This window comes from Electrona antarctica (assembly GCF_951216825.1).
Source record: "Electrona antarctica genome assembly, chromosome: 9".
Taxonomy (NCBI): Eukaryota; Metazoa; Chordata; class Actinopteri; order Myctophiformes; family Myctophidae; genus Electrona; species Electrona antarctica.
In genome coordinates this window covers 19561368-19705546 of record NC_136790.1, presented here as the reverse complement: position 1 = coordinate 19705546, position 144179 = coordinate 19561368, and the positions used below count along the sequence as shown (strand labels likewise).

Here is a 144179-nt window from a genome sequence, read left to right as displayed (position 1 = left end):
CAATCTGTGCTAATGGAAACGGATATTCTAACAAGTTTTCCTCATGACGTATTATATCTTTAGGGGTGAAAGATTTACATTATGTATTTATGTTTACCGTAATATGACATAAATGCATGCATGGTGCTCTGCATGATGGTTTGAGAACCACTGCTGTATAGTGGCAAAGAGGAGGGGGGTGGCGGGATGCGGGGGGAGGGGGGGGGGGTGTTACTCTGCTCTATCAACCCCTGCTCATTTCACCACTCACCGGGAAGCCCCTGGTGTATTATACCTCGGCAAAAGCGGGGACAATACCTTTCCGGAATGTGGAATAACAACAATGCGCAGTGGGAATATTACAGGGGGGAGGTTTGGGGTGCTGAGAGAGGAGGAGTGTGCGATAGAAATAAGAGCTTCACCCTGCACTTCCTGCGCTTCCTGTGTGTGGATGGAAGAAAAAAGAAGGAAAAGAAAACGGGTAACTTCTGACTAGTATAGGGCAGTGGTTCCCAAACATTTTCATGTCAAGGACCCCCAAAATGATACTCATTAGCCTACGGACCCCCCATTTGAACATATGCCAAGGACCCCCCATTTGAACATATATGCCAAGGACCCCCCATTTGAACATATATGCCAAAGACCCCCCATTTCCAAGGACCCCCCATTTGAACATATATGCCAAGGACCTGAAGGCTCTAGCAGTGATTTTCAGCCATTTTCATTTCAAGGGCCCCCGGTTTGACCTGAATTAGGCTACGGGCTACCATTTAATGACATTTCTATCTCTGGGACAAAAAATTATATTGTAAAATCAAAGTACATTTTATCTCTGAGAGTGATTTGTACACTCTCAGAGTTACAGAACGGGTCCATTTGGTTCCAAACTATCATTTAGCTCATTGGGACCCCCTGGAACTCCCTCAAGGACCCCTGGGGGTCCCCGGACCCCACTTTGGGAACCACTATAGTATAGTGTATTCGTGGAGTTTCCCCACAGCAAAGGGACGAAGAATCATTATTCACTGACAGTACAAATGAACCAGAGAAATGTGTTTGAGCAAATTAATATATCGTTCTCTGTCGGGTGGAAACCTCATAATGTCTTCTTTTTTCAGTATGTATTAATTTCAAAATCATTAAAAGTAGCAGATCTACAAGTAAAGCTCAAAACGCGGAAGCAGATCTGCTACTTTTTGAGCTTGTGGATCTGCTACTTTTGATGCTATTGTGTGTCGCTGTAGGTGTGATCAAGTAGGGCGTTAGTTTATGAATATGGAGATATTGAGGTTTTCTCCATCCCTCCACACGAACCGAGGGTGAGCAGGATGATGTAGTTTGTTAAAGATGGAGTTCCGTGGTTTTTGTATTTTTCCCCAGTTTTTCATGTGTTTATGAGGTGACAGTACTTCATTAGACCCCTTGGTGTGGTTGTTATGTCATGTGTTTATTATGAGGTGACAGTACTTCATTAGACCCCTTGGTGTGGTTGTTATATGTCATGTGTTTATTATGAGGTGACAGTACTTCATTAGACCCCTTGGCGTGGTTGTTATATGTCCAAACTCCAATGATGCCTTCCCTTTGTATTTATGGTTTCTTCCTGGAGGCTGAAACCTTGACAGTCAAATGTGCCAATGAAAACAACCGTGGTATAGTGACATCACAATATCATCCCCTGCCTATAACCACTCCCCCTTTATCATACAACAACAGCTGTGGGTGCGGCTTCAGTTCAGGTGGATCACCACCCATCACCACCCACCAGGCAAACCAGGCATACTTAATGAACTGGTGGCGTGTCCACACAGAAATGACATTTTAGCAAATACTGCACTCCATCTTTAAGGATCCTTGAGGAACTAGTGATTTCTCCCTCACACTCTGCAGTGTTCCAGACAGCGTTGTATTGTGACGAAACTATTGGCTCAGCCTGGCTCACACCCGCCATCATCACAGCTTAGATACAGAGCCAGGGAGAAACAACTCTGTGTGTGTGTGTGTGTGTGTGTGTGTGTGTGTGTGTGTGCGTGTGCGTGTGCGCGTGCACGTGCGTACCGTTTAATAATGCAAACAATCACTCAAGACCGAGATTTTCCTCCTCCTCTTCTTCTTTCATCACCTCTCTCAACCAACCCAGTTCTGTTTGTTTCACATGCACACTCAGCAGTTGTTTGGCCCCCAATGCAGCAGCATATGCTTTTTCTGCTTTATGGTACTATTCAGTGTCTGTCTGTGTGCGCACGCCTGCAAATGTGCTTGAATGTGTGTGTATAGTGTTGCACAGTATGTGTGTGTGTGTGTGTGTGTGTGTGTGTGTGTGTGTGTGTGTGTGTGTGTGTGTGTGTGTGTGTGTGCGTGCACGGGTGTGTGTGTGCTCTGCATGTGTGTGTGTTTGCCTGCGGTCGAGTTTGGAGATGTTTGCGGCTTTACCTCCCTGCTGCGTTTATAGGACTTTGATGCTGAGTCTGGGGGAATGAAGGGCGATCTCTGATCCGACTCTCCCTTCTTTTTCCTTCCCTCCCGGTTCTTCTCTCTCTTTTTTTTACTCTTAAGCCCCCGCCACGAGATGCAGCTGGTCTCTGAGATCATCCCAGCCTGCAACCAGACTCTCTCCCTCTCTCTCTCTCTCTCTCTCTCTCCACACTGCTCAATTTTCTGTCATTCCAGCTATCTGTCCTCTCTTCCTCTGTCTTATCAGTCTACTGTAGCTCTTCCTCAAGGAACTTGTCCCCCCCCCCCCCCCAACTTAGCTCTGTTTGTACTGACAGACTGTCGGCAAGTCAGACGAATGGAGATGAATCTTCTTTTCAGTCCATGCATAATACGGCGTCCATGTTAACCTGCATGGGAGGTGCAACCTGTGCATGCCCCTGTCCACACACCAACATGGGAGGTGCAACCTGTGCATGCCCCTGTCCACACACCAACATGGGAGGTGCAACCTGTGCATGCCCCTGTCCACACACCAACATGGGAGGTGCAACCTGTGCATGCCCCTGTCCACACACACCAACATGGGAGGTGCACCTTGTGCATGCCCCTGTCCACACACCAACATGGGAGGTGCAACCTGTGCATGGCCTTGTCCACACACACCAACATGGGAGGTACACCTTGTGCATGCCCCTGTCCACACACCAACATGGGAGGTGCAACCTGTGCATGCCCCTGTCCACACACCAACATGGGAGGTGCAACCTGTGCATGCCCCTGTCCACACACCAACATGGGAGGTGCACCTTGTGCATGCCCCTGTCCACACACCAACATGGGAGGTGCACCTTGTGCATGCCCCTGTCCACACACACCAACATGGGAGGTGCAACCTGTGCATGCCACTGTCCACACACACCAACATGGGAGGTGCAACCTGTGCATGCCACTGTCCACACACACCAACATGGGAGGTGCAACCTGTGCATGCCCCTGTCCACACACCAACATGGGAGGTGCAACCTGTGCATGCCCCTGTCCACACACCAACATGGGAGGTGCAACCTGTGCATGCCCCTGTCCACACACCAACATGGGAGGTGCAACCTGTGCATGCCCCTGTCCACACACCAACATGGGAGGTGCAACCTGTGCATGCCCCTGTCCACACACCAACATGGGAGGTGCAACCTGTGCATGCCCCTGTCCACACACCAACATGGGAGGTGCAACCTGTGCATGCCCCTGTCCACACACCAACATGGGAGGTGCAACCTGTGCATGCCCCTGTCCACACACACCAACATGGCTTTAATGCGTCCTTGACCTTTCACTTACGGAGCATTTCCACCGGATTTCACGGAAATCTGCCCATCCATTCTCGATTGACCTTGACCTATGACCTTTTTGACAAGTTCACATTGTCTTCTCCGGTCAGCCCTATACCGATTCATCAATTCCCACTGAGTTTCATGAACTTGACTTCTCTCTCTTCGTTTGCTGCCGAAAAACCTAAAGAATCGAATCATGGTGTTACGAGACTGCATCGTTGTGATAAATACGTGACAATCTGTTTTTCATCACACCCCAAAGCAAATATGTTCATGACATTTGTTTTTTATCTTGCTAAGAGACAAACAAATAGAATAAAACCCACATCCAGCTTTGTTGGTGGAGATGAAATGGTGAACTCATTTAGACTTGTGGGAAAATGGGAAATTAATTATCCTCTGGATGTTTAGTCGGCTACGTGTATCTCAGAGGCAAATATTGTACTTTTTTCAATTATTTGACTGAGTAACTTTAGTTACTATAATACTTTATAGATTTTTATCATTATTACAAAACAGAACACGCATTTACCACTTGAAAATTGTGGCGCGTTGAGCTTGTAAATCGACTATTTTCAAAACATTTTTATACATTTATATATTTCACACAGACACTTGTGAAATATCTTGCTATGACTACCTTTATTTTCTATACTTAGTACGGTAAATACCGTATTTATTTTATTTCCGTACTTAAACGAATACGTATATACTTTTTGCTCAAGTATAGGCTACATTTTGAATACAGTACTTTTATTTGTATTTCTACATTGTGAGATTGGTATTTTTACTTGAGCACGCACGCACACACGCATGCACGCACGCACGCACGCACGCACGCACGCACGCACGCACGCACGCACGCACGCACGCACGCACGCACTCACTGTATCCGGGCCCTCTTCACTTGATGTGATAGTAATCCTCCAGTGGGTTGTGTCAGTGAGACGTGGGACAGATGACAGTGGCGATAGCACTTTGCCATGTTGACGATCGTCATCTACGTAACGTCCCCAATCTAAATAAGAAGGAGCTACTGTCTCTCTCGGCCTGTCGTCGAGTCGTACTCGTCACAGGAAGTGGATTGTCAGGGAGGAAGAGAGTGGAGCATCATCATACTCGGCGCTGGATAGAGATCGCTTACATGATGCACAGAAACTTCACACGCTCACCCCACGCACACACCAGCCCAGTCACCAGAGGAAACACACGCTCACCCCACGGCCACGCACACACCAGTCCAGTCACCAGAGGAAACACACGCTCACCCCACGGCCACGCACACACCAGTCCAGTCACCAGAGGAAACACACGCTCACCCCACGGCCACGCACACACACCAGTCCAGTCACCAGAGGAAACACACGCTCACCCCACGGCCACGCACACACCAGTCCAGTCACCAGAGGAAACACACGCTCACCCCATGGCCACGCACACACCAGCCCAGTCACCAGAGGAAACACACGCTCACCCCATGGCCACGCACACACCAGCCCAGTCACCAGAGGAAACACACGCTCACCCCATGGCCACGCACACACCAGCCCAGTCACCAGAGGAAACACACGCTCACCCCATGGCCACGCACACACCAGCCCAGTCACCAGAGGAAACACACGCTCACCCCACGGCCACGCACACACCAGCCCAGTCACCAGAGGAAACGTCACACGCTCACCCCATGGCCACGCACACACCATCCCAGTCACCAGAGGAAACACACGCTCACCCCATGGCCACGCACACACCAGCCCAGTCACCAGAGGAAACACACGCTCACCCCATGGCCACGCACACACCAGCCCAGTCACCAGAGGAAACACACGCTCACCCCACGGCCACGCACACACCAGCCCAGTCACCAGAGGAAACGTCACACGCTCACCCCACGGCCACGCACACACCAGCCCAGTCACCAGAGGAAACGTCACACGCTCACCCCACGGCCACGCACACACCATCCCAGTCACCAGAGGAAACACACGCTCACCCCACGGCCACGCACACACCAGCCCAGTCACCAGAGGAAACACACGCTCACCCCACGGCCACGCACACACCAGCCCAGTCACCAGAGGAAACGTCACACGCTCACCCCACGGCCACGCACACACCATCCCAGTCACCAGAGGAAACACACGCTCACCCCACGGCCACGCACACACCAGCCCAGTCACCAGAGGAAACACACGCTCACCCCACGGCCACGCACACACCAGCCCAGTCACCAGAGGAAATGTCATTGTCACACCGTACATTTCTACAGAATCGTTCAGAGACAACATTTCTAGCACCCCCAAAAAACATATTTCAATGTTTATGGTTATAGGTTTAGGCAATCAATTCTTTTTTTTTAAAAGTCTAATTACTTTTGTTGAAAATGGCCGATCTACAAGCTAACAAAAGTGCCTACATACAAACAATGCAAACAACAAATGTACAGTGCACAGAAGCTTACAGCATTCCACCCCACCCAAAACCCCAGACAATAAATGATGATCTATTACATCCTTTCCTATAGATGTAGCTTAAAGGAGAATTCCATGCTAGAAGGCTTTCTTACCTTTCTTTGTAGTCGTTACGTCCCCACCAAAGAGGTCCAGGTGTTTTTTTGTGCAAAAACTCCTTATTGGCTATTTCCCCTACGATAAGCCCTCAATTCATTGCATTGAATTGAATGGGGCTATGGGGTGTTATGCTAATTCGCTTATTTCCATCGAAATAAGTAGTAAAGTGTGCCGCTTGGGATATTATTTACATTATGAAGAGAGGATTTTTTGAGCGATGGAAATAAGCAAATTAGCACAACACCCCATAGCCCCATTCAATTCCCATTAAGTTCAATGCAATTCATTTAGGGCTTATGGTAGGGGAAATAGCCAATAAGGAGCTTTTGCACAAAATAATACCTGGACCTCTTTGGTGGGGACAACTACAAAGAAAGGTAAGAAAGCCTTTTAGTATGGAATTCTCCTTTAATCAGAGGTGGAAACAGCATCAGCGCCTCGACACGTGATAATGCCCCTCGATCGGTAAGCGCGTGACAACGATAGAGTATAAATAAGCGTTGGCCAGAGGCTGGTGTAAATGATGTGCCCTTGTGGTGTCCTCTTATGATTGCCTGTCCAGAAGTCAAAGCATCAGTCACCACCACCGTGCCTTCATGCGAGAATATGCCTGTATTGTATACAAACACACAACACACAAACACACATCAAAGTAGAGCTGCAACGCTATATTGCAGACTGGAACGCAAAGGCCTTTTGCAACACGATATTGTTAGTGTCGGGTGAAAACCAAAACTGTTACTTTCCTGAAAATGGAAAAAGGAACAGTACTATGTTCCCTAATCCCTGGGTTCTATGGGCTCCATTTTCGTGACCGCTAAACCCCTTATCCCTAAACTTCTTTGCCTTTTTTTTACTATTTTGCAAAACATTTTTGAATAGTTAAAATGGTCAGTCTACAAGCTCACAACGTGTCAATGTAGAGTGGCTAGTTGAACTATTCAAAAATGTTTTTCAAAATAGTAAAAAAAGGCAAAGAAGTTTAGGTATAAGGGGTTTAGTGGTGACGAAAATGGAGCCCTATGTTCCTAACCCTAGACCCTAACCTGGCCTACGGTAAGTGGGAAACCTATGTAGCCCAGACCAAGACCCGGCCCACAACGGCCCTGCCAATCGGGCTGAGCCCCAATTGGCACGACAGGTTGTGCGTCGGTCTGGTGAGTGGGAGACTGGGGTCCCACTCACCAGCCCTGCCAATCGGGCTCAACCCTATTGGCACGTTATATGGCGAGTGGGAGACTGGGGTCCCACTCACCAGCCCTGCCAATCGGGCTCAACCCTATTGGCACGGTATAGGGCGAGTGGGAGACTGGGGTTCAAGCCCCGCTATATGCGTATCAGTACACATAGAACCCGGGGGAACATAGAACCTGGGGATATATGGATGAACTCCTTTCACCAAATCTACAAGCTCACGACACGTTAACTTATCGGTATATTATCGGCTCATTTCACTACTTTTTTGTGACGCTGTAGTATGACGAATAAACGTACAAAAGTTGAAACATTGAGATACAAGGTATGTGGGCCAGATAGCGATGATATTCAAGTCAGTGGGGCAAGCAGTATAGTGGTTTGTGCTGTCGGTTTGTCCTTCGAAAGCTATGGAATAGACTAAATAGTCTAATCCTGATTGATACTGTATACAGCACAGTTGTACTCGTTCTCCTATGTATCCTCCTCTCTTCGATACGTCTCTCTGCCATGTATCGTTCAATGGCCTCTTCTTAGTCCAGTGGTGGGTGATCGCCGTTGCCTGCTGCCATTCCGCACGGGAGACATCGTGACTCGCGAAACCCACACATGTCGGCATCTGGAGATTCTTCAGCTTGTATTTATGACAACAAGCATTACATTTGTCTACACATGTCTGACCTTGCATGTGAGTCAAGCACACCGGGGCTCCTCGCATGCATGCCGGCCGGGGGTTTGGAAAAAGAAGTCGGAAGCTGAAACCGCGCTAATGAGATCCTGAGGAGATGCCAAGGAGTTGTTGGCAGGCAGAAACCTCTTATCTCCATATTCAAACGTTTTGTGTTTTTTATTAACACCGCACTTGATCATAGGAGATCTACAAACTCGAAACGCGGCACGAATCGACACGTTTCGAGCTTGTCGATCTGCTGATTTTGATGCTTTTGGACATACAGTATGAGGTTTCCACCCGACGGAGAGTCGGAGACGATAAGAGGCACCGTGGTGGTGGTACTGTACATGTGATCGCCCAAACCCTCCAAGCCCAGCATGTTTATTGTTTATATGTGACATCCAGGATGTTCTTGTGGTATTCTGTGTGTTTACGACCTCAGAATGCAGAGCGCAGGGCTGGCATTCAATCATTATCAAAGCCTCCCCTCGGATCAACCAGCGCCCAGATGCTGTTTGACAAAAGCATCCCACAAGAGACACCATATATCAATACAAAAGGAACTTGTGAATATCTACATGACAGTCAAGTATTTGCGGATATGTCCTCCTGAATAACAACACGGGCTCAAATGCCCTAATGCCCGACGATTTGGACAAACATTATCCTCTTTGTTATACTGATGAAGGCTGACTTGAAAAGGAAACAGAGAGTGCCAAAATAATCCAAACCAAAATTTCAACCACGTGTGAAACGGCAGTTCTCAGTAGTGGGTGCATAGCCACGCCAACAGCGGTCGACACGGAATGGTGGAGGAGTCTGGGCAAAGCCCCAACGCGGAGACCCTGGCATGCTCCTCCACTTTGGGTCGGCTGCGTCGAGTTTTGTAATTGAGAATTATAGACACATCCCTTTAATCCATTCTGGGCGGGAACCCCTTTTGGTGTTTTAAGCATTGTGTTATATAAGATCATAGCGCGGCACCGAGTGCCGCGCTACGAGCTTGTAAGTCTAGGTCTGCTATTTTTGAAAAATCGTGAAAATGTGCCTCAAAATCTTTGAATACATATTACAGAGTGAACATTTTAACTCAAATCTTTGCTTCTGGGGAGGTCCCTGGTACAACATATTTTCAGATGGGGGGGCGGAGGCGGAGGCATATTACATATAATTTTTGGGGTCCTTGACATGAAATATTGAGCACCACTGATACAGAAACATAAGGTTTTTCAGAAAACTGTCAGGATTTTGAAGAAATGTTTTAAATTTCGACGTCCGGCCTAAATGGGTTAAGTTGGCATGGAGGCCTCAAACCGCCAGCGCGTTTCATCTGTCCGCCTCACTCAGAGACAACATCCTCCGCGTGGATCACAGGGCCGCGGCCAACCAGAGCATCAACCCGCACATCTTGGAACTTTTTTTTTCTTTTTCGCCTCTTCACCATGTCTCGCACGAACGCACGAAACGGCCTGCGCTCTACCACTGTTGTTTTCACATATTCTAGAACGGGGATTCTCAACCTGTGGGTTAGGACCCCTATAGGGAGGGTCCCCAGATTTGCTTAACCCATTTTGGGGCGGGAACCCCTTTTGGTGTTTTAAATATTATGTTATAATTTAGCTATTGAAAAATAGCAGATCTACAAGCTCGTAGCGCGCCACCGAGTGGCGCGCTACGAGCTTGTAGGGTCTGCTATTTTTGAAAAATCGTGAAAATATTTATTTCAGAAAACTGGAGGATTTAGAAGAATTATTTTAAATTTTGAGGTCTAAATGGGTTAATGTGCAACATTGTTTTCTCACTCAACAGTAAACGAACCAACATGTACAGTAGAAGTGTATACAGGGTATAATGCACTATTCTAAACAAATTTAAGATACCGCTAAGGCCTGAAAAGTTTGAAAACCACTGTTCTAGAAAATCATCGTTCACTTTATAGCCGGTATAGGCCATGTGAACAAACATGCCTGAATATCGGCCAGAGCGAGCCCGAGAGTGCAAGAAAAGAAAGCAAGCAAAACAAAAAAGAAAAAAAATTCACATTCCTCTAGACAGGTTATGATGAATTGATGAGGTGTTTATTGAATAAACGGATGTGTTTATGCGTAACCATACGGCGGCTTGACCCCGCTGTTTTCTATGGAGGATGTGTGGCTAATTCTTCCTTCCCGGCCTTGCCTTGAGTCGGTTCATTGTGTTGGAGCGTTCCTTGATCAGCGGCAATCTGGCTTTTCCGCCTTTCACTATGGTAGGTGGAGTTGGCACATAACTGAATGGAAGTTCAAGGTCAGCTATGGTGGCTTTTCTGAAGGCCTGCGTATTCACTTATACTGTAAGTGTTGGGAGGCTTTTTTCATTTTCATTGTTGCTGCTGAGCACTTTAGCTACCGTATAGTGTGATAAAGAATGTATAGAGTTCTAGCTTTGAGGTTTTTGTCAAACCGTGTTGTAGAGAGAGATCAATGCTTGTCACCATAGGTATTAATGCATGCTGTGAATGTATGTATGTGTGTGTGCGTGCATGGAGGTATACAAAAACACACACAGCCATGCATGAACAAATCGTGTCTGTCGGGTGGAAACCTCATTTTGTCCAAAATGGATACTTTTCAGGATTCAACAAAAGAAAAAAAAGAAAAAGTAGCAGATCTACAAGCAGAAAATGCGTTGTTTCGTGCTGCATTTCGAGCTTGTAGATCTGCTACTTTTGATGCTTTTGTGTGAAGCTGTAGTATGATCAAACTAGTAGGGCATGAATTTGTGAAAAAACAAACCGTTAAAATCTGGAGATAAGAGCTTTCTACAGCAACAATATGGAAATATTCTTTGTCTGTTACGGACACAAATGCATACACAGACTGTCTTGAACCCCGTTTAACAGGCACGCACATGCGCGCGCACACACCAGTACACCACCCCAGGGTAAATTGAAGAATAGTCATGAGTTTTGAATAAGGTCAACTACATGCCTGCATGTCTCGGCAGCCCACAACGTGGGTCGTGCCTCAGACATCAATCCCTGAGAACGTTGGTTTTCAATCGAACATGCCTGTCAAAGGAGACATGTTGTTGTTTGGGCCTAACGTGTTGGTGGCCGCGTGCAGAAAGCTAGCATGCGCAGACTGTGTGTAAATGCCCCTCCACCGCCCTGAAAGTGACTTTGACAAACTAACACCGACAGTGGAGAGAAAACATTGGATTTGAAACAAATAAATGACTGAAAAACAAAGTCAAAGCCATAAACCACCAGAAACACCCAGTTTGTCTATTGTCTCTGTTCGAAAACAAACAAATAAAAATGAAATGGCGTGTATGAGGAAGACTTGTTTTTACATTGCAGAATTGCTCAATTTGGATACAGTCATTCTCTCCACGGTCGGTGTTCTCAAAGTGGTTCATGGGGTCCCCAGCTAAATGAGCTAGTACAGCATCACAATGAATGGTAAATGGTACATTTATATCGCGCCTTTATCCAAGGCGCTTTACATAGATTGTGCATCACATTCACCCATTCACACACATTCATACACCGATGGCGGTGGAAACCATGCAAGGCACCAACCAGCACATCAGGAGCAATTCGGGCTTCAATGTCTTGCTCAAGGACACTTCGACACTAACTCTGGGGGAGCCCGGGTTCGAACTGGCAACCTTGCGGTTACCATCCGGCCAGTTTATACATCTGCTATTTTAGATTTCTTATTTTTTTATTCTTTCACACAAATCTTCATCGGGGTCTCTCTCGCACAAAACATTTTCAGATGGGGTTCCACGGCCCAATACATTATCAAACAGGTTTTCCTTCACTGTTCACTTTGAAGTTGCTGTGTGTGTGTGTGTGTGGGTCAGCCCAGGCCTGTTCCCAGCGGACTGTAGCGACTTGTTTTTTTACGCTGTCCGTGACCCCTCCCACCCAGGCAAAAAAGTATGTGAGAGACTGGGTGCAACACCTGTGTGGTATGACAACTGGAATGCTCGCCCCAAAACACGCGGATTGCTCGAAATCGGTTCTTGTATTCTTTTTTCTGAGGTAAAGTTTAGGAATAAGTTTATAGGTTTAGGCATACCGTAGTTTTACTGAGGTTAGGTTTAGGAATAAGGTTGGATTTAGGCATAGTTTTACTGAGGTTACGTTTAGGAATAAGGTTGGGTTTAGGCATAGTTTTACTGAGGTTAGGTTTAGGAATAAGGTTGGGTTTAGGCATAGTTTTACTGAGGTTAGGTTTAGGAATAAGGTTGGGTTTAGGCATAGTTTTACTGAGGTTAGGTTTAGGAATAAGGTTGGGTTTAGGCATAGTTTTACTGAGGTTACGTTTAGGAATAAAGGTTGGGTTTAGGCATAGTTTTACTGAGGTTAGGTTTAGGAATAAGGTTGGGTTTAGGCATAGTTTTACTGAGGTTACGTTTAGGAATAAGGTTGGGTTTAGGCATAGTTTTACTGAGGTTAGGTTTAGGAATAAGGTTGGGTTTAGGCATAGTTTTACTGAGGTTAGGTTTAGGAATAAGGTTGGGTTTAGGCTTAGTTTTACTGGGGTTACGTTTAGGAATAAGGTTGGGTTTAGGCATAGTTTTACTGGGGTTAGGTTTAGGAATAAGGTTGGGTTTAGGCATAGTTTTACTGAGGTTAGGTTTAGGAATAAGGTTGGGTTTAGGCATAGTTTTACTGAGGTTAGGTTTAGGAATAAGGTTGGGTTTAGGCATAGTGTGTGCCTGGTGGTGGTGGCGACCATTCCGAAGTCGCCTGATTTGACGAGCGTTCTTTCTTGTATTATTAGGACATAATGACAATGCTCCAAAGTGCACCGCCACAGTAAAGCGTATTAAAGTATTTAAAATTGGAAGTAAAATAAAGATACCTCAAAATTTTACTTAAGTACAGTGCTTGAGTAAATGTGCTTAGAACTACTTTACACCACTGCATACTACAGGTGGTAATAGAGTGTATATTGCGGAATTTGCGGCTTGGGTGTTTTGTCTGGAGTGATTACTGTACAGCTCTCCTTTTTTAATGAAAACATAAGGTACACACTCACACTCTTCAAAGACAGAAGAGTGAGAGAGGTCTGAAGTTCAATCCCTGTATGTCACTGTTGTTACATCACACTTAGACAGTGTTTAGTCCATTTCCAAGAACTGAATAGCTTTGACACAGTATACGTGTGCGTGCGGCGTGCGCTCATATGTCTATGTGCATGTGTGTGCGTGTGTGTGTGTGTATCTATGCATGTGTGTACGTGTGCATGCCTGCCTGCCTGCCTGTGTATATGAGGTGGTGGTGGAGGGAACATGGCAGTTTGTTGATTGTTCAACAGCTGGCCTGAATGAAGCTTAATACACCGTTGGACATGGCTGTAACTTTAAACTGCACAATCCACAAGAGAGCGATACCATTTCAAAATGTTCCTGAGTGTTTGCTCAACCTTTAGTTTCAAGCACGTCGTTGGTCCTACTGCATGGTCTCAGAATGTCTCTCTCTCTGTGTGTCTCTCTCTCTCTCTCTCTCTCTCTGCAGTGCACACCACACCCGCACGCACGCATGCACCAAAACAAACGTAATAATGTATAATATACAGTACAGTACCTTATCACTTTTCAAGCTCAAATACACCTAAAAGAAACCTGCTGGCCAGGTTGAGAGAGGTGCTTGACTTATGACATAATGTAAAACTGTGTTTTGAGGGCTAAGAATTCAGTGTACTTTGGAGCAGCGCTGACAATACTGATTATATCTCTGTTTATTACACTGTACTTGGTGAAATAATAAATACCTGAGTAGTAAGAGAACTACTTCTGCAAAGCAATGAGTATGACAATTCCAAGACGTTTCTTTCAGGCTTTGAATGCAGTATTCATGTGCTCTCCACAGGGTATTCCAATCATAACGGGTTGTCTTGCTTCTCCTTGTACAAACTAATAATAGAATAAGTATTAGTCAGAGCCAGACTTAAGTAGGGGGGACTCAAGCCCAGGGAATTGGGTGCTGACTGAGTTATTGTTCGGGGCCCACCTACCACCACAAAATGATAGCTATAACTACTTCAACAGAGCCTATCCCTCCCTCAGCAGGGAGGGGGAGAGAGGGTAGAGAGAGGGTATAAAACGATAGCTATAACTACTTCAACAGAGCCTAGCCCTCAGCAGGGAGGGGGAGAGAGGGTAGAGAGAGGGTAGAGAGAGGGTATAAAACGATAGCTATAACTACTTCAACAGAGCCTATCCCTCCCTCAGCAGGGAGGGGGAGAGAGGGTAGGATAGGAGGGTAGGATAGGAGGAGGGTAGCTATAACTACTTCAACAGAGCCTATGCCTCAGCAGGGAGGGGGAGAGAGGGTAGAGAGAGGGTATAAAACGATAGCTATAACTACTTCAACAGATCCTATCCCTCAGCAGGGAGGGGGAGAGAGGGTAGGCAATGTTGAAACTTAATAGCAACTAAAGCCCAGAAATGGCAACTGGGATGATGATCGAGCAATGAGAGAGAGGCAGAGGATGCAATGGCAAAGCTTAAAATTATACTTAATAGTCACCACAATCATATACAACAGCAACTGATCCCTCTGCAATCGGCATATTATCTTGTAAAAAAGAAAAGCGCTCCATATGAAAAGGTCATGTTTTTCCCCCATAAGAAAAGATTGCGCATCTACTGTATATACCGGTAAGCTCACAATCTGCTTGGTAAGGAGGCCAAACTCCCAGAAGACTGCACTCTTCCGAGTGTACAGGTTTCAGAAACACTGAACATCAATACATCCCCATTTACCATCAATTAAGTTATAGCAGCCACCAAACAATTGAAGTCATCTAAAGCTTTTGGTCCGGATAATATTCCAGCATTGATCTGGAAAAATAAGCAATTCCAATATCTATTGCTCAATCTCTGCAATCATACCTTCAACACACTCAAGGCACCAACTATATGGCATAAAAACCAAATCATCCCAACACCTAAGAAAGGAGACCTCTCATTAGCCAATAATTATAGAGGAATTTCCTTAATGCCAATTGCTGCAAAACTTTACAACAAACTCATCCTTAATCGTCTTATCCCCCTCGTTGAGCCTCTACTCCGAAACAATCAAAACGGATTTAGACATGGTAGATCCACTTTGAGTCAAATCCTATGCTTACGTAGGGTTATTGAGGAATCACAGCTATGCAACATCGATCTCGCACTAGTCTTTGTTGATTTCTCAAAGGCTTTTGATTCAGTGGACAGAGCCAAAATGTTTGAAATTCTTAAATTATATGGTTTCCCCGACAAAATGATCAATGCCATAAAAGTTCTATATACAAATACCTCAGCGATCATCCTTACTCCTGACGGAGAAACACCATCATTCTCCATCCTTGCTGGCATTCTCCAAGGCGACACACTTGCCCCGTTTCTATTTATTATTGTTGTTGATTATGTTCTTCGTATGTCAGTTGATACTATCAATGATAAGGGCTACCAACTACACCCTAGGAGAAGCTCTCGTCATCCTGCTAAATACAATCATTGGAATACGCTCAGGCTCTCCTTCAGTCTCTTGAGCAGGCCTCCAACTGTGTTGGTCTTTATCTCAACGAGACGAAAACTGAATACATAAACATATGCAAATCCAACAACCACATTATAAAAACACTTAACAACACTCCTCTGAAACGGGTTGAGGACTAAGTATTTGGGTTCATATATATCTTCTTCCCAAAAGGACTTTCAAACTAGGAAGGGTATGGCCTGGTCAGCCTGCAATGACATGCATAAGATCTGGTCATCCCAGCTTAGTAAGATGTTAAAAGTAAAAATATTTAGGACGACCGTTGAGCCGATTCTACTCTATATGGCTCCGAGACATGGACACTTTCAAAGAAACAAGAGAATCGGTTGGATGGCACTTACACCCGCCTTCTAATGAGAGCGCAAAATCTGTCTTGGAAGAGCCACCCATTGACTAATCTAATATACGGCAACCTTCCCCGTGTTTCTTCACTTGTCCGATCCAGAAGAGCGCAGTTTGCCGGCCACTGCTACAGAGCTGACAATGAGGTTATATCTTCCCTTCTTCTCTGGAGTCCTGCCTCAGGGCGGACCAGAGGTAGAAAGCTGTCGTTCCCTGATGTCATCGCTAGGGACACATGCTTCAGTAGGCAGGAACTGGGGGTGGCAATGAAGGACCGGTGCTTCAGTAGGCAGGAACTGGGGGTGGCAATGAAGGACCGGGAAGTCTAGCGTAGCATTGTGGAATCCATGATCTCGACTGCAGTCGAAAAATGATGATGCGTTGAATGCGACACATGTGTGTGTGCGTGTGTGCATGCGTGGTGGCAGTTTGTTGATAATTGAAATGTTTTAAAATGTATAATATAAAAAAGGAAAGGTTTTTTTGAACATTGGAGGTTTCCACTCGACGGTGACGACATCAACATGCTATGTCAGCCAGTCAGCAGAGCACAGAAGTGGAAGCAGGTTCCTGGTTCAACACCATTTTGAATTCATAGCACGAGTTTGAAATTATACTGGCATTTGTTTCTAATGATGTTGAAGCGAGGCATTGTGAGCTTGTAGTCTAAATGTACTTAATAATTACTAAATGTAATGCCTCAACTCACCTCCAAGTGCTTGTCAGGGTGCTCCAGTTCAAATATGATTATTTTTGACAGTCTGAAAACGGTCTGAAAAGCTAGAAAACATGGACATCCGGTTCCACTTTGCTTTGCATTGTAGTTCTTCAGTGCATCACGCACACGCATCACACACACGCACGCACGCACGCACACACACACACACACACACACACACACACACACACACACACACACACACACACACACACACACACACACACACACACACACACACACACTACACTGGACCCTGTGTGTGGCACTATTTATTTGGGGAAAATGATTCCACTCATGTGTTTGTGGCCGGCACGGAGTAAAGTAACAGCAAACCTTATTTACTTTATTGTGTAAGCTATGAAACGTGGCTTGCTTCCATGCAGGATATATAGCATAAACATACACAAACAGAGGTCTGCTACTACATTACATTCTGTTTGCTTTTAAAAAGAGAGTGCATTAGAAACACCTGGCAATGTAGACTATACAGTACATAGTTTTGTTTCCTTTTGCTGAAAAAAGAAAAGATGAATTGATGCATTGATATCTGCTATGTAACTGCAGCTTCAGTAGCACAAGGTACCGGTCTTCTTTTTGGAAGCACTGGTATGAATGTTTATTGTAAAATGTATGTTTTTATGGGTTAGGGGTGTTTCTTCTCTGTATGTAGTGTTTTATGTTGTCTGTTTTTATTGGACCCTGAGTCTGAGTTGATTGATGGATTGATAGATTGCGACATCTATTGAAACGTCTCTTCATTGTCGGGTGGAAACCTCATATGTCCAGAACTATTACTTTTCAGCATTCAAATACAAAAACGTCGAAAGTAGTAAAGATGTACAAACTCGATTTTTTTTTAATGCTTTTACATGACAATGTAGTATGATCAAGTAGGGCATTAATTAAAAAATCACACCCGTGTGAACTGAGTGGTGCAAGGTCTTATATAGCCTGATCAACTGTGGTCTGACGTAATGTCAGTGACCATAGTAACCATGCTCATTTGTTTGGGTCCCACGTACAGGTACACACACGTACAGGTACACACATACATAGACACAAACAGACAAAGCTGGTTGTTGGAGTGGTTTTCACCACTCAAAAAAACAAAACAAAGCAAAAAAACGTTACAATATGGAGATAAGAGGTTTCCAGCCCAACGGCAACGAAAACTCCTGATGCCACACGGGCATAGGGTATGTGGGCGGGTCTACACCTTGATTCAGTACCGTCCCTGTAGCCTATAGCAGGAAAGCCATGTGTATTTGATTTGATTGATTGATTGAATACTTTATTAGACAGAAATAGTAGTAGAATGAGAATATTTTAACGAATCATGACTACATCGTATCAGTACCAGCCTCATCAGCATCTTATCAGCCTATATTTCTTCATCTTCACTCACAACTCTTCTTGGAACCATGGCTCCTAGTATACACTAATATTGTTATCAGCACGTTCTGCCCGTCGTGGGGAAATCTCCAAAGGGACTGATAACGCATGAAATACAGAGATTATCATAACGGTGACAAAGAAGACGCCAACTTGAAGACAGGCTGCAGCTTTGTTAGCTGTGTCAGGAGATAAGCGGGAGGGAGGGAGGGAGGGTTATTTTTTTATCATCTCTGACCAACAAAATCTGTGCTCCACACGTCCCAGACTCTTCTCCCTCCTGGCTCCCAAACTATGAAACGTACTCCCCATTGCAGTTAGAATTGCAGACTCACTCCCAATCTTCCGCTGTAATCTGGAGATTCACCTCTTCAGACATCACCTTAGCCTGTATAGTTTTGGCACTTGCCCCAGCCTCGACAACCTTGCAAACTTATGTAAAGGTTGAAATGTAATTTAGATATACATTTCACTGACATGTATATCTAAATTAGACACCATATCACTGACCTTACCACCAAGTTAAGGCAGAAAATTGGTTTTCTTTACAGAAATAAAGCTAACTTCCCAATGATCTGTAGGAAAAGGGTTGTTGATGCTGTTTTCATGTCAGTTCTGGACTACGGTGATGTAATTTATAGAAATGCTGCCCTTACCACTCTTCTACCCCTAGATACAGTTTATCACTCAGCACTAAGGTTTATTACAGGTGAAAACTATAGCACTCACCATTGCACCCTTTATGATACAGTAGGTTGGTCTTCCCTCTCTGAGAGGAGAACCATGCACTGGCACCAGTTTATCTTTAAAGCCATTGATGGGAAGCTACCATCGTACATTACGTTGCTGTTAAAATGGAAAATAAATACTCGCCAGACCCGTTCAAGTGAATGTCTTAAACTAGAGGTCCCTTCCGTACAATCTGAACTAGGAAAATCAGCTTTTTGCTTCGATGCCCCCACCACATGGAACACTTTACAGCAAACATTGAAAATGAATACCCCAATATCTTACGGTCAATTTAATAACCTGCTTCTGAACCTCCCTACCTCAATATGTATGTGTTTTTAACTTGTGTTTTGTCTCACTGTCTGTATAATATGTCTCTCTGCCTTACGTGAAGATTTGATTTGTGTTTTATACCTGCATGTCTTAAATTGTTTCATATATTGTATGTAATCTCGTCAGCATTGAAAAAGAGGGAGAACCTCAATTGCTCTTTCGAGAATAAATAAAGGTTTCAATCAATATAGCATGACAGATGCCAGGTTAATTTGTAGACATGGCATCCTGTAGTGTGTGTATGTAGTATGTATGTTTGTTTCAATATACACTACAGATATTATTTTTGAGCAGTGCTAGGCGCTCCAATCAATGTGTGGCTTTGTGTGTAGGTCACCCCTGATGTCATGTTGTTGACATCATCAGACATAATCATCATGATAAAAGGCACCAGTACTCACTTCACACAAGTGTGATTTTTTTGAGTGGTGCAAACCACTCCAACAACTGGCTTTGTTAGTACCCGTGTGTGTGTGTTTGTGTACCTGTCCCTCAAAAGAATGAGTCACTGACATTACGTCAGACCACAGCTGATCAGGCTATATAAGACCTTGCACCACTCAGTTCACACAGGTGTGATTTTATACTCTTTGAGTATATCCCCTCCAACGTCTGGCTTTGTGTGTTCCTCCCTGTGACGTCATGTGGCAGCCAAGTCTATGGACTTTTTATTTGTCTTATTCATGCCCCCCGTGATGTCATGTGGCAGCCAAGTCTATGGACTTTGTGCATGCCCCCAAAGGCGCCCCTCACTTCACATGAGTGTGACTTTTAGACTGATGATAGTTTCTTGGTTTATCTATGATTCTAGATTTTATCCAGACGTAAGCGCGACCACACTGCTGTCGCCCTTCAGGCGCCAGTGGTTGGCTCAGTGGACAGTGACAATAGTGTGTCACCGGCAGAAGTCGTGTTATGTGGTTTTTGCACTCGTTTCCTGTTCCGTTCTGTTGTTCAGTCAAGTCCTATGCCTTGTTCTGTGTGTCCCTACTGATTGTCTGCATGTGATGATGATGGAACACACACTTAACAGGAAAACTGACCATCCAGAAAGAAAGTAGAGGCGAAAAGAAAAGTACTTTGCCGGGCAGAAACCTCTTTTATCCATATTCTAACCTTATGTGTTTTTTGAGGAGCGCTAGCCTCTCAAATACATGGCTTTTGAACATCATATGGCAGCCAAGTCTATGGGATTGTTAATGTTTGTTTAGAGCAATAAATGACAACGTAAGACATAATGTGGCCGATATAAATACATCTTGTTTCATACAAGAAACAAGGCAGGATGGATAAAGGTAGCAGCCAAGTCTATGGACCCCCCGTGACGTACAAAAGCAACAAATGCATAATTAATGAATGCCCCTACGTGATCGTGCTGCATACACAAAAGCATCAAAAGTAGCAGATCTACAAGCTCGAAACGGGCCTACTTTTTGACTACAGTTTTGGACATATGAGGTTTCCACCCGACAGAGACGACTTGCACTTCCAAGTTCTTGTCCCGGGGCATTATGGATATTTTGCACACCATGAGAAAGCGACGCCACATCATCCTCGAGATCCTCCCAGAGAAAGAAAAGATTGCAAGGACCATAAACAAAAAGGCGCCATGCCTTTTCTTCTTCTTCTGGGGGGGGGTCGTTTTATTCTTTTTTCTCGCGGCTCACATCTGGATTTCTCTCCGATTCAACATCCCGTTATGTGACCTGACTGACTGAGCTGGAAACCATTTGTTCACCGGCACTGCCGGCACCGCTGCCAAAAGGCAAAGGGGTGGGAGGGGAGGGGGGGGGGGACTCCTGTGAAAGGATAAGGGGTCAATAGGACCTACGTTCTGGTTGCGTATGGTACTTGGCCATGTTTGAAGATGCAATCTGCCATTTGATTTCGATTGAGCCGGCAGGATGGGAGGGTGCCAGTCCCTCGGTCCCCCTGGGCCCACCACAGCCCACCCATATCAGGGTCAAGTGGACTCTCCTATAAACACTGATTAAATGTCCTGGAAATGGCTTTGCGGGCCGAAGGCTGGCTCTGACAGAGTGACAGCAGCTCGGGACAAAGACACACAACAAAAGGGGGTGGTTGGGGGGGGGGGTAACTCTGCTCTGTTGTGGTGCCATTATCTCGGTTCTGTGGACTTCCTCGTACATCATAGATTACAGCAATGGTTCCAAAGCCTTTACATTTCAAGGACCCCCATAACTGAGAACGTACAAATGGAACCAAATGCATCCGTAAAAGAAAATTGTGCTAAAAACAGCGCTCTTTCAAAAGAAGTGTTCATTTGTAGTCTGTTTAGAACCCCCTCAAGGGCCTTGGATTACAGCATTTGTACTACATTAGCATGCTAATTTTTGCCACACAAACGGACAACAAATGTTTGTTTTCTTTCCCCCTCTACTAAGCATTCATTTAGGCTTATTTGTAATATTTAAAACAGGTTGATGACTACAAGTTAGGGATGTCCCGATCACGTTTCTTTGCTCCCGATCCGATTCCGATCATTTGATTTTGAGATATACCGATACCGATCTTTCCCGATCCGATCTTTATATTTTTTAACACTTATGCCATATCACAATAGCAAATATCCTAATGTATGTCACTCTAGTGTAGTCTGTTGTGTTGCCTTTCAATTATTGAAAGGCAAAATATGACTATAGCCTACTTTTATTAGAATGACCGTCATTGTGTTTTTTCTTCTTCTTGAAAGCATGAAATCATAGCAAAATAATGATGTATTGGTTACTGATTGTGAACCAGGGACCACCACCCTGACTTAGAATCAACCTGGGGACCACTATTGTGTTGGGTGGGGATATGGGCTAAGATTAGTGCTTTTGTAAGTTAACACTTGCTATGCATCCCATGTGTAAACATCCCACTGTTCCTAATAATAATGACTCAACCAGACAATCCGGTGCACTTCACCCTTCTTGAGATTCTAACTCCCTTTTTCTGTTGAATTTCTTGAACTCCAACTTGTCAGTAAATGACTACATGGATGGACTCATCATAGGTCACCAGGTCATTCAGTTAACGGTTTCTCAACTAGTGGAAAGAACATTTAAAACAAATCAACATATCCTACATTACTAAATTCATGGTCAGGAACCACATGCAATACTACCTCCACGGTAAAATCTGAATCCCCCCCACCGCCCACCCCTTTTTCCCTTCACTGTATATGTTTCTTTTCCCTTTTTTTCTCCTTTATGATGAATTCCTGTTCTGTTCTTTGACTATATAGAAGTGTCTATTTGTACGTCTCTAAATGTTTTGATGAATTGAACAAGGTGGACCCTCTTGTAAACAAGTGTAATGCTTAATTGGGTCGTCCACTCACAGTTAACAGTCTTTGTATTGAGTTTGTGCTTGTAATGTACTGTAATTCTGCAGTGTATGCCCATATATGCGCATGCCCCCTTTTGTGCCCATATTATACAGTATATGGAGCTGACTGATTTGTTATGACTGAATGAAATGGCAAAAAAGAAATCCAGCGCAGCGATAGTTCATTAGGTCCTAATGATTAGTACATGGAAGACAGGAGGTTACTACTAAGTGTCTCTAACCAGACCCCTCATTAATTCGCTAATAGTTAATTAATATATTCTCCCACGAATCAGTCTGTCTGCTTCTCATTCACTGCAAGCTAACTCACTCACGCCCACAATACAATCAGGTCTGTGTTCCCTCTACTGTATGTCTACATGCTAGCTGACACAGTGGTTGTTCACAGATGTCAGCGTTCAAATTCCCTCCACCTCCCCGGCCTCCACCCTGTGGCATTTAGTGCTGTAATGGGTGATTATGTGAATTATTTGTGATTTATGGATTGTACTATAACTATATGATATCTATGTGGTATCTAGTTCTGGTATGGGTGATTCTGTGATTATAATGTTATGTGAATCATGGATTGTACTGTGATCATGTGATGATATGTGATATATGGCTGCATGCATTGAATGTTATGCAGTTATGTTGTTGAATGTTATGCTCTGGGGGTTGTTGTTGGTATGAGATTCTGAGTCTCGGTGCACAGGTAATCTGTGATATCACGTGAGCAGAGCCACATACCACCAAACTAAAGGCAATAGCTTTGCAATAAATGGTAATGCTCAATCCTGAGCTCAAGACAAGAGTCTTAATGAACTGTTAAAGTGCCATTCACACTGAGCAGTGAGCTCATATACTATAAAAATATAGTTTTAAAAATCCTTCTAAGTCAAGTAGTTATCTTTATAGTTATCGTGCCTGGTGGGAATGACACTTACGTATTTAAGACAGGTACAGATTGGCAATTGCATAAGTCTTACCTTGTCCAGACAGATGACTGATTTGACTAAACTGCATGGTTTTATCTGGCAATTTGCAATTGCCTGTTGAAATGCAATTGCCTGTAGTATTAAAAGAAGATACTTTAAACCTTCAACTGTGTGCAGGCTGAAATACTGCCAACCCCTCCCCCCCCCCCCCAAAAAAAACACGATTTAACACAAACAATATGGTTTACTTCAAGTTTAAAGATGTGTTACATACATGGGTTCTGCATATCCTGTGCATCGCCGCAGTGAAACTGTTCCAGCAGTAACAGTCTAGAGTGGAAGCACATGCATAATATATGAAATGCCATGGTTTTATTTTGTGCACATGAAGAGCTTTATGCAGAGCCGGAGACAACCATTACTCCATGTGGGGAAATAAATCTGGAGGATCATTTAAATGAACATCTGAAAACAGTAATTAGCCCATTATATCTGTGGCAACACTAGGCCCTTGATACGCACAGCTCTGCCCAGCATTCCCCTTCGCCATTGGTGGATGGAGTAGGATACTCTGATATTTTACTTAAGTAAAAGTAGCACCACAATATGAAAATACCCCAAAAGCCTGTTTTAAAAATGATTGCAAATGTATTTTCATCAAAATATAGGCTAGGCCTACTTATTATGTGCCCTTTCATTCTTTCAAAATAGCGAAGTGGGGTGCCCTGCACATTTAGACGCACTACATGCGGTAGTTCCTAGGACGTCTGTGGACGTTTTGGGCATATATTGTGTTAAAGTACCAAAAGTAAATGTACTGAAATGTTTGAAAATAGCACATTTTCAAATAACATTGGGTGGTTAATGTATGTTTTATCATATAATAATTCATATCTGGAAAGTAACTATAGTAAGTAAAGTTTTCAAATAGTTGTAGTGGAGTAAAAGTACAACATTTGCCTCTGATGTGTAATGAAGTAGAAGTAAATGTGGTAAATTGTAAATACTCCAGTTCATGATGCGCAGCCTGCGTAGCTATAGTTCAGGCAGACAACTTGAGCAGGTAGCGTGCCTACCTGATCAGGTGACTACTAGGTCACATGCACTCTTTACCTGATCATTCCTGGCTTCTCTCCTGCTGTGCGGACGTGCGTTGCTGCTGCCTCGCTTGCTGCTAACCTGCTGCTCATGAAATTTTGCAAATCCCAACGCCTCCCCAGCATCCACCTGTAGGCTCTGTTTCTAGATCCCCCTGCATGGGGGTCTTAATTCATTCCCTTGTTATGTTATTATCCTAGTCTAATAAAGTAAACTGAACTACCTCACCCTCTGCCTCGTTATTATTAGACTAGGATAATAACATAACATGGTGTCAGAAGTGGGATAGTTCAGTTTACTTCAGTAGCCAGCATGACAATGACGTGACATGATACACTCTGGTGTTCTGTATATCGAGCGTTCTCATTGGCTCTTAGTGTTAACCCTTTACACAACATCCCTGTAATTCTATTTGGCTTATAACTTAACTAAAATGTTAATGTTACAGGGAATGAATAGGGACAGAGCCCTGACGCCAATCTATGCTTCTGCTCAATAAATATATATTCTAAATTCAAGAGGTAGAAATACCTCATAATATAAAGTACAATGTAAAGTAAGTTACTTTACCCATAAAACCTCATTATTTTCAGAAACGCAGTGGATTTTTAGATCTACAAGCTGCAATCTTGTACATCTGCTAATTTAGTTTTTGTCTTGTTTTGTTTGTTTTTTACCTTTACCTGATAGATTACAGTAGTCTGACAGGAAATAGGGAGAGAGATGGGGGGGGTGACACGCAGCAAAGGTCGTCGGGATAGGGACTCGAACCCACAACATGCTGTCAGGCTGGATTAGCAGCCTATAGGTGCCCAGACGGGTACGCCAGCCGCCTGGGCCACATCTGCTAATCTTTTATTTGCTTTGAAAAAATATTGAAAATATTTGACAAATTTTGGCCTATTGCATACCGAACTGCATGGGGTTCCTTGAAATAAGAAAATATAACCACTGTAGCACAGATCAAGCTGTTATTATTATTAGCCTCAGATGCCCTTTAATGTTTGGGGGAAGCAGCAATTTTAAACTATAGCTATGTTTTGTTGTGCAAAGGCAGGGAAACCCCCAACCCCCCACACCCCCAGGGAGGGCACTTAGTAGATGGCTTATGAGATAAGAGACACAAAACTGAAGGAATCATCAGGTTAAAAGCTTCAAGCTAATGAAATGGAAATGATGTAATTGGGTTCATCTGTTGTTCATTTTGGGTTCTGTAGACTAGAGACCTTGGACTCTACGTTTCCATACAGTTCCGTCCTTCCTTGTTGGAATGGAAATTTGTTGTGCTGTCGTCGTTTCCTTTTCGATTCCGAATTGCAGCAATTATCCATTACTGACTGGGCCAACTAACTGTACTTCGTGATGAGGTCTTCATAATTGCGCGTATCGCATGGTGAATTGATTTAGCGTGGCTGTGGTATCGAAAGACCAGTCGCTGGAACCCGAGTCCACTCCATGTAAAACAAAAACAGCAGTGGTGGAAGAAGTACTCGCATGTTTTGCTTGAGTAAAAGTACTCAATACTGCCATGCATGTAGAAGCACTCTGTTACAAGCAAAAGTCCGGTATTCAACATTTACAAAAAGTACAAAAAATATTGTTGTCAAAATATACTTATTACAAAAGTAAAAGTACTCATTAAGCAGAAGGTCACATTTCAAAAGTTTTCAAATGTATAAAATCTTTAAAATTCCTTTGAAAATGGAAGATCTTACAAGCTCACACCCCTGTGAGGTTATAGATCGGCAAACAATTAGGTCTGTCTGAAGTACAATATTTGCACAAGTAAAAGCGCAATATTTGCCTTCGAGATAGTGGAGTAGAAGTAAAAGTATTAAAATGTGGACATACTCCAAGTAAAAGTATACTACTTGAGTACTATGTATACAGTACTGCTTTCCATCCACTGGTTTTCAAATCCCCCAGCCCCCTTGGCAACCGAAACGGAAAAATATCCCAAAAATATATTTTTTTAAACCTTTTCAGCGTCAACTGTGGAGCTGGAGACAACATGTTTATACTTCTGACATTTTAATATGATATAATTATATGCTGGTTTATTGCAAACGTTCTCTTCCTTGATGTGAACAATGCTGAGGAGTTTGGTAAAAAGCCCTAGCATTAAAATGTACTTAGATGGTATGCAGACTATTCGTGAGCTTGAATTGTTTTCCCGTGGTTTCCAATAATTCTCGTTTTGAGCGCTAAGAATAACAAAATGACAGGGTATGTCATTTTGGAATAGACAGGCAGATATCCAGTTCTATCCTAGTTTGTTTAATTGGTAAAACAGTGGTTTTTCAGTTGAAAGGGCAATTGTAATCATTGTGATTGTTAACGTTATTCCCCAAAGTGCATAAACAATGGCTCATGGAAACATGTTGTGAATGTGAAACATCTCCGTATGTATCCTGTGTGTCGTGCACAAACACAGCCTTCAATTCTGATTCCTACCAGCTCCGCTACTAAAAGCTTCAACAATGTCCAGTGCAACAACTTTACTTTGTTGCACTGGAGGGGCCGGCCCGGACCTATAGGGTTGGGATCCGGAACCGGAGGACCAAACATTGGATCAAACATTCAAGAACCGGAGTCGGTTCCATCACATTTGGAAGCGTTTCCGGAACCAGGTTTTATCACACTGTCGGAACTGGTATGTTGGCCTTTACAATTACAATACCGGCAGTGGTTATCAAAAGGTTTACATAAGCACAAAGAATATAAAACTAGATGCTAGCACATTGTGTGTGTGTGTGTGTGTGTGTGTGTGTGTGTGTGTGTGTGTGTGTGTGTGTGTGTGTGTGTGTGTGTGTGTGTGTGTGTGTGTGTGTGACCATGCAGCGTTACAGACCTGTAAGGGTCGAATTGGAACCCCCTACAGGAAAGATTAATACTAAAGTAAAAAGTACCTCAAAATTGGAGCGCCTGGCCCGGACGGTTAGCTCAATCGTCCGGGCACCTAGGCTGCTGAGCGTGCCACGAGTTCGACTCCCGATCCCGACGGCCTTTGCCATGTGTCTTCCCCCCCATCTCTCTCCCCATTTCCTGTCAGTCTACTTTCAACCTATCAATAAAAAATAGAAAAGGCCTATACTGGCCTAGCGGTCCAGTCCTAGGCTCTAATGCGTTGCAGGTTCGAATCCCGATCCTGACAACCTAAATTACTTTACACCACTGGTTGTACTGCCCTGGGCTTCTATAGTTTTTACATCCCTGCTGGATGAAACAATCTAAACGCCTGTGATATGCATGCAACGGTAACTATGCGTATTACTATGTGCACAAATCACACTTTATACCCCAGTAGCACGTGGGGTCATAATCTCCTATCCACATTTCCAGGTGTGGCTAAATGAAACTATAATTCCTTATGGGCTACTACTACTGTACCCTCTCAACCTCACAGCCTGGAGAAGTAACTATCTTTTTATTTGGAATAAAGGAAAGGACGTGAGGTATGTTTAGTATTTGAACATATAACTTTTCAGACTGGCCAGGACTTTCCAGTAGAACTTGTGCGATGCCTTCCTTTTTCACAAGCAGCATCAAGAGACATCTAGCGCGTGCGTTTGGGCGTTTTACTGCAACCCAGAAGTCTCCTTGAAAATAGATCATTAATGTGGTCAGGTTACATGTAAGTATGCTTCTGATTAAGACGGCGCAGACAATTGAATTGCATCTTTTTGCAATAGAAACACTGGAGGAGAAACGCACTGTATCCGGCCACATTGGAGCAATTTTCCGTGTTAATTTATCCTTTACTCTCTTCTGTATTTCTATCTTTCTAACTTCCTCTATCTCACTCCTTCTGCCTTCCATCATCTGTGAGTTGAAGACTCCCCCACACACACATGTATTTGGCCGCAGACAGTCCCCCATCTTGTGCCAGGGAGGGCACAAGATGGGAAGGGAAGTTTTATCAATGTTATAGAGTATATCAAAATGTTCTGCGGAACCCCAGGAACCCCCTCAAGGACCTCGCTTTGAGAACCGCTCCCTTAGTGCATGGGTTCTCAAAGTGGGCTCCGGGGACCTCCAGGGGTCTCTGAAGGGGGTTCAAGGGGGTCCCCAGCAAAATGAGTTGGCATCACCTCTGTAGACATTTTTAAAGCTCAACTCAAGACTCACCTCTTTACTCTTGCTTTTAGTTGAGTTTTTAACATCTCTGTTCTGACTGATTTGCTGTGTGCTTTGTTTTTCGTCCATCTATGTTTTTATGCTTTTATTTTGTATGCTCTTTACCATTGTTTTATCTTTCTAACTGCTTGCCTGTGTTTTATTGCTATTTTTATGTTCTGCCCTGTGAAGCACTTTGAGTTGCATTTATGTATGAAAGGTGCTATATAAATAAAGGTTATTATTATTATATTATTTAAGCAAAATACAATTTGGGGGTCCTGGACTGTATCTGAAGGGGAGTTTAGAGGAACCTCCTGGTCCGCTGCATGGTCCTCCTCAGGGAACAACAACGGAGCTCCTTGACAGCGCTTCCTAAAAAGAGGAAAGGCCGGCGGTATTTCTTTTATTCTTTTTATCAGCTGCCGGAGCTTCCGCTGAGGTCACTGGCTCATCTTCCTGCACTTCCTCTCCGCCACAACCATCTATCTGCCCCCTTAACCGCTTCCAGAATAGGCCTACTCCCCCCCTATGGATCTATCTATACTTGGACCACCTTCTTCTTTCCCCTGCACCAAATCTCGAAAATAGCCGGTCTATTTGCGCTGCAATGTGTTGTGAGTTTGTAGATCGCCAATTCTCGACCAAATGTTTGGCTAAATGACATGCCCAGAGACGTTATTAGGGTTCATGTGGTTAACCCCGCAGGGTTATTGGGTTCAGTGGATGGAGGACCGACCGACACAATGTGCAACATGGAGAATATACGATCATATAATCCTTCAGAATGAGGTGGACTTGTTTATCCATCTGTTTTGCATGTTGCGGTGAAGGGGGAACGTCAAAACAAAAACCAAGAGAAAAGTGACATCCCATTGTTGATGAAGGTCACATGATTATTGTTGAAGTAAGTAATGCAGAATTCATGAAAGCAACCTCAATGAATGCATTGTTAAGGGAGGTATAGCTATGCTGTCGGGTGTTAACCTTGTATGTCCAAAGCGGTTTTACACAAATATATAGTGAAAATAGGCAATCTACAAGCTCACACGGTGTCGTTGTGAGCTTCTCGATCAGCTATTCTTGTGTAAGTAGGTCATTCATTTATGAAAATTAAAAAAAGCATAAAAGTGGAAATGAGGAGATACAATGTTTCTGCCAGACAGCAACGAGAGGGAGTATGAAATGAATCCACTTTGTTTCTGGCCTTTTTCCCCCCTTAGGCTGAGGATGAGAAATGAGCAGTTGCAGATGGCTGGTTTCAGGAAACCGTGGGCCCAAAAGGGATCCCTCACTTGGCCACGCGCTTCGTTCAGTATACAGACTACAAAGGCATGGCTGTGGTGTAGTGCACCCTCGTGAAAAAGGGGCTAAAATAGTGTCAACTCTGTAGGACGGCCAAAGTGGAGAGGGGAGCACGGAAATGGAAACAACATGGCGAAAGAAGCTCAGACACATCTCAATAATGCAGATATAGAATATACAGGATGGCACTAATGGAAATACGGTCGCTGTCAGGCAGAAACCTTGTATCTCCATGTTTCAACTTTCTATGATTTTCTTTTCATCCATACATTTTCTACAAGTCTTCTAAACAGTTTTCTGAAAAACCTATGTTGCTATATCAGTGGTGCTCAAACTTGTGAAAAGACGCCTAAAATTATATGTATTTTGTTCCATGAGAAGCAAAGATTTGAGTTAAAAATGTTAATAAAATGTGTGTATATCTACGGAGCCCCTGAATGGCCATGCATTCAAAATATATTTTATCTTGTACGTACAAGATAATATCTCGTCCGTACAAGATAATATCTCGTACGTACAAGATAATATCTTGTACGTACGAGATATATCTTGTACGTACGAGATATTATCTTGTACGTACGAGATAATTATTATCTTGTATGGACAAGATAATATCTTGTACGTACAAGATACAATATATTTTGAATGCATGGCCATTCAGGGGCTCCGTATATATCAGTTGTGGTTTAAATCTGTAAGTGTTACAACCTGAATAGCACATCTAGAATATTATATTTAGCCTTTATCTCTCAATTTATTTCAAGGCATACCCTATGACATGAGGACAAGCGTCTGTACCAAGGGTGCAGAGTGATCGTGGCTGATCGGTCGGTGCCATTGACATCAGGAGCTCTCAGCAGGGGAGGAAAGTACTGGTCGAGGATGGCGATGACTGGAGACGCCGCTGGAAGGCTCATCTGAGGATGAACTAGAGAGAGAAGGGGCTCTTAATACTCCATCCATGGGTTGGCTTCCAAAGTTTGACCGTGGCCATCACTTATACAACTGATGAAGTTGAGTATATGACAGTTCAATTAAGGTAGGAACCTTGTTTTATTTTAGTTTTTCTATGTTGCTGCTGCTTCTATGCTTTGTGTGTATAATAATGTGATTCTGTTGTACTATTGGTGTCCTCCCAATGACTGGGTGGCACTCATTGGGTGGCTTCTGGCTCTGGAATTGAATGCAGGTGTGAATGTACAGTTTGTATGTTGTGTTGTGTGCCTGCAGTTGGAGGTAGTGAGTCAGTATAAGATGTGTATACAGTGTAAATTGTGTATGTGGCTCGGGTCACTTCAATTATCCTTTAAAGTGGCTAGAGGTGGAGGACTTTGACATAATAACAACCAGCAATTCCAAAGGAAGACTGATGACATGAAGGTTGTGACAGGGTGGCTGTATTGGTTAATGACTGGCTTGGTGGCAAAACCTATACATGTATGTCTATGTAGGCCTATTCTTCATGGCACATAACTAATAAAAATCACACCCGTGTGAAGTGAGGGGCGCTCTTGTCATCATACATCATCCGGCCAATCACTTTTGGCGCCGTCGCTTTTCTGTCCTCATTTTATATCCTCAAATCTAATCCGGCTAATCACGTGTGGCGTCCTCACTTCTTATCCTCAATACGTACATTGCTCAGCCAATCAAATCATCGCTATGGGGTGCTCAGCCAATCAAATCATTGCTATGGGGTACACTCAAAGCTGGGCATAGGAGGGGCTAGCGGCCATGAGAAACAAAAATTGAAAACATCGTCAAAACTAAATATATATATACAGGTTTGTTTTTCCTTAAACAAACATTAAAAACGCCATTGACATGGACAGAGTTTAATGTTTGTTTTGTCCATGTTTATTTTGTCTGATAATTACGTCATGAAAGTTGTATATATAGCGCCCCTCACTTCACACGGGTGTGATTTTTAAACTAATGAAAATGTATATGATTGCTGAGGAACTCCATATATGGCCTAAACCGACGTCATCAATATCACATCGCTACTTCAGTCATGTGGAACTCCATATTTGGGCAAGATTTAGGTATGCAGTGAGTGACCATACGACTCTGGCGGTGACCACCCTCACCTCCCACCCCGCCCACAGAGAGCATTTAAAAAAGCATCGAAAAAGCATTTAAAGATGCATTTGGTGCAGCATTAATGACACCCCCCACATGCACACAAACAAACACCAACCAACACATACGCCAACATTGTGTCTGGCGATGTCACACGCACACACACACACACACACACACACACGCACGCACGCACGCACGCACGCACGCACGGTGCACACACACACACACACACACACACACACACACACACACACACACACACACACACACACACACACACACACACACACACACACACACACACACACACACAAACAAACACACACACTATTCATTTTACCATAATGGTACAAAAATAAACTTGGAAATACTTTAGACTGGCTTGAGATCCACTGCGGTCCATTTATTTTCTGTCAAAGTTGCATTATCGTTGCATTTTATGCACTTTGAAGCAAGGATTGATTTGAAAATTCTGGCCCAACATACTGTAGCCTACTAGTCCCTGGGGAAAATGTAATGCCAAACATTCATGACTCACAGTATTAACTCATCTGCAGTCTGGCATATGATACTAATGTTGCTATCACACCAGATTACAGATACTACCAACATCTGTCCAGGCAGGGTCCGAAGCTCCCCTTTGATGTCTATGTGTGCACGTCCCTGCTGTATATTCAGTGCCAGTGCACTGAATATTTTCAACACTCCACTACCATCATCGCCATGGGGGCTTGTATTAGCCAAACTCTACTGTAAATTGGTACAACGCCACTCCTGGAAGAAAAAAAATAAAACTTTTCACTCTGCATGTGATTAGGACAAATTCACTGCTCATGTTTTGCCAGCAGCCTAGACAGTTGAGAGCTGTTCCTTTTCTCAGAACTTGGCATGGGGAGACCCCAGCTGTGCAGAGAGCCGACATGCATGCTGTTTCACACTGATTACGAGCTATATAGCCCTACGTCTGACCACCATTACTTGATTGTGGTATGTCTCACTCACTGATCTACTCTAACCTTGGATAATTGCGCGGCTCACTTACAGTGATATTTTCAGTGTGGTACGTATGTGTGTATGGAAAAGAGTTATCAAAACAAACCAGGGATATTACCTCCTACATAAGTAGTAAAAGTAAGTAGCCTTGCCGAGCCATGATGCCCATAGGGCAGGAGCCTATCTCCTGTTTCTGTAGCGTGAGGCAGCTTGATGTACAAGTACACCCCCTGGACATGACGCTAGTATGTCGCAGGGACTTACCCCCAATCCAACCCTTGATGCTGAGTGCCAAGTCTTTGGTATGACCCGGCCGGGGATCGAACCTCGACCTCCCAGTCTCAGGGCGGACACTCTAACCACAAGGCCACTGAGCTGGTGGTAGGCTACCTCCTACATAGGCAACAGTAAAGGTTATTTCAGTACTCTGAACTTTAACTAGAATCACGTGCAGCCTCCCGACGTTTCGCATAGTTGTTTTTGTGTCAGAGTGGGCATTCCTGTAATATTAAAACATTCTTGTTTGCAGTCCCGGGCCTCCAAAAGGATGTGATTAACAATGAGGTGCCACGAGAGAGCTTTGTGATGGATTTTCTACCGTTTTGGCGTACAAAGTTAGAGTACTCCTCCACACAAAATACCAGCCATCGTGCTTCGCTTTGATTCATTGGTGATTTTTCACATAAAACAATCCAAACTGTCATATCGTCGCTGCCAGGCAGAAACCATGCAGGCACCCTACTTTGCTGTACACAATAGTGTCACACGAACAAAATGAAACTATCCAATGCTATTACAATGTTGTAAAATATAATAATAAAAAGGGAAGTTACGATTTTGGACATGCAAGGTTTCAATCCGACAGCGGCCATATATTTCACGACTTTATTAGGCTGACATTATTCAGTTTCCATTAGTCTCGAACGTTCTTGAGTAGGTGTGGTGTAGGCTGACTTGCTCAAAAGGGAATAAAGTTATGATCATATTGTGGTCTCTAATGAAAATAACAAAATTTCACTTTTCCACATGTACTGTATCTGTCATTGATTTGTACTTTGCTCCGCCTCTGTGTGTGCTATAACCAGTGGTGTAAAGTAACTAAGTACATTTTCTTAAAGGGGAAAACCACCCATTTTCAACATTTTACTATGTCATTAATATACCTTAGAGCTGTTGTGTGGAAATAATAAAAAAGTCCCCCTATTCTTTGTTTCCTAGAACTGTAATTATGAAAAAAATCATTAACATGGTGAAACACATCTTGATGACATCATCAAGATGTGTTTCACCATGTTAATGACTTTTTTCAGACCTCTAGTTCTAGGAAACACAGAATGGGGGGACTTTTTTATTATTTCCACACAACAGCTCTAAGGTATATTAATGACATAGTAAAATGTTGAAAATGAGTGGAATGCCCCTTTAAGTAGTGTAACTCATATTTTCTCATCTAACATGCCCAAAATAAGGAACGTCAGATGGAGAGTGCTTGCCCAACAGGTGAATTGGGACGTGTGGAGCACCTCACATTGTGATCGCTGACCGTGTGACCTGGACAACAGGACATTGTTGACTCTTTTCACCACTAGACTCAAATTGAACCTCCAGGCCGACCAGCTCCGTGTGGGAGGAAATGTGTGGAAAAACACCTCAACCACCGAAAATTGGAACGTAACTGTGAGCCAAACTCAGTCCCTACAGTTAGCATTCCCTTCCCACTTTGGGTCCAAGGACTATAGAGCGTCGCAGTCCCGCCCCCTACCATGGCCCAGGAAATGAATCCCAATGCATTTTTCCCATAGACATTTCAAAAAGTATTTATTTAAAGACGGTTACGCCGCGGACAAAGCCAACTCGAGTCGTGACAACTCATGACAACACAAACAATATTTTGGACCAAACAAATAATTACAAAGAAGAAAAACAACAAAAAAAGTATTGTAACCTGCCGTTTTTTTCTTCTTTCTAATTATTTGTTCGGCCCAAGAAATTGTGTTTGTTGTCATGATTTGTCACGACTCGAGTTGGCTTTGTCCGCGGCGTAAACGTCTTTAAATAAATACTTTCTGAAATGTCTATGAGGAAAATGAACGGAGAATCATTTCCTGGGCCATGGTAGGGGGCGGGACTGCGACGCTCTATAATGTAGTCAAACTAACGTGAACTCGGTGAAGCACCAGTGTTATGGCTCTCAGAACCTGATGTATATCTCCCAGGGGTCTATAACGCATTGTAACGGGGACAGACTCCATCTCCCAGGGGTCTATAGCGCATTGTAACGGGGACAGACTCCTGATGTATATCTCCCAGGGATAGCGCATTGTAACGGGGACAGACTCCTGATGTTTATCTCCCAGGGATAGCGCATTGTAACGGGGACAGACTCCTGATGTATATCTCCCAGGGGTCTATAGCGCATTGTAACGGGGACAGACTCGTGATGTATATCTCCCAGGGGTCTATAGCGCATTGTAACGGGGACAGACTCTCTCAGAACCTGATGTATATCTCCCAGGGGTCTATAGCGTATTGTAACGGGGACAGACTCCATCTCCCAGGGGTCTATAGCGCATTGTAACGGGGACAGACTCCATCTCCCAGGGGTCTATAGCGCATTGTAACGGGGACAGACTCCATCTCCCAGGGGTCTATAGCGCATTGTAACGGGGACAGACTCCTGATGTATATCTCTCAGGGGTCTATAGCGCATTGTAACGGGGACAGACTCCTGATGTATATCTCCCAGGGGTCTATAGTGCATTGTAACGGGGACAGAACCTGATGTATATCTCCCAGGGATAGCGCATTGTAACGGGGACAGAACCTGATGTATATCTCCCAGGGGTCTATAGCGCATTGTAACAGGTCAGAACCTGATGTATATCTCCCAGGGATAGCGCATTGTAACGGGGACAGACTCCTGATGTATATCTCCCAGGGGTCTATAGCGCATTGTAACGGGGACAGACTCCTGATGTATATCTCCCAGGGGTCTATAGCGCATTGTACCAGGTCAGAACCTGATGTATATCTCCCAGGGGTCTATAGCGCATTGTAACGGGGACAGACTCCTGATGTATATCTCCCAGGGGTCTATAGCGCATTGTAACAGGGACAGACTCCTGATGTATATCTCCCAGGGGTCTATAGCGCATTGTAACAGGTCAGAACCTGATGTATATCTCCCAGGGGTCTATAGCGCATTGTAACAGGGACAGACTCCTGATGTATATCTCCCAGGGGTCTATAGCGCATTGTAACGGGGACAGACTCCATCTCCCAGGGGTCTATAGCGCATTGTAACGGGGACAGACTCCATCTCCCAGGGGTCTATAGCGCATTGTAACGGGGACAGACTCCATCTCCCAGGGGTCTATAGCGCATTGTAACGGGGACAGACTCTCAGAACCTGATGTATATCTCCCAGGGGTCTATAGCGCATTGTAACGGGGACAGACTCCTGATGTATATCTCCCAGGGGTCTATAGTGCATTGTAACGGGGACAGAACCTGATGTATATCTCCCAGGGGTCTATAGTGCATTGTAACGGGGACAGACTCCTGATGTATATCTCCCAGGGGTCTATAGCGCATTGTAACGGGGACAGAACCTGATGTATATCTCCCAGGGGTCTATAGCGCATTGTAACGGGGACAGAACCTGATGTATATCTCCCAGGGGTCTATAGCGCATTGTAACGGGGACAGACTCCTGATGTATATCTCCCAGGGGTCTATAGCGCATTGTAACGGGGACAGAACCTGATGTATATCTCCCAGGGGTCTATAGCGCATTGTAACGGGGACAGACTCCTGATGTATATCTCCCAGGGGTCTATAGCGCATTGTAACAGGGACAGACTCCTGATGTATATCTCCCAGGGATAGCGCATTATAACAGGGACAGACTCCTGATGTATATCTCCCAGGGGTCTATAGCGCATTGTAACGGGGACAGACTCCTGATGTATATCTCCCAGGGGTCTATAGCGCATTGTAACGGGGACAGACTCCTGATGTATATCTCCCAGGGGTCTATAGCGCATTGTAACAGGTCAGAACCTGATGTATATCTCCCAGGGGTCTATAGCGCATTGTAACGGGGACAGACTCCTGATGTATATCTCCCAGGGGTCTATAGCGCATTGTAACAGGGACAGACTCCTGATGTATATCTCCCAGGGGTCTATAGCGCATTGTAACGGGGACAGACTCCATCTCCCTGCAGGGGTCTATAGCGCATTGTAACAGGTCAGAACCTGATGTATATCTCCCAGGGGTCTATAGCGCATTGTAACACCTCCCAATGTATGAATGAATGAACCATTGTAAGCGCTTTGAGTAGGCACGTAGTGCATAGAAAAGCGCCATAAAAATGCAATTCATTATAACAGGGACAGACTCCTGATGTATATCTCCCAGGGGTCTATAGCGCATTGTAACAGGGACAGACTCCTGATGTATATCTCCCAGGGGTCTATAGCGCATTGTAACGGGGACAGACTCCTGATGTATATCTCCCAGGGGTCTATAGTGCATTGTAACGGGGACAGACTCCATCTCCCAGGGGTCTATAGCGCATTGTAACGGGGACAGACTCCATCTCCCAGGGGTCTATAGCGCATTGTAACGGGGACAGACTCCATCTCCCAGGGGTCTATAGCGCATTGTAACGGGGACAGACTCCATCTCCCAGGGGTCTATAGCGCATTGTAACGGGGACAGACTCCATCTCCCAGGGGTCTATAGCGCATTGTAACGGGGACAGACTCCATCTCCCAGGGGTCTATAGCGCATTGTAACGGGGACAGACTCCGTGTGTTGACCTACTTGGTCGCTTCTTTTGGGCTTGTTTTCATAGACGTGTTTGCTTTCTCTCTCGCATAAACTGGCAACACTGGCTATTTTGCTTCTTTGTGGACACAAGGTTTTTTCTCTCTAGGGTTGGAGTTGTCGAGTCAAGTGTTTACATGCCGGTGTCTGTCTATAGCTCTCTCTCTCTCTCTCTGTCTTGAGATGCTGGCCAACAACACGCTGGAGGGCAGTGGTGCTAAATAAGGAATAGGAAATGTGTTATTTGTGAATGCACAAAGTATTGAAAACCTAATCATCAGCGTGGGGGGAGGGGTACCCCCTGCCACTACCCATAACAGTCATGGTTTTTCCCAAAATACACACGCATACAAAATCAATTATTAAATTAACACGAGTCAATAAAATAAGCACAGTAACACATAAACCCCACCCCCCTACATTCCCCATGGCAAATAATAATAATAATAATAATAACAAAACAATAACAAAATCTAGTGCACCCTGAGGCATGGTGGGAAGTGTCTCCTCAACCACTAACCAACCGTCTGGGACCCTGTAAGTACACAATAACACATACAGTACACTAGTACAGTGATTGGTGAATCAATATTTATCCTGGTTTTATTCACTATTAACATCCACATACAGGTACATAACTAGACAACATTGAGAGCAGAGATACAAACATACAACAAAACACATTAAAGTGCAATCTTTCACCATATAAGTGCATTGATATGCATTCATGTTGATCTCATCAGCTAAACAATTGTGTAAAGGAATAATCTTTCAGTTTTTGCACATAGTAAGTAGCCTTGCCGAGCCATGAGGCCCATAGGGCAGGAGCCTATCTCCTGTTTCTGTAGCGTGAGGCAGCTTGATGTACAAGTACACCCCCTGGACATGACGCTAGTATGTCGCAGGGACTTACCCCCAATCCAACCCTTGATGCTGAGTGTCAAGCAGGGAGGCACATATACTGTGATAAATTAATGTTGTGTATCGGGGATATTCCATTGTGCAAAAATAGTGATATTGTGAACCCTTTTACCAAATGGGTTCCTATAGATTGTGTGCTGTGAGACACAAAAAGGCAAAATTGTATTGTTTGCAGCCTAATCAAGGTTCAAGGTTGTCTGTATTTGTCTCCCTTGGGAGAAATTTGTCTTGGAGACAGAGTCACAGCTGCATACAAATAACATACACGTTCACATAAGAAAAGGAAAAACACCATGAAACACCCAACATTCAAAACAGAGATATTGCACACATTCCCTTGATAAAGTGCAACTAGTCAATAAAGTGCATTCGGCAATCTCTGAATCTCTGATTGAGTCAATAAAGTGCATTCGGCAATCTCTGATTGAGCATGCATCAATCTTCATTAAATAATAATAATAAAATCTAAACCCAAGTGAAGAGGAGTTTAATAAAAAAAAAACCCTATTCATATACCAGTGGCCTTCGGTCATGTCTCTGTCTGAAGAATGATGTTTTTTTTTCAGGCTGCAAGCTGAAGGAATCCAGGCCATCAGACATGGTTTATTTCCTGTATACGTCCGAGGCCTGTAATGCAGACAAAAAAAGAAGAAGAAAAAAAAAAGAGAGAACTACAGCTGGAATGGACAATGCCCTTGTGAAGGGCTGTGCCTTCATGGGAATGGCAATTGGCAATGCTCCAGGGAATGGCAGGGGGGTGCTCCTCTTTCACAGCTGTACGTTCAATCATGTCAGTATATCGTTTGCTGGGGCATATTACAATGTTTTGGGTTTATTTTTTGTTGTAAATTAACGTCCTACTTGATCATCATAGTAGAGTGTCACACGAAATAGTCTAAATAAGTCGCAGATATTCGCGGCATGTTTCCAGGTTGTATATCTGCTACTTTTTCCTTTTGAATTTGAATCCTGAAAAGTACACGGACATCAGGTTTCCACCAGACCGAGACGATATGTGAAGCTGCAAATTATAAAATACAATAAAAATATAGGCCTAATTAAAAAAGGATTTTGTTAGCGGCTGTTCTAGTCCCTCCATTGGATTTAGATTTCCACCAACCGTCAGTAAGTGCAGGTCTCTGATCGTCTGAGACTACAATGCCTGTTTGGCACAGGGAAGACATTGGCTTATGAGCTTCAACAGTACTTTAATGTCAACCAGTAGTTGTCTGTTGGTTCCTGAAACATTTCTCTGGCTCTCGAACCCTGGGCAAGACCTACGCTGTAAAGACTATCATTTGTTTGGCCGGAAGTTGCGGGATTTTAGCGGAAGTATCGCCCAAGGAAATTACGTTGATGCTTCACAAATCAGTTTACATTCTCCGCGAATGAAACAAGTGTTGTGATAGGTCGGGAAAATATCATATCCGGGGGAAATACATCTGACGGATGTTCCGGAGGATACATCCGCCGATAGCTTCTCTGCCTTACGTTGTGACCAGGCTTTTCTTTTAGCTTCTCTGCCTTACGTTGTGACCAGGCTTTTCTTTTAGCTTCTCTGCCTTACGTTGTGACCAGGCTTTTCTTTTAGCTTCTCTGCCTTACGTTGTGACCAGGCTTTTCTTTTAGCTTCTCTGCCTTACGTTGTGACCAGGCTTTTCTTTTCACAGATAAGTAAGCCTGGGACCGAGGCTACTGGCTCTCCCGCTATCTTGTTTTATTTTTTTGTATGACCCACTGTGGCTATACGACCTATCAAATCACTCTGGATTAAACCATCCATTGCCTTTAACCAGGGGTGAAAGAACATGAAAGCAGCCGTACTGGTTCCCATCCAGGTGCGCTTTAAAATCTCAATACTTTCATGGGCAAGGAAATACTTTGTTTTGTTGTTACTTTTGGGTCAATTTATTAATTGATTTATTAAGTAAGCGTGTAATAAGCGGGATAATTGATGGTGCGCCAATCCCCCTCCAGGATCAATAAACCCCTCGGCTTCACCTGGGATTTAATCATCCTCTGTCAGGGTTTATTTCTCAACAATGACCAGATTGGTAAAAAAAAGTTGTATTCATTGGATTGCAGCTTTAATTGTGCACTGCTAGATGCTAGCATGGTGGTGGTTCCTTTTGTTTAGAGATAAATGTGTATGTGATTATGGAGGTGACTCACTCTCCATCTGCAGAGACAATATGGAATCAATAAGACAAAGCCAGACAAAACGACATAGTCATCTCTTCTGTTCTCCGTAAGTGGAAACAATGTCATGCAGCGGAATGGCTGTGTAGCTGGCGTGCTATAGCTATAGGCAAAATGTCTGTGTTGTCTGCCTTTGGTTAAGAAGACTGATCATCACTTAGGCCGGGTATACCATATACATACGCCATATTGTGTTGGTTAGAGTTTTAGGGGAAGGTCCCTGCGTCGTCTCAGCCCCACTGTGGAATGAAAAACAACTGGAAGGCTACTTCATACTTCATCATCTTATGACGGAAGAGTCATGAATGAGCACATCGACACGTTTCTTCTCAGTTTAAAGCGTGTTTTTGTTGTACGTGTTAACCTAAAAACTGCCCTTTTGCTGTATGCTTTGGGGCAAAGAATATGCACTTGTGTCGTAGCAGAAACGTTACTCATGATAAATTGCCTTTTCTCGGTGCGCTTGGCTCATCGTTAAACTTCAAAGGGATTATTGTAAAGCTTCAAGCTTATCGTAATCGTGCTACATTGGAAACCACGGCACTAATAGTATTTTGACAGGTGGCTGGTCCAACCCTCCCCATACAATACAAGCTGTTAGGCCTGTAAACAGGTTCTGTCACGGTTCAGTCCATATGCCGTCACACAAATCCATAATTACTCGGTGTCACTCACCGTGAACATGTTAAGACGGTAATAAGCAGTGATGGAAGACGTACGCACATTTCTTTACTTGAGTAAAAGGATCAATCCCACAATGTAGTAATGGTCAGTTACAAGTAAAACTGTGGTAGTGTCAAAGTAAAAGTAGAATTACGCAGAATGGCCCATTTCACAAGTTTGCAAATGTATAAAATGTACATAGATAGATAGATAGATAGATAGATAGATAGATAGATAGATAGATAGATAGATAGATAGATAGATAGATAGATAGATAGATAGATAGATAGATAGATAGAAAATAGCGGATCAGCGTTGTAAGCTTTTATAGGGGTTGTGTCTGATAGAAATGAATATCGAATATCTAATTACTGATCCAAGCAACTTAAATACTGTCCGGGGTGCTCACAAAAAAAGACGTTAAAATTACCCCAAACATGTCTTAAAGTGAAATATCCCTTTAATGCTCTTAATGTTTTGTGTAAAGCACTTTGAACTGAACTACAAATAAACTTGCCTGGCTTGTATTTTCTGCTATTTGCATTGCAATCGACTGGTTAAGACTCCCTGTGTTAGCAGACCTGTAAAGACACCATTACAGTAGTCGAGTGAGTCTACCGAAGATAAATGCTAGCTTGGACATGTTTCCTTTTTTCTTCGTCTTTTCAAATCCTGCTGCAACATAAGTCCTTAAATCCGTTGTGTTAAAGTGTTAAAGGAACACTTTGTGTCGCTCCATGAGCTTGTAAATCTGCTATTTTTGAGGTCCTTGACATGAAAAAGTATGAGAACCACAGATATAGCAACACATGGTTTTCAGAAAACTGACATTTTGTAGAATCGGCCAGAGGTTTAGACCTGAGGACGTTTCTACAAAATGTCTTCTAAATCATGACAGTTTTCTGAAAAACCTCATGTTTCTATGTCAGTCGTTCTCAAACATTTTCATGTCAAGGACCCCCAAGATTATAATTATGTAATTGGCCGCCGACTCACATCTGAAAATATCTTGTTCCAGGGACCTCCCCAGAAGCAAAGATTTGAGTTAAAAACGTTCGCTCTGAAAGAATATATATTCAAAGATTTGCACTACATTTTCACGATTTTTCAAAAATAGCAGACCTACATGCTCATAGCGCGGCACTCGGTGCCGTGCTATGAGCTTGTAGATCTGCTATTTTTCAATAGCTAAAAAAAAACCATTACACTTAACACCAAAAGGGGTTCCCGCCCAAAATGGGTTAAGAGAACTGAATTTCTCTCAGGAATGACAGGATCGGCCCAGGCGGTGGCGTAGCCGTCTGGGCACCCGACTGGTGGTCCAGTCGCAGCGTGCCGCGGGTTCGACTCCCGAGCCCGACACGGCCTTTACTGCATGTCTTCCCCCATCTCTCTCCCGTTTCCTGTCGGCCTACTGTCTGTCCCTTCAAAAAAAAACAATAAAGGGCGTAAGCCGCAAAAAAATATCTTAAAAAAAAAAAAGGAATGACAGGATCAATAAAGTTCTGTCCGTCTATGACTTGCACTTGACGTGCAGTCGTGCATGCACACGGTAAGAATGCTCAGAGAGATTGAGATGAGTTGGAGTCGTAGGCCTACTTGCTTCCTTGATGTAAAGATGTCCGTCAGTGACCACAGTCACGACACCAATATTTCTGGCTTTGGTTGTGGTTTTTAACACTACACGCTGAAGCTGAGCAGTGCCACTGACTGTTACTAATCGTTTTTCCTTGGCTTCAAAACAATGACTTCAGTTTTGTCTTTGTTGAATTGATTGATTGATTGTTCGATTCAATATGTATACCCAGTGCTTGTTTTGGATTATAACATGGTCCCCTGTCGATATGGTTACGTAAAGTGGTTGTGTGTCATCTGCATAATTAAATGGTAACATAATTTTGTTGTTCTTCATCTGAGCCAGTGAGTGCAAATAGATGTTTTAAGATTGTTGCCAGAATGGAGCCTAGGGGAACACATGATGAAGGCTGTGGTGGCTCTACGAACCTTTGAAAATGTGGGCTAGTACTAAGGTGTGTAGCCTACCATATGTTGTTGCAGCCGCTGGCAACAGAAAGCCACTGTTGCATCCGCTGGCGCCGAGTCCTGGGCTCGATTCTTGAGACTGATGGACATTTGCTTTTTTGTGTCCCTCTCCGATCTTTCCCTGATTCCTGATTTCCCGTCAACCTTCACTTTACGATCAAATAAAGGCAGAAAAGAAAGTGAGGACATTTTGCTGGTATCAGTTAAACAGTCAACCGTACCTGTGCGTGCGTGCGTGCGTGCGTGCGTGCGTGCGTGCGTGCGTGCGTGCGTGCGTGCGTGCGTACAGTGTGTGCGTACAGTGTGTGCGTGCAGTGTGTGTGTGCGTGCATATGACCGCTATACTGTCATGGTGTTTATCAGACTGAACGCTGTGGTGGCTCATAAGAACATTCAAACATGTATTCCTTCCTCCGGGACAGAACTGCTTGCATTTCCTGCACTAATTGGGTAAACATGCAGAGACACATGGCTCCTTGAGACCTGTGGGCATACACATAAAGCTGTGCACACACACGCGCGCGCGCGCACACACACACACACATGCAAGCTGTGTCACGTGCCCCTGCTCTTTTAAAAGGTGACACACACACACACACACACACACACACACACACTCTGAGCTCTGAGGGCTTTGCGAAGGTGGGGTTGGGGGTGGTGGTGTGTGGTGGTGGGGTGATCTGTAAATGGGCTTTTAGGACGTTCCTGGGCAAGTTTACGTTGGGTGAAAATGCTCAGCGAAAAAACAAGACTCGACTTCACAAGTGCAATTAGGGCTTTTGGTGAGCTTTCACAGACCGTGAGATAGGGGCCTGGACACTGCCCAAGTAGCAGAGCAGCTGTCAGGGGGGGGCCTCCCTCCCCAAATCGGAATGCTTCCCAGATCCCCCCCCCAACTCTCCATGGAATGGCAACAATAGTGGACATACCAGAAGGCCAGATTAATCTACAGTATAGCCATTCGGTTAAGCTCCCACGTTGCAGCGAGGACGAATACCTAATAGACAGCATAGTGTGGTAACGGGAAACCAGGGTGACATAATGTGCCACGCACTTAAGGCCGGGGGGGACCCTCTCGGGGTATTTTATGCCTCTCGGTGTTCCCAAAAAGCTTTGAGTGACTTCCAAGAACTCCTGTGTTTACAGTGCAGTGCAGCGGGCCACGTGAAGACCCAGTGAGTCACGACGTCTCAACCCCACACAAGGACGGGCATGTATTCTTTCATAACAACATTGTGCTGCTGAGCACACACACACTCAGGATTAGGGTGGAGATGTTGGGTGTGGAGTGAGAATGGCGCACCGATGCTGGGGCGATGGGCGTAGAATGGATACTGTATGGCTACAGTCTTAACAACACCCAACCATCCCCTCTGTTTGGCACTTGAAGAGCTGAATAGACATAAACCATCATCGAGGGGGAAAGTGATAACATTTCTCAGAGTCTTTACAGAGCATGTCATCTGTTATAGGAGTCTTAAAACAGCCACCCCGCCTCTCCACAGTCCGATCCACTTGTCGTCTCCACACAAAAGAACAACATGATGACCTAATCTCTCTCAGCGGTGAGAAAACTCTCTCCCCGACCCCTCCAAGATTGACACCCTTTAACAACACGGCTCTCGTGTATGTGGATGCGAAACATCTGGAGTGACACAATGAGTGTGAATGACAGCTGTAGCGTATTTCTTTACTGTTTCTCAAATGATTCCTCACTGTGATTGCTGAATCCTATGAGAACACTGCCTGGTAGTATAGATCTATGCACAATATGAGAATAATTTACTATGAAAACCTGCATCTCCCGCCCGTTAGTTAGTTGGTCACCCAGACACCCACGCCTCCATATATGGTCACATCTCGTGACATCACGTGACATCATGGAGACCCTTAGTTAGATCTCCATATCTTATGGAGCCGGCCAGCAACTGACCTCAAACCTCAAACCCTTAGATCTCCATATATGGAGCTGACCTGTTCTGACATTCCATATGTTGATCCTTCCCCACCCGTCCTTCCTGTTCTGTCATTCCATGTGTTGATCTGACCTCATCAAACCCTGTACACTCAAGACACGCTCCATATATGGCCAGTGCAGAATTCATTCCATATGTTGATCTGACCCCCCCATGCCAAAGCACCAGCTTATAAGTACTATAGTATATCTCCCAAGTCCTCAACATCTATCTAGCGTTGATGAAACGATACTGTGTTCTTTTAATGAATTATACTGCTTTTTGAAGAAAACACAACGTAGCTAATGTGACAAAGTAAACTTCATGTATGTTGTTACAGGGAGAATTTACAAGCTCCTTTTCACCTATAAATTGCTGCTAAATGTGTTTTCTCTTGGCCCCTATCTGGCTCGGCTCCACCTCTTTGTCGTATTTGATATACAATAGTTTATTGTTCTAGGTCAAGCAATCTTTTCTGTGACTGCTGTGGCCTGGCAATTACAGGCCCATGTCCTACTGATATGGAGTGCCCACTGTGAGGGGACCACCACCTGCAGGGGCCAAGGAGATTGCAAACTCAGCACAGATAACAGTTGGCACAGCAGCGACCGAAAGATAATCTACATGAAAAGGCTACAATAGAATTGTTTATGCCGGAAAAACTTTTTTATTCAATAGGATGGAGCCTTTGCATCAACTATTCTCCTCATTAACCCTGGGTCATTTTGGGCATGTTTTAAATAATGAAAACAACTGATCTACAAGCTATTTTTGCTTTAACACCATTACACCATAGTACAATTAAGTATAAAATAGGGTTTATGGGATATTTTACTTTCAAACCTGCCTGGAGCCTCAGGCTTTTGTGTTTCACCCCAGTTTTTAAGTTGCTTGATTCAGTATTTGGATATTTGATATTCATTTTACCATACTCGATTTTAGAGGCTAGTCTTTTCAGTGAAAAAATGGCAACTATAGTAATCAAAAAAGTCAACCAAAGAAAAGGTTTTTGTACAGGATCTCCTCACTGGTCAGTCGGAATACATTGAGGACTCTAGCTGGAGCACACTTAAATTAAAAACAAGGCTCCAGACTTACCAAAACAAATTGGTCAGGCTACTACTTGGCCTCACACCAACAACTCGTCTAACCCCTGTTGATGTTTTTGCTAGGGTGCAAACTACAAACTACAGACTCAGGGTACTCAGAGTAAAGTATCTTGCAATGGGCTTGGTCTACAAGATACACTACACCGCAAAGATACAATGTATGTGTCAAACTACCTAAAAAAACATTTAAGACGTCCACAAACACAACACCAGAGGGAGCTCTACAAATCACATTCAACCCAGATTTGGCTCAAACAAGGGGTTAAATTCGCTCTACTACTATGCCACCAAAATGTAGAATGCTACTTATAAAACAAGAATGACTCGGTCATAACTGCCAGGTGCATCAGTTTGTGTGCCGCAGCCTCTGCAGCTCACGGCTTCACATTTTCGTGTTCAGAGTATGGGATTTATGGGTAAATCTCCCATTGACCATTGGCTTAGACTTAGAGGTAGCCAATCATGAAAAAGTATCTACTAAGGTTGTCTTTACGGTCTGTAGTAGAAATGTGAATCCTTACTCAAAAGTGCTATAAAAGAGCACTTACAGGTGTCTGCAATTTGGAACTGGCCCCTGTTAAAAGTCCAAGCCCGAAAACCCGAAATCACTCGTCCTTGGTTCTGGTGACTCATACTGCCCTCATACGTGAGGAGCCATGATTTTTTTGATTACTTTTTGGATAAATTTTCTAGAATGTTTTTATTGTATTTAATTTCTTTCATTTTCCAAAACAAAATGCCCATCCGTATGCAATAGAAGCCTTCAGCTTTGATTTAAAAGAACTGAGAAATGTACATTAGATATGTGGTGCATAAAAGGTAACATTGTGTGGAAGAAGAAAAGAACTGTGGGCTAAACCAGAGACCAAAAAAAGTGTTGTCCTTTGTGGATGGTAACCGGCCACTTGCACTTTCAACAAGGCATGTCTTTCATTTTCCACTTCACAGGATGTAATTTCCCTCTTTCAGTGACCGACCGCCGTCATTTCATTTGCCACGCATTCTAGCTAGTCTATGCCAACAATACCCTGATGCAATGCTTATTACATGACATGAAAGAGTCCCAGCTCTTACCAACACACAGTCATCACTGCAATACTCTATGTCTGGTAGGTTAAATGCCACTCCAGGGGAAGAGAGAATACTGTTTGTTTTGTGAACTTGGGGTTATTTTTTCTTTTATTGCCTTAAAGATGATGATATATGAGGTTGTTAGTAAAATGTCTTCTATTTGTGGTGGTTTCCTTGAGTTAGATGATCATGAAAAACTTGAAATATGTTTCGGGAAAGGAGTTTTTGTTGTGGCGCATTGGGAGAGAAGTCACAACACTGTATAATTCTCAGTTGTAATGGAATGTACTATTGTGAATATAAACATGTAAGCGTAATGATGTCTTATAAACCCATGGGGGTTGGGCACTAAAAAGCAATCAATCAATCAATCAATCAATCAATCAATCATTTTGTATACCGGTAACCACTCTGCAAGCCTACAGTGCTAGGCCAGACCCCCAAATTGATATATAGTTGACCGCAGACCCACATCTGAAAGTGTTTTGTGCCAGGGACCCCCAGAAGAGAAGATTTGTGTTACAAATTTCAAAATGATTCAAAACACTTCAAAAGATGTTCAAAAATAGCGTGGCATGAAGTGGCGTGCTGGTACCTTGTTGTATATCTGCTATTTTTCAAGTAGCCACGGTAATACATTTTGCTGGGGACCCCCTTGGAACCCCTCCAAGGACCACTGGGCGTTCCCGGACCGCACTTTGGGAACCACTGCGTTCGTTAGGCATAATGAAGAAGCTTCACTGGGACCAGGGGGGATTGACTGCTGGGGAAGAGAGGGGAGGGGGTAAAAAGTAGATCATGAAAGAACTGCAATTAAGAGTTTCTTCTCTTTGAAATCCCAGGCCAGGGTTTGTCCCTTCATTCAAGCTTTTCCGGCCGCAGCACCTTATCGCTCCTATCATCTTAACTGAGGGAGGAAGCGAAGTTTACACTGTCAGGGGTCTCTGCAAAAGAGCTGCTCTCAATGACACTGCCCGCCTGCAATGCTGACCCCACTGACCCCCTTCCATTGAGAATGCACACATACACACACGCACACACACAGACGCATGCGCGCACACACACACAAACACACACACACACACACACGCGTGCACACACACACACACACACACACACACACACACACACACACACACACACACACACACACACACACACACACACACACACACACACACACAGTGGCTGTCTCTCTGTCGCTCCCATTGAGATTCCATCAGAGGGAAGGGACCATTCATTGATGATAAGCACTGGATATGGAGGCTGCCTGGCCATTTAACCACTTACAAATACCTCCAGGAGTTTTTCAATGAAAATTCCTGGGGAGACAGAGAATATTTGCTGCATTTTAGCAGTGGCTATGTAGACAAATTATTTGTTTTTTTATTGATCTCTCTCCCTCTCTTTCCCTTGCACCCTCCTTCTTCTTTCTCTTATGGAAATAACAAACGATGGAGCTTGCACACACACACACACACACACACACACACACACACACACACACACACACACACACACACACACACACACACACACACACACACACACACACAGTACTCCGCAGACTGTGCGAACTAACAATATGTATACTAGGCTACAGTATATAACACAATATTACGAGGGTATAATATCATGTAGATCTCAGGATCCACATGGGAACAACAATTCCACATTGCCAGACACAAATATTTATGGACAAGATATTTTTCGCTGATCGATCCAGCGGTTTTGCAAGATTAGACAGACAGACAGACAGACATACTCTTACAGTATATGGCTAGACTCCTGCAGAGCCACGCTGTAATCAGCGATTAGAGAGAGTGTGGAGGAGATGACGACCGCCTTCATGCGGCCTTCTCCGTGAGTAGCAAGAAATGGTGCAAGACCAGCTTGCAAAACTAATGTCGCCAGCCAGTCATCACCCAGCTGGCAGACTGGGGTGCAAGAGGCCAGAGGGAGCCAGTAGCAGGGAAACGCGTCAAGAGATGGAACTTTCGAAAGGCAAACTGGCAGTCATTCACTGAGGACAAAGAAAATGTCTGGTATGCAGCTTACTGCGAAGTATCCTTGGGGCAGCAAGGAAAACCATTCCCTGTGGCTTTAACGCAAACTACATCCCGGGCTGGGATGAAGAGTGCAGCCACCTCCTGCATGTCCACCTCCTGCATGTCCACCTCCTGCATGTCCACCAGCAGGCAAGCTCCAGGGAAGAAGTGGATGAGTCGGCACTCCTGCAGAAGCTGGACGCCATCAAGGTGGACCGAAGTTGTGGAGTCAATCGATTTCACTCACTTTAGCCTCAAGGCGTGGCGGACAATCAACCAGCTGACAGGCAGAACACCATCAGCTCCCAAGTGCCCTGTAACAGAAAATGAACGCCTTAAGAACGGCTGCTTCCTGAGTGCAGATAAGAACTTAGCCCGCAGAACATCACATGAGGTATCCTCCTTGTGTAGGGCAGCCAGTGTGGATGCTAACATGTCAGGAGACTTCACTACAGCTGAGCTCCAGGCGGCCATAAGCAAGAAAAGGAAAAGGAAAAAAAGAATCCTCGACAAAAACGATAATACGATACATTGTGCAGAGGATTTATTCAAAAAATGACCTTTGACCTGGCAGGACTCTTGATAGCCTGAGAGGGGGAAAAAAAACTCTTGCTGTGTCTCTCCTGACCTTTTAACCTTGTGACCACGCAAGTTCATGTACAAACATGGAACCTGTAGTGTGTATGTGGTCTTTTTTTAAAGATATATATTTTTTGTGCTTTTTCTGCCTTTATTGATAAGTTGAAAGTAGATTGACAGGAAATGGGGAGAGAGATGGGGGGGAGACATGCGGCAAAGGCCACCGGGATCGGGAGTCGAACCCGCGGCACGCCATCAGGCTGGCTCAGCAGCCTAGGTGCCCAGACGGTTGAGCTAACCGTCCGGGCCTGTGGTCTTTTTTTAATTGCAATCGCTGCACATTTCAAGCCAATGTCTTGAGGAAATAATTCTCTTGTTGTTTTTACTTTAACCTGTGACCCCTGTGCCGTAAACGAAAAAGCTTTATGGAGAGTTCTGGGAAAGAGGGACTAATTGTAAATGAAAGGCTTGCATGTTTAAAGGGGTCCCCCCTGGATCTGTGAACCAGCACTGTGCAAGGACCATATTGACGTTTTACTGTCCCCTGACTCCCCTCTCTGTGGAAGAATTCCCAAACAGCGAGAGAGAGGCTAGTGCAGAGCAACTAACTCATAGCCCACATGTGAAGGCAAAGCTGTGAGAGCTACTATAAGGCCTCGAACTACTCCACACACGCCTTTTGTGTATGCCGTTCAACGTAAACAACAATCTCCAACACTAACAGTGTAGTGAGCCCTCCAGGCTTCAGAGTTACTGTCAGGGGTGTCAGGATGGGTGGCCTGCGACTTGCTTTTTCAAGAGTAAGATGATATATCGTGGCTGTCAGGGCAAACACCTCCTATGTCTACATATTTGAACTTTTTGTGTGTTTTTTTGTGTAAATGAACGCCCCTACTTGATCATACCACAGCGTCACACAAAAGCATCAAAAGTAGCAGATCCACAAGCCCAAAACGTGGTGCCAAAGTGACGCGTTTAGAGCTTGTAGATCTGCTATTTTGAATTTGAATCCTGAAAAGTAACAGTTTTGAACATAGGAGGTTTCCACCCGACAGAGACGATATGGTGATGTCTAACAGTAGGCTGGTTTCTGGGGTTTCATCATACATATCAAAGGCTACGATCATAAAAGTTGATGGTAATTTATGTGAGAAACGTTATCTCTGTTTAGAATAATGCCGCCACTTTGATCAGTCGTTCCGTTTTTCACATTGTTGCAACCGTAAGGTAAGGACTGGCATGACAAAAGTTCACGGCAACTATTTTTGGTCTGTCTTTGATCAGAGAGGTTCCCACATTGGGCATGCATTTACCCTTACCCCCACTCCCCAAAAGATACCACAGGCATTTCCTATGAGACTATTGTTTTACGTGTGCACCTGCATGCATAACCAAGTTACACTATACCGTCCTTAATGGTGACGTGTATGCGTGTGTGTGTATGTGTGTGCACGCTCGCTCTTGTGTGTGTGGTGTGTGTGTACTGTGTGTGTACATACGTGCATGCATCTGTCTGTGTGTGTTAATCGTGCTCTGCAAATGAGCTGTAAAGTCATGTGTGCCATCTGCTAGCGTTTATCACCACATACGGTCTTGCGGGGCGGGGGAATGTCCGTGGAGGCCTCCAGTGATGTGGTTCGCCACTTGGAGCGATGACACCGGGAAATCAAACTGAAGTGATGCATGAGCAAAATGGCTGGTGACATTTATTTATGTCTCCTTGCTTCAAATGGGGGGGTGGTGCATGAAGTTAATTTACTCGGAGTACGACTATGTTTAGGCCTAGTAAGCAATAATGTCACCCCCCACCCCGCCTCTCCGGTGTCTTGAACATATGATGTTCATAATAATAAAGCTTACTGTAACATTCTAGTATAGTGTCACATACAAGTGAGACTTTAAATCAAAACTAATTGATCCAGTGTATACTGTTTCATACTGCAGCTGTAAAACTCTGTGATAGATAATTCGGGATTTCGCTGTGTGGAGCTTTTTGATTATGGCTGTGACATGTCCTGTGAGTTGGTGTATAGTAAGTTCATTTGAAATTCTCTTTCATTTGATTTAGATTTTTAAACGTTCAACTGTTAACCCATTTTGGACTGAGGCCGATTCTAAAAAAAAAATTACATTTTTGAATACTGTACATACTGTCCAAGAGGGGTTCCCGTCCAGAATGGTTAGAACACCAAAAGGGGTTCCCGCCCAGAATGGGTTTAGACACACTATGCAACTTTCCTCTTCTACCTCAGATTTGAATCCGGTTTTTTTTTCTATATTTTTTTTCATTGAGCTAATAGAGCCTGCCTGCTTGCTCAGGGGATAAATTGAATCTTGACCATCAGGTCAAAATCTGTGTCAGATCCTGTGTCTATAGTTGAGACATGACCTTTGACACAATCTAAATGTCTCAATAGAAGAGCAGGGAGACAAAATACCACCGCAATAGGCCTATCTCACAGCCCGCTTTCGGTAAATAGTGGTGTCTTTAACATGAGCATTTACACGTTTTTTTCTCTGGAGAATCTAAGTACATTTTCTAATGTAAAAATGTGACAGACCAATATTATTATGAAGCAAACAAGATGGTAAATCAGGTCGAACAGATAGAACAAACCTTACCTTGAGAAAACAAAAGTTGTAGACTTCTTAAATTACCTCTGTTAACATGTAGCGTCTATGGAGTGACGTCACGCTATCACCACTAACCCCGAAAGGGGGCGTATTTAGGGGGGCGGGGAAATTCTGTGAGATAGGCTTATAGTACAACCTTATGTTCTCTGCCATACAGATTGGACAAAATTAGCATTCTATTCATTAATCCTAGAACAATAAAAAACATATTTTTTGTTACACCATCACTAAACACGGGGTATATTTTACCCAATGTAAAATATTCCATAAAAAAATATTTCTCATCAAAATATATTGAAGTACAACAATACATGGCAACTTGAGCTACTCTTCTTTAATATTCCATCATGACTTTCCACAAAACAACAAAAAAATAGATATCATGGGGCCCAATCACAAAATCGGTATAAAATGTTCATAGTATTAAAAAACATATTCCTAAAAAATATATCAATGAAGTTGGGAACTTCTCCTTTGGTCCAGCCATTCCTGGGACATGTGAGAATGGTCGAGTGAAGAAAAAGAAAGAAGAAAAAGTCCATTGTGGGTGTATGGGATTTTTTTCTATCACTAAACACAGGTGAAATTCACCAGAACACCTACCTTCTATAATGTCACTGAGCATCATGAAGGTAGGCCTAGGCCTACTGAAAGACCCACCCACTTCAGACATCAGCAACACTATGAAAATTACAAAAATATAATGTCCGGGTGAAAATCACGTGTCGTGTTTAGTGTTTTAGGGTTAAAAACAAAAGTTACATTGTGCTGCTTTAAAGTTTCAATCTCTCCTGTCAGCCTTTCTGCCTGCTTAATGCGAGACCGGGCAGACCGCTGACTGGATACATAATAGCAGCAGTCTTTGATCTTCAACGTAACAAAGGATCCTACGAAGAAGCCATGCTGTGGAGGATGCTAAGACTCATAATAAACCCATTAGCATTATCACTAAATAATGCCTTTGGCAGCACCCACTGACGACCTCATATTTACTATAAGGCTGCTTTCCATCTTGCATTTTGTTTGGATTGCAATGGCTCTCAAAGTGGTGGAACCCCAGGACAGGAGTCCTTGATGGATGGTGGTGTGTGTGTGTGTGTGTGTGTGTGTGTGTGTGGGGGGGGGGGGGTCACCAGGAGGTGTCCCCACCCAGAAAAGGTGAGATAATTAATACAAAATTAAAAAAAATACTATTTTCCAGATAGGGGTCAATGGCCAAATAATAGCATGCATATTCATTTAGGGAACCCATCCTTTGACATAGAAACGTTTGAGACGGTGAAGAGCTGCCAACCAGTTTGCCACACTACACACCAGTAACAAACATTAACAACACCAAGCAAAGCACAGACTCAGTCCTGCTTTAGTCGACTCGTAATTAATGTCCAAGTTGACCCCCCTCTCCCCTCCCCTTCTTTCTACTCTTGTCATTACAGAACTAACGGGAGTGGCCTCACTCACTCTCCCTGTAGCTGTAGCACCACCAGTGTAGTGTACCTTTGCCTCGACTCTGAGCGCCGCCCCTCGGAGAGAGAGAGAGAGAGAGAGAGAGAGAAAGAGAGATAGAGGGAGAGCTCTGGTCCAAAGCCTTGCACTAGTACAGAGCCCACCACAAGTCCGCCTGTCTGAGCAAACCCACCCCTCTTTGCAGTTATGCATGTTCGCCAGGGGGTCCACCGCGAGCCGCTCACCACCACCACCACCACCACCACGTCCCATTTACCGGCCAGCAGCAGCAGGAACCATCCACTCGAGAGTCGCGGATAATAATAATACAAACTCATTGGATGTGGCAGGGGGGACCGGGAGACGCGCGTGTGGTGCTTGAGAGTAGGAATAACTACCGGCGGAAAGGCCGAGTGGCCAGCGGAGCAGTACCGGAGCAGCAGCACCGCCACCGGGCCGGACAGTGCAGGAGGAGGAGGAGGTGGAGGAAGAGGAGGAGGTGGTGGAGAGGAGGTGGTGGAGGACTACTACAGGATTGATTCGGGGCTGCCGCCGCTCTCCGCAGAACGTGGACAATCATGCATGTGCTCCTCTGGGGGTTCGGGTTTCTGCTGTTCCCTGATTTCTTCTTGAAAGTTGTCGTGTCTACGGGGAGGTTGCGTTTGAATTCAAGCAAAGGTAAAGTATTGTTGCGCTCGCTGGCTGGCTGGCTGGCTGCTGCCATGATTGGATGCGTTGTTGTATTCTAATAGTTCTACACACGGGGGCACAGAATGAATGACTTTTTTTTCCTCCCAAGATCAGCCAGAGCCAAGCACATGACTTTCATTGCTTGAACAGTTGAACTGCATTAGACCTGAAGTTTATAATGGATGATTTTTGGCCACCTTGCAGTAACAACACAGTTAGCCACACATGCACATGAGTGAATACATATTACCTAATTAATGTCATATTTCGAAACCTCTCAATTGGAAATGGCGTGATTTCTATATAGCTAAAATACATTTGTGTGTGTGTTTCCCCATACAGTCAAAGAGATCGGCGCATATGAGATCGTAACGCCGGTGCGGGTGAACGAAGCCGGCGACAAGTTCCCAACGAGCGTGCACTTCAAGAGGAAAAAGCGAAGTTTAACGGGAGGCGATCATCAGACGAGCAGCAGCCCCAACACCACCACCACCACCGGCACCACCATCACGGACCAATGGGCCTCGCCGAACATCCACTACAGGATCTCCGCCTTCGGGCAGAGCTACCACCTCAACCTCACACTGGAGTCTGGATTTATCGCACCGCTGTACACTGTGACAATACTCGGAGTAGGAGTACCCAGAGGAGGAGGGGGGAACGTAACGGATCTTTTGCCCGAAGAGGAGGAGGGTGACACGGGGGAGGAGGAGGAGGAGGACACGGAGCTCCAGCACTGCTTCTATAAAGGCCATGTGAACGCTCACACGCAGCACGCCGCGGTCATCAGTTTGTGCTCTGGACTGGTGAGTTGTTTTACGCACGGTTGGTTAACCACTTGAACCCCGACGCCCCCTGTGTTTGGTTTTTTGTCCTGGGCTGGGGAGGGGGTGGGGGGGAAGGGGGCATTCGCCAGTAATAGCAGATCTACAAGCTCACACTGCGCATATAGAAACAAGAGCAGTAGACGAATATAGGAGTTTAAAGTGGTTAAACTGCCATGCATGGTGCGGGTGGTTTTGCTAATTGGACTGTAGGCCTATTATATGTCGGTTAAAACTGTCATGTCATTCATTCCCACCTCAGACAGTTGGTTTTAATAGGTCGGATACCCTTTTACGCGGAGAGGCCTCTACAGCTTTGTCTGTGCGAGCGCATTTGTCCCATTTTCGCATTACTAGCCTGCTATAGCCAGGCCCATAACTGACTGGACAGTGATAAGTTGATAATAAAGAACAGCTATACATATTAGATTAGATAGAGCGAGCGCTGCCGCTTCTTGTATAGTTTTCCCAAGAGTCCACTAACCAGACTCACAGAGTCAAGTTGAAGGCACACTACACTAGTCTGTGTGCTGTGACGTATGCGCTAACGCACTGCTTCTCAACGTCGGGTTCGGGGACCACCAGTGGGTCCAATAATGGTTCTGTCTAACTCTCCGTTTGTAGCTACACTTTCGGAATTGGGGGCGTATAAAGTTTAAAAAAAATCACACTGTGAAGTGAGGGGCGCTAATATATCAACTAACTAACTAATATATTCTAACTCATGTTGATTAGGTGATGTAATGTAATGGTGATGTAAAACAAGCGTTGCAACAAAAAAACATTAAACGCCATTAACAATAAAGAGACAATATGACTTAATGAGGCACATTATGACGTACATTTTCCCTTCATTGTCAATGGCGTTTACAAAACCAACATTGAACTAAAGACAAACATTAAACCTGTGTATAGGAGGGCATCAAAAGAGAGAAAGAGAAGGGGGGGGAGTTAAATTTGTACATAATTAACTGACTGGACAGTGATAACTTCCAGTGGGTTATGGATGGGGCATCCGTGGCCATATCAATTTGGGGGTCCAATTACTGGTTTAAAAGGCATTTGTAGAATGGGCCTCAGATTATTTTTCCTAAATGGAAAACAACAAAATAAAGGACTAGGAAAATGTCTACACCATCAGAGACCTGTAGCCTATACAAGGGTCCATTTGGACCACTGTCGGGCCCCGGACCAGGCGTTGAGAAACCGTGTCCTTACGCACTCCCATGCAAGCAGCAGCACTAGTAGTGCAGGCAGTGCTGACGTCATCAAGGGCGATTCGACACGGTCCCAGAGTACTCCCAGCAGGCATGGTGGTGACTGACATGAGAGAAGTACTCTGCTCTTGTGTCCCGGGCACAAAGTGCACACCGGGGTTAAATATATCATGATATTATATTCAACTCACGTATTTGATATCAAAGGTTAATTTATTCCCCGAATGACAAATCGAACCAAGATAGAATAATGCTGCTCCGCTGAGAGCTTCAGGGGGGAATGAGCTGACATTTTCATAAATATGCAGCAGCACACTTTGCTCAGCAGACACACACACACACACACACACACACACACACACACACACACACACACACACACACACACACACACACACACACACAGCCGGCTTATAATACAATAATAAACCCTGTCAAACTTTATCTGACCGCCATTATTTATTGACACAGTGCTTTTTTAAACACAAGACGGCAGAATAATCAGTGGTTCCCTGATTATTATACATTTTGTCTTAGTGTTATCAGGGGAGGCTATTATCTGTATAGATTGGACTTGGTGCCAAACATATCAAAGCACTGTGTTTCTCCTGGCACAGGGCTATGTCGTCATCATGGGCTTCCACGTGCAGCCAGCTGAGCTTCAGCAAGCAGCTTACAGTCGGTTCAGTGGAACCGTGAGAGAAAATAATGGGCACTAAATGTATAGCTAAACTACATCTAGCAATGAGCTCCATCTAGCTTAGTGCTAGCTATGGTATGGTATGGCACTTCTCATGCCGTTTCCACGTTAGCAATTATAGGCTAGAACATTGGTTCTCAAAGTGGGGTGATCTACAGGGAGGGGGGTCCACGGGGGTCCACAGCAAAAGCAACATACCGGTATAAAGCATTTATATGTTGGCTATTCAAAAAGATGTGAAGAGAAGATGTACAAGCTCACAGCGTGTCACTTTGTGACATGCTTTAAGCTTGTATATCTGGTATTGTTTAGGGAAAAAAAGTTATCTTCTTTTCTGTTTCTGGCACAAAACATTTTCACATGGGGGGTCCTCGACCAAACATCAGTGAAAAAGTTTGAGAAGCTCTGGGCTAGAACCAACTACGGCCGTGATGTGAAAGACCCCCAAAATTATGTATATTTGGCAGCAGATAACCATCTCAAAAATATTTTGTGCCAGGGACCTCCAGAAGCAAATATTTGAGTTTAAAATGTTCCCATAAAAAGAAAAAAAGATAGTCCGATTCAAAGATTTGCACAAAGTAAGCACCCCTGGGCGTGCCCCGACCCCGCTTTGAGAACCAATGGACTAAGCCATGTAAAAATGTAACGGAGCTCTGCCAAGAAAGCAAAACAGCTGAAATTAATAGTCCCAATTGTTTATTCTGATAGGCATCATCATAGGTACTTCACTCTTTCCTCGCTCATGTAAACACGTGTATTTCACCATTATAATTGTCCTTTGAATTACAACAACGTTGGGAGGTCTTGGTGAACGGCTCATTTGCAGTGATCTACTAGATGGCAATGAAACCAACCACAAACCATGCTTCAACTGTTCTACTGCTGCTTCTAATGAACTAATAATTCCTTCTGCATGTCGTCTCTCTCTGCAGCTTGGCACTTTCAGGTCTCCAGAAGGGGAGTATTTCGTGGAGCCCCTTCACAGCTACAAAGGAGAGCACTACCAAGAAGAACACACCAAACCTCACATCGTGTACTTGAAGAGTGTGCCCAAGAAACAAGAAGAGTCGGACAAGGAAGACTCGGCCTGTGAGACTTCAGGTAATGTGTTGCATGTTGTTGTGGTAGAAACCATAGATATATTAAATACCAGATGCCTCATTCGCCGCTGCAATTCATTGGAGCGACCTGTATCGCACTGAGGGCGGAAGTGCGCCCGGCGTCCAGTCACGTGACTCACGTCCCTTCCTTTCATTACTTTCCTTGGCACCAGCACGGAGGTTGCCCTCACTTGAGATACAGACGCCCCAGAGCCGAAGGAGGCGTCTACCTTTCTATGTCTATGGTAGAAATCCCCTATCTCCATATTTGTGTGTGTCCCCCTGGCCCCCTGGTAAATGAACACCCTACTTGATCATACTACAGCGTCACACAAAGCAGCTGATTCGTGCCACGTTTCGAATGTATAGATCTGCTACTTTACACACACACACACACACACACACACACACACACACACACACACACACACACACGTATACACACACACACAAACACATGCACACGCACGCACAAACACACACACACGCACGCACAGACACGCTGTGCTGATTCAGACATTACTATTTTGCATTAGCCGCCTGGGAAGTCTGCTGACTGTAATTTGTGTGCTGTAGTTAGACTTCACCTTAGCGTAGCGTCCTCCATGTGACTGACTGCCCTGTTTGCACCTCATCATAACCTCACAGCACTACTACTGACCAATCCTCTGCCAAGGGGAGGAGGGGGGAGGGGGCTTTGTCAATGCCTGCTGGGAAAATAGGGGTCAGCTTTTGCCCGGATACATGAAGGAAGAGGGGCACTTTACTTTGACTTGTTAACCCTTTAAAACCAGTGGAAAGTGTCATTTTAGATTTGAGCTATACTATATATGTTTTACAGAAATATCTTAGGATTTCGAACAGTGGTACTCAAAAATAGCAGATCACAGCGTGGCACGAAGTGACACGCTGTGATCTTGTACATCTGCTATTTCGACATCTGCATTTTCTCTTCTTAGCGTCCCTGGCACACAAACCATTTTCAGATGGGGCGTCCGTGGCCATATGAATCTGGGCGTCCTTGGCATGAAAAAGTTTGAGAACTACTGGTTCTAGAAGGTATTTGTAGAATGAGATGTTTTTCCTAAATGGAAAACAACAAAATAAATAACTTTGAACTAAAGGGTAACCAGAACGTTCGCCCCAAAACACTGTCACCCCCATTTATTTTGCGGACCTTCTTAGGTTAAGGTTAGGAATACTTAATTTAGTAGGGTTAAGCATAGCTTCACTGAGGTTAAGTTTAGGTATAAGGTTAGGTTTAGGCATAGTATTGCGAGAGAGTTTTGGGGCAAGCGTTCTTTTATTCAACTAAACACCAAAGTATTGTAAAGTCGCCTATAGATGATTTGAACTAGCTCAGTAGATCATTTTACCCTTCAACTTCTTGTCTATGCCCATAATGAAATGAAATATTGTCCCTTAAATGTTAAACTTCAAGCATGTTCTTTTTTGTGTACACTTTGGGTAAAAAATTGGCAATTTAATCTTCAGGTGCCCACTCTCCCGGTTATCCTTCACCCAGCTGATGGCCACTCAGATGGTCATGATGAGCGCGCCGCTCAGGGGGGAGCTGTTAGGGGTTACGTGCTTTGCTCAGGGACACGTCGACATGGACGCGGGCCGGGAGCTGAACCGACACAACATATTTTCAGAGGGGTGTCCCTGGCAAAATACACAATACAATACACATGTTGGGGGTCCTCCTTGACATGAAAAAGTCTGAGAACTACTTCACTAGCCTAAAGGGGAAATCCCCCCCTTGGCCGGAGGAGATATTAGGCTGTTTGGTCATTGGGCAGAGACTCTGAGCCGCTCTGCTACACATGTATATATGTATGTATGTCTATATTATTAAGGTCTGTGAGTGCACAACACGCACATGGTGCCGGTACGTTTGTGATAAAGACATCTTTATCAGGCCTTTTAAACCGGTTCCCACAGACGTAAGCAGCAGGCGTAATCGTTTCCTCAGCATCACCTCTAATGTCTTCTATATTATGAATCCCCCCAACAGGAACCGATTATGTAACAGTAAACGGAGCGATTTAGAGTAAAATGTAATATGCCAGCTGATGATTATCTGATTGGAAGCGTCGGTGGAACAGCTTCACCAGGCCTAAAAGGTGTGAGTTAAAGCCAAGATAAAAACAAGTGTGAACGTGGCTTGGCAAACGTACAGTATGAGTTATTTTTAACCCATTAAGACCTAAGGCCGATTCTACAAATGCGTTCTAAATCCTATCTTGCTATCTCAGTGGTTCTCAAAGATGTTCATGTCAAGGACCCCCAAAACTACATGTATTTGGCCGCGGACCCCCATGTCAACATATTTTGTTCCAGGGACCCCCAGAAGCAAACATTTGCTTAAAATCTTTTATATGTTCAAAGATTTGCACAAACCTTCTCAATAAAAGAAAATATAGATCTACAAGCTCATAGTGTGGGCTGCGCGGCGCAACAGTTTTCAGTTAACCAAAGAGAACAAAGGAGGATTGATACTGCCCAGGTGTCATACTATGAATGGTAATAGTTGCACATATTTTAGGTAAAATGAAATCGTCCGTTGTCCGTTATTTGGGAAATTATATATTACAATAAGTTAACCACCAACTGAAAATAGCTCTGCAAGCTCTACAATAGATCTACAAGCTCACAGCGTGTCACATTGCAACCCGTCTCAGCTTGAGACCTGCCATCTTCGCATTTTTGTTTTCTTTTGCATTTGCATGTTGAGATTTTGTTCCTAAGCCTTATGATCATTACAGGGCACTTTGGGCACTTTGTACTTAGAGCCCCCCCCCCAGTCCCCCACCCCCCCGTATTGTACACTTACAGTACTAAAAATAATAGCCTTGATTCAGCAGAATGTGGAGTGGCAAATTATCTCCGTTCTGAAAGGTCAGCGGCGATACGTCTGCCCGAACCTGCAAATAAATCAGGTTAAAGCCTGTTCAGTCAGCACCGCTATGCCTGCAGCTACGCTGCAACAGTGAGAACACTTTAAAAACCAAGCTCTCTCACACAGGAAAAGCCGTTTTTGGAGGTTCACTCGCGTATCATCCCATCTCAGTTTACTGCCTGGACTTCCTGTTGACTCTTGCACTTCCTCTGCTCCTTTGATAAGCTCCACTTGGACAGACCTGCCGCTGTCAAGACACTGTGTCAATTGTATAGACGCTGAAACGATACCAACCTCAAAACATTTACGTAATCGAAACAAATCCGGATTGTGTGTAAAACATTTGAAGCATGTTTCTGCATCTGTCTTGGTTTTCAGTTTGTGTCCACCGTCCATCTGTCTCTGTGTGTGTATGTTGCGTTGTGTGTCGTAGATATGAATGGAATTGGGTTTGTTTTGTATGGGTTAATGGTTCTGTGTGTGTGTGTGTGTGTGTGGCGTGTGCGTGCGTGTGTGTGTGTGTGTGTGTGTGTGTGTGTGTGTGTGTGTGTGAGCGCTTTCTTTCTTTTTTTTCTTATCCCAAAATGAATGAATAGGAACCACTATTCTGCCTTTATACAAACCTTCTTTGTACCTCTGTGCTGCAGGAAAAAAAACTGGCTTTCGTTTCTGATTTACAGTCATGAATCCTAATAAGCAGCACGTTTGCAACCAGATCCACATTTTGTGCTGCAGTATATATTATAGCATCACTTTTCGGACACGGTGTTGGCATTGCAGGTGAATCAGAGCATGCTGAGAGAACTAAAAGCATGGCCCTCGACAACAACATTGTGGTTGTTGCCATTTCATGATTGAATTCAGGCCGATGATGAGTGCCAGGTTTACCCCCCCCCCCCCCCCCCCCCCCCCCCCACACACACACACACACACACACACACACACACACACACACACACACACACACACACACACACACACATACACACACTTCAGAGAGAGAGAGAGAGAGAGACAAGCATAGAACGAAAGAGAGACACTTCACTTCAGGCAATATTCATTTGTCAAGCCATTCTTTCAGTGACAATAAACAAACGCGAGAGGCAGGGGGAAGCATCACAAACACACATCAGATGCTTGAAATGTATCACCCCCTTCACTTTACCACATCATCCATCAGGTGAAATGTATCACCCCCTTCACTTTACCACATCATCCATCAGGTGAAATGTATCACCCCCTTCACTTTACCACATCATCCATCAGGTGAAATGTATCACCCCCTTCACTTTACCACATCATCCATCAGGTGAAATGTATCACCCCCTTCACTTTACCACATCATCCATCAGGTGAAATGTATCACCCCCTTCACTTTACCACATCATCCATCAGCCGTCCAGCCATGTCAGTGGTTCCCAAACCTTTTAGCTCAAGACCTGAAACAGAAATGCAGCAATAGCAGAAATAGCTGTTGTTCTAAGCTTGTAGATGAGCTATTTTTGCTGTTTTTACATTTAATTTTTAAGGTATCAAATTATGTCAGTAATTTTTTTTGTCATATCTGCCCTGTGCAATGTTATGATTACACATCCTAAAAGGCCAAACAGAAATTAAATTCTGCTGATTCATCTGTTCCAATGTTCAATACAAGAAACACAATTAAATCGCAATTATTTGCACGACAATTTATCGGCAACTTAAATGTTGTAATGGTGACATTCAGAAACTAGTAAAATACGCACATCACTTAGTGGAGGTGCTGGGTTCAAAAGTGACATCAGAAAAAGAGAAGAGAACCTGCACACTTATCTGCTCCAAAGGTTTATTGTTGACGACGTTTCGAGCCAAGGCTCTTCATCTGTTCAAACTCTTTTTGTAATGGTGACATTCCCCTATATCTCTCTCTCTCTCTCTCTCTCTCTCCAGGACACGAGCACCGACACAACAAGAGGCACAACAAGCTGAAGCAGAAGAAGAAGAAAAGGCCAGTGGCGGTGGGGGCCATAATGGGGTTGACCGCCGCCACCCCTGGCAGCACCATGCTTAATGACTTGGAGTCTCTGAGTGCCGGGCTGCTCGGCGATGCCTCGCTCAGATCAGAGGGCGGACCGTCCAATGATAGCAGCAGCAGCGGCGGCGGAGGAGACTCGGGACCTCACAGGAGATCAAAGCGCTTCCTGTCCTACCCGCGCTTCGTGGAAGTCATGGTGGTCGCCGACAGCAAGATGGTGGAGCACCACGGGAGCAACCTCCAGCACTACATCCTCACCTTAATGTCCATCGTGAGTCATCAATCATCATCGCCCGCGAGCTCCGCTCGAGTGGTTGCACGGTCGCCGCCCTCCTCGCACGCTTTTTGTTTGTATTTCGGCCGTGGGGGGGCAGTTGGGGGTGATGATGGGCGTTTGTGCCAGGGGGTGGGATATAAAACACACAGGGTTTGCTGCACGTGTGTGCATTTCTTCCATTATATCGCTGCTGTCGGGCAGAAACCTCTTATCACCATATTTTATCTTTTTGTGTTTTTTCGTCCCCCCACAAATTTACGCCCTACTTGATCACATCACATGCAGCGTCACACAAAAGTATCCAAAATAGCAGATCAAAATGTCGATCTGGTACTTTTCCTGTTTTTGAATTTGAATCCTTTAACAAGGTAATGCCTTTGGACATATGAGGTTTCCACCCGACAGAGACGACATTATGCACTTCTGATGTTTTGTTTATTTCTTCCAGTGCACTGTGTACAGTATGTAATGTTCCTGCTCAGCACATCCGTGTAAATGCTCGTCCCGCTTGGGGCTGCTCGCCACAAGTCGGCCCGGTCTTTTGAGGAGGAGGGCCATGGGGGGAGAAAGGGTAGCCTAGGGCAGGGGTAAACCTCGCTTTCAAACAGCTGGGGAATGGGGGGGGGGGTCTGCAGCTTGACGCAGAGCCTTTCTGTCTGACAGCTGTGATGAATGTTAGCAAATCTGACCAGGTATGTCACTTAGATGGCATACATACTGGCCACTTCAAATACTGGCTTTGTCTAGTGGGGGGTGGGGGGGTTGACCTATATTCTGGCCCTGGCAGAGGCTGCCTCCTCCACAGGGACTCAGGCCTCATTATCAGCTTCTCGCTCCAGTCAGCCCGAATTCCCGGTTTCCCTGCAAAGAAAATTAATAATAATCGAAATTGCACAGCAATAGCTGTTTCATGTAACTCTCAAAAGCGTATAAAAGAAATTACTTCTAATTAGTGTCCATCCATTCTCTTACTCTCTCTATTTTGGGTATAGGTGGACAAAAAAAGGTAGCAATATGTGGTTCAAAATGTTTGCGTTTGGTAACTTTCCCCCCCTTTGCTTTTCCTTCCAGGTGTCTTCCATCTACAGGGACCCCAGCATTGGCAATCTGATTAACATTGTGATTGTGAAGTTAGTCATAATAAACAACGAGCTGGTGAGATGACTTGAGACTGTGTTTTCATATCGTCTCTGTCAGGTGGAAACCTCATATGTGCACAACTGTTTCGAATTAAAAAATAGAAGATCGACACGCTCAAGCCACGTTTCAAGCTTGTAGAGCTGCTATTGTTCGTCACTTTTATGTGACGCTGAAGTATGATCAATTAGGGAAATTAATTTACGGAAAAAAACGTTTCAATATGGAGTTAAGAGGTTCTGCCCGACAGCGACGATATCCACTGATCACAACTTTGAGCGCACAACGCAGCAGCATTCAACCTTCACTCATGCTGTCTGTCTGTCTGTCTGTCTGTCTGTCTGTCTGTCTGTCTGTCTGTCTGTCTGTCTGTCTGTCTGTCTGTCTGTCTGTCTGTCTGTCTGTCTGTCTGTCTGTCTGTCTGTCTGTCTGTCTGTCTGTCTCTCTCTCTCAGGAGGGTCCAGCCATTTCCTTTAATGCACAGACCACTTTAAAAAACTTCTGCATCTGGCAGCAGGACCAGAACATGCTAGATGACAGCCACCACTCACACCACGACACAGCAATCCTCATCACCAGGTACGCTGACAAGCCATGACACAGCACATCCTCATCACCAGGTACACTGACACATCATGACACAGCACATCAGTGTTTCCCCTAGCTAGAAGCTGGTAGTGTGGGGGGGAGCTTTCACGCATGCACACTCGTGCAGCGCGCGTGCATGCACCGGACCCGTGCACACGCGTGTGCATATATATATATATATATTTATTTTATTTTTTTTTGCGTTTTTTTGTGCGTTTCTTTTGCTGTCTTTTGCGGTTATTTGCCTTTTTTGGCCTATTTGCGGCCGCACTACTAAAAATCAAACTGTGGCCCGCCACACAATTCTATACACTTTCTATACTAAGTAGGCTATAGAAAGAACTTGTGTCATCAGCCTTTTATTATTGACAATATTCTGAGACACTTTTACAAACATCATTTCTTTTTGTCCGTATTATCTGAGGATTTTGAGCTACCAATCTCCCTTACAAACTTAGCTTATTGACTGTCAAAACGGTTCTGAACTTTTTTTTGTGTCATGAACTTATAATCATTGTATTTTGTGGAATCAAGATGGAAAATTAGGACCTGGTGCACAAAAGGCTTTAACCCATTTTGGGCGGGAACCCCTTTTGGTGTTAGCATTATGTTATGCTTTAGCTATTGAAAAATAGCAGATCTACAAGCTCATAGCGCGCCACCGAGTGGCGCGCTACGAGCTTGTAGGTCTGCTATTTTTTTAAAATCGAAGAACCACTGACATAGAAACATAGCTTTTTCAGAAAACTGTCATTTTCAAACAGACATTTTTAGAATCTGATCTCAGGTCAAAAGGCTTTAAGCGGTAGCGTGGTTGAGTAAACATGCTCTCCTGAGTGTGTGCTAAAGTGTGATATAATGACGTTTTGATCTGTATTCATCACCAGGCAGGACATTTGCAGAGCGAGGGATAAGTGTGACACTTTAGGTAAATATGTTTATAATATACATGCATATCACAAAAGAAAATCAATGTTATGTTTATTGTTTACCTTATTAGCTCGTACTAGCACTTGCTCTAGCCTTGACGATCTTGCAGGCTTAAGCTAAAATGTAATTTAGATAGCATGTTATGTGGACATATGCCATTTGCATACCTGGCATCCTATTCCTATAGTGTGTATAGTTTCAATGTACAGACTATTTCTATGCATTTTGATATATTACCTAGGCTATACAGTATACAGTATACATTCCTTGCTTACTGTAAGTTGCTCTGGGTTAAGAGCGTCTGCTAAATTCCTAAATTCGAAATCGTTTAATCATGACCATGGCAATTGTGATGGTAATGACAACAATGATGTTTTCTTGTAGGTCTTGCGGAGTTGGGGACAGTGTGTGACCCATACAGGAGCTGTAGTATCAGCGAGGACAACGGCCTCAGCACTGCGTTCACCATTGCCCACGAGCTCGGTCATGTGTAAGTGCCTCTGGTCTCTTCCTCCGTTTGAATGGCTGTTTCCTCTGAGCTGGGGGTCACTACTAATTCTAGGAGTAGCTGGCGCAGGCGGTGACAAAATCAAAGCCGGTACTTTGAATGAGCTGTTGGGATTTACCCACAGAAATATTGTTTTTGAGGGGTGCCAGACCCTCCGATGTGTGGCTTTTGAAATTACGTCATATGGCAGCCAAGTCTATGGACTTTTAATGTTTGTTGAAAGCGGTAAATATCACCAACGTTAACGTTTAAATGTACAGTTTATTTAGGGGAGGAAAACAATCAGGAAATAATAATACCCAAGGATCATCATCTAGGAGGAAATAGGACTGTGACACGAAGACCTGTAAAGATTAAATTAACTGCAAGCGGAAAGCAGAAATGGGTCCTTTTGTCTGTTATTGTCTCTTGGAATCCATACCGTCTCGGTGGAAACCTCATATGTCCAAAACTGTTACTTTTCAGGATTCATATTCAAGCGTAGCAGATCGACAAGTTCAATGAGGTTGTGGATCTGTTACTTTTGATGCTATTGTATGACGCCGTAGTATGATCATGTAGGCTGGGAAAAAAAGAAGGCAAAAAGTTAAGAATGTGGAGACGAGAGGTTTCTGCCCGACAGCAACGATTATGTGAATGTAAAGCTGCCGTCTGACTCCTGTTGGATATGCGGAAATAAACTGAATGGACCTGAAGCTGAGCTGAGTTAATTTAAAGGCAAAAACATTCAAGAGTTTACCGGTAAACACGGTCGGTGGCTCGGTGCTACTCTGCTCCCCAGCCGACAGGTACCGTATAGCACTGAGCTCCATGTGCCTAGTGCCTACACATTCTTCCAGCAATGTGGTCACCTCTTGATGCGGATAAAAAAAAGGAATTCAACAATCCCACCTTTTGTGTGTTGGGTTAGAAAGAGCATTTTGTTTGTTAGAGATACAGTATGAGGGCTGTTAGGGTCCGTAACAGTCTCCAATATTAGCAAAGTGAGAGCCCTGTGTGCTCCAAGCTACCTCAGTGCTTTGTACAATGCAGACTTTTACTGAAAGTCAACACATTTTCGACCCTGGACAACTGGAAATTTCCTTTCTCTCTTTTATTCAACCATTTTTTCTTTCAGTCTTACCTCCATTAGATAAAAAGAAAGAAAGAAAAAGTAAGAATTAGTGACCAGGAAAAAAGGAGATTAAATAGCATTTAATCTCCCCCTAAATGGCCTCAAGAATATGTTTATTGGACTTTGTTCTTCATGGAAGTGGAGATGATAGCGTGCATTCCTGGGCTACTGAAGCTTCCACCAATCTCTCTGGCTACCGATAGGTCCGTGCCGCCCCTCACACTTATTACATGGTCGCCTAAACGCAAGCGTTGCTTGAGATAATCACAATTATTTTGCACAATGGGCCTATATAGCATATTAGCGTTTCTATTGCTAGATTAGGGTCCCGACAGTGGCTCGAAAATGGCCGGTTACTACTTCCGGTTCACAGGGTCAAATCACAGGGTCTTCATCGCAGGCTTTTTCGTACATTCTGTTGGCACTGGCTCCAGAGCGCCCTCAATGGTGATGGCATGTAATCGGTTACTATTCAAAGCAAAAGTGATGTGTCCTACTCCCTACTCAAAGTGATGTGTCCTACTCCCTACTCAAAGTGATGTGTCCTACTCCCTACTCGAAGCGAAAAGCTTGTGATGCGTGCCAGAGGGCTCCAGGGAGTGTCCTTTCTGGGCAGAAGGCTGCTGGCTGCACTGTGTCATCATGACATTATTGCGACCGCAGGTCGCATTTACTATTGGTCTGTGTGCATGTGCATTTGCATTTCCCGTTGGTCTGTCATGCCCCCATATATGATCATGCCTCGTGACATCACGTGACATCATCAGGGATCTACATATATGGGCATATATGTAGTCGCGACATACACAACATCGCCAGGGGCCCTTCCCCATATATGGGAATGTCAATATATGGCCATATCATGCCTCCATATATGGTCACGTCTCGTAACATCATGCCTCTATATATGTGGTCACGCCTCGTGACACCACGTGACCACATGGAGACCCTTAGATCTCCATATATGCAGCAAAATGTGTAATTTGGGGATCCTGCTTGACATGAAAAAGTTTGAGAACCTACAGTACAGTAGTTTTGCGTCACCACCGGTGATGATGATGATGATGACACACATCTGACAGGTTCTTTCGTTCCGCCCCACAGGTTCAACATGCCCCACGATGACAGCAACAAGTGCAAAGAGGACGGGGTTAAGATCCAGCAGCACGTGATGGCGCCCACGCTCAACTACAACACCAACCCCTGGATGTGGTCCAAATGCAGCCGCAAGTACATCACAGAGTTCCTCGAGTAGGTCAAACTCCTTTCAACAAGCATAGAGGATTATTACAGTCTAGACCAGTGGTTCTCAGCGTTTTCAGGCCGCGACCCCCCCTTGTACTGGGGACCCTCCACCCTGACGAGCACCCCCCACTGCCTTTTTGTCTTACTGTACCACATGCTGTTTACAAGGACCCCCTGGTTTGATATTGGGCAGTAACCTCTTATCTCCACATTCTGACCTTTTGTGTGTTCTTTTCGTAAATCAATCAGGCCCTACTGCCTACTCTATCATACTACAGCGTCACACAAAAGTGGCAGATCTACAAGCTATTTTTGCGTAATACATTATAGAAATGTTGGCTTTGGTTGACTCCAATCTTCACTGTAACATACCTCACTGTACATTTAACTTTAACATTTAACAAACGAAACCAAATGAACAACAGTCTCCCAACTTTACAGACTCGAAGGGCCCATTCGGTCGTCTTGCCGAGCCATGAGGCCCACAGGGCAGGAGCCTATCTCCTGTTTCTGTAACGTGAGGCAGCTTGATGTACAAGTACGCCCCCTGGGCATGATGTACAAGTACACCCAAGTACTTACCCCAATCCGACCCTTGATGCTGAGTGCCAAGCAGAGTCCTTTGGATGACCTGGCCGAGGATCGAACCCCGACCTTCCAGTCTCAGGGCAGACATTCTAATTACAAGGCCACCTCAGTGGGGGACCCCCTGAAACAACAACACCTAAGGGTCCCCGGACCCCTATGTTGAGAACCACTGATCTTAGATAACACTGTAGCTATTGCATCAGTGTCTGAGAGATTTATTGGTGTTAAAAGTGCTAAAGTTGTTTTGATGATTGATTGATTTAATTGCTTGAGTCATGCCAGGGAGTCCCCAGCAAAATGTGTTAATACAGCATCACAATCATTTTATCCACTTATCCATTTATACGTTGGCTATTCAAAGCAGCAGATCTACAAGCTCGCAGCGCATCGCATCTATTTTTTTGAAAATATTAGAAAGATATCAAAAATGTTCGGAAAAACTTTAATGCATTTTTTATTTTTTTTACTCAAACATTTTATCCCACGATTTTGCGACCCATTTTTTCACTCAGTGTCAATTATCAAATGTAATACTGGGCCCTACACTTCCTCTGCCAACCTGGGGAGGGCAGCGGACTGACCTCATGCTTCCTTCTATGCATGAGGAGTCCAAACTGCTTCTTTTCACCTGACGGGGGAGTTTCCCTGGCCGGACGTAGTGCGTGGAAGAAACACGTTATTCCAACCAGTTTTTTTCTTTGAATTTATTTGAACACAAACCTTCTCTTCATGCCCCTGGCACAAAACAATTTCAGATTGGGGGGGTCCGTGGCCAAATACATTGATTTTGGGGGAGGGGGGTCCGTGGCCAAATACATTGATTTGGGGCGAGGGGGGTCATGAAAAAGTTTGAGAACCACTGCTGCAGTAGGGGTTCTGTTCTGTGTATGTGCAGAGAATAAACCTCTCCAGCTGTACTGAGTGTGTTTTCTGTCTGTTTTGTGTTTCTTGTTTTCTCCCCTCTTTTTTCTTTGAAGTCATTTTATTTTTATTTCTTAATAGCACAGGATATGGCGAGTGCTTACTCGACGAGCCCCTTTCTAGGCCGTACAGTCTCCCACAGCAGCTGCCCGGACGGATATACAATGTCAATAAACAGTGTGAATTGATATTCGGGACAGGGACACAGGTGTGCCCTTATATGGTGAGTGAATATCTTAAGCTGTCCCATGCACGCTCTCTCTCTCTCTCTCTCTCTCTCTCTCTCTCTCTCTGTGTGTGTGTGTGTGTGTGTGTGTGTGTGTGTGTGTGTGTGTGTGTGTGTGTGTGTGTGTGTGTGTGTGTGTGTGTGTGTGTGTGTTAATGCTCTTCTTGTATTGCTACTGCTGTTTCTCAAGTGGGTGTGCACAAGCATGGAGTCACCCACACACTAGTGTCGCTGTTGCCTCCCACAATTATCAAATGCTTCCAATCTGGAGCAACGGATGCTTTGAAAATCATCAGGCGATAAAGCGTCTTTACAGTCACGCAAATGTATCATAATATAAATCAAAATCACCAAAGCATAAATGGCTTGCTGCTGAGCAGAAATGGAAATGAAAAAAATAAATAAAAATAAAAGGTAAAGATATTTTAAAATATATTTTTTGTAAACTGAAGAACAGATGACAGCTCCCTGCCTCGGATTTCGAGAGGTGTAGTTCCAGACTATAGTATTCAGGAGGTATAGTTCCAGACTCTATAGCATTCAGGAGGTGTAGTTCCAGACTCTATAGCATTCAGGAGGTGTAGTTCCAGACTCTATAGCATTCAGGAGGTGTAGTTCCAGACTATAGCATTCAGGAGGTGTAGTTCCAGACTCTATAGCATTCAGGAGGTGTAGTTCCAGACTCTATAGCATCCAGGAGGTGTAGTTCCAGACTCTATAGCATTCAGGAGGTGTAGTTCCAGACTCTATAGCATTCAGGAGGTGTAGTTCCAGACTCTATAGCATTCAGGAGGTGTAGTTACAGACTATATAGCATTCAGGAGGTGTAGTTCCAGACTCTATAGCATCCAGGAGGTGTAGTTCCAGACTCTATAGCATTCAGGAGGTGTAGTTCCAGACTCTATAGCATTCAGGAGGTGTAGTTCCAGACTCTATAGCATTCAGGAGGTGTAGTTCCAGACTCTATAGCATTCAGGAGGTGTAGTTCCAGACTCTATAGCATCCAGGAGGTGTAGTTCCAGACTCTATAGCATTCAGGAGGTGTAGTTCCAGACTATAGCATTCAGGAGGTGTAGTTCCAGACTCTATAGCATTCAGGAGGTGTAGTTCCAGACTCTATAGCATTCAGGAGGTGTAGTTCCAGACTCTATAGCATTCAGGAGGTGTAGTTAGCCTGTTTTTTTACCCATAGACTTGACAGATGTTTGGGGCGCATGAATAAGACAAACATTAAACGTCCATAGACTTGGCTGCCAAATTACGTCATGTCTGAAGAACAGACGTTGGAGGGGCTAGCGGCCCCAAAAAACAGCGAAACGCGACCTTGTGACCCACTAGCCGAGAGACATGATGACGTAAAGGCCAGTAACATAATACATACCTATGGAGTCACCTTCAGGGCAACAATGTTTGATGATGACTGTAGTTGGAACATCTGTCAAAAATCATTATATAGTTGAGAGCACGTCTGCTGTGGAATTAGTATCCCTGGCCTTTTCTCTACTCCAGGGGTTCTCAACGTTTTTGGCCGGGGACCCCCGGAAATGCTTTGGCAATGTCTCGGGACCCCCGCCCCGCCCCCTCCCGACCCCCAATATAAATTGACTGCTACAATAACCTTAAACCATTTTGGGCGGGAACCCCTTTTGGTGTTTTAAGCATTGTTATAATTTAGCTATTGAAAAATAGCAGATCTACAAGCTCATACGAGCTTGTAGGTCTGCTATTTTTGAAAAATCGTGAAAATAAAATTTAAAAAAGAATCTTTTTTTTTTTTTTTTTTTTTTTGAAAATAATTTGGGGACCCCCTAAAATAATTTGGCGACCCCCCGAGGGGTCGCGACCCACGGGTTGAGAACCCCTGCTCTACTCAACCTGCATCCCAGTGGAAACGGTGGATATGGTTGCTAGTACTAGTGACAGAACTCTGTCTTTGTTTTGTTTTTGTGCGGTCTCTTTGGAGGGAGAGGGGGGGGGGGTCCTCACAAGACAAACGGTTCTTTTATGGTTGAAAAAGATATTTAGAGATGCATTTACAATTAGGAAAAGATTCTTGTATTAGGATTAGACATTTCGAGGTTAGGTTTATTAGGGGTTGGAATTAAGAGTGAGTCGTGGCACATGATTTATACATTGCTGTGTGCGGTGCCAGTGTCATGCACCGAGAATTAGCGAATCTAGATCTGCTATTGTTTGGGCTTACAGTTCTAAGAATGCATTGATAAAATTGTTGTCCTAAAATGTCGGTGTCATATACAAGTATAGTAATACAAACCCTGTGTGTGTGTGTGTGTGTGTGTGTGTGTGTGTGTGTGTGTGTGTGTGTGTGTGTGTGTGTGTGTGTGTGTGTGTGTGTGTGTGTGTGTGTGTGTGTGTGTGTGTGTGTGTGTGTGTGTGTGTGTGTGTGTGTGTGTGTGTGTGTGTGTGTGTGTGTGTGTGTGTGTGTGTGTGTGTGTGTGTGTGTGTGTGTGTGTGTGTGCGTGCGTGCGTGCACGCTCTCCAGACCCAGTGTCGCAGACTGTGGTGCACCAGTCCGGAGGGGGCCCAGAGGGGCTGCAGGACCCAGCACATGCCCTGGGCGGACGGCACCGACTGCTCCCCTGGAAAGGCAAGTATACCTTGAAACCTCCGACTCCACGCAGGAGACAAATGACAGGCTGTAGCGTTGTGTAGGAACACGGCAGACACACAGGAGACGGCAGAGACAGCAAATGGAATGGAACACAGACTGGTGTCTGTTGAAGATTTTTGGAACATTGGCTCTCAAAGTGGGGTCCGAGGACCCCCTTGTGGTCCTTGAAAGGGGTTCCCCGGGAAAATGTGTTAATCAGTGTTGAGTAACGTTACTTTTAAAAGTAACTTGTTATGTTATGGGATTACCGGCATTAAAAAAGTGTTAAAACCGCTCTGCTAGGGAGTTTGGTAAACATAAAATCTTAAAAATGCAGCGGGCGCGGGTCATCAGAGGTGAGTGCTACCTGTAAAAGGAACATCACCACACTCACGTTCACTTGAGCTTTCGTCTGGTCTCTGTTGTATTTAGCTACATAGAGTTATACTCTTGTTGGCCGTGCACACCTACCAGCTACTTTTTTTCAGTGTCACAACAAAAAGCTGGTGTCATCTCAAACAAGGTCCCTGTATTTACATACAATAGATACAAAATCCTGGTCCTGTGTCTGAAACCGGTCGCCGACCGGTTACGACAAACAATGTCTTCCTCAGGGAGTGGGTATAGCCGCACCCTGAGGAAGACATTGTTTGTCAAAACCGGTCGGCGTCTAGTGGCATTTTATTTTTAATATGTATACGTCCTGTCATATTAAAGGCATCGACCAAATTAGTAGGGCCATGTTTGACAACAGCAGGGTGGGCATCATATCCTATTCTGAGACTACCAACAACCTCTACCAACAACCTCCCCAAAACCCTTCTTGGTTGGGGCTCGGTACCTCATGGTACAAGGGCATCGCCAAGTCACTGAAGACAAAGCTGCAGACCTCTGAAAACAATCTTGTGTAGTTCATTCTAAAAAATGGAACCCCCAGCCTCCGCCCACTTCAGTAGTATGGGACGGCTCAGAGTGGAAGAGAGAGTATCTCATTTCTCACTGTGTCTGGTCTTCAAGATCCTAGATGCTTCTGTCTGTCCGATTTGTGTGATCTCACAGACAGACAGTTTTTTTTTGTTCCTCGTAATCACAAAATGATCACTCACAGCCGGCATTTTCTTTAAAAAGTGTGCAGGAAAAACCTTCCTGTCTGGCCTCCAAAAAATCCATCATAATGACACTAACGTAAGCTACACTAATTAAACATGAAGTGGCATGACGATTGTGTCCACATCCGTGTCAACGCTTGGGGAAGGAATTTGTTTTGCTTTGGAGGCCTCGTATGTATACAAACCAGGTTATTATAGGGCCGTAATGGACTTGGGGAGGGAGGTGGGGAGACAAGCTTTTGAATGGTGGGGATTTGCTGCTTGGTGACTGGGCTTATAGTCTAGCTTTTTAATTAGGTCTTATATCGCAAGCCTGAGGTGACTTTAAACCTCTGTAGAACCTCAAGCTCTTGGGGTACTCAGACACACATGTGCACGCACGCACGCACGTGCACACTCACACGCCTCAAAATAAGGACGGTTTACGCCAGTGTCTGAACCCATTCTATTCATTCTATGAGGATACTGTACTGTACCACCACACCAGGCGCCCTCAGAGTAGTGTTGGGTTGTAACAGTTGGATCCTCTTATTACCCACTCTGACAAACAGACCCAAGAATGTATTTATTGACCATGTGCATACATTCTTCTCCGTTTCTTCTCCTCTGGCCAGACAGATTTTGTTCCCTTTTCTTCTCTCTCTCTCTCTCTCTCTCTCTCTCTCTCTCTCTTTCCATTTGCTTGGCCTATATAATTTCTCCCAGATTAGCATCAAAGCAGAGTGTGAGACATGTGAACAGATAGATGTAGACCCCCCCCCCCCAGAGTGTGAGACATGTGAACAGATAGATGTAGCAGAGTGTGAGACATGTGAACAGATAGATGTAGCAGAGTGTGAGACATGTGAACAGATAGATGTAGCAGAGTGTGAGACATGTGAACAGATAGATGTAGCAGAGTGTGAGACATGTGAACAGATAGATGTAGAGACAGAGGGCCCTATTATGCATGTCTTAAGTACCAGGTCTTATTACTTAACTTAAGACCTGGAGGCGTGATCAATGCCATTTGGCTATTCTGAGTGGCCAAACAGCATTGACCACGCCTCCAGGTCTTAAGTTAAGTCATAAGACCTGGTACTTAAGACACGCATAATAGGGCCCAGAGTGTGAGACATGTGAACAGATAGATGTAGCAGAGTGTGAGACATGTGAACAGATAGATGTAGCAGAGTGTGAGACATGTGAACAGATAGATGTATCAGAGTGTGAGACATGTGAACAGATAGATGTATCAAAGCAGAGTGTGAGACATGTGAACAGATAGATGTATCAAAGCAGAGTGTGAGACATGTGAACAGATAGATGTAGCAGAGTGTGAGACATGTGAACAGATAGATGTAGAGACAGAGTGTGAGACATGTGAACAGATAGATGTAGCAGAGTGTGAGACATGTGAACAGATAGATGTAGCAGAGTGTGAGACATGTGAACAGATAGATGTAGCAGAGTGTGAGACATGTGAACAGATAGATGTAGCAGAGTGTGAGACATGTGAACAGATAGATGTAGCAGAGTGTGAGACATGTGAACAGATAGATGTAGCAGAGTGTGAGACATGTGAACAGATAGATGTAGCCGCCAAAAGGGTTTAATGTTGCTCGCTTGGGTCTTCATCCACTTCCTTCCTCTTCTTTCTTTCTCCATCTCCTTCTTTATTGCAGTGGTTGGAGAGGATTTATTTTTATTTCATAGAAAGCTTCATACTAGACATACTTTGTCTTTCCCTCTCCCTTTGTTACTTTCAACTCTTTTTCTGCCAATCACCTGCTCCCCTCGTCACTGCTGATTAACATTTCTCTGTCTCTCTCTCTCTGCTCCTGTCCACTGCAGCACTGCAAGCACGGCATGTGCATCGCCAGGGAACATGACGCCCTGCCCGTGGAGGGGGCGTGGGGCGTGTGGAGTCCGTTTGGCACCTGCTCGCGGACGTGCGGCGGCGGCATCAAGATGGCGGCGCGCGAGTGCAACCGACCCGTGTAAGCATGCGTGGAGCCTTCTCCTTTCTCCCTTTGTAGTTGCGCATATCTCCTGGATCTTGTCTCCGTTTGTCTCTCTGCCCTGCCGGCCTTTTAGTCAATGTACCATAGATCAAGGTAGCATTCCTTCCATAGCTAGCGTTTAGCAAAGCTTTCTGACGACGGGAAAAAAAAAGATCTAACAGGGGTGATTTGTGGGTAAACATTGGGTCATGATGCCTTTGATATCCTGGCTAGGGCGGTCAGTGGGGGGAGGAAGGGGAAGCGTGTAGATCTGTGGGATAAAGAGCCAGGCAGAAGTACTGGGATGGCCAGATGAATGAATGGATGGATCGTGGGATGGATGATGCTTACATGATGCTTGAAGTCAGTGGTTCTCCAACCTTTTTAGTGCCAAGCACCCCCAAATTGATTTGTATTTGGCCACGGACCGCCCCATCTGAAAAGTGCTTTTGTGCCAGGAACCCTTTGAGAACCACTGGCTTATATTATGCTTAGATCATGCTTAGAGAGCATGCTATTTAGTCAGATGCCAGGTTAATCTGTTTACTTGGCATCCTGTACTTCTATAGTTTCAATATAGCCTACAGATTTATAGATAGATAGATAGATAGATAGACAGACAGACAGACAGACAGACAGACAGACAGACAGACAGACAGACAGACAGACAGACAGACAGACAGACAGACAGACAGACAGACAGACAGACAGACAGACAGACAGACAGACAGACAGATAGATAGATAGATCTGACTGCTCTAACTGTACTGTCAACACACTTAGTGTGTATGATTGATTGATTGATTGATTGATTGAGTCAACACCCCCCCCCCCCCCCCCCCCCCACAGGCCCAAGAACGGAGGGAAGTACTGCGTGGGGCGCAGGATGAAGTTCCGCTCCTGCAACTCGGAGCCGTGCTCCAAGCAGAAGAAGGACTTCCGGGAGGAGCAGTGCACCGGCTTCGACGGCAAGCAGTTCAACATCAACGGTCTACCTCCGGACGTGCGCTGGGTGCCCAAGTACAGCGGAAGTGAGGACCAACCCCGGCATCCCCCCACCCCCCCCTCTTCCCCTTCCTGTCCCTCGTCTCAGACCCCTGCAGTGTGGTATTATTAACCACTATAGCGCTCTGGTTCTCAAAGCCCCTCCCCCTCCCCCCAGAGGAGAAGATGTGTGTTAAAAAGTTATATGTATATGTCTTCCAAAACAAATTCTAAAGAAAATTCAAAAATAGCAGATGTACAAGCTCGTGTCGGGCTCGGGCCGTGTCATAGTCTTAAAACATTCTGCAAAAATGCGTACATCATTTTAAGTGGTTAATCCTTGAGAATGAACGGTGAACACAATGTCAAGTCTCATTTGGACAATTTCTTTAGGACTTCAAGTTGAGCTGGGAGTCAATAATCCTGACATTGAACTGTGGCATTGATAATTAGTATAAGCCTTGCCGAGCCATGAGCCTATCTCCTGTTTCTGTAGTGTGAAGCGGCTTGATGGTACAAGTACACCCATTGGACATGACGCTAGTATGTCGCAGGGACTTACCCCCGATCCAACCCTTGATGCCAAGCAGGGAGGCATTGTCTTTTGGTATGACATATCGGGATCGAACCCCAACCTCCCAGTCTCAGGGCAGACACGCTAACCACAAGGCCACTGAGCTGGTGTGGTGGCATTGATAGCTATCAATTAATAGTCTGTCTGTGTGTCTGTGTGTCTTGTCAGTCCTGATGAAAGACAGGTGCAAGCTGTTCTGCAGGGTGGCCGGCAGCACGGCCTACTATCAGCTCAGGGACAGGGTCATCGATGGCACGCCGTGTGGACCTGACACCAACGACATCTGTGTCCAAGGCCTGTGTAGGGTGAGCATGACGCAGCCGCACTATCAACCCCAGAGATACCTACCTACCGCATTATTATCAAATAATAATAATATTAGCCAGCCACACAAGTAACACGAGCGACAGTACAGTATGTCCATGGCCAGAACAACATGCTGCCACAACTGTATATGTATCATATCGTTGCTGTCGGACAGAAATCTCTTATCTTCATCAGTGGCGTGCACAGACATTTAGAGGGGCAGGTGCTCAAGTGAAAAAAGGGCACCTTGTGCAGTGCGTGAAACCGGCCGGCTGCGTTAATTGTGTGAGATTTATAGATTTTGGGGCATAAATAATTGCGAACGCAGTGAGCACTAACTATGAGACCTAGCAGAACATGTCTGTGTGTCTGTCTGTCTGTCTGTCTGTCTGTCTGTCTGTCTGTCTGTCTGTGTGTGTGTGTGTGTGTGTGTCACGCTGTAACACCACCCGCCCGCCACCAGAGGGCGCAGCTGTATCACACACAAAACACACACACACACACACACACACACACACACACACACACACACACACAAAACTTAACTTAAAAAAAAACTTAACTTAAAAAAAAACTTAAAAAGAAAAAAAAAACACACACACACGCACGCACACATACACACACTAAAAAAGAACTACAAAAAACTTAACTTAAAAAAAAATCTTAAAAAAACACTTGAAAAAGAAAAAAAGAGAACTTAAAAAAAAAACCTTAAAAAAGTACGTAATTTATTCTAATTGTTGTTATTGCAATTTACGAGCTGCGTTCGCTTCCCGCGTTCGCGCGTCTTACTTGTATATTAGAAGCTTTTTATCAAGAATTGATTAATATTAATATATTGATCAATAATATATATTTGTACACTGTACAAAAAAAAGAAAAACGTTTTTCTTTTTTCTTTTTTTCTCCAAAAGGGCACATTGCTGTCCAGAGGGCAAGGGCAGGTGGTGCTCTAGCACCCCCTAGTGTCTATCTGTGCACGCCACTGATCTTCATGTTCTAGCGTTTTTTCTTTCTTCGTAAATTAACACCCCCTACTTGATCACACTACTGCGTCACACAAACGCATCAAAGGTAGCAGAACTGCAAGCTTGTCGATACTTTGGCCATTTGATAATAGACGGTCGTGTTGTGAGCTTGTAGATCTGATAACACATAATGTTAACCTGTGAAATGATACATTCTACATGATGAGACTGTACTTTTACTTTTGGTACTTTTAAGTAGACTTTGATGCCAATACTTTTACTCAAGTACATTTTGATTACCGGACTTTTACTTAAGTAAAAATTAAATTGTACTTTTTCCACCACTGGAGGTTTCCACCTGACAGACGATATGTGTGTTTTATCTAAATAAAACCCCAAACTGATTCATGGCGGCATACGATGTACGTACATACATACATACAGCTGGTCTAGTTACTTCATAAACACCTCCTCATAAAGATCCACATCTCTTCATCCTCTATAAACAATGTTCTGCACTACAGCCAATTTACACATGGAACAGCTTGGATGGCATTTCAAGGGTGGTTTTGTGAGGTCTGAATTCATTTCAGATGTGTGTCAGTGATATGGGTATAACTCAATAATCTCTTGTGTAACTATTTCCGAGGGTCATTGGGTTTGATGTGTTTTTTTTCTTCTCTTTCTTTTTTTCCCACCCTCTTTTCCAAGAACATCATAGGAAATTAATAAACACATAGGCTGGCTTAGTGCCAGCTGCAGCAGGGGTTTGTCAATAAACAATCGTTGCCGTTGCACTTATTACAAATCAATTCTGTAAAACCTGTATAAATCTGTATTTCTAGAAGAATAGGCGTGTGGACACCCTAACCAGGGCAGCAAAATAATATTAACATGTACAGTTACTTTTGACATAGCAATGTTCTTATTAGTACATTTATTTCCTTAATTTTAGAGGTATTTAATTGTCACTTTAGAAATGTGCAGATACCCTTGCACTTATACTTAATGGTGCAGGAGGAAGAGGAAACCATGCAAGGCACCAACCTGCACATCGGGAGCAATTAGGGGTTCTCCCTACTTCTTCCACTTGTCATTTCTTCCTTTCCTTTTTCACCCACTACCCCCCAACCCCCACCCCACAGCAAGCGGGCTGTGACCATGTGCTAAACTCTAAAGCCAGGAGGGACAAGTGTGGCGTGTGTGGAGGTGACAACTCTTCCTGTAAGACGGTGCAGGGCACCTTCAACACCGTGCACTATGGTGAGCTTCTGTTCAAGCAATATTACAGCAGAGGGTGTGTGTGTGCGTTATCGTGATTCTTGTGTGATGCGACTATTTGGTCAATTTGATATTAAAAAGGCCATAAAGGTCCTTAAATTAAATTGTCACTTTAGAAATGTGCAGATAGCCTGTATAGTATACACTTATACTGCATGTTGGTTTGTTTACTGTTGAGTAAGAAAATAATGTTGCACATTAAGCTATAATGATCTGTGGACAGGTTCAGGAACCACTGCTCCATAGCAATGATTGATATGGGAATATAAAGCTATTTAACAGAAAGAAAGTAAGGTCCGCACACTGGACTGAGCTCCAAAAGCTTAAGTATTTATTTTCTCACCACAGGGACATGACGTTTCGAGCCTCACGGCTCTTCATCAGACAATATAAAGCTATTTAACACTCATTTAAAAAAAAAAGGAGAAAAATAAAATAAAAATTACTTACAATACCTTTTAACTGCATGGGGAAAAAGGAAATGTAAAATGACTGAAAACCAACAGTTGATCAAAATAACAAAAGCAACTTAACAACAATCCATTAATGTATGTCTTTTTGCAGGCTATAATGAAGTGGTGCGAATACCCAGTGGTGCTACAAACATAGATGTGCGTCAGCACAGCTACTCAGGGAAACCGGAGGATGACAACTACCTCGGTAAGATACTCCATGGCCCAGCCAAGCAAACCTTTCACCTTATAAACTCCATTCACCTTTTTGGATGGCGTTCAACAGGCTGTTCAGAAGTGTTCTCTGTATTCCCTCGGATTGGAGAGCATTCTTCAGTGAAGCAAAGTGTTGTTGCAAACAGTCACTTTTTTATTTATTGTTTTTATTTTCATGAAACCTTTATTTTTTTTGCCTGGGGTTCAAGTGGTCCAGCCAAAACAAACGACCCTGTCGGGTGGAAACCTCATATTATGTCCAAACCTGTTGCTTTTCAGGATTCAAGTTAAAAAATGGCAGATCTGCAGTGCAAGCTCAAAACAGCTTGCAGAACCTTCACGCTTGCAGATCAATTTTGTATACTTTTAAGATAAGAGATTTCTGCCCGACAGCAACAATAACAATGTTGTCTCTGCCAGGTAGACTCTGCCATCTGAACACATTTCGTAGTTGTGGGGCAGAAACCTCTTATCTACATTTATTCCCCCCGTAAATGAACACTGTACTTGATCGTACCACTGCGTCACACAAAACTGACAAAAGTATCAAAGGTAGCAGATCCACGAGCTCGGAACTTCCACCTAACGGTTCCATATGAGGTTTCCACCCGACAGAGACGAGTTGCTGCTCTAACACAGTGGTTCCCAAACCTTTTCATGTCAAGGACCCCCAAATTGACACTAATTAGCCCGCAGACCCCCATTTGAAAAGATAGGGTCCCCCGTAAGAGAAGATTTTTAGCAGTGATTCCCGACCCCCAGTTTGACATGCATTAGTCTACCCCCATTTAATGGCATTTCTATCTCTGGGACCCCCAATTTATATTGTAAAATCAATGTTAATTTAACTCTGGGAGTGTACAAAAGAGTTACAGACCCATAAGGGTCCATTTGGTTCCAAACTATCATTTAGCTGGGGACCCCCTGGAACTCCCTCAAGGACCCCTGGGGGTCCCCGGACCCCACTTTGGGAAAAACTGCTCTAGCAGACAGACAGACAGACAGCTGGCAGCTACCAGGAGGATGCCAAGCAGGATGAAAAGCGAGGGAGTTGACATACACGCTAACACACTCTAATGAGAGAGGCCTCTAGGTATAACCATTCCAGTCAGGTCAAAGGGTTTTCTGTTTGTATGGGTGTTGGGTGTGTCATGCTTACAATGCATGACTTTTTGGCTCGGTGTGTGTGCGCACGTGTGTCTACCGTGTGTGTGTGTGTGCGCAGGGCTTTGTTTTGCTGTGTCAGCTATTAGTGTTAAATGTCATGCGAGGCTACGGTGGGAGTAGCCATGAGGATCTTAATACGGTAATGAGCGTGATTGCCCTCGGGGTATCATTCCAAGGAGGTCAGTGTGTGTGTGTGAGTGTGTGTGTGCGTGCGCAAATGAATGGGGTAGCTGGGTGGGTGTGTTTTTGTGGCGTGTGTGCCGTGCCCGTGCTCTGCAAAATATACTGACACTGCAAAGTCCTGAGTGCTACAGTAATTTAACATTGAGAGAGTGTTAAGAAATGGTCCCCTTATGCGTCGATATTTACACTCTCAGATTCTAAATTGAGACCCGGGAGTTCACAGCGTGACTGCAACTTTTTTTTTGTGTGTCATTTTGGCATGCTTTTGTGTTAACCTTAAGCGGGAGATTTAGTGTTGTCTATTCAACAATAACAGATATACAAGCTCACGGCGTGTGTGTTCACCGTGTCTGGGGTGTTTTGGAAATGTGTGTTGCGTGACGTGAGTGTGTGTCAGAGGGTGGGGACTGACCAAACGTAGGGGGGGGGTCTATTTATTTATTTATTTGGGGGGAGGGAGGGGGGACGACGACCGGTCCCTGTGGTCACATTAGCGTGATGTGTGAAATGACAAGGAAAGGCAGGAAATTAGCTCCATAATCGCATTATGAATGAGCAGGCAGGCTGGCTGCCGGACACTACAGGAGGGCTCCTGTGTGGGACTGACTGCTCCAGAAATGGAGGATTATTATTATTTTTTTGTCCCAATTAGGCTGATTTTGCTTTGCCTATTGTATGCCTCAGGATTCAAATTAAAAAATAGCAGATCTACAAGCTTGAAATACGTCGCTTTTCCCCGGATTTCGAGCTTGTAGATCTGCTACTTTTTGATGCTTTTTGTGGGACGTTGTAGTGTGATCAAGTCTACTGACCACCAGTCACTTCTTAAGGTCTCACCAACAAAGCTTGAAGACCCGGGGAGATCGATCATTTTCCACTGATGTGGAACGAGCTTCTACATTACAAGAGACTCTTTCCAACTCCAACAGACATGCAACGGACTAGCATTTAGTTCAGTACAAACTAGTCGGCCGATGGAACATTGTTTTTTCACATGCAAGTAGTCTGTGGCGCCGGAAGTGTCAGATGTATTTCCCCGAGATACGCTATTTTTCGACCAATCACAACACTTGTTTCATTCACGGAGAATGTAAACAGATTTGTAAAGCAACGTCATTTCCTTGGGCGATTCCGGTACTTCCGTTAAACCACTCAGCTGGCTAGGTCTTTCCCAGCGTGGTCTGCAACTGTGTTACCATTGCTGCCAGGTCTGCTTATTATAAGCGACTTTGGCCTTGTTTTCCTGGGTTGTTTTTGTTTGGGCTTGTTTCTGAAGTGTAGTTGCTTATTTTGGCTGGCTTTCAAGATTCCTTTAGAAAATAGTTGAGGTAATAGATCTCACTCAAGTCAAGTGGTGACAGTGGTCGCTTCTTTTGGGCTTGTTTCCTGGTCGCTTGTTTTACTCGCACCAAAACAAAACACACATACCATTTTTGCCTAGCTTTGCTTTGGAGTTGATCGATTGGTATTGGAATTGAGAGTTGAGATTGTGAATATGGTATCTGAGGTTGGGCGATATGCCAAAATCTTCCTATCGACCATTGTCTGCCCCAAAATTCCAGATTGACGATATATTCGTGCTATAAAACCAATAATGTGAGAACAGCTCCCCAGCCCTTTAAAACCAGAGTTATATTTGAGTGCAGTCAGGTAGAAAGAGTGATCTTGAAAAGAAAGTCCAAAGCGATGTGGCTCCTTATCGTCTCTGTCGGATGGAAACCTCATATGTACAAAAACTGTCACTTCTCGGATTCAATCAGAATGAGCAAAAGTAGCAGATCTACAAGCTCAAAAAGCGTTGCTTTGTGCCACATTATGATCTTGTGGATCTGCTACTGTTGATGCTTTTGTGTGATGCTTTGTGTGTATGGGAACCCCTTTTGGTGTTAGCATTATGCTATGCTTTAGCTATTGAAAAATAGCAGATCTACAAGCTCATAGCGCGCCACCGAGTGGCGCGCTACGAGCTTGTAGGTCTGCTATTTTTGAAAAATTTAAGAACCACTGACATAGAAACATAGCTTTTTCAGAAAACTGTCAGGATGTAGAAGACATTTTTAGAATCTGATCTCAGGTCAAAATGGGTTAAATCCAGCCCCTGTTGTAGATATTCTATTTTCAATGCAACATGCTTCAATAGAAGACGTGCTGCTGACTTCTATGGAATCCAAATGACTGAAATCAGTTGACTGAGAACTTCGATACATGCATGCTTCACCATGGACCTTTATTACAGAAAGAGTGATATTCTTTCTCTTCCTCCCTTCCGCGCTAGCTGTTGCAAAAGGTCGCGGAGAATTCCTGCTCAATGGAGAGTTTGTGGTCAGCATGTTCAAAAGGGAAATCAAAGTGGGCAACGCTGTCATAGAGTACAGCGGATCTGACCACGTCGTCGAGAGGATTAACTGCACCGAACGCATTGAGGAGGAAATCATTGTCCAGGTAAATGCTTCCTTCATTTTTCATAATTTTTATAAACCAACCATCCGTCTATGTTCAAGGTTGCAGGGGTAATAGTTCCAGCAAACAGCTCTAGTCTTCCCTTTCCAGAACAACATAAGCCACTTCCCCCTGGGGGATCCCGAGGCGTTCCCAGGCCAGTGTGGAGATGTAATCCACCCATCTGGTCCTTGGTCTGCCAAGGGGTCTCCTCCCAGTGGAACGTGCAGCGAGGACCTCCCTAGTATAGGTATACGATCGGGAGGCATCTGTACTAGTAGATGCCCGAACCACCTAAGCTGGCTTCTTTCCAAGTGATGGAGCAGCTGTTCTATATATAATAAGCCAGCCACCCGACTGAGAAAACTCATTTCGGCCGCTTGTATCCACGATCTTATTATTTCGGTCATGACTCACCCTTTATTACCATACCGTAGGTGCACAGGAACGAAGATTGCTCAGTATACTGTATCTTTTCAGGAACAGAAAAGCTATTACAACAGGTCAAGGTGTCTTATCACATTATCACCAAAAAATGTTGAATGGGAAGAGCATTGTGTAAAACAATTGTGGCTTTTTGGCAAACAACTGCAAAGGTTCCAAAAGGTTCTAATCAGATTTAATTTACTCGAATTCACATGCCATAACATAACAGAATCTTTGCCCTGGAGAAACGACAGCTCATGATCTTAAACAGTAATATCATGCAGTAATATATAATGCAAATGTTCCCTTGCGTCACCCTCTGTGCCCTGCAGGTGCTGTCGGTGGGGAACCTCTACAACCCAGATGTCAGATATTCCTTCAACGTCCCCATAGAGGACAAGCCCCAGCAGTTCATCTGGGACGTGTATGGACCATGGCAGGAGTGCAGCCGTCTCTGCCAAGGTGAGAGGGGCACAGAAACAGAAACACTACCTGAAATTCAAATAAGGGACGCCGAGAAAAAGATCATATCTCACTGTATATCATTGCTGTCGGGTAGAAACCTCCATCTTCCATATTTTAACTTTTTGTGTATTTTTTTTGGTAAATTACTCCCTACTTGATCATAATACAGCGTCACACAAAAGCATCAAAAGTAGTTTGACCATCTGCTACTTTTGCTACTTTTGAATTTGAAAAAAGTAACACTTTTGGACATAACGAGGAGACGATATGTACAGTTGTTTTGTATGTTATATGACAAACTGTATTATAGTTTATGCATAAGCTGTTTTAACTTCTAAGATTGGTTCCCCCACAAAAAACAAGGAATTAAGTTTGTTCCTTATCAGTTCAATACGTTTCCAAATAAGGGACAATAATAGTATTTCAAGGGACGGTTGAGAACCCTATAGCATGGAGGTGGCGAATGAGGAATGACCAATGAGGGGCGAAGAAGATGAGAAGGGAGAGAGTTTTCACAGAGGAGACGTGGGAACAAAATCGGCAGATTGACTTGACAGGTCTACGTCAGGTCAGACCACCATCGGTTTTGGAACCGTCCACACAACTGTGTATACAGCTGTGCCATCCGCGTGTGCCCCTTTTCAGTGTCACTGGGGGCGTTCTTCTCGTCACTGTGTGTGCGTGTGCGTGCGTGTGTTTGTGTGCGTGCGTGCGTGCGTGCGTGCGTGCGTGCGTGTGTGGGTGTGTTACAGGTACACTCGAAAACCTCTCATGTGTTAAAGACACCAAAGACGATTTTTCATTCAGCACCAGGAGTCCAGGACGCTTAAAAGGGACCCAAAGGTTTTCTCATAGGTTCGCGGCAGATCGGGTTAAACAACTAAGCTGTTAAAGGGCCTCAACACCTCCGCACTGGCCTGATTTATGGCGGCTCTCTTGCCAAGCGCCGAAGCCCTGCTATGCTCTCCTGGCGCTGGGGCTGTAAAACTGGAGAACGTGCGGTACAGAGACAAGAATCTGTTTCTTGGAACTTACTGTACATGAGCTGGAAATCTCTCTCGCCTTAACTGCAGGGCAGGAGGGGTCTTCAACAGGGGCTCCGGGACCAGTGGGGGTGTTCCTCAGAGTTATTACAGGGGGGGCTTCCAAATCCCAAATCTTTGTGTGATAGGATCTATTTTTTAACATTAACCATCCCTATAATGAGAGGAACTTTGGACAAAAATACCAGATCTACAAGCTCTACATCAACTCAAACGGAGTTGGCTGAAGCAGATCGTCGGTGCCTCTCGTGGCTCAAGTCCGCTTTTGACGGCGTGCCTCCGTCGTTTTTAACTTTTCTTTTTTGCAGACTACAGGAATGCGTGCGGAAGTCCCGATATGCATTTTGGGGAGTTGCCTTGCCTCACCCCGTTTTTCTTGTGTCCTTCACAGGAGAGCGCAAGCGTAAGATCCTGTGCAGCAGGGAGTGGGACCGGGTGGTGGTGTCAGATCAGAGGTGTCACGACGCGGCCAAGCCGCCTTCCATCAACGAACCGTGCAACACGGAATGTGAACTCAGGTGGGTTGGACATCTACTGCAGTGGTTCCCCAAACATTTTTAGCCTGTGACCCAAAAGAGCAATTTGATGTCTCCCAGTGATCTACTATCAGTATCTATCATTCAGTCTCTCTGCATTGAGGATCTGTCTGTGTGTCCTGCCACACTATCCTCCTTCCAGGTCTTTCTTTCTGATCGTTCCATATTATTTCCATCGCGGCTTGGATTATTTTAATAGGCTATAAACATGGCATTTTATGCCATTCTGAGCATAAATAAGACTAATAGCCCCGTGTACGTGTACCGCGGATTATCATGTACGCTGTTTCTACAATGAGAGGCCTATGGATGCTAGCCGTGGAAGCTAACCGAGGCAAAAAAAAAGGTAAAAATGTCTTCTAAATCCTAAACGTTTTCTGAAAAACCCATGTTTCTATGGCAGTGGTTCTCGAACTATTTCATGTCAGGGACCCCCAGAATTATATGTAATCGGCCGCCGACCCCCATCTGAAAATATGTTGTTCCAGGGACACCCCACCAGAAGCGTTTCTCGTGGATGGCCCACATTGGCCCAGGTGATGTTAAATTCGTTAATACCTTTCCACGAGAGATCTCTAGGATAGCACGGATTGGGTTAAGGAACCAAATGGACCCTTTCAGGCCTGGAACTCAGAGGTTTCAGTTATAGGAGTCCATCCATGGCCTAATGAGGTGTTTCCCATTGTTCAGGGTCCTTTTTTAAATGTCCTGAATCTGTTCAATATTTTGTCTTTTGGGTCTCGAGCCAAAAGAAAAAAAGTTTGTTTGAGAACTACCGCTTTTTAGCCTTATCCTGACCTCTCACCTGACCTTTGCCCCCCCCCCCCCCCCCCCCCCCACAGGTGGCATGTGGCCCGAAAGAGTGAATGCTCGGCCCAGTGTGGCGCGGGTTACCGCACGCTGGAGATCTACTGTGCCAAGATCAGCCGCACGGAGGGCAAGACCCAGAAGGTGGACGACCGCTACTGTGCCAACCTGCACAAACCCGACGACAAGGAGGCGTGCCATGGAGACTGCAACCGGCCCGAGGGATGGGAGTACTCCTCCTGGACAGAGGTGAGCTGGACCAAAGATTTTTTATATATTAAGATAGTCGATCCTGGTTGGAGCTACTAGAGGCGAAATGGTACACAAACCTTACAAATGGTCTCCTAAGTAGCCGTGGTTTGCTTCTCTCCCGACAGATTCTTTATTATTACAGCCTGCTGCTGCAAAACGTTTTGGCATTGTGACAGTCAATCAAACTTGTCTTTATATAGAAAGGCATTTATTTTGTGAAAGTGTTGTGAATGACCTGATTGTAAATGTGAACGTTAGCACAGTGCGCACTGATATACTGTAGGAGACAAAGTTGATTGTCTCCTGATTTGTCTCGCTAAAGAAAGCCATTTTAGTACGAACTACGAACATCTTGGAAATATTGTGTGGCTTGTGATGATTGGGTCCAATATTTAGGCTAAAGAATGGTTCAGAAGCTGTGTTAACGTTCATTCTCCCATTAGAATGAATAGACTCCAACCTGCTTCCCGTCTCCTAAAAAGGTGTGTGCCCACGTCACACAGATACCGGAAGTAAACAGGCGTCTTGCTATTTTCGTCTTGGGCTGGACTTAAAGCTTGTATATCGTCGCTGTAGGGGCCATATTTTGTCTCAGTAGCGCACTTTGCTGCCTCCCGCATAATCTGGGTAGCTCAGTCGGTAGACCACAATGTCATGGGTACGATCCTGGGTACGATCCTGGGCACCGCCAACTCAGCGTAAGAGTAGCATGACTTGAAAAGTGAGGAAAGTCGTGCGGTAAGTACTGGGAGCTGATGGTAGGTGTGGCACTCCACCTCAGCAATCCATCTCCCAGGGGTCTAGCGCATTGTAACGGGGACAGACTCCCGCACGTGACCGGCTGATACTGACATCATCGACACAGCCCTAAAAGCAGGGCATTCATTTATATTAAAATATAAAAACGTTGAAATGGATACACAATGTTTTTGCCTGACAGTGACAATATCATGTAACGTAATGTGTGTCTCAACATATACATATTTGCGTTGCAGTGCTCAAAGAGTTGCGGCGGGGGTACCCGCCGTCGAGGGGCAGTGTGCGGGGCCGGCGAGGGAGACGAGAGCAAATGCAGCCAAAGGGACAAGCTGACCGTCCAACCCTGCAACGAGTTCCTCTGTCCACAATGGAAGACCGGGGAATGGTCTGAGGTCAGTTCAGTTCACAATCAGAATCATCTTTTTTTTTTTTTTTAAGATATTTTTTTGCGGCTTACGCCTTTTATTGGTTTTTGAAGGGACAGACAGTAGGCTGACAGGAAACGGGAGAGAGATGGGGGAAGACATGCAGTAAAGGCCGTGTCGGGCTCGGGAGTCGAACCCGCGGCACACTGCGACTGGATTACCAGTCGGGTGCCCAGACGGTGACGCCACCGCCTGGGCCCAGAATCATCTTTTAATGTCACATGATCACAGTTTGAGTGAAGCAGTGGGGTCCACAATTTTGTTGTAATGGGGCCGAGACGAGAGGGGCACAACCCTCACAGCACAACAGGAAGGGCCCTGGATGGAGTCTACACAAGAATGCTATGAATGGCACTAGGTGTCACATGGACCGGACCACATCAGAAATATGGTCTTCTCTATGGGGACCTACCACGGGTCGCAGACCAAGTCAGAGAGAGAAGGATGAGGCTGGCAGGGCACCGCGTCAGGCACCCGTAACTAGAGCCAAGCAAACTGACACTATAGGAGCCAACCCAGGGCAAAGCCAGGAAAGGCAAGAAGCGCACTACCTACGTAGATGCACTGTGGCGCGAAAGCTTAGCTAACAACATATGGAGAGCTCAAGACCCTGATGTTAGATAGGAGAGTGTAGAGTGTGGATGACGTTATTTCCGGGTGTAATCTTCAGAGGTTCTGGGTTGCCTCACATGTTGCGGAAGAGCGCCCTCTATCGTAAACACCGAAAACGCCAATATATGTCAAAATACATCAATGGTGGTCTGTGCGTTGGATTGACATGCGTCAAAATACGTTAATGGCAGTCAATCAGTTAAGGTGCTGTTCAAAATCAATAGGCCATTTCATGCCACAAGGAAAGGTAAAAATAATCTCCATATTCAAACTTTTTGTGTTTCCCCTGAAATGAACACCCTGTACTTGTACCCTGTATCATATACTACAGCGTCACACAAAAACATAAAAAGTAGCAGATTCGCAAAGAGATGTCAATCTGCAACTTTAGCTTTTTTTAAATTTGAAGTAACAGTTTTGGACATACTGTATGAGGTTTCCACCCGAGACGATATGGAAGTGTGAATGTTATGTATTATCAGGGAAGGTAGTCCAGCATAGGAAGACTAAGACTAGCCCGACATAAGGGCTGTGGCTCAGGAGGTAGAGCAGGTCGTCCAATGATCCATGGGTCGGCGGTTCGAATCCCGGCTCCTCCTGTCTACATGTCGAAGTGTCCTTGGGCAAGACACTGAACCCCAAATTGCTCCCGATGTGCTGGTTGGTACCTTGCATGGCTTCCGCTGCAATCGGTGTATGAATGTGTGTGTGAATGGGTGAATGTAATGCACAATCTATGTAAAGCGCCTTGGATAAAAGCGCTATATAAATGCACCATTTACCATTTACCATTTATATTCCAGCAGTTGTTTTCTCTGTCCCTCTGGGAGGCTAGATGACGGATCAATGAAGCTTGACAGCAGAGTCTATACAATTGTGTATATTATAGTCATCCTTTAGTATAAGAACTAATTTGTACAAAAAAGCTATAAAGTATTACTGATGCTTTCATGTGTGGCGCTGTAGAATGAATATAGGGTGTTAATTTAGGGGGGGGGGGGGGGGGACACAAAACGTTAAAAATAATGGAGATAGGAGGTTTCTTGTGATGGAGACCTGCTGCTGGTGTTTACGTAGCTGCATACACTCATTGTAAAGAGCAGCCTTTTCCACAATGTAAACAGGTTTCAGGCGGTGCAGTGATTCTGGGTCAGATGTGAGTGTTGATTATATATACTGTATGCCTTGGTTAGTTTGTGCCCTCCAGTGCAACATCTTACTGGGGGAAACCAGTGTTTTACAGGACTTAACTGCTGCACGGTTTACACGACCTGGACACAAGCAGCTTGCTAGGCTTTGGGCTGCATTCCAGAAATACTTCTCGTCTCCCATGCAGTGCTCCTAAACACAAACACCCCACACTGTACTGTATACGCTCGCACAAAACCCAAGTGTCAATTGAAACTCCAGAGAGTGTAGAGAGTTGGTCCATTTGTACAGTCCCGGATTTTGCAGTGTGCACATGCACTGTACTCACATAATATAAACAAACACTATTGCGCTGCTTCCCCCCCCCCCCCCCCCTTTTTTCATTGGCAGAACAATTCCCACCGGCAAAATTTCTAATATTATTATATCCCTATATAAATGGGCCCCAAGTCGACCCAGTGTTTGGGAACCAGTGCTGCACTTACTTGCTACAGTTTTCAAGCTCCCATGCATGTTAAAAGCGTGTGTGCCTCTTGCCTTCTCCGCGCAGTGTCTGGTGACGTGTGGGAAGGGCTACAAACACCGGCAGACGTGGTGTCAGTTCGGAGAGGACCGCCTGGACGACCGCTTCTGCGACACGTCCAAGCCTGAGTCGGTGCAGACGTGCCTGCAGCAGGAGTGTGCCTCGTGGCAGGTCGGACCCTGGGGACAGGTGAGTCATCGTCACTACAGTTGTTCCCATGCCAACACCAGTATCGGTAAAGTAGTAGTAATAATAATAATAATAATATATTTTTAGTGATGCACCGAATATTCGGCCGCAGAAAATATTCGGCAGAAAATGGCTAAAAGTTAATTTTCGGCCTATTCGGTTTCGGCCCGAATAGGCAGAAAATATATCACCGAATAGTGTATGAAATTAATGCATTCAAACGAGCTGAATAAATGTTTTATGGACCCATAATAGTGATTATTATTTAAGTTAAGTTTTGCCATAAATCAGGTAGCTTTAAGGTACGGCCATGACAGCAATGGTAGAAAAAAAGATATATAATATTAATCATATTCGGATATTCGGTTTTCGGCCAACTGTTTCCTATATTCGGTATTCAGTTTCGGCCAAGAATTTCCCTTTCGGTGCATCCCTATATTTTATTTATAACACACTTTACATTTTTGAAAAGCACAAAGTGCTACAGCTACATGCTTCAGTTGATGTTGCACTACATTTTTAATTATTCCTAGTTCTCAAATGTTTTAATTTCAAGGACCCCCATAAGTGTACAATTGTACACTCTCTGAGTTACAGACCTGTAAAGGGTCCATTTGGAACAGTCATAGTCTACAAAATTGACTTTCACTGGGCCTCGGACGCCCCCTTTTCATAATCATTGTGTATGTTAAATTGAATTGTCTAAATCTCATAATTATACATTAGAAATTATGTAGTTATGTTATATAACATATTATTAGAATAGGGGGAAGAAGAGAGACCAAGAGAGAGAGAGAGGAAAGACAGAGAGGGAGATATATTAAGCAAAGGCAATAATAGCAGCAACAACAGTAATAAAAACTGTAACAGCTTATGTAGTCCTTGATATTAACATTTTGAGAACCTCTGTTATACTGTATACAGTCCCTATGTTTGGGCTGTGTACCACGTTAGCCTCGCGTAGCCAGGCTTCATCTGCCTTTTCCATGCATATTGCCCCAGGCAGATTAAGTCTGGCCCCTCTCAATTGTGGGAGGACTTCAAGGCCGAGGTGGTGACGACTCGAGCCAAACAGATTCGTCTGGAACCAGGCTATAACCAACCAGGGCTCAGTATGCTAATATGGGGCGGGACATTGCAGGGAAAAAAATCCAATACTGAGAGGGACGAGACTAATATCCACGCAGTGATATTAGTATCGCCACGCAAGGCTAGTACCACGTAGGCATTGCGTCATTTGTATCATGACATGCCCGATACAAGTCATCTTATGTAATGCCCAGGGTTTGGCTAATCAGGACATACTGATACTGTACTGTATTGTACTGTACTTTTGTGCTTGATATCAATCTAACATTCGAGAAGGAGGTTGCATTCCTGATTGTATGACTCTTCTACTTATCTGTGATTGATGATAGCTATTGGGACGGTGGGTCAGGTTGGATAGGACAGAGTTGATACGTTTAGAAACCGCCTCTGTCGGGTGGAAACCTTGTGTATGTCCAAAACTGTTACGCTTCAGGATTCAAATCCAAAAATGGAAAAAGTGGCAGATCTAGAAATGAGTCGCTTCGCGCCACATTTCAAGCTTGTGGATCTGCTACGTTTGATGCTGAAAAAACACAAAAAAAGGTTAGAATATGGACTTCAGAGGTTTCTGCCCGACAGCAACAAAATGTTCAGTTACTTCTTCCACCAAACTCTCCCCACATTGTAGACCAATGCTAGGAGGACACACAGATTAAGCTGAGCTCGACATTTGGCATTGTCCTCCATATTCAACTTGCCTGTTTAGACAGATAGCCGGTCCTGCCAAACAAAACAAGCATGCTGCAACCTGTGTAGTCCAACATACGGTAGCATGTGTGTCGTCGGCGTCGCAGGTCTGGTTAAAGCCGTGTAGGCTAAAATGTAAACGTCTAAAATGTAAACGTTTCCAAAAATATGAAAATAATAATAATAATCATAACGAGTCATAACTGTCAGGTGAAACAAGCGCTGTCTCTGTTGTGCATCTCCCCCCACCCCCTTTTTCACTTGCTCCGCACAGCATGACTAGGTCGCTACTGGAAGCACTATAGTAGCCTCAGGTTGTTGCTTGTGGGCAGCCAATCAGGACTAGGTCGTCACTAGAAGCACCAGTGGTTCAGAGTCAGACTCCCATTGGCTAATTTGGCTTAGGCAGCGTTTCAGAGTATGGGGTCAGACTCCCATTGGCTTAGGCGGCGTTTCAGAGTATGGGGTCAGACTCCCATTGGCTTAGGTGCAGCCAATCATGACTAGGTCGCTGATGAAAACGGGTCTGTTGTATGTCAGGTTTCACCTGACAAAAACTGTGTTCCAATGGATCCAATGTAGTTATTATTTAGTTACAATCTCTTGTTAAAGTGGCACTATGTGGTTTTGTTTATCATGAAGAAAATGTAATTTTGTCCAATCTAGTATTGTGTCTCCCTGCTCTTCCATTGAGACATTGTCTCACCTAGACACAGGATCTGACCCGATGGTCAAGATTCAGTTTATCCAAGATTCAGTCAGGCCGACTGCATAACCTCAGCACTTGCTCAGGAAACCGGATTCAAATCCGGGGTAGAAGAGGAAACTTATACGGTTCTGCTTTAATACTGCTTTAATTTGCTACCTTTGCGTGACACACTTGCACGACCTAGCGCGAACTTACGAAGAAAACATGAAAAAATCTATATGGAGATACAAGGTTTCTGCCCAACAACCATAATGCGTACAGCATATATACTACCAGTAAGACACCTGAGGGCGAGAAGCGACCTCGCCCGAGGTCGTGTGCACTGGCCATATATGGAGCGTGTCTTGAGTGTACAGGGTCAGATCAACATATGGAATGTCAGAACAGGTCAGCTCCGTTTATGGAGATCTGGGGGTTGGCAGCGGGGGCAGTGTCTTGGGTGTACAGAGTTTGATGAGGGCCCAGGTAGGGTCGGGACCTAATTTTCGGGCCTGTTGAGAACTCTAGTTTTGGCCGACTGCCGGGCGCTGCTGCACTAATAACTTAATATAACGGGGCAGGCCAGTCTAGAGTTTAAATGGACAGGTATCAGGGATCTCCATATATGGGCTTAATTGCGACAGCAGGTCGCATTTACTATGATCCCTGATTTACTATCATCTATAAGTATATCTATAGATATACTGATGGAAAAAAACCGCACGATTCCATAGTCAACTGCGACCTTCCGTCGCAATAATGATCGGCCATCAGCGGCGATATAAAGGCAACAGTTGTATGCGTGCACATTTGAGAATGCAATCGCACATATTTGTGAGTGCGTGCGTGCCAGACACACCCTACCTCGACACAAAAATGTGAGACCCCCCCTCCCCGAACATACCATCAGAGGGGCCGGGCTCACGTTAATGTATATTTGAAGTGGTTTAATGAAGCGTGGGCAAATGGAGGCTGAAGCTGCCACCGCGCGAGGTTTGACCTTGTTTCATTGGAGCCAGCGAGGCAGAAGACTGGTGGTGGGGATGGGGTGGTGTGTGTGTGTGTGTGTGTGTGTGTGTGTGTGTGTGTGTGTGTGTGTGTGTGTGTGTGTGGGGGGGGGGGGGGTTCGTATGACTTGAGGGCCGTTCACACTGAGCACTATAACTATGAAAATGTAGTTCATAACATTTGCTCCAAGTCAAGTGGATGGTAGAGTTCACACCGACTGTAAAACAATTACAATGGTATGTTGCCCTTTACTCATTAGGGCTGGGCGATCTGACTTCAAATCAGTATCACGGTAGTTTCCAAACCTTTTACCTCGATCATTTTGTCGCTGTCGGGCAGAAACCTCTATTTTAACCTTTAGATGGTTCTTTTTTCCCTGTAAATTAACACCATTTTCCTTTTTTTTTTATCCCACCATCACAACACTCTCTCTGTCTCTCTCTCTCTCTCTCTCTCTCTCTCTGTCTCTGTCTCTCTCTCTCTCTCTCTCTCTCTGTCTCTCTCTCTCTGTCTCTCTCTCTCTCTCTCTCTCTCCCTCTCTCTGAACCCAGTGCACTACATCGTGCGGTCCAGGGTACCAGATGCGTGCAGTGAAGTGTGTAGTGGGCTCTTATGGCACGGTCATGGACGACACAGATTGCAACGCAGCCACGCGGCCCACCGACACGCAGGTAAGAAGACCCCCGTCCCCATCACACACACACACACACACACACACACACACACACACACACACACACACACACACACACACACACACACACACACACACACACACACACAGTATTACTATACTTGTGAGCATTTTAGGGCGACGTTTTTATGAAAACTAATCTTATTTTTTTTTTTATATTTGTAACTAAAAATATCTGATCTACAAGCTCACAAGATCAGTACCATTTATTCTTGTGAGGACCAGGAAACTGGTCTATTTATGAAATTCTACTATACTTGCGGGGATAATTGGTCCTCACAAGTATGGTAACAGACATACGCACGCGCGCGCGCACACACACACACACACACACACACACACACACACACACACACACACACGTGCGTACTTTCAACAAACACACCAGTTTCACAGCCACCTGGTCTCAATAAGGCCTTGTTGTCTGATCTAGTCTTAGTCTGGAGGGAGAGCCAGGGCGAGGGGGTAGGGGGTGCTCCGGGTTCCTCTATCCCCACATGGAGGCACATAGCTGGGATTGTCTCTCTCCCTCTGACAGCCTGCCTCCCTCTCTCCTGGTCTGGGGTGCACTTGAGGTTTTAGGGATCTAGTGCTATATAGCGCCCAAATAGTAGCCTGCACCATTTTCGGGTTTCTGATCCGCTTGGAGCGGAAATAACTCTACACCATCGGGTGGCCGGAACCAAGAGAGTGGCGACACTAGCGTTGACTCCCATTGTAACAATGGAATGCTGAAGTGCTTCTTCTCTTCTGTCGTATGACCTTCAGCTCCGTTGCAGCAAGCCAGTCCAGTGTGTCATTGTCTTGGTCAATTAACCCACGATCACCATTCGGTGGCCGGTATATGGGGCAGCTGGTCAGCACGTGTTCCACACGTGTGGAACACGTGCTGACCCCCACATGGATCCCCACATTCGCAGTGGGTCTGTGAGACCCCATTTCTGAATGGCTGCACCAAAACGTCCGACACCTGTCCTCAGGCGGTTGAGGGTTGCGGAACCAATGACCGCAACCAACGGCGCAAGGCGTGCACCTCCCAAACGATTCCCCTAGTGTAAAAGGTGATTGGTGTGGTCTGATCGTTGCATTTCTTTTGGTATAATAATCGTTTGGCATGTCCATCTTTTATTCTAACTCGTGGTCAGACTCAGACTAGCAAATTGATTCGCATTATGTGGGAAACAAAAACAATGCGACGCCATCGGGAACACACCACCGGAACACGATTATTATATTTGTCCTTATTTTCTAAAGCGGATCACATGGCTCAGACAGTTTTAGAAAGAATACCAGGCTTTCCTCTGCGGTGACGTGAGGTTTTACCCAAATAGAACATCTTGTAACAGTTAGGACCATCAGGCCGTGATGGAGGCTTTTTTTCCCTCCAGAGGTGGGAATGCTAGGTATGATCTTCACCTAAACTTAAAGGGATACTTCACCCCGCTTGCAACCAGATCTTATTTTAATGATGTGTGGGAGACAACAAACACTTTCCTGAGGTTTTATGTGGGTAATATGTGTTTTTAGATATTTTAGTATTTCAAAGTGTCCATGATGTCATGGACACTGGCCTCCATTTCCTGGACTACAATTCCCATAATGTTTTGGTGCACTGCTCCTCCTTGTGGATAGGGGGAGGGCTGTCTTACTGAGACAACATGTAGTCCAGGAAGTAATTAAGTGAGCCCAGTGTCCATGACATCATGGACACATGGAAATACTAAAATATCTAAAAACACATTTTACCCACATAAAACCCCCAGGAAAGTGTTTCCAGTCTCCCAAAAATCATTAAAATAAGATATGGTTGCAAAAGGGGTAAAGTTTCCCTTTAAGGTGAACCTTTCACGAACACCTTTTTGAGATCTTTTTTTTCCTTTCATCACCAGGCATTTACCCTCTCCTGACTCTTGACTCCAGGGCTTAAATTAATAACAATCGTTCACAGATTCATGATGATCCAGCGTTGGTGTTGTGAGCTTGTAGATCGGCTATTTTTCTAATATCCATCTGTGGGAACTGACTGAGTCAAACAAAATCTAATACCTCAACCCCTACAATTCCAAGCGCTTCTCATGGTGGGGGGTGGGGGGGGGGGGGTGGGGGGGGGCAGTTCAAATGTCATTACCACTGTGGTAGATGATAGTTGCCTAAATTTCACGCTGCATTCTTCTTACCCATCCCTCAGTCAAGGGGGCTTGAATCAGATGGGGGGGGGGGGTGGTCCGTGGCCGTGGGCCAAATACATATCAGTGTACGGGGTCCTTGACATGAAAAAGTCACAGTGAGAATCACTGTGTTAGAGAAAGAGCGAGAGAGAGAGTGAGGGAGAGTGAGACAACTATGTGATGGGTTACTTAACAACACACACACACACACACACACACTCACGCATGTTTGATGTGCGCAGGGTGGGGCGTTAAAAGCCATGTTCAGAGGGGCTGAGCATGCAAACTGGGAGGGAATGAGGCCCCCCGTAGCCCCCTTAGCAGCTCTAATTCCGGTGCCTGGGGACCGGCAGAGGCAGTGACCCAGAAGCCAGTCACCTCACCTCACTGTGATTCTAGCCAACCATCCATGAAGTGGGCCACCAGGCCGCCCAGGCCCTCGTTCATCCCACCACCTCCGTGCGGGTGGTGGGGGGTGGGGGGGTACACATAGAGAAAGGGTTCCCAAACTTTTCAGGCCGCGACCCCCCCAAAAAAACCATATTTGAACCGACGCAGACTCCCCACCCCGACGGGAACTTTTAGGAGTTGTAGTTGAGGCATTACTTTTAGTTTGACTCAGTGCCACAGATGAATGCTGCGTAGAAATAGCCGAACTATAAGCGCGTACTGTAGATCGATGTTTGCGTCTCTCTTCCATAATATTTGGCGAGTTTGGTATGAAAAAGGTCTTTAAAAGTCATTGGATTGTAACTTTAGAAATGTGCAGATACCCTGTATATACACTTATACTGTATGTTGGTTTGTTGACTGTTTAGAACGCACTTGACGGAAAGCGGGGTGGCAGCGTGTGTGTGTGAAGCACCCGCGTGCTAGAGAGGGAGGCTTGTTTCCGCCAGGACGGGTGGGTGGGTGGGAGGGGGGCGCGGCGGCCAAGTGTGGAATGTGGAGCCCACAAACGTAGCCCCGCGGCCCCCTCCCTCGCCTGCCGCCCTGAGACCAGGCTAGGGGTCAAAGGTCACCAGAGGGCTTGGGTTAAGGGGAGGGGGGCTGTGGTGGACAGAAGGTGAGGAAGAGGGGGTGGGCGGGCGACGGGGGAGGAGTTTGTGAACCGCGCCAGCGTTGGCATTGGTGCGCTGGATAGCTGTCCACTATGACCCTGTTATGACAGGGATCAGCCATTTACGCTCAGCGGCTTAACGCCACAATCCATAGTTTGAACGGGGTAGGAGCAGGACCCTCGCAGGGGGAGGGGGGTAGGAGCAGGACCCTCGCACTACATTGTTTTTGGTAAGGTGAGGGGAGGGAGGGAGGGGGGGGGAGCTGACGGGAAACATAAAACATCTCCCACGAGACACACACACACACACACACACACACACACACACACACACACACACACACACACACACACACACACACACACACACACACACACACAGATAAAAAGATTGGGCCATAAATAACTGGCCCAAGATGATTGAAGGCTAGTATTTTATTTTCTTCTTTTTTTGCATTGCAACATGTTTTGTGTGATGTATTGTTTGCCGTTTGATCGATTGAAGAGGGCATATCAGTCGCTCAATCGATTGCGTTCCGGCTTGGATCAATGAAACTAACATAGCATATTACTTTGAGTTATCGGTATCACAATCCCCACATGATTTTGGGTTGGTCCCTAGGTGACAGTAAAGTGTCAATGTAATGACTATTGTTATTTTGAATACCCCCCAAAAAATGAAGTAAAAAAAAAACTCATCACTGCATCAAAAGTATAATCAACAAACTATACTCTAAATATTATATTATTATAATATTATATAATACATTAATAACAATCATTCACAGATTCATCACGCTCCTGTGTTCGAGTTGTGAGCTTGTAGATCCGCCATTTTCACAATATTTATCTATGGAACCGAATCAAACTAAATGTAATCAAGTGCTTGTCAGGGTGAGGAGTCCCCAGTTCAAATAGGATTATTTTGGGGCATCAAGCCTGAAAAAGGTTGAGAGCCACTGATCTACAGTGCATGTGAGCCGTTGTTTGTGACTCCTTCCTTCCAACAGGACTGTGAGCTGGTCCAGTGTCCCAGCAGCCATCCGGTCTCCCCGGACGCCAAGGTCCCCTCCCACCAGGTCCACAAAACACAGTGGAGGTTCGGATCCTGGACACAGGTAGGTGACACCCCACCCCCCTTCTCCCAGCCCTATGTGTAGGGCTGTCCCCATTATAAAACTTTACATGATGATTAACGTCATTTTTTTAACTTTTACCTTCTTTAACGTCTTTTTGAGCTGTGCCTCCGCTCCATTACGGAGCTATGTGTGTCCCTATGTATGTATGTATGTATGTATGTATGTATGTATGTATGTATGTATGTATGTATGTATGTATGTATGTATGTATGTATGTATGTATGTATGTATGTATGTATGTATGTATGTGTATATATATGTATACGTGTAACCCCCAATCCAATTAAAAAAACAACAACTTCATACTTAAAAATAAACATTAATAGTGGAAATAGCCGATCTTCTATTATTTTATAAGTGTTTTTTAGTAATAGTTTTGGACTATAAGTAATAGTTTTGGACATATGAGGTTTCCACCCGACAGAGACAGAGATTATGTTCCACTGCTCTTTCTCACCCGGTGTCTCATGGTGCTCCCAACAGTGCAGTGCCAGCTGCGGTAAGGGGACCAGGATGCGCTACGTCAGCTGCCGTGACACCCAGGGCGGCGTGGCTGAAGAGTCGGCGTGTGCCCACCTCCAGAAGCCCCCCGCCAGGGAGGTGTGCTCCGTGGTGGCCTGTGGACAGTGGAAAGTGCTGGAATGGACCTCGGTAAGAATATCTTATGGGCCAGCAGCAGCCCCTACTACCTACTTGTTCAGAGGGATTGATAGCGACATGTTTTATGCATAATATATATACAAGATTTGCACACATTTTCAAGATTATTCAAAAAAGGATCAAAAAGCTCATAGCACGCCACCCTGAAAATGTAAAAATGTGTCATTTGTTTGTCTCAGTGTTAAGGTCAACCGCACCTGTGCAACTCCTTGCAACTGCCATTGGGGATAATGGTTGCAAGTAGTTGCAAGTACAGTAGTTGCATGTTGCAAGGAGTTGCATGCAGGGCGAATCATTGGTGTGACTAATTAAAAGATGAGGAACATGCTTGAAAGTGACTACAAAATGATCTGGCGTTTGGGTTTAGGTTAAGGTTTAGGGCTTAGGTTTAGGTCTATGTTTAGGATTACTGTAGTAGGTTTGGGTTAGAGAATGTTTCCCTGATGAAGGCTTAACCGCCGAAACGTTGGATTCATTTTTGTCTTACCTGCTGTCCTAATAAAATATTGGCACTCTGGCTATTGGCGTGTGCGGCCACCTTCTTGTTTTTTCAAGATTTCCTCTATAGTTTTCTCCCGTGTGCCGGCACCGCCACAAGGACTTTGGTGTGCGTATAGCTTTTTTGTATAGTATTGGGTTAGAGAATGAACATAATAGTCAATGGAAATCAGCTGAAAGTCTGCATGTGTTGCAACACAAATCGGTGTGCGTGCGTGTGTACAGTACATGTCTGCACGCATGTGTGTGTCTGTGCGCACATGCGTGAATGTGTGTCTGTGTCTATGTGGGCGTGTGTATATCTGTATCTGTGTGTGCGACTGCGCATGTGTTTGAGAGAGAGAGAGGTCAGGGGCTGAGAGATGCGAGGGGAGGGGCTGCAGTGAGGGTCTGCAGTCTTGTTTACAGATGGTTCTCATCAAACATAGTGATGGTGATACTGCTCTGCCAGACTACAGCACTGGTCACTACACACACACTCATGCACTCACACGCAGACACACACATGCACATGCGCACAGCCGCGCATACACCTCTTCATGCCAAAAACACTCATCGACCCCAAGCAGGAAATAGGAAGGAGTTCATCCCATGACCACATATGATACTAAGAGACTTGCCGTAGCCTCTCGCGTGCACAGCACACGTGCACACACATATACACATTTATTTCTGTGTAGACGGTAGAGGCTAAACCAGCAAACACACACACGCTCGCGCACACAGCCACACACACACACACGCACACGCAAACACCCACAACAAATCAAGTACACACACACACACACACACACACACACACACACACACACGCACATTATGGAACAGAGAACTTGCAGCAACAACAAAGTGTAGAAAGTTATCTCGCAGGTGATTTATTGCACGTATTGAACGCACTCCAAAATATGACACGGTAATATATAGCATGACAAAAAGCGCTGTTATCGTTCTCATGGCCTGCGTGACCTGCGCAGTGCAACGTAAACAGCAGTGTGATAGAATATCACTGCTGCTCTGAAACCTTCTCCGTCTGAGCACAGTGTGTAAACACTGCCGGCGTCTGGACAGCATAGAGCCCCATGCTAGCCTCTTACTGGAGATGCACTAGTGTAGAAGCTCGACCCGCCTGTGCCTTGTCTCGCGTCTTAACGCCACACATCTGTGTCGTCAGTGTGATCTGAGAGAGAGAGACACACACACACACAAATCGTACATTTTGAACGAAGGCAGACAGCGATGTGTCTTTGGCCACTGATCGTTCTTTTTCCGTGCTGGGCAGGTTGTGTTGCCGTGAAGATCGTGTGTCTGCTGTTCATTTACAATGTACATGTACTAACTTTGTAATGCTATACTGATGTTTGTGCTCAACATTCTTGAAAACTTGGTTTACATGCCATTTTTGATCAATCAATCAATCAATCAATCAAGTCAATCAATCAAGTCTAACACAGAATTTGTGATATGGGGATCCATAGGGACATCCCTAGTTTGAGGTTTGAGGTCAGAGTTGCTGGCCAATATTGATGACATCAGGGATCTCCATATGGGCTTAACTGCGACAGCAGTTCGCATTTACTATGACATCAGGGTCTCCACATCTCTATCCCTGATGATGTCACATGATGTCATGAGACCACAAAAACCTCTTAAAGGGGCATTCCACTCATTTTCAACATTTTACTATGTCATTAATATACCTTAGAGCTGTTGTGTGGAAATAATAAAAAAGTCCCCCCATTCTGTGTTTACTAGAACTAGAGGTCTGAAAAAAATCATTAACATGGTGAAACACATCTTGATGATGTCATCAAGATGTGTTTCACCATGTTAATGATTCTTTTCATAATTGCAGTTCTAGGAAACACAGAATGGGGGGGACTGTTTTATTATTTCCACACAACAGCTCTAAGGTATATTAATGACATAGTAAAATGTTGAAAATGGGTGGTTTTCCCCTTTAAGTACACTGACGGGAAATGCACAATTCCATAGTTAACTGCGACCTCGGTCGCAATAAACGAGCAAAAACTGGTTACTCTGACCGACGTCAGAGTGCGGGTAATGGGTATTGCATAACCGGGTGGGCACGCATTATTCCCAACTTGCAGTTGCATTGTTCCCGAGTATACCGATGCCCACAGTCAGTTAGTGTATCGTTGCCGTCAGGCAGAAACCTCTTATCTTCATAATCTAACCTTTTTCTTTTGTAAATTAACGCCGTATTGATCATATTACACAGCGTCACACAAAGGCATCAAAAGCAGCAGATCTACAAGCTCGAAACGCGGTGCGGAGTGACACGTTTTGACTCTTTTGATCCTCTACTTTTGCTATTTTTTTTATTTGAATCCTGAAAAGTAACCCGTCAGAGACGATAAGATCTCAATGTTGCAAGACAGAGGGGGAGGATGGGGGAGCAGCTAATTGTTGCAGCAGGGAGTGCTTGGTGGTGGAAGCTGTTTGGTTTCCGAAGAGAAATAGGTCAAGGTTCTGTGCAGAGATACAGAACTGTACTGTACTGTACTGTACTGTACTGTACTGTACTGTACTGTACTGTACTGTACTGTACTGTACTGTACTGTACTGTACTGTACTGTACTGTACTGTACTGATTCTATCCAGCTCTTTGTGTTGCTCTGCTGTTACTGTACAGTACATACAGCATTGGACTTTTTCACATCAAAAAACGTAGCGTCTGCCTGTGGGAGTCTGGGAGAGCAGACGTGTAGGAGGTGAATTCTTATTTAAACTATGTGCAAGTGTGCCTTTTTGTATGTGCATAATGTGCACCATTGCACATTTCTTTCTGTGTCTTTTCACTGTAATGCTTTTGCAGATAACAGGCTTCATCCGTGGCCAAATACTATGCAGTATTCATTCGAGGGGTCCATTGGCATGAAAACCTGTATCTCTGATCTGAAGCTCTGACCCAGAAACTCTAATGAATCTCTTATCATTTGGTCTCTGTGTGTGTGTGTGTGTGTGTGTGTGTGTGTGTGTGTGTGTGTGTGTGTGTGTGTGTGTGTGTGTGTGTGTGTGTGTGTGTGTGTGTGTGTGTGTGTGTGTGTGTGTGTGTTTGTGTGTTTGTGTGTGTGTGTGCGCGCGCGTGTGTGTGTGCGTGCGTCATCAGTGCTCGGTGAGCTGCGGCCAGGGGACGACCACCAGACAGGTGCAGTGCGTCAACTTCAGCGACCAGGAAGTGAGCGAGAGCGAGTGCGACATGGACGACCGCCCCGCCACCGAGCAGGCCTGCGCCATGTCGCAGTGCCCGGCGGCGCGCGTCAGCGACCCGCGCTCCTACCCGCCCTCGCCAGGAGGAGGACACAGGAACAACCTGCCCGTGGCCACCGACGGCCAAGCCCACCAGTGGAGGAAAGGCCCCTGGGGAGCGGTAAGGGAAACCCCTGATATCTCCACTTGTTATCATCACAAAGATCAGCATAGCTTGCCTGGGCCATGGCTCAGTGGTCCAGGCACCTTGGCTGGTAATCCAGTCTGGCAGTGTTCCGCGGGTTCGACTCCCGATCCCGATCCATAAAATATATAAAATAAAGGCGAAAGCCACAAAAAAAGATCAGCATAGCTATAGTTGCAGTGCTAGTTTTATATGGCAGGCAAGTGTTTTAGTAAATATATATATCTGCTGTCGGGGCAGAAACCAACTATGCCCAAAATATTGCATTTTCAGGAAATGTTTTTTTAAAACAACACATTGTTGCCTCAGTGGAGTTAGAAGATTTTTGACCATTAATGTGGAGTTGTTTTGTCCATCATTGATTGGAATGACGAAGTCAGAAGGATAAATAACTTGGAGTTAGGTGGTTAGATGGAGGTTTAGTCAGAAGTTCTTTTCATTGGTCAATATTTGTAAGGGTGTTCAATAGCACTGATTTATATATAAGATATTAAACCTGCAGACACACTTAATTCACTTTCACTTTCAGCACGTTTTAAATGCAGCAAAATCTCTCTCTCTCTCTCTCTCTCTCTCTCTCTCTCTCTCTCTCTCTCTCTCTCTCTCTCTCTCTCTCTCTCTCCCTCTCTCTCTCTCTCTCTCCCTCTCTCTCTCTCTCTCTCTCTCTCTCCCCCTCTCCCTCTCTGCATTGTTTTCAGCTAGCGGTATTTGTAAAACTGGGTTAGCGATCAACTCCTACCATCCCCAAAAATAACCCTGGGCTTTCTTTCTTTTTTTTCTTCTTTTTTTTTTAAAGAATTCTAGGAAATGATGAGATCTATTTCAGGGTGATTCTTCCTTCCTCTGTCCAGAGGATATTGTCTTTCTTAATGTCGCCATTTAAGACGGCGCTTAGGAGTCGCTCTGCTTTACTGAGCTGTCTCGTCGTATTGTCAACTGTGAACTGGCGCCTTTCTACCGGAGCGGTGTCTCTGCTCGTGTCTTGTGTGTGTGTGACTGTGTGTGTGCGCGCGTGCATAGTTGTCAGTCATCAATCTTTTTAATGTGTTTATATCCTAAGCAGCAGTGTCGCCTATTCGTTATTGTCTGAAGTCTGCCTGGATGTAATTGACTGTATGCAAGCAACGTGCTTGGCAGCTGCCATTTTCATATTTGTGTGTTTACATAGCACCTTGTCTTCTACAAAGAAATACTCAGAAATACTGTCTCTTCTATTTCATGCCATTGCAGGACACTGCACAGTCCTGAGTTTGAATTGAACTCAGACACTGTTTGAAAGTACATTTACTTGTGCGGTACTTGAGTACAATCTTTAGGTAACAAAACATACATCTTCCACCACTGAACTCAGTAGAGTAGTTAAATGAGGCTCGGAATTCTCAGAATTTCTACAGCATGTATATACTGTATAGTATCATCTCTGTCGGGCATATCGCCATATTTTAACAGTTTGTGTGTTTTCGTACAAGACCTGAGGCCAATTCTACAAATGCCTTCTAGATCAGCCAGTGACAGCCAGTGTTCTGTGTGTGTTTTGTGACGTCCCAGTGCTCCAGCACATGTGCAGGGGGCTTCCAGAGGCGCGTGGTTGTGTGCCAGGACGAGAACGGCTACTCGGCCAACAACTGTGAGGAGCGCACCAGGCCCATCGAACAGCAGAGCTGTGAGTCGGGACCCTGTCCGCAGTGGGTCTACGGCAACTGGGGAGAGGTGAGAGGCAATGCAATTTATTTTTATTTTTTTAATGGCTTAGCTGCTGTTTTTTTTTATACAATGTTAAAGCAGCACTATGTTAAAAAAATCACATTTGTGTGAAGTGAGGTGCTTACTGTATTTACATATGAATGCCACATGTAATTCTCAAAAAGGCCACGCATTGGACGTCAAAAAAGTGGTCGACGAACATGTTTCGTCATACTTTTAGTCGACGAAATGAAAGCTGCTACACAACACACCCTCTTCATTCTATCTACACACTCCTCCTGTCGCCCTGCAGTGCACCAAGCCGTGCGGGGGAGGGTTAAAGACGAGGCTGGTGGTGTGCCAGCGACCCAACGGCGAGCGCTTCAACGACGTGAGCTGTGAGATCCTGGACAAGCCGCCGGATCGCGAGCAGTGCAATACTCAGTCATGCCCGTCTAGCCCCCACTGGAGCACAGACCCCTGGAGCTCGGTACGCTCATCATAACCATATTCTATAACCAGTGGTTCTCAAAACAGTAGGGCTTCCCGCCCGGGGAGAAGTTGTGGTAAGAGATGCATATGGCTGCCCCGTGGGGGGACGGAGGTAGTTCAAAAAATAAAGATGGCTGACTGATAAACGTACATACCGGTCTCTCTGAATATATCTTAATAGTACATGGTGTCAGAAGTGGGATGTATGTTTATACAGTCAGCCATCTTTATTTTAGAACTACCTCCGTCCCCCCCAGGGGACAGCCTTATCTCTTATCACAACAGGCCCCCCTGGGTTCCTTGGTGTTTCCAATTGACCCTTAAACAGGCATTTAACTCTGAGAGCATTACAAATGGAACCAAATGGACCCTAATAAAGGTAAATAAATGCTCCTTCCCCGATGTCTGGGAAAAAAAACTATTGTTTTTCGGACTGAGCTTTTTCCGAACTAGTTGAAAGAGTCAGTAACAGTTTTGGACATGAGGTTTCCACCCGACAGAGACGATTATATTTCGCTTTACAGCTCTGAGAGTTATGAAGGTCCTTGGAAAAAAAATGTTTGAGAACCACTGTTCTAATACCCTTTTATTTTTTAATCTCATCCTTTCACCTCACAATGGAGTTTGACTGCTAAACTGCTAAAGCATGAACAAACCGGGCAACAAGTCCTTAACAGGGCGGGATGACAGTTTAGTTCTTTCATGTTGGACCAATTCCACTCCTCTTTCTGCTCCCTCACATCTAACCAAAACCCCCACCCCCCCTCCCCCAATATCCCACCCAACCCCTCCCATATCTTTCTTCTGGGACCAGTGATTGGTCGCCAACAGTCTAGTGGTAATTGGAATATGTGTATTTCTGTTGCACTTAACAAGCAAAGATAATGACAAAGATACAATCTCTGCCAAACTGTACAAAGTAAAAAAAAAAAAAAAAAACACTTCCAAAATGCTACATTGACAGCTGTGACTACAAGGATTTGTGTTTTATTTTGGTCTTGTTCTAGTTACCACAAAGCCGCTGTTGGTCCTTGTCAACCATCACAGTTAGCTTGTAAGATATTGTTTTTAAAAGATAATTTATTACTTAAGAGGTTTGTTTATCTTTTGTATATAGCATTAACCTTTAAAAAGTGAGTGTGTGTTAGCTCTTTGTATTTGCCCCTCCCCTAGCCAATTGTTCATAGCAAATCCAAATGCTGATGAATGCTTTTGTATATCAGGAATATGCAATGCATTGTTTTTGTAATCCAAAGACTGACCCATTATTACCACAACATTTTTGGTGCTACACATGACGTTTAGGCATTCCACGGTGAACGCTGATTGAAAGCACCGGCCTACATGCTATATACTATATTTGTGCTGAATACTTTTAAGTATTGTATATACAGTATTCCATTGTGTCGTGGCAGAAACCACTTCTCCGTATTCTAACCTTTTTTTTTTGTAAATTAATGCCCTACTTGATCATACTACAGCGGCACACAAAAGCATCCAAAGTAGCAGATCTCTCGAAACGCGTATTTTCGCGCCACTTTTGCGGTTTTTGAATTAGAATCCTGAAAAGTAACGGTTTTGGGCACATGAGGTTAACACCCGACAAAGACGATATAGTATCTATGCAGTATATATACGTACGTACTGTATACACACGCTCAACTGGCTATTGTATCAATAATTCAATTTGTCTCAAGGCACATGTGGTTTGTTTAGAGAGAAGTTACTAATCTCAATGTAACACTTTATTTTGCAGTTTCTTTACATAGCTTGTAATAGGCGAAAAATAATGGCCTCAAGATCATTCATTTACTACAGAGACAAAACGACAACATGCACTCAATTCAGAGTATACGTACTGTAGTAGGACTTTAAAATAGGACCGTAAAATAAAGTGTTTAACAGAAATGTTTTATTGCTAATTAGACACAATAGCCAAATTTCATTAGCGTGGACTTAAAAGATATTTGCTGTAAGGTCTTTGCTCCAACGGTGCTTGATGTGAGTATATACATATATATATATAATTATATTTATATATTGTGTTAGATAATGTTTGCTTTGTAAATACTGTTGCTAATTATGCTATGCTCAACAATACCTCACTTGGAACTCAGCTCAACTAGCCATTAACCACAACAACCTGTACAACCATGGTGCTTTTAGGCAAAACAAGGGAGACACGAGATATATATAGTATATATATATAAATATCAAACACTTCCAAATCAAAATATAAGGTTGGGTGTTTGTTGCACCTTGCATTTTGATACTCAATTTGTTTGTATATTCTGCTTTATTGTTTTCTCTATGAGCAGTTTTTGATTGATTTTAACTTACAAAGATATCTATGTCCTAGATTTGATTAAACAATATTTTAAGTGTGTTCATATATCCATCATCATCAACATGCTTCACTTTAAGAGAATGTCCCCTGCTGTAATTTTCTTTATTTTTATTTTTTTGTAACACCTGATACCTGTAACCACAGGGGAAGTCCATACAGTAGTATCTTTTGTATATGGAGCTCATTCGCTGAGCCAACCTTAAAAGCCTGATTCATACTTTGTTGCATGACAGTGTCGCACGGCAAGAATGGCCGAAGCTATCTCACCAAAGTCACTAACTAACACTAGCTAACGTTGTTAGCTTGTAGTTTGGCTGTTCTCGGTCGTTCTCGGCGCACAACACCATTGCACGATGGAGCATGAATTAGGCTTAATGTGTCTACCTCAATCTTTGTTACGATTGCCCCCCTTATCGCATCTCTCTCTCTCTCTCTCTCTCTCTCTCTCTCTCTCTATCGCTCTCTCCCCTTCACTGGATGTTGTTTTTTCTTTTTCTTTTTTCAAGATTAACCAAACCACCTTGTCAACTAGTATATCCAATGCAGTCAATAATAGCCCTGCACTGTAAAATCCTGAGTGTTAATTTAAAAGTGCACTACGACAGACAACATTCAGCCATCACTAGATGGCACACTCCACTCCACATCACAACACCTCTGTTGCATAAGGTTCCTTATTAATATTTCCCTGAATCAGGCCTACAGTATAAGGCTGCATTTATAAAGGGATTGGTCACTTTCCCATCTCTGAAGAAATACAAAACAAAAAGGATAATGTTTAACTGCTGTAAACAAACATTAAAAGTCCATGGACTTGGCTGCCACGTGACATCATATTTAGTGACCTAAACAAACATTAAAAGTCCATGGACTTGGCTGCCATACGACGTAATTTCAAAAGGCAGACGTTGCAGGGGCTAGCTCCCCTCAAACAAACAGGTTTAACTCAGAGAGAAATGGAACCAAATGGACCCTCACGTGTGTGTAATTCTGAGAGTGTACCGTTAAAAAGAACACTGAGGATTTTGGAGTGTAGGCACAGATCCAGGGTATATGTCATCTTCTACCTCGTAATGCTTAGCATGTTTATCAGTGGGGGTAGTGAAAACCCATCCAGAATCTGTGGGTATAGGGTTAGTTTCACTTGAACACACTTCTGGGCTCATCTTAACCTCTTTCGTGAGGTTAACTCCACACCCCAGTGTTTTAAGTTGCTTCATTCAGTATTTGGGTATTTTATATCCATATCAGAACCCCCCAGAACCAAGCAACGTTAAAAACTAGGGTGCACCCAAAAAGCCTGATTAGACATAGGAATGAAGCCCAGAAGTGCTCTCAATGTGAAATATCCCTGTGTCTCATGCCTGTGTTAGCCCACCCAGTTGACTGCCTCTTCATGGTCATAAATATTTCCTCCTGACATTACACCTTGTTTTAAGGGCCTGTTAACCCAGCAGCGAGCACATTTATTCCCCAACACCATCGCTCACTAAAACAAAAAAAACCTTAATGACTCTCACATGTCTCTTAACGTATAAAAAAAACTAAATCATACTTGGCTACTTTTAATTCAGTGAAAGTATGACATTGTGTTTACACCAGTGGTTCTCAATGTGGCGTCCAGGGATCCCCACCAGTGGTCCTTGAGTTGGTTGCATGTGTTACCTAAGCAAGGTTTGTTAATATAGCATAAAAATATGTTTAACCACTCTAACACCGTCACCTATACAACCCCTAAGTATCAGATCTCAAGCTCACAATGCAGTGCGTAGTTTTTGATTGATTGAATACTTTATTAAGTTTGTTAACAGTGCAGGTAGTAGTCAAAGGTTATGCTAAGATTATAACACAAAAGGCCCCTGGGGGGTTGCTTTCAGTCTGGACCATTGTTCTCAATCAGTAAAACAATCGATACAATACATATTGGGATAAAACTCTGTAGCATCTTAAATTAAGGTAGGCTATATTTTCAGAGAAAGGAAGGGTGGGGTGCAGACAAGTCTTGTATGGTTAGGCACAAAATCTTGCGCCTACCATTCATATTAATTATAAAATAGTTTGAGAACCACTGGTTTTACACAACACAGTGGCGTACGTTCCAATTCCACCAAAACGTTGGTTCTTACGATGTAGAATATTTATCATTTCATTCCAGACTCTTTTTTTCCTCGCTGTACTGTGCCAGTGGCCAGTAAGGCGGTGTAGTATAGTCACACACACACACACACACACACACACTGAAATCCAGAGTGTTAAATTGGACCCACTTAAGAGTAAAACTATTGTTTAATACTTAACACTCAGGATTTGGCTGTGTACCAAATTAAGTTGACCAACAGGCTCTTGAAATAAAGTCAATTCCATGCCTCTCACTTCCAATGGCAGTATTAGTCTGTCTCATTGTGTATATTTGTGTAATTATTACTTGTATTTATTTGCTACTTCATTATCATGTCAATGTCAATATTTAATTTTCTTTATGGATTTATTTTAAATTCATCTCCAAGGTTACAATTAAAGTGAAGTAGAGGTACTATTAAAGGTTTCTATCATTCTTATCATTTGAACAAAGTCTCACCGATCATTTCTCATCATGATACTCTTTGATTTATTGCATCAACACTTATTGCATGAACGCCCTATTCTATTATTTGTTGTATGACAGGGTTGCTGTACTTCACACCATGGCAAGCCCTCAAAACACTGCATTGCAGCGCTTTGTAGAGCTTGTACATTATGCCATTTTTATTTTATTTTTTCCAAAAAAAAATGGAGTAGGTTCACCTTGTCGATCTGCTATTTTTGCTATTTATTTGAATCCTAAAAAGTAACCGTTTTGGTCATGTGAGGTTTCCACCCCGGCACCCCGACAGAGACGATAATGCAGCCTCCTCTATTCCTGGCAAGCATAATATGCTTTGAATACTAGCAGTTCTCGGGGAAGGTTGATGCTAACTCACACCCCGGAACAGTAGATCCAAAAATAGTGTAAATAAATGAGGTAATTGCTATGATGAGAACCCACAAACAGACATGTGAAAACATTCATTACTGCCAAGCTTGCTCCTTGAACATAGTGTCCTTCATCCTCGTAAAAGGAAACAAGTTCAGCAACATGTCACTTTATGCAGATTACCAACTTTGAGCTTTGTTGTAATTACAGCGTGAACATGGAAGTGGCTGTGTCCTATATTATATAGCGCTTTACCGTTGGATTAGATGGGCAGGGAAAATCTCATTTCGGGGAATGGTTGTATCAGAGAGTTCCGACAAATGGGTTTTAAAACACCCCAACCCCCTCCCCCGCTTAGCCAGCGTTTTCAAAGGAGGTGGTGGTGGGGGGGAGGGGGCCGGGGGGGTTGTTGGGGAATGGCTGGATGAAAAATGCACATATCACTGAGCAATATCTTTTGTTGTTTTATGAGGTCGGGGCCTATACTAACCTCTCTGGGGCAATTATGTGTTGTTTTCTGTCTGTTGTGTGGAGTTCAAAGCGTTTTTGTATCAAGGTAAATCTTTATTCTGTGTGACAACGCCTCCCCCGGAGCCTCCCCATCTCATTTGCTGTGTTCACTCACTCCTAATGCCCACTACCGCCTTTTTTTCCTTGATATTTTTTTCCACCCTTTTTGGGGGGTGGGAGATATACTCTCATTTGACTCTGAGAGTATACAAATGGACCCTTTTATGGGTCTATAACTTCCAAGAGTGTATAAACGGACTCTTAACGGGTTTGTAAAGGGACATTCACTCTCCAAGCACTATGGCTGTAATGGTAACTATAACATTCACTCAAGTACTGTACTGTGGGAATTGTTACTTTACCGAGTGTTTTCCAATTTTCAATACTTTTACGTCTACTCTATCAGAGTCAAATATACTTTGTTATTAGTTACTTTGTAGATTTTTATTATTACAAAACATGCATTAACCACTTGAGCCCTACTTTGAAAATAGCAAAATTAGTACTTTTACTTTAAGTACATTTCATTTTGTGCACACTCAGAGTTAAATAAACGGCACGCTCAGGGTTATAACAGGGCAACACGTGCTATTCCGTAAATTCGCCAGCTCATGTGAAGCCCCTCACTCAGCCCCACCCCTCCGGGTTAAGGCGAATTGATGACATTGTTCCGACGATCAGTCGGTCGGTGCATGGGGGGAGGCTGACGGTGACTCATATGGCGGGCCGTCCGGAACGGAACAATGCCGCGGAGCATTGGTGGGGGTCAAGGGTCACGTTTGATCTGGGAAGGGGCCCTTCCTGGGTTATCTCATCAGAACAGAAATCGCGGGGCGATTCCAGGAAAAAGAAAGAAAGGCAAAAACAAACTCGGGGAAACCTTTCTAGTCAGTGCAAAGTTTCCCAACCTCTTCCGGATCAGAGACCACTTGAAAATCTCGAAAGGGTTCGGGGCCCACCCTCCTGTCCACTTAACACGGCAGCCGGAAGAGGTCATATTATGGGTGGGCCGTGTAGCAAATGTTCATTAGAATGATCAACCAATCGATGTGTTCTGGCTTGGATCAATGGAACTAACGTAATATACTTTTAAGTTCCTATTTCCCCATTTATGGGGATTTTGAGTGATACACTGACTGACTGACTGGCGGGAAATGCACGATTTCATAGTAAATGCGACTTGCAGTCGCAAATAGAGCACAGAAGTCTGTCGTCAATATTGGTAGAGGGCGCTAAGTCCACAGGTTCATGTCTTTTTTATTTGCATTGTAATCCCCATAGGGGGATTTTAGATCACCTTTAGATCATCTTTTTAGAACTGTGTTTGAAAAATAAACAAATCATCCTGGCCATTTCACTCATATGGATATGAACTGACTGAGAGAAAATGCTAATGTTACTACTGCCTTATTTTCGCTATAGAAACGGACTGTATCAAATATGACTGATTGTCCACCACAATTCTTATACATGTATAAGACAATGTATGATATATGAGATTTAAGATGACCCAATGTTATTCTCTGTGGAGAAAAACTTCCGTGAACCAGGGGATGAGCGAGTGACCTCAGGACTTCGGCGCTCAATTACGCTACATTTAAGAGAAAGGGGAGGGACTAAAAAAATACTAATCGGCAGTATTTTTACAACACCTGGTTGTGAGGCACTGTTTACTTCACATTGGATGTGACATGTTTTTAACGTTCTTACCAATAACATCTTCAAATGGGCAATATGCTGACGGCACCACCAGTGGGCCCCGGCCCACAGGCTGGGAATGACGGATGTAGTGAGAGCCGGAAGAGAGGCCACTATAGCAGGCCTCTTCCTCAGGATTCCCAGACAGAGCACATGCTGCTGGAATGTGATGTACTGTACTGTATGTACTGTATGTAGACGTACCACATCAGCTCTGTTCCTTTGCACTCTCTAAATAAAATGTTGTGTGTGGAATTGTAATTGTAATGTGTAGAATGTAGATTCTAGCTCCCAAAAAATGCAAAAGGTGCTCAAAATGTCAACGTGCAATGAACGCTCATGGCAGGTCGATTAGCTGGTGGGTGACGGATGCTGTCACAGTTGTCTGTGGACTTGTGTTTCCCTTTCTCTTTATATGATTAAGTGGGTAATGACAGGCTGAAGTGTGAGATGACGTTGATATAAGTTGATAGCTATTGGCAGCACACTGGAGCATTCTTACACTAAGTTATATAATAGAGCAGTTATGGGAGTACACAGGCCGAGAAAATGAACGTGATTTACTTTGACCCGTTTGTAATGATCCCCAAGATAATGGCGTTTTATTTGAGGGCAGTATACAATGGCTGGAAAAGCCCTTTTAAGAGTATATAAACCTTGAGGAATGACCTGACATCTGAACAGAGCTGTGGCCTGGCATGCAGGATGCCTTCTTGGAGTTGTAAAATGCCCACACTTAATGATTTAAACCTTTACGGCAAAGTTCTCATATAAGAAATGTGCCTACCTCATAGCACCATGCAACACGTGCATAGGGGGCCTTTGCTATGTTTCACCAGTTTCAATTGAAACGGGCCTCCGCCCTCAGGGGGGCCTCCGAGCTACAACTGACCGCCAGACGTCATTCAACCCCAAACCACCCTTGGCCCTCTCTCTCTCTCTCTCTCGCTGCCTTGCTCTCTCCCACGTTGTTGAAGTTACACCTATTTCCTGTTAATAACCTGGGTAAAATGTGCAGCATTGGGAGGTAAATGGGAGACACTTTATTGTGAAGGGAGGACAGGATGAGGAGAGGTATTGTTGCTGCGTAATTGTCGAGAGTAATGGCTGCGAGCGATATTGAACAGTCAAAACTATGTGTCAATACGCCTGTAACAACAGAATAACTATGTCATAGGTATATATGGGGGCCTCATTTGGTCATGAAACGGGCCTCCAGATTCCTAAGGCCGCCCCTGAACACGTGTGCTCTGCTCACCCGAGTTACAGCAAAAACACAAGATCAGTAGTATATCACAACAACCATAACCTTGATCACAACGAACACATACAGATATCGACAAACGTCATATGATTAAAGTGAAACGTTCCTCACTCAACGACAAACATATTAGCCATAATAAAGGAATCGCACAACGTTAATGTTTTATTTTGCCTTTAATTGAAGATACAAACCAAAATCGTAGCACGCTGCTGCATGGTTTCGCTGGACTCTTGTATTGTTGTCACACTAATGCTAAAAATAAACCGTTCCCTAAAATACCACTGGAATTGAGTGAATCATTTTATACCACTTTGATTGAAGGGCCTGATCATGTGATGCTTGGGGGGAGGGTGGGGGATTGAACTGTATACAAATGCTCAGTTCATTGACATCACTGACAACACAGATAAACCCATTTCGAGTTCACTGCATCAAATAATGACACAGGCAAGCAAAGGACCCACACGGTTAATAATCTTACATTTTCAGTTTGTAAACTCTGTTAAATGAACACTGAGGATTTATACTGCGTAAGATCCGCCCCCACCCTGAATGAGGTGAGGGGTCATAGCGTGTTCCTCATGTGTGCCAGGGTGCCATGCTGGTCAGAGCACTGCGCCACGCTGGGTCGCGTACCCGTTCAACTCAGAGCCTGTCACTTCCCATCCATCCCCACACGTAACACCCCCTTTGATTCGCCCTGCAGCACTGTGTGTGTGAGCGTGCCTGCGTGCGTGCGTGCGTGCGTGTGTGTGTGTGTGTGCGCATGCACGCTGCTCTGGGGCGTCTGCTGCCTGTCACAGCAGGTTACATTTTGGCTGGCTCAGTGAACCCGGAGGTGAAACAAAGCAGTGCCGGGTTGCCACGCCGGCACTGCTTTCCCATTGGTCCACCGGGGCCACGTGGATCACCCATTGGTCCACCGGGGCCACGTGGATCAGTCCAGAGTAATATAGCAAGAGAGTGGCGACACTAGCGTTGACTCCCATTGTAACAATGGAATGCGGAAGTGCTCGTTCTATCTCAATGGGATAGTTCCAGCCATAGGGGCAATGTTTGGAACTATAGCCCATAAGGCACCCGCTTTGCGGCGAGATCAAAGCGTGTCGCTACTCTCCTACTCTACACTCTGGATCGGTCAATGTCCGCCCGTCTGTCTGTCTGGGTGCCACCACATGCGTGAGCAAAATGCGAGCCCAGACGTCGCTTCCGGGGCTTTAAGCAGCTGGTTGCTGCATTTTCACGCTAGTGAGCTGCTTCAACTTGTCCCATCCACTCCCCTTATAATGGGAGTGGATGGGACTTGAAGCCGCTTGACGCGAATGTGTGGATGCACCCTGTCTGTCTGTCTGTCTGTCTGTCTGTCTGTCTGTCTGTCTGTCTGTCTGTCTGTCTGTACCACGTTGAAGTTTCTCAAAAGAAATCAAACAGATATTTTATTATTATTATTTTGTGCCACTTTCAATCTGGTGTCTCTATTTCTGGCTGTGTAATTAACCGTGAACACTTGAAAGGATTGTCAAAATTGTCATTGTTTTCCCAATCTTTTCAAACGATTTATTTTATTTTATTATAGTTATCATGAACCCCCCCTATTTAATATCATATTGTCTATGTCCCTCAAACTTATTTCTAATGGTTTCAGCCTCAATCACCACTCTGATATAACCAGTCCATGGCATTTCTTTTTTGCTTCTGAAGCTGTTTTAGCTGCAGTACCACAATGTCCTGAGGTGATGGGGGCGCACAAAACTAAAATTTGAATTTTGTTATAGGTCCTTTAAAACTAAACCAGGGGTTTAGTTTTTTTTTCTAAAACCACATATTACACAAATAAAGACCCCAGGAAAGTGTTCTAAATCTTCTAAACGTCATTAACATATTTTGTTTTTGCAAAAATGGTGAAGTGTCCCTTTAATTCCAAACTTCTGAGCATGTGGCACTAATTTGCATAATCCTTCAATCCTACATTTCACCAAAGCTATATTTTGATGTTATTATCGGGTCACTCTTTTCTTTTCTCTTGTTTTTGCCAGCTGTTGATCTACCTCTACTAGCAACCATAGTGGAGACTTTTTCATGATATGCTGCCTCTAGACTGCCAAGTTTAGTCTTCATACTCTGACTGCAACGTGAAGCCGTATTGGCTGCATACTCTGAACACCGCAAAGTGAAGCCATATTGGCTGCATACTCTGAACACCGCAACGTGAAGCCGTATTGGCTGCATACGCTGAACGCCACAACGTGAAGCCGTATTGGCTGCATACTCTGAACGCCGCAACGTGAAGCTGTGAGCTGAGGCAGAGGCTGTGGCACACAAACTGATTATAGATGTTCATAAACGAGAGATTGCTGCAGCTGGCAATTATGACCGAGTCATTCTTGTTTAACCCTTTGTTTTATACCTGGCCCTATCTGTCTCATGCAGTGCTCGGCGTCCTGTGGCCGTGGGTTCAAGACCCGCAAGGTGAGCTGCGTGACCCGGTCGGGTCGTCCCGTCCCGGAGGACCACTGCCAGCGCCTGTCGTCCTCCAAGCCCAGCAGGCAGAGACGATGCCGGGGGGGACGCTGTCCCAAGTGGAAGACCGGCAACTGGGAAGAGGTACAGTACAGTAGAGCAGTAGGGACCCCCAGGGGGGTCCCCAGATGACAGTGAAGTGACAATCTAACGACTTTAACTTTTAAAACAAAAAAAAAGACTGCAGTACTGCATCAAAAGTTATCAGCAAACTATGCTATGAAAACTGGTCAAACATTGGCCAAATTGTCAATTAATATAAGAAAAGAGGCAAAAGTTTGGAAAATGGCCAATCTACAAGCTCACAACGCCTTCACAATATATCTGTGGAACGAAGTTAAACAAAAATGTAATGCCTCCACTGCAATGCCAACTGCAACTGTAATGCCTCATCCCAAGAGTGGGGTGAGGGGTCCCCCGTTCAAATATGATTGTTTTATGGGGGGTCACGGCCACGATTTGCCCATTAAGACCTGAGGCGGTGGCCGATTCTACAAATACCTAAATACCTAAAAATTATATGTAGCCTACTTTGCTACAGACCTCCCATCTGGAAAAAGCATTTCCAAAATAGAAGATGGCACAACGTGAACTCTCCACTGTTCTAAATCCTAAGAGTTTTCTGAACAATGTAGTGTATGCTGCTACATAGCTATAGTCTAAAATGACACAGATGCTTTCCCGGTTTTAATGGGTAATAATGTTCAACATTGTTTTCTCAGTCAATAGTAAACAAACCAGCATACAGTATAAGTGTATACAGGGTATCTGAACATTTCTATTAAAAGATACAATTTAATAACCGTTAAAACCTTTTTAATACCAAATTGGCAAATATTACATAAGTAAGAGGCAAACATTGTGAAAATAGCCGATCTGTGAGGCGCTGTGAGTTTGTAGATCGGCTATTTTGACGATATTCAACTGTGGACCCGAGTCAAACTAAAATGTGATGCCTTCAATTCCAAGTGCTTGTCAGGTCGCGGTGGTCCCCAGTTCCAATATGATTATTCTGGGGAGTCGCAGCCTGAGAAGTTATGGAACTCTTTGACCCTGCAAGAAAACCCTTCGGTATCCAGTCGGCTGTTCTTCGTGCTGCCAGACCGGCAGGCTTTTTTCCTCTTGTCAGTTTTAATTCTTCACAGCTTGGTAGCGGGAGAAGGAACACATCTGTGCACTGGGTGGAAGGAGCACTTACATATTAGGTGACCGTGAAAGTAGCAATACCACAATGTAGACATAATCTGTTGTAAGTAAAAGAGGCTGTATGGGCTATTCTAAATTGCGCTTAAAAATACAAAAGTATTGGAGTCAAAATATATACCGTATCCAAAGTCATTATGATTGGCCCATTTCACAGAGTTTGTGTTTCTTCAAAAATTCCCCCAATATAGCAGATTGAATGATCCTTGGTTGCTAGGAGACACACACAAGCGGCAGGAACTGGAAGTGGAAAGAAAATCTCCGCTGGCCCTAGTGTTATCTGATTCAGAAAAATGGATTCTGTGTTTTTGGTTAAAACAAGCTTTTTTCCACAGCTCCTAACTCATGAACCTCATGGTCGCAGTTGATTTGTTTTCTCTCCATTTGAATAGAGCCGTGCCTCTGATCAAAACGCAGCCTGGAAAAACATTTCTAGTTAAATGGATTCTAAACCATCTGTTCCCATAGACATCATAAGCACGCTGACTTTTCACTTTTTGCACGGCAACCGGAGTGATAAGACGCGTGCAGAACAGCGTTATGAAACTTAATCAATAAATAAAAAGACACCAAAAGACCATCTAGGCAGTGGGTGAGTTAAACAGCATATAGAAAAACACTCACCTTAATATTATAAGGTGTTATAGAAACACACTCACGGTACTCACCAGTAGTGGAAAGTAACTAAAGGCCTATTCATACTCCAGTCGTAGGTGATAAGGTGACCACCGTGACAGACTGACAGTGGTTAGTAAAAACAGAGAGATGTGTTTGGGTGAGCGGTGAGTCGCTTACCACCGCAGTGTGATGTCATGTTGTAGTTGTCAGTGTGGACGGTGGTCACCTTATCACCTAAAACTTAATTTATAACAAGGTGTCCACCTCAATCTTTGTTACAATTTCCCCCCTTATCGGATCTCTCTCTCTCTCTCTCTCTCTCTCTCTCTCTCTCTCTCTCTCTCTCTCTCATTCATTTATAACAAGGCAGCTTGTAGGTTTACAACCTCCCTGTACGTTCCAATGAAACATTATGATGTCGCTGTCGGGCAGAAACCTCTTATCTCTTATAAACCTTTTGTGTCTTTTCCATAAATTAACGCCCTACCTGATCATACTACAGCGGCACACAAAAGCATCAAAAGTAGCAGATCTCTATTTTTGAATTTGAATCCTGAAAAGTAACAGTTTTGGACATATTAATGAGGTTTCCACCCGACAGAACACAAGAACAGACAGTAGCCTATTAATTAGGCCACCCATGCATGCCTGCACACACACACACACACACACACACACACACACACACACACACACACACACACACACACACACACACACACACACACACACTGTAAATGCACTGCAGTAATTGCCCAAGCTATTAAAACGCGATAAACGTTCAGAATTATCCACAGCATTTCACCGTTTGCCCAGAATTAATGTGCTGAGAAGAAATGCAAAATTATAGCCCATTAGCGTAAATGCAAAGTAGTTTGGCACTCAAATCATGCCATTAGTTCACTCCTCCTTATCCTTAATGGCTGTAAGGTTATACATTGACAGAAAAGCAAGACATATTAGTAAATTCTGTGGATTCTACATTCACATAACTTGTTATATTATAATAATTCAGATTTAAAATGTCTCACACATCCACTATGCACAGTAAAATGTGATAATTTATCCCATTTGTAACTCAGAGAGTGAACGAATGTTACATTTTGCCTTGGTTGGTTGGGTGAAAACCTCATGTCATATCTCCCAAGCTTTTACTTTTCAGGAGTCAAATTAAAAAACAACAAATGAGCTTGTGGATCTGCTACTTTTGATGCTTTTGTGCGATGCTGTAGTGTGATCAAGTAGGAGTTAAATGAACAACTATCTGGTTCTCTCCCTTCCTCCTCATGTCCTACTTATTATTAAAAGTGTTCTGTGGAAGAACCGCATGTTCAGACAGAGAGCATTCCTCTCTGACAGCCTTTCACTTAATGTTTCAGGGCTATTACTGTTAACCAGATTGGTTGATTAAATAGAATTTTGCGATACTGTACAAAATACAGTACAGTCATTATAGCAATTGATAGCCTAAAGCTTGGATACTAAAATGTCAGGTAATTGTCACCATTTTGTTCAATTCTTTTATCAGGACAAAATATATTTTATAGTCACATTTTAATCCCATTTACATTCAAATAACCACAAATATTACCATAAAAAAAACGTGAATAATTGTCAAATCAAAACGTAACCACACAAAATGGCATTATTTTATAATACAATTCACTTCTTTAAGAACAAATGGAACAAAGTTGAGTGAATAAAATGTAATTTACATCTTGCCTGTTAATTGCCATTTCTTTCAGTGTTCGACATCGTGCGCCCACGGCATACAGCGGCGAGACGTTTTCTGTCAGGTCGCAGGGCGCCGCAGCCCGCAGGGGGTGGACGACGGCAGCACCGAGTGCCCCCGGGTGTCCCGCCCGGCATCCAGCCAGAAGTGTGGTGGCGATGCCGACTGTCCCTCACGCTACCGCTGGAGAGGGGGAGAGTGGCAGCCGGTAAGCAAGCAAGCAACAGCAGCAGCATTGGACCACATATTGTGTGCCTGGCGGTAGTCAAAAAAAAAAGAAAGAATGAAAAAAGAAAAAGACAGAAAGAAAGAGGGAGAGGGGAAAAAAAGTTTGACATGTCTGTTGAAGTCATGCGAGGAGTATTAGCTTTGTGGTGTTCCACTGGAGTGTGAGCAATGTCAGCAGGACAGATGCAGAGCTGTCTGTCTGTCTGTCTGTCTGTCTGTCTGTCTGTCTGTCTGTCTGTCTGTCTGTCTGTCTGTCTGTCTGTCTGTCTGCCTGCCTGCCTGCCTGCCTGCCTGCCTGCCTGCCTGTCTGTCTGTCTGTCTGTCTGTCTGTCTGTCTGTCTGTCTGTCTGGCTGTATGTCTGGCTGTATGTCTGGCTGTCTGTCTCTCTGGCTGTATGTCTGGCTGTATGTATGTCTGTCTGTGGGGAGGCCAGGGGGCAGTGCTGCCAGATTTTGCGAGAGAAATAAGCAACCAGGTCTATGAAAACAAGCCCGAAAGAATACTATTAGGCTACATGAACACTTTAAACCTATTATTCATCATATTATTTGCAAATAGCAGATCTTGTAGATCTGCTAGGGGAGGGGGGATGAGAGGGGAGGGGAGTGGAACACTGAACAGAGCTGCATGCTGAAAAACATGCCTGTCGCTTTGCCCGTGATGAAAATCAGAGGATATATTTTTTCCAAGGTGAACTTGAATCGAGATCAGCAGCTCTCAAACCTTTTCATTGTTGCCTTGCCGTGCCTTGCCAGCAGAAAATAGCAGATGTAGCCTACAGTGTGGCACGTTGTGAGCTTGTAGATCTGCTATTTTTTGAATAGCCAACATGTACATGGATAGTAGTGGAAGTGGTTAAAATGATTGTGATGCTGTATTAACTTTTGCTTTTTGCTGGGGACCCCCTGCCCCTGAAACCCCCCCAAGGACCCCTGGAGGTCCCCGGACCCCACTTCGAGAACCAATTATCTACTTCTCAAGATGGGGCCCGTTAAATTAATACTGAGGATTATAGTTGAGGGCCCAGAGATTAAAAAAAACAAATTCAGAGTCTTTCTACCGGCCACTCTACCCCTGAACCACTGCCACCCATAATGAGTATTCTAATGAGAGTTCATTGTGCGCTCGCTCGCATCGCTGGCAGTGCGGATACAGTGTAATGCATATCAAACTGTGCGTCCTTGAAATGAAAAAGGTTGAGAATGATCGATCTATAGATTCTAGACCTACACAGCCATATATAAATGGAATGATATTTGTTACCAAAAAATAATGAGCCTGTAGAGAATACCTTTGAAGTATTGGCCTTCCACGCCTTCTCCTTCGACCTTATCGTCAAATATTTTTGTGAAGTTGTGGTTTCTAGGAATAAACCGGCTGAAGTGGCATGTTCAAATGATTCTCAATCTAGGTCAGCGAGCAGCGTGAATGCACTTGGAAAGTTTAATTAGTAGCACCAAGTGCCCTCTGGGCACTCTGCCAAGCACAGCTGGAGGTTAATTAAGACAGTTCACCTGCAGGCGCTCACAACGTTTTGGGAGTTAATCTGACAATAGCCACGTTATTGATGTTTTCAAGAAGCATGGGGGGGAAACAGCTAGGCCAGCAAACAGACCACTCAGTGCTTATTTTTAGACTTTTTGAGAAGAAAATCTAATTGTGCTCTCATTGCATTCATTATAGCACATTTAGAGGAACGCTACAGAGTGAGAATTTTGTGCATGCGTGAGAATCAATATCTCCTCCATCTCGAGTATTTTTGTACCATAAAAACGTGGAAGGGTTTTCTATATTTGACCACCACAATGAGGCTTGTCCCTTAGTGCAAAGAGCACAAAATCACAGTGGATTGTTTCAAACAGGGTCAAAGAGTCAAAAAGCCGTCTAGCAGCCCCTAGAGGCCGTGCTGCTCCCTACACCCAACTGGGAACGTTTGGCCAAAAGGGCCAAAGGCCATTGACCATATGCAGACCGCGTCCATCTTGCCAGCAAGGTGGTAACTAGGTGCAATATCCCATTGACAGCCCATTCATCCAAACAGAAAAGTCCTATCTGATTGCATTAAACAACGTCAAACTCACCAACATTGCAGCTGTACGAAAAGCTTGAATTATCCTCTTTTTATCTGCAAAGTGTTTGTTTCATAAAAGTCCACCGTAGACATGTTATGAGCTACTTCCGGTCAATAAATTGTCAAAAAAATATGTTTTTCCGTCATAGTTTCCTTTTGTGGCTGTTTACAGTCGAGGGTCCCGGGCTGGTACTCTCGAACGGAGCAGTTTAACGTCATGCCCAGGACTAAATATACCAAACATAAAGGGATCCGATAAAAATGTGTCCGCGACCCACTACTGGGTCCCAACCCCACTGTTTGGGAAACAGTGGGTGAATGAGTTTGAATGCACTGAGTGAATGCACTCAGCAAGTGTCATGGGAATCTGCCCATTACATTTCTAGATATCTTTGTGGGAGCATTAAGATGCTGTGCATGAAGATGCCCTGCGAATTCTGTGGCAATCGAGCAAAGTATTGGTCCCAAAACAACATATCCATAATATTTTAGTAAAGGCTAAAATCACTTAATCAAAAGCATTCCTCTACCCAAACTGTTCACTGTTAAGAGTTTGTTTAATTCACACGTTTTAGGTAGCCTAACTTTCATTGTTACACGTCGGTGTGCGAACATTTTCTAATCCTCATGCCTCAATGCTCAGGCGTACATTCTTCGTGAGCACAGGACTGCTCAGTTCACAATAACACTTCCAGGTATTTCACTTGTTTGACAGTGTTCAACTTATAAAGAGTGATGAAGACCAGCTGGTCGTGAGCCACATTCGTAATAGAGCCAAGTGTTTATGACGCAGGCGAAAGGCTCTCCACGCTGTGTTCTGAACTTTACCTTACCAACTGCACTCAATCGTCAACACACTTGAGTTAATGCACGGGCCTGGATGTGGTAGAGGCGAGGGCTACATCACACAGCATAAACACAACCGTGCACTTCAGCCGTCTTCACTGACATCAAGAAATCTTTGTTCCAAATCTGACTTCAAACTACAAAAGGTCAACAGTGACACGTGACGGAGCGTTCCCGGAGCTTCATAAACGCCTGTCTTTACTTGGTCAGGTCATTTGTTCCGGGCCTCCCTCTCCTAGCTGTTCTTATCTCCTGTTTTGACATGGCTCGTCCACGTTCTCACGTGTTGATGCTTTTCAGATCGCTAATAAGAATGAAGAAGCAAAAACAAGACAGGGTATAATATTGGCATGGCTTCCATGGGAATCACGGTGTCTAATGTGCATATTTATGGTTTTTGCCCAAATCTGACAACCACTGACTCCCAGTATAAAAAGTTTTGAAAAGTCAAGATTTTCAAAAATAGAAAACATGAAAGAAAAGGAGTTACTTCTTTGGCCTACTGACCTAAGACCTACCTAAGACATTTGGTGCTGATCATTTTGCAGAGATTTTGTCAGACTCACAGACATGAAAGACAGTGAGACACTGTCAAAATAAACAGTGCAGCACAACTAGAAAGTTCATATCTCCACCAGGAGTGGCCTACCACCCAGGACTGTGTAAGTCATGGGTTGCATGGGTTCGCTATTGTGGCTGGATATGTTGTGTTCATGATTGTTTTTGTTTTGTTTTTTATCAGTGATTAACCCATTAAGAGCTGAGCTTCTCTAAAAACATGTATGTTGCTATATCAGTGGTGCTCAAACCTTTTCATGTCAAGGACCAACAGAATTATGTATTTCTGTTGGTCCATCTAAAATATTTTGTCCTAGGGACCTCCCAAAAGCTAGAGTTAAAATGTTTGCTTTAAAAGAATAGAGATATTCAAAGATTTGCACAAATATTCACAATTATTCAAACACAGCAGATCTACATAGCTTGTGAGCTTGTATATCTGCTATTTTTGAATAGCCAAAGTGTAGAATATACTGGTACACACACAGGTACTAGCCTGGGTAAACCCACTCCCCCTGCTGGACAACATTTCACTGGCAGATTGCAAATCTGGCGACGGGGGAGGGGTTTACCTGTGTAGCTTGGGACTACACAGGTACAGCAGTTAAAATCTAAAATGACACAGATACTTTGCTTTCCCCGGGTTTTAATGGGTTAATAGTATTCTGAGATCTGTAACACACGCCACAAACTACATTGACATTCGTTGCATTTGTGGCGCCCCCTTATGGGTCGACATGAATGTGTGTGTTGAACAGAGGGCCGCAACAGTCTATGCCCGTAATACATGTTTCAAATGTGGGGTCGATCGGACACCATCAGAGGATGAGTTCATGTATTTTGGCAACATAGGCCCCCTCCTGTAAATGAGTAGCAAAAATTAATGAAGAAAATGATAAATTGTGTAAAATCTAGTTAGGCAGAAAAATCCAGGTGTAAATAAATGTCGATTCTACAATCTGCAGTTCAAGAGTAATAGGCCCGCACACTGCCACTTGCTGATTTAAAAGCTTTTATTTCGTGGACGTTTGCCTCTAAATAAAAGCTCTTGAGCCAGCAAGTGGCAGTGTGTGGGCCTCCCTCCTTCTCCTATACACGTCTACTGCTTTGTAAAACTGAGCCGGGTGTGCGGAAGTCTTCTCTTTGTATTAAGTTATAAGCCAAAATGTCCCCAGCCTTCCTGGCAGAGATAATTACCCAGAAGAGCGTTGACCAGCTGCCTTTTTAAAATTCTTTAGTATGTAGAATGGGTAGATTTCAAACGAAAGCACAAATCAATACAAAAACTGCTACTTTGTGGACGAAACCATGATGAAGCACTATAAGACTTGTTTAGAACAGGGTCCACCGTTTTCAATTCATCAGAACATTGAGTACAAATATACACTTCAATAAAAGAAAATAGGAAATCATCATATAAATAAAGTAACAAAGGGAAAAAATATACAGTATGGGGAAAAAGGGGTGGGGGGGACTCGGACTTTGTTTTTCTTCGAATTGCAGCCGTCCGTATGCGCTCTTTGAGGGCGGTTTTGAAGGAGTCAAAGGATTCATATTCTTAATGGCTGCTGGTAGGGCGTTCCACATTTTAGTGGCATAGGAGCAAAATTAATTTAATCCCTTGTTTGAGCCGAATCTGGGTTGCACGTGGTTTGTTGAACTCCTTCTGCTGTTCGTTGACATTAAGGAAGTATTTAGACACGTACATGGGTATCTGGGGGTGTAGCGAATCTTGTAGACCAGACGCATTGCAAAATGCTGTACTCTGTCGTCAACCCTAAGCCATTCCAGCATATAAAAATGGGCAGGGGTGAGGTGGGTTCTGGGAGAGAGGCCAAGTAGTAGCCTGACCCAGTTTGTTTTGGAAAGTCTGGAGCCTTGTTTTAAGGGTGCTGTGGTACCAAGAGGTGCATGCATAGTCGAAGAAACCATGTACAAGGGCTCCTGTTAGGGTCATCAAGGTGTTTTTGTTGACCAGTGAGGAGATCCTGTACACAAATCTGATTACGTTATTTTATCACCGGAAAGATTTGCCTCCAGGATGGAACCTAAGTAGGTAATTTCATCTTTTCGTGTGATAATATTGTCACCCACTTAAACGGAGAATCCGTCTGCCTTGCTGAGATTACTATTTGAAACAAAGAGAATGGACAAGCCGTAGGCAGTGATGTAAAGTAACTAAGTACATTTACTCAAGTGCTTTTCTTTGATGAGGTATTTTTGTTTACTTTACAATTTTCATTACTTTTTTTTTATTTTATTTTTTTTTACTTATACTCCACTACATCTCAGAGACAAATATTATGCTTTTATTCCACTACAACCACTTAGCCCTATAGACATTTTGGCAGTGGCGGATTAACCCTTCGTGGTTCCCGGTGCTACAACCCGTTTCGTTGCCCCCCGGGACCGTTTTGTCGGTGGAAGGTCTTCTTTCACTTTCCCGCCGCCATTTGGTGCCCCCCCAAGGTTGGTGCCCTGTGCTGCAGCACCTAAAGCCCATTGGTTAATCCGGGCCTACAATTTTGGCAATTTAGTCATTGGGTATATCAAAATAGGAACATTATTAGTTGTGTAAAACTGAAAAACATTGATGTTTATCCTCTCTCTCCCTACCTATGCCACCTCCAGTGCAGTGTGTTTATCCTCTCTCTCCCTACGTATGCCACCTCCAGTGCAGTAAGTCGTGCGGGACGGGCCAGCGACAGCGAGAGCCGCAGTGTGTGGACCAAGATCAGGACGAGGTGCATGACTTGTACTGCGTGAACCAGATCAGACCTGCAGACTCCGAGAGCTGCAACACCCACGCCTGCGACTTCATCTGGATCACCGGGGACTGGACCGAGGTCAGATACATTTTATTAACGAGGTGACTGTATGAGACAAGGTTAAAAGCGAACAGTCTGTGCAGTCCAGTCACCTACCTCTGTTTGGAGGTAGTCCATGTTTTTAATCTCTCAGGACAGATTCACCAGTCTCTATACTGCCTTCCCCAAATCAAGCGGGGCGCCTCATAGAGGAGAAAAGAACTGGTTGGAATTCCACACCATACGTCCTACTGGGGAAACTCCCCCCTGTCAGTTGATAAGAAGAAGTGGCCTGCTCACTCCTCATGCATTGAGGAAGCATGAGCTCAGTTCGGGGCTCTCCCCAGGTTGGCAGAGGGACAGTAGTGCCCAGGTTTCCAGCTTAGACAATTGGAACCGGGTGAAAAAAGAGTTACAAAACCATTGGAATAAAAAAAAAAAGACCAAGTCACGTGAAACTAAATCCCTGTCACATGTGTTTGTTCTGGTCTCCAGTGCTCGGTCACCTGTGGTCCTGGCTACCGCCGGCGCCTGGTCTCCTGCAGCGAGGTGCACGCTGGGAATGACAACTATGAGTACGGCCATCAGTCTTCGTCCGACTGCCCCGGAACCCCCCCTGAGAGCTACATGCCGTGCAGCCTGGAGCCGTGCCAGCCCTCGCAGGAGTGGAGGGTTGGAATCTGGGGGCCGGTGAGTGAGTGGAGGGGCTCCTCTATATTATGAAATCTCATTTCATATGGTGGAGGCATCATTGAAATGTGGTCCTTGTCATTATGTGTCAGTATTCTGTCGGGCGGCACATCCATGTTTTGTTTCCATAACAATGGGTGTGTTTGACAGGTGTGTCAGGAATGTAATCGTTGCTGTCGGGCAGAAACCTCTCATCTCCATATTCTCAACTTTTTGTGGATTTTTTCATAAGTTAATGCCCTACTTGATCATACTACAGCGTCACACAAAAAGTAACAAAAGTAGCATATCTGCCAGCTGAAAACTCTTTTGCTGCTTTTGAATTTGAATCCCGAAAAGTAACCATTTTGGACATGAGAGGTTTCCACCCATATTATGTGGAATGTATGTTATAACATTATGTTTTAACGCATTGTATTCCGAGACCTTTCAAAGACATTATACAGATACATACAGCCATAACTTAAACCAACATTATAGTTGTTTTTGTTCCTAGTTCTTTCAGTCAGTCACACTTTACTGACGTGCTTTCACACGTCAAAAGTAAAAATCTGGGTTCTTTGGGTCAATTCTTCCACATTGCCACGCAGCACATTTCTCCTGACTCTCCCATTGTTGTGGTGCCTCCGTGCAGTGCTCAGTGAGCTGTGGAGAGGGAGTAATGGAGAGGACAGTGCAGTGTGTCACGGCCGACGCCACTCAGGGCGGCAGCAGCAGTCTGTGCGCTGCGGAGGTCAGGCCAGAGGCCACGAAAGCCTGCAGTAACCCCAGCTGTGAGTACACACATCATGGACGGCTGCTCCCAAACACAGACCTGTCCAGAACTGCAGCCACAGTATCCTGCCCCCCAGTGCAATAACCTGAGCTAAATGCCGTAGTTCTTCTGGTTTCCCATGATTTGAAGACCAGGTAGTATTTGTGATTTGAGACATTACGACAAAGTGATTACAGTAAACATAGCGTACAATTTAAACACAAATACATTACAAGTTCTTCAGTTTTATAACTTTAAAACACAGGGTGTGTTTTAAAGTTATGAAAATCTGTCTTACCCAGTTCCGAATTAGCATTGGGGATTTATAGAACAAAGTAGTCTTGAGAACGGGTGTGATGATGGCCAACTTTAGGAACTAATAGTCTGCAATTAAGGATTTTTGATTAAAAAATCATCAGTCTAACTCTAAACAGTAAAATAATAATAATTATTATTATTGTGGCAAAAATGATTGCGATTGATATCGATTATCAAAAATATGCATAAAACATAAAATGCAACTTTTGTTAACCACCGAACGTTCGCCAAAAATAGCCGATCTACAAGCTCAAATCTGCTATGTTTGGCAAATCGAGTATAGTGTAGAGTGAAATAAAAGCGTACCAAACGTCTTTACAGGTCCGTTTCATCAAGAGTAGAGAGTGGTACTGAATTTGCAGCTCAACAGAAGCTAATTCCTGTTCATGACGGAGGACAATTTCAGTTCACGATAAATACAAATCTCAGCGATACGATTATTGCGAGCGTTTATCGTTGATTATTATTATCATCGTCGATCATGGGTTATCGTCCCATGATCCCCTATAGGTGGAGGAAACCATGCAATACAACAACCTGCTCATCGGAGGCAGTTTAGCGTCTTTAATTGTACACTTTGACCGGGAACCTTTCGTATTCCCTGCTCACAACATCCAGAGCGATTTCCGCTCTGTGTGCGTTCGAGCATGTTGGTGCTGGTGTAACCATTTATCTTTTTATCTATGTGGAACCTTTTCATGACATTCCTGTTTAGTTCCACTATATTTTGTTTGGCAGGTCATTTGCCCAGCAGCTGTGAAGACGTCCAACGTATGAACACTCAAGTCCCAGACGGACACTACTTCCTCAGCGTTCACGGAAAAGCACTCAAGGTAAGGGTATTAGTGTTGACTGGACATGATATAGGCTACTTAAATACTCAAGTATGCACCTGCTGTTTTCACTAAAAGCACTCAAGGTAAGGGTATCAGTGTTGACTGGACATGATATAGGCTACTTAAATACTCAAGTATTCACCTGCACCTTCAAGAGTCTCTTACTAGAAACGTAGTGTAGTCATATGTATAAAACTTCTATTTGAAATGTAGTATAGTGAAAGCTTGCAACAACACATAAAAACTCAAGTAAATGTACTTAGTTAGTTAGTGTTAGTGTCCAGTGTCCATCATTGAATATTACAGGATGGTAAAACCAGACAAAACGTGACTTATGGAGACATTTTTCCGGAACCCTTGAGGGGACAACGGATTCATATGTTATCACTGCATTAAATACACGTTAACCGTTATCAAGACATTGGAATATGGTCAATATGGTCAATATGACCATGTTGGCCATACTTCCGTTGTTTTCAGCTATGGCGCTCTGCTGTGTTCACTTGGAATGCGTGCAGGACGATGCAGACATGTCGGGAGCATGGAAAGTAGGTCATATAGGTCGAAACATGTCGGTTCAATAAAGTTTTCCTCCTTTTAACATTAAGTGTGCCCGGATCTCCTCTTTGCTCTATAGGGGGGGGGGTAATATTTACTATTCTGTATGCAACTCGAACAGTGCTGAGTCGGCTCTGGTGGCCGTCGCAAAGCTCGGCAAGGTGACTCGCTCGGCTAGCGCCTCGCTCGGTGGTACCTCACGTAGCTCAAGGCCACCAGAGACAGCGCGCCTCCGTCATGGTCACGGTCATGGTCATAGTCACAAAAAGCAAGTGCTCCCGAGTCCCTAACGTGTCAGTAGTTTCACTTCCGCGTTTCCTTTATGTCTGATTATCATTGGCTCTATTCCAAACTTCTGATCACGGACATTTTCTTGATTATAGGCTGATAACATTCGAAGCGGGTGGAGGGGAAGGGTCATTTTCACGGCTATGAAAGGTTCTGGGCAGAGTTCCATAAAGCATTAAACAGGTTATTTAATATTTATCTGCAATTGCATTTTAGGTTACGGTTACAAATGCAAAAATCCTCCTCTACTTAGTCTCTTCTTGCACCCCCCCCCCATCCCCCCCTGTTGGTCATCCACAGGTGTACTGTGCAGGAATGCAGACAGACAGGCCACTGGAGTACATCACCTTGACCACTGGGGAGAGAGAGAACTTCTCCGAGGTCTATGGCTTCAGGTAAACTGCACATAAGACAACAACATGAGTCCCTGGTTCTGCTCTGTCAATGAACCTTCAGCATTTGTTTGTAGTATAGGGTATGTAGTATAGGGTATGTAGTATATAGGGTATGGGCATATTACTATTGTACATCTGCTGTTTTTGAAAGCTTCTTAAATACCTAAAATGTTTGGACATGTTTGAATAATCTTGCATACGTTTAACATAAATCCTCTCTTCTGGAGGTCCCTGGCACAAATACTTTTCAGATGTGGGTCCACCACGGCCAAACAACATAACAATTTGGAGGTCCTTGACAGGAAAAGGTTTTGAGAAGCAGTGCTTTAACTGTTGCACTTGCGTCCCTCCTCTTCCCCATGCAGACTGATGGACCCGACCCAGTGTCCGGCCAACGGCTCCAGGCAGGAGGACTGTGAGTGTCGCAGGGACTACACCGCCGCCGGACTGTCCACCTTCTCCAAGGTCCGCCTGGACCTCAGCAAGATGCACGTCATCAGTGAGTTGGTGGTGTTTTCAATGAGTCTAACATGGTAGCTGGGAGGGAATATATGTCAAAAATCTTGAATTTGACAATAATTAACTGATGCACTGATTCAGTCGCATTCCTTGAGCCCTAAGACCGAGGGTTAGACGCCAACATTCGAGTTAAACATGATTTTTACCAGAAAGTTAACTGGTCTATAAGCTCACAACAACACGTTGTCGATCTGCTGTTTGTTTTAATTGCATCCTACAATGTTGATGTCTTCACAAGTATAGCAATACAAACGTGTGTGTGTGTGTGTGTGTGTGTGTGTGTGTGTGTGTGTGTGTGTGTGTGTGTGTGTGTGTGTGTGTGTGTGTGTGTGTGTGTGTGTGTGTGTGTGTGTGTGTGCGCGCGCGCATGGGCGTGCCCACTCACTTAAGTTGGAATTGAGGTAAATTAAGTCACGGCTCATAATTATGGTGCGGCTCACATTCAGTACACACACATACACACATAACACACACAAACAAACACAGAGCCACACACACAGGCTCGGTAGCTCTCCATGCAGGGTATTAATTACACCAGCTCTACATCATCACTCTCACTAAATCACATTTGAATCGCTAAAGGCCGTTCCTTAAGAGCCTCTCATCACCATTTAATTATGTCCGCGCTCACAAGGGTTAATGGGTTCAACATGTCTTCAAGGATCATTTAGGCAACACACGATTAAAAGGCTCCAGGGGATTTTAGACAGAATGTGCGCTAAGTAGACGGTATTCTCTCTACTGATACTGCCTTTTCGGGTTGACCCTAAAAATAAGACCGGATTTAGGTTTAAAATCACAGTGCTGCACTGCTGTCATCATTACGGACGACGCAAGCTGTTATTACGCACGTTTATTTGTCCATTCTTGACCTCGCAAGCGCCATGTTTCTTCTTACGCTGCGTTCACACTGGCAGAGACGCGACATACTAAATCCAACACGTGTCCAAACAAGTGTTGTTTCACCATTTATTTACACTCTCCTTCCCTCTTCACACAATTCCTGCTTGTAATGAGGGTGGAAACGACGTCAGCCGGTTTCTGTGTTCTTTTTCATATCAGGCTTTATATTATTTTCCTCTATATGTTTCTTACTCGGCAGATGCACGCTTGATGCTCAGCGAGCGTGTTGATCAACACACGGCAACAGATGCACTGCATCTCTTTGTGTCAGACGTTCTCATAGTGGGGCTCCTGAGGGGGGCGGTTCAGGGGGTCCCCCCAGCAAAATGTTTCAAACACAGGATATTTCTAAAATAGCAGATATACAATGTCACAGCGTGCCACTTCTTGCTTCATTGTGAGCTTGTACATCTGTGATTTGAATAATCTTGACTTGTTTGTTTGAATCATTTAGATTTGTTTAACACAAATCTTCTCTTCTGGAGGTCCTTAATTGGCACGAAAAACACAATGAGGAACACCAATGCTTTATATATTTGTAGCCTATGTTTTGTAGCGGCCAGTGTGACCGACGCAGCATTAGAGCGGTTGTCATGCACTGTACAGTATGTCATTTTTGATCTTGTCTCCCTCCACGTTTTAGCTACAGACTGGCAGTTTGCATTTACACGAGAAGGCCACAGGGTCCCCTATGCCACTGCTGGAGACTGCTACAGCGCCGCCCGCTGTCCACAGGTGAGGACTGCAGGAACCTTTTCATACTCATTCTCACAGAGCCTGCAGAATCTACTACAAACTCTGTAGATCTGGTTATTTACATTTATAACATAATGTGAACATTTGAGAATGTAATTTCAAAACATTCTATCAACACAATACAAGTCAAAGTATTGGGGTCCCTGCGGCACAAAACATGTTCAGATGGAGAGTCTGCGGTCAAATCCATATTCATGTGGGGGGTTTCCTTGACATGAAAATGTTTGATGAGAACCTACTGGCCTAAAGGGATATGGAATGAATTCTAGGTCAAGTGCACTGTGGTCGTGCTGCATGCATGCCTGGCTGTCCTCATGTGCCTCCATATTTGAGCGAGCGGTTCCCACACTCCTCCCACACACCACCACTCCTCCTCGTTTCCATTCCCCGAACGTTCCCAATCTGCGGCGCAGATGACCTGCGTCTCCTAAGTGCTGACATGCAGGCAGGGAAAGTCAGTAAACCGTGAGGGAATGAGAAGAAGGTCTCCAGACATCCTTTCACCTACTTTTTTTTTACCCTCACTTTTTTGTCACACACTGTCTCACCGCGTCGCTTCCAAAGCACTCGAGGAGGAAAGCTGGCTGAATCCCAATGACGCTGCTTACCATCAAAACGTGCCTTCAATTCATTAGCTTCAGTGATGGAAGAAGTACTCACATGTGTTACTTAAGTATAAAGTATCGATATTTCACTGCAAAAATACTCTATTAGTAGTAAGGCCTCACTCACACGGTCGCAACAGATTGCTGTATGCTTGTTGTATACAAAGGGTGTGACACAGCTTGCCCCAATGCATTTCCAATGGGAGTCACATGGTTTGACACAACATTTGTGTTGTATGAGGGGGAGGGGCGCAGTCGAAACACAGCCGAAAGCCATACAACAGCTTGTAGTCCAAAATGTGGACTACAAACCATGTGACTTCCATTGGAAATGCATTGGGGCGGCCATGACACTCACAACATTCATACAACAAGCATGCATCAATGTTTTAAAGGTCTGAGTGAGGCCTAAGGCTGAGCTCACACCTTTAATGCAATTCTCGTGCTCGTTGGATCAATGCTGTGTAGTATCATGGCCGCCCAATGCATTTCCAATGGAGGTCACATGGTTTGACACAACATTGTGTTGTATGAGGGGGAGGGGCGCAGATCCAACGAGCACAGAGAATTGCATTAACCGTGTGAGTGCACCCTAAGGCTGAGCTCACACCTTTCATGCAATTCTGGTGCTCGTTGGGTGCTCGTTGGGTAGTGTCATGGCCGCCCAATGCATTTCCAATGGAGGTCACATGGTTTGACCCAACATTGTGTTGTGTGAGGGGGAGGGGCGCAGTCGTCCGCCCCTCCCCCTCACACAACACAATGTTGGGTCAAACCATGTGACCTCCATTGGAAATGCATTGGGCCGCTGGGCGGCCATGACACAACACCCAACGAGCACAGAGAATTGCATGAAAGGTGTGAGCTCAGCCTAAGGCTGAGCTCACACCTTTCATGCAATTCTGTGCTCGTTGGATGCTCGTTGGATGCATGTTGTGTTGTGTCATGGCCGCCCAATGCATTGCCAATGGAGGTCACATGGTTTGACCCAACATTGTGTTGTGTGAGGGGGAGGGGCGGACGACTGCGCCCCTCCCCCTCACACAACACAATGTTGGGTCAAACCATGTGACCTCCATTGGAAATACATTGGGCCGCTGGGCGGCCATGACACAACACCCAACGAGCACAGAGAATTGCATGAACCGTGTGAGCTCAGCCTAAGTAAACGTCTGGTCGTGACAATTACTTGAGTAAATGTATAAAAGTATTGGCATCAAAATATACCAAAAGTAAAAGTAATCATTATGCAGAATGTCCCATGTTATTAAAATGTATACACATCTTTTGAAAGTTTCAAATGGTCAAAGTATAGGGTATACACTGTATAATGGCTGAAGTGGTTAATCCATAATAATAATAATCAAAATAAATATAGTAACTGAAGTTTTCTCTCTCTCTCTCGCTCTCTCTCTCTCTCTCTCTCTTTGTATCTGTCTCTCTATCTCTCTCTCTTTGTATCTCTCTCTCTCTCTCTCTCTCTCTCTCTCTCTCTCTGTGTCTGTGTGTCTCTCTCTCTCTCTCTCTCTCTCTCTCTCTCTCTCTCTCTCTCTCTCTCTCTCTCTCTGTGTCTGTGTGTCTCTCTCTCTCTCTCTCTCTCTGTGTGTCTGTGTGTGTGTCTCTCTCTCTCTCTCTCTCTCTCTCTCTCTCTCTCTCTCTCTCTCTCTCTCTCTCTCTCTCTCTCTCTCTCTCTCTCTCTCTGTGTCTGTGTCTCTCTCTCAGGGGCGTTTTAGGATCAACCTCTCAGGAACGGGCTTCCAGGTGGCTGAGGAGACCCAGTGGATCTCCCACGGAAACCATGCGGTGGCTGACGTCCTCACGTCACAGGTACTGAAACTATGCGGTGGCTGACGTCCTCACGTCACAGGTACTGCAACGGTACCCTAATATAGAAACTATGCGGTGGCTGACGTCCTCACGTCACAGGTACTGCAACGGTACCCTAATATAGAAACTATGCGGTGGCTGACGTCCTCACGTCACAGGTACTGCAACGGTACCCTGGGCCTAATATAAACTATGTTGTGGCTGACGTCCTCACGTCACAGGTACTGCAACGGTACCCTGGGCCTAATATAAACTATGTTGTGGCTGACGTCCTCACGTCACAGGTACTGCAACGGTACCCTGGGCCTAATATAAACTATGTTGTGGCTGACGTCCTCACGTCACAGGTACTGCAACGGTACCCTAATATAAACTATGCGGTGGCTGACGTCCTCACGTCACAGGTACTGCAACTGTACCCTAATATAAACTATTCGGTGGCTGACGTCCTCACGTCACAGGTACTGCAACTGTACCCTAATATAAACTATGCGGTGGCTGACGTCCTCACGTCACAGGTACTGCAACGGTACCCTAATATAGCAAACTACTGATTTCTAAGGCATGTGTAGAATCGGCCCTCAGGGTCTTAATGGGTTGACGTGTCTAGGGTCCCACCTGCAATGTCTTCGTGACCCACCAGTGGGCACCGGCCCTGGCCCACTGGCTGGGAGTCGCTGTTCTAGCGCGCACGCACGCACGCACGCACGCACGCACGCACGCACGCACGCACGCACGCACGCACGCACGCACGCACACACACACACACACACACACACACACACACACACACACACACACACACACACACACACACACACACACATACACACACAGCCCACTGTCCTCTTGGTTCCAGTGGGCTGTCTGGGCACGGACCCAAAGTCCCTCTGGCTCCTCAAGTACCTGCTGAGAGAGGAGTCCTTATTGGACAGCTGCTCTCTCAAGCGCTCCCTCCTGCTTTTGAAATGGAGATCAAACTGAGCGAGTGCTTTTTTGGCATGGCAAATAAAAGAGTGGGTGGAGGGAGGGAGGGTGGGGGGTTGGCAGAAAGTGTCCACAGTCTTGAAATCCATAGTCAGAGAGCCAGTGGTGGGCGCTTAAAAGAACTGCAGGTCAAGTCAGTGGAACAGGGAGAGCCCTCCATATGAGAGGAGACTAACTGCTTTGAGTGCTAGGTTGCTCTTCATGTTGTGGGATTGGATAGCGCTTTTGATAGAATTTTTTATTGTTATATTGTATCTTTTGTTTTGTCTCTTCAAGTTAATTTGAATGCCTGTGTGAATAGTGTAAGAGATTAGACATCTCCCTTGTTGGTATTCAGAGAGTTGCGTTCCCTATACCTGGCTGGCGGAAGCCTATTTGAATTTTATGCAATGCAAAGAGAACAGTTGTTGAGATAGCAAAGCACATTTCTGGCGCCGTCTAAACAACCATGTCACCAATGATTTGCTTACAAGATCAGGCCACTTGGAATTGTCGAAGCATTTCCCTTCCCTCGTCCCTTCCCTGCAGGGTCTAAAAACATTGCAATGAGATTATTTTCCTCCGGCCAAGTGATAAATATATATAAGCTCTATGGTCTGACAAGGAATGACAAGGAGAGATAAGATCAGAAATGGTTAGACATGTGCATAGGAGGGATGAGAGGTACGCTGGGAGAAGATGGAGATGCCAGGAAGAGGTTTATGGATGTGATTGATTGATTGATTGATTGAATACTTTATTGACAGTTTGCAGAAAAAGGCAAAGGAAAGTTCAGTTCAATACAAGGTCTGCTGAGAGGATTTACAACCCAGGAAAGTTGATTGATTGATTGATTGATTGAATTACTTCATTGACAGTTTGCAGAAAAAGGCAAAGGTCTGCTAAGAGGATTTACAACCCAAGAAAGCACTACATAAATTCATCTGAACATTTTATGACATGAAAACAACAGAAGAGAGAGAGAGAGGACAGGCAGTGGCTGCATGGAGTGACAGAGGAAAATCACCAGAACAATAAAATCATATGGAAACAGATGATCCGCTGTGGCGACCCCCGAGGGGAATTAGCTAGGAGTCATCATGGCCATGACATTTTTATTTTGATAAAAATGTCTAACACAATCCGGGGACGGTTAGCTCAACCGTCTGGGCACCTAGGCTGCCAAACCAGCCGGACGGCGTGCCGCGGGTTCGACTCCCCATCTCTCTCTCCCTTTCTTGTCTGACAACTGTCCCTATCAATAAAGGCATAAAAAGCCCCCAAAAACCAGCTGGCCATTTTTGCCATGGACATACAAAATGAGTGGACAATAATATTACCAGAAACAAAAGAGCTAGCCCTGAAAGACCATAACAGGTCTGTAACTCAGCTAGTGTACACATGGAACCAAAAGGACCCGTAAGGGTCCACTCAGATTTAAGGGGGTCCTTGCAAATTATACATTTGAGAACCACTAGTACCAGTTGGACTCATAATATGCCATAGTGTCGTAGTAAATAAGTGCCATACTGATACTGTACACATTCTGAAGAGAACCTGGAGACTTGGCTTTCAGTTATATAATTGGGTCTTGTCCGTTATACATTGATGACACTTGGAATTAGAAGAAGAAAAAAGATTGTCTCATCATCTATATCATTCTAATTTTCCTTTCTTTTTAGTTTTTAATTTGTCTGAGTCTGGAAGTGATCAAATATATAGGTTTTTTTTATTATTATTTTCACCCTTTCCTGCAATAGAATCAAATTGTTAATTACTATGCGATTCTTCTTGTGCCCACAGGATGGCAGCAGAGTAACAGGAATGTGTGGAGGCTATTGTGGCAAATGCACTCCGTCCTCTGGCTCCAGTTTGCCAGTGAAAGTAGCAGACCAGATTTAAGCCATCTCACAGGTACGTGACTATGTGTTCAGTTGTAGTGCGCGTCACCTTCTTAAAAGGTTTATAACAATATATGACAGTAATGCAAGAGGATTACGTTACTTTAATCGGCCAATTTGTGTTTTGACTTGGGCAATTATAAACCTGAATGTTTGTGGAATAACCGATCGACTTACTCCATTTTTTTTAATTATTTTTTAACTAAGTCACAACTTGACAATTAACGTGACTTACTGTAGGCAAAAAAGAAAATGGCCCAAGTAACATATTATATAACTCTTGAAATAACTATGGGGAACTTTTCAATTAGGATTCAGATGATTTTACCACAGGTGGCCAGTCATGAAGATCTGATTCAGGCAAAAATATAGTTTTCCTTAAAAAAGTACTAGGCCATTATTTTAAGAAGGTGCCGAGCGGTCTTATTCATTCCAACGTATCTCTTACTCTTGGTGGAAAAAGGTTTTATTTATGTATTTGTTTATTTATTTTACTTGAGTGAAAGTATCAATATTGCAATGTAGAAATAGTAAAAGTAAAAGTCTGGTAATCAAAATAATTGTGAGCTTGTAGATTGGCTATTTTCAAATAGCCAAAGTATAGGGCTGAAGGTTCATTTATGTTCTGTAATAATAATTCAAATCAAGTTGTCAAATAATTGTAGTGGAGTAAAAAGTACAATATTGATTCTGGTTCATATGTTAGTATTGACATTGTTGTCAATAATATAAGGCAGTGGTCTTCAACGTTTTTCAGCCCAAGGACCCCTTAGCTGAGCGAGAGCTGAAGCAGGGACCCCCATTACTATTGTATAAAATTGTGTTGCAGATTAAACTTTCATAGATTTAATTGATCAGTCATCTTGAGTCAGTCAGCTTGAGAGTCATCAGTATTGGATTGAATGTTCATGTGTGTTTTCATACACTTAACCTTTTAAACCATAAATTACTCAACTTGAATCTTAATCTGTGTCCATCTCTTTGGCAGTTCTCTTCAGGTGCTCGTCATGTCAGGATGTCCCGCCCCCTTCCCCTTGCCTCCTTATCATTGGTGCTACAGCAGATGGGGCTCCGCCTACTACACCTGACTCTCCCTCCAACGTGTATAAAATGTAAATTCATCTTTTTTTTGTAAGTACTGTACATATTATGGTAACAAAAAATAATAATAATTAATTATTTATTATACTCCACATTTATTTTTTTATTGTAAGATAATTTAAGGTTTCTGTTTTCAAAAGCAAATACCACACAGTGTCTTTTTGTTGTAATGTATGCATTACCTGCCAAAATGTGCCTTCATTTTTGGACAATTGTCACAAGTTGGTAGGTACTGTAGTCGTGAATCCATAATGCACTTGAGATAATCACATTATGTTTTTTTTTGTTTTTTTGAGTGGTGCAACCACTCCAAGGAACAGCAATGTCTGTCCGTCCCTTAGAGTATGTCCTCACCTATGTGACTATGAGGAGCAGTAGGGGCAAAAGTGGCGCTGTGGTGCCAGAAACAGAGAGAGCGAGATAGTGTTGCACTGCCTACTAATTACACAGAGAGAGAGAGAGAGAGAGAGAGAGAGAGAGAGAGAGAGAGAGAGGCAGGGGGAGAGGGGAGTTGCACCACTCAGTTCACACAGGTGTGATTTCTTTTTTTACAACTGCCCAGTTGGCTGTGCTTAGTCCAATAATGCAGTGGTTCTCAACCTTTGGGTCGGGACCCCACATGGTTTTGGGGGGAGATGACAGTAAAGTGACCTTTAGTACCTAATACCTAAGAAATTAAATGAAAAAATACCCATCAAAAGTAATAAACTGGTCAAACATTGGCCAAATTGTCAAATAATCTAAGAAAGAAGCAAACATTTAGAAAATAGCCGATCTACAAACTCTCCTGAGCTTGTAGATAGTCTATTTTCACAATATTTATCTGTGGAACTAAGTACCGGTAAATGTAACGCCTCCACTCCTACAATTCCAACTGCTTGCACGGTGGGAGGTCCCCGGATAAAATTTTGGGGGGTAGTGGGTTGGCTTGAAAAGGTTAAGAACCACTGAAATAATGCATTGGTGGGATGATGGGCTGGGCAGCCATAATCAGGTTTTATTTTTTAAATGCAGGGAGGTGTTTATTTTACTCAAAAGTACATAGTGCCCTTTTTCAGGAATGAACTCATATCGTAGTCACAGTTGCACACGATCATAACTGACAAATTCTTCTTCCAGTTCTGCAACCTTCAACCCTTGAGCAGCCTCATTGTGCCTTGCTCAAATGCACTTATTTCACTTACAATGAGCACTTGTCCAGCAGCCACTCCCAGGAATTTCCAGTCATAGTTAGTGTGTCCATTTCTTTCAATGTTGTGAACTGTACTTCCATTGGCTTGGTATCATAATATTACACTCTTATTGAACCATTCAAACCCTTTAAACTACTTATATGACCGCAGTCCCACTCTTTTCCCCCTTCTAGTCTACACCAATGTCTTCGCCAAAAATAGCCAATCTACAGTCTCACATTGCGACCAGTGTTCATTTTGACAGCAAATCTTCTTCTACAATCTCTTGAATAAAATTCCATTTTAGTCAACTAAATCTACAGTTGTTTTAGTTGACTAAAATGTATTTTGACGCTGTAAGGGCCGATTAAAACTGCATGCCGATTTGGAGCACTATACTGTACACCCGTGCACAACTAAGCATAAAATGACTTTTCTTAGTTCTACTGGATCTACTGCATCTCTTCTCCACTAGTCCCTCCCTAACATTTTAGTCCAGTTTTTATTTGTTGACAAAATTGTCGGTATATTCATCATAGTTTTTGTCATCATTGCCTATAGTTTTGATTTAGTTTTGTGTGTGCTCTGTAACAGGGCCAGGTTCACTCCCATTCCCCCAGCCACTGTGCAATGTAACAGGGCCAGCTGCAGGCCCATTCACCAGCCACTGTGCAGTGTAACAGGGCCATGCGCTGACCCATTCCCCCAGCCACTGTGCAGTGTAACAGGGCCATGCGCTGACCCATTCCCAGCCACTGTGCTCTGTAACAGGGCCATGTGCTGACCCATTCACCAGCCACTGTGCAGTGTAACAGGGCCATGTGCAGACCCATTCCCAGCCACTGTGCAGTGTAACAGGGCCATGTGCAGACCCATTCCCAGCCACTGTGCAGTGT

General features: G+C 44.3%; 1 protein-coding gene across 1 annotated transcript; it reads left to right on the top strand.

Moving 5' to 3' along the window:
- Positions 1–55193: 55193 nt before the first annotated feature.
- Positions 55194–108433, top strand: adamts9 (ADAM metallopeptidase with thrombospondin type 1 motif, 9; the record flags this gene model as incomplete). Its single annotated transcript, XM_079511161.1, has 28 exons — positions 55194–55293; positions 55648–56111; positions 58982–59150; positions 63981–64336; positions 65414–65497; positions 65934–66058; positions 66955–66995; positions 67382–67487; positions 69724–69870; positions 71455–71596; positions 74103–74207; positions 77153–77298; positions 78151–78332; positions 79028–79164; positions 81279–81396; positions 81979–82074; positions 85708–85874; positions 86630–86759; positions 88197–88323; positions 89184–89397; positions 90396–90551; positions 92896–93057; positions 97081–97200; positions 101462–101569; positions 102074–102241; positions 105879–106139; positions 107712–107873; positions 108160–108433. The coding sequence occupies 28 exons, from the start codon at positions 55194–55196 to the stop codon at positions 108349–108351; spliced, it is 4485 nt and encodes a 1494-aa protein (XP_079367287.1). The 3' UTR covers positions 108352–108433.
- Positions 108434–144179: the final 35746 nt, after the last annotated feature.